The sequence below is a fragment of the Nicotiana tabacum genome, chromosome 18, assembly GCF_000715075.1.
Source record: "Nicotiana tabacum cultivar K326 chromosome 18, ASM71507v2, whole genome shotgun sequence".
Taxonomy (NCBI): domain Eukaryota; kingdom Viridiplantae; phylum Streptophyta; class Magnoliopsida; order Solanales; family Solanaceae; genus Nicotiana; species Nicotiana tabacum.
The window spans coordinates 88,966,703-89,110,881 of NC_134097.1; positions in this window are offsets into that span (position 1 = coordinate 88,966,703).

Consider the following 144,179-nt stretch of genomic DNA (forward strand, 5'->3'; position numbering starts at 1 on the left):
AGAGGAGGAAAGAGATACATTTTCGTAATCGTGGATGACTATTCCAGATTCACATGGACTCTGTTTCTCAGAACAAAAGATGAAACTGTTGAAGTATTTGTGGAATTTATGAGGAAAATCCAGGTGAAGATGGAGTCTAGAGTTGTATGCATTAGATCAGATCATGGGATAGATTTTGACAATGTTAAATTTGATGAATTCTGCAATGAAAATGGCATCACTCACAACTTCTCATCTCCCAGAACTCCCCAGCAAAATGGAGTAGTAGAAAGGAAGAACAAAACTCTGGAAGAAATGGTAGGAACAATGCTGATTGAAAGTGGACTTGCAAAGAACTTCTGGGCTGAAGCTGTCAACATTGCCTGCTACTTGGTGAATAGGTGCATAATTAGATCACTTCTGAACAAGACACTGTATGAGTTGTTGAAAGGAAGAAAACCCAAGCCGACTCACCTAAGAACATTTGGATGCAAATGCTATGTTCTCAACAATGGAAAGTATCAGCTTGGTAAGTTAATGCCAAAAGTGACGAAGGAATATTTATTGGTTACTCTTCTCAAAGCAAGGCATACAAGATATATAACAAGCGGACTCAGTGTGTTGAGGAAAGTGTCCATGTTATTTTTGATAAATCTCATCCATCATTTGAGAAAAGTGTCGAGGAAGACCAAGATGGAGAGCCCTTACTTGTTCCTGGTGAAGTCATTAACATGACAAACGGAAAAGCAGATATGATGAGTCAAGTGAAGGAGTCAATGAAGACAATGTTGCCTCATCATTAACAGAACCAAGCACTTCAATTATGACCACTGAAGCTGAAGAAAGAGTGGTTGATGCAGTTCAGGGAACTCCACTAGCACTTGAGAGAAGGATAGAGGAAAATTAGCCAAACATACCTTTCTCCTCTCAGAATGAACCTCAGACGTCCAACTGGAGACATCAAAGATCTCACCTTATAGACAATATAATCACACCTCTAGATTTCGGAGTTCAAACTAGGTCAAGAAGCAGAAATTCACTTGCCTTCTCAGCCTTTCTCTCATAGATAGAACCCAAAAATATCAAAGAATCCATGAAAGATGCAAATTGGATTACATCCATGCAAGACGAGCTGCATCAGTTTAAGAGAAATAGTGTGTGGCACCTGGTACCCAGACCCCTAGAAAGAACCATTATAGGAACCAGGTGGGTATTTAGAAACAAGCTCGATGAACATGGAATTACCACAAGGAACAAGGCCAAGCTAGTGGTCCAAGGCTACAATCAGCGAAAAGGGATTGACTATGATGAAACATTTGCTCCATTGGCTCGCATGGAAGCTATCAGAATTCTAATCGCTTTTGCATCTCATATGTAATTCACCTTGTTCCAAATGGATGTCAAAAGTGCATTTTTGAATGGATTACTTAAGGTAGAAGTCTATGTGAAACAACCCCTAGGGTTTGAATGTCATGAGCACCCTGAATATGTGTTCAAACTGGACAAAGCTCTGTACGAGCTAAAGCAGGCTCCTCGAGCTTGGTATGAAAGATTGTCAAAATTCCACTTAGAAAATGGTTTTGAGAGAGGGAAAATTGACAATACTCTTTTCTTAAAGAAACGAGGAAGGAACCTGCTCATTGTTCAGATTTATGTTGATGATATCATTTTTGGAGCAACAACTGACTCTTTGTGTGAAGAATTTGCAAAACTTATGGGTAGCGAATTTGAAATGAGCATGATGGGGGAATTAAACATTAAACTTCTTCCTGGGTCTTCAAGTAAAATAGTCCCCAGAGGGTACTTCCATTTGTCAGCAAAAATCCATCAGAGAACTCTTAAAGAGGTTTGACATGGAAGCATCAAAGGTGATAAACACTCCCATTGCAACTGCCACTCGACTGGACATGGATGAAACTAGATCTCCTGTGAATCAAACACTGTATAGAGGAATCATTGAGTCTCTCCTCTATCTCACTGCCAGTCGACCTTATATTATCTTAAGCGTGGGGCTGTGTGCGAGGTTTCAATCAAATTCCAAGGAATCTCACTTGAAGGCTACCAAAAGAATACTGAGATATCTCAAAGGAACGCAAGACCTGGTGCTATATTATCCATCAGGTGACAGTTTTAATCTGATTGGGTATGCTGATGCAGACTATGCAGGTTATCTTATGGATAGAAAAAGCACTTCTGGAATGGCTCACTTCCTAGGATCATGTCTTATTTCTTGGGGTACAAGAAAACAAAATTCAGTGGCTCTTTCAACAGATGAAGTTGAGTATATAGTTGCAGCATCCTGTTGTGCTCAGCTTCTATGGATCAAGCAGCAACTGGAGGATTTTGGGGTACTCACTGAGAGTGTGACCCTTCTATGTGACAACACTAGTCAACTCAACATGGCCAAGAATCCAGTTCAACATAAAAGGACAAAATATATTGATGTGAGGCATCATTTTCTGAAAGATAATGTGGAGAAAGGGTTGATATGCATGAAGTTCTGCAGCACATAAGATCAAATTGCAGACATTTTCACCAAAGCACTAAGTAGGGAATAATTTGAAAGAAATAGAGTAAAGCTGGGACTGTAGAGGCCAAATGAAGAACCTGATTCCTCTTTGGCTGGCTCGTATCCTAAAGAAATAATTGGCTCAACGAGTTTTCTGGCCCTGTCTAACTCACTTCAATACCGTTGCAGGTAAACACGCATGATGAGCATAAAAGCGATAGATGCAGTGCATTACTGATAAAAGAGGATTGATTCTTTTCAAAAAAATCAAGAACCAGGTTCTTGTACTAAAGGTTAGTAGTTCTGTGCATCTTTTTAATACACGTCTTAAAAAGGGTACAAAATACAACTACCATGTCATCAACTTTTCAGATCCTGCTGTCACGTCCCTTTAATTCAAAACGTTCTATCTCCCTCTGAAACATCGCAATTCTCTATGCCCAATCGCCGTTTCAGAACCGGTGCTTATTCCCATCCCTTTATAATTATCCTCTCCTTTTAAAAACCCTCTCTTCCTCTCTTCTTAACCATAAAGCCTACTCTTGATTCACCCAAAAAGGAAGGATCGTCACACTTCTTTCTCCAATGGCTGAGAAAACTCCCGATCTCTCTGCCTCAGCTGTAACTACCTCTGACCCATCTATGGAACCTCTCATTTTCACTGAGCCTTCGTCACCCTCTATCACTACTATTGCTGCAGTCATATCTTCCCCAGTCTCCAAATCTCTTCCCAACTCAAAAACCCTTGAAATTGTTGTTCCATTCTCCCCGTCGTCTGTTGTTCCTACCAGTCAAACCCTAAGTGGAGAACAAGGTCAAAATATTGAGTTCACAAAAGGTTCTGCCATCGTTGCCACTGATTCAATGGTTGTGGAAGTACCAGTTGAAGAAGAGAAGGATGCCATAACTGTGTTTGTAGTATCCGCTGATGGGATATTACATGAAATCACTTCCTAGAAAAATGAGTCACACAATGTGGGGGAAGAAGGGGCCATTATGGTTGTTGAAGGGGATGCAGTAGCAGACACTACTGGGCATCACATGAGGAACCTGATCCCTCTCCGAAGGACCCAGGTCAGGACTCTCATCCCCAGGATAGTGTTTTTCCTGCATTTGATGCTATGCCCCTGGAAATTCAAGCACCTAAAATGCGATCTAATGATGAAGAAGACCTGGACAACATGGCCCTTGAGGCATTCATAAGTAAGCGAAGGATTGTCTCCACCCCTGAGTCTGAAATCAAGCAAACTACTATCAGGCTTCAAGTCAAGTGGCCTACGACTCTGCACTCCAAAAGAGCAAGAAAAGTAATAAGAATAAAAAAAGAAAGTTGGTGAAGGATAGTGTACTTGTAAGTGATGAGGCTATCCCTGTAGTCGAGGTGGAAGAAGTAACTCCTAAGGAACCTGTTTCCCTTGTTAGGAGGTCCTCGAAAAAGGCTGAGCCTATTTCAATGGAGAAATGGTCAACATCTAAGTCCAAGATGAAGGAGGTAGTGAGTGATGAGGATGCACTAGTCAAGTCCAAGGGAAAAAACAAAGTCAGTGAAGAAAGCTTAGGAAATGCAAGTCTGAAACTGGTGAAGAACCTAGTTCTGGGAAGAAAATGAGAAGTGAAGTCTGCCTTGGCTCTGAGCGCCTGAGGCATCAAAAAGTTTTACTGGGTCGTACGTTTGACCCAACAATCTCTGAGATGGCCAAAATATGCCAAATTCTGGAGATGGTAGAGTTTCAACAATGGGCGCATCTATTTTACATTGATGCACCTAAAAGGTATGAGGATGAGGTACAGAGTTTCTTCGCCAATCTTTTTCCAGTTGATACTGACAATATCTATGCTTTGGTCAATGGAGTAGACATCGTCTTTGATGTGAAATTGCTTGGAGAGATCTTGAAAGTTCCTACAGTTGGGGTGTCGAATGTACGAGATGTTTGTTAGTATAACTTCAGAAATGCAGTGGTGAAAGACAATGCTAATCAGAAAGGGGACCAGATCCATAAGAAAGCACTATTTCCTGTCTACCAGCTACTGTTTAAGTTGGTTAACAAAGTCATGTTGCCTCGAGCAGAAAGGAGATCTGTGACTTCAAAATCTGACTTATTCCTAATGGAGCAACTGGACGGTTTCAACCCTGTGAGTCTGCCTGCCATAATGATTGAACACATGTAGAAGGTTGCCAATTTCAAGGACGGTAATCATGGGCTTCCCTATGGATTCTTGCTCACTCCGGTGTTCAAGTTCTTTAAGGTTCCACTGGGAACAGGTAAAGTGGGGACCCAAAAGCAGACATTTTCACAGACAACCTTGGAAGAGTGTGAGTGTATTAAAAAGTATGGGGGAGGGTAGGAAGTACATCAACTATGTCTCACCTTATCAATGCCCAGAACAGTGCAGCTGAGGAAATTCATCGATTGAAGACCAGGATGTTATCCTGGAAGGTCAGCAAGCTCGAGCGGTTCCCATGTCGAATGATGAAGTGGTTCATTTGACACAAGAAAATGCTAATCGCAAGTTGAGAACCTGAAGGCTGAACTGCTCAACGAGCAAAATTAGGGAAACGCCCAAATAGACCTTGTTCTCCAGACACTTGCTGCAGCTTCCAAGCCTTTTTCCTCCTAGTGCCCCCTAAGAACCCCTTTAGTGACCAGCTTTCTGGATATGTTTCTTTTTTTCTTGTTTCTTTGTTGATGTTTGGTGGATGTTTTTTGTGTTTGTTTTTTATGGTTGGGATGTACTACTACTGCTCCTGTGAACAAGTCCAATATTGCCTCTTCCTTTTTCAAAAGGCAGAGGCATATTAAATCATTATTAATATGAATCCTTTTTTATTATGTCTAGTACATTCTCTCTATGTTCTATTCTCTATCATGATTGTGTGCACATATGTGGCATGAGTTAGCTTCACTGAACTTCTTTGTGGTATTGTTCTTCTTAATGATGCCAAAAGGGGGAAACACATTGGGGAACTGGTTCTTATGCTCTATTACTCTGACCATGTAAGATAATGCATAGTCTCAGGGGGAACTCTTTGAAAATGGTTTTTACTGCCCTAATTCCTACTCATAATTGTTTAAGTTTGTCATTATCAAAAAGGAAAAAATTGATAGATCTTAAATACTCTTGCCTTATGTTTTGATGATCTAACAAACTTACTATTAAGAACCAGATAGGGAACCTGACCTACTTGGATTGATGCAAACTTAATGGATTCCAGCTAAAGGTGAACTGCTACAGCTTCAGGAGCTAGGAACCAACACAAGGACCTGATACTCTTGTGGGTTCCTCATAGCAGTAAAAAGTCATTTGGACACAACTGGAAATGAAGAGACTGACGGCACTATTTCTACCACACTGCACTACATTGTCAGCCCACTCATTCTCTAACCAAACAAAGTATTCACATTATTTCAAGTGATGTGATCAAGATGTACCCAATGAGCTTTATACAAAAACATTACTGGAAGGGTTTTGTTTCTCATTTAAGCCTCTTGCAAAATAGAGAAATCATCCTCACAAGCTTGAAGAACAAGGTTGAACGCCACTATGGACCAGTTCCTAAAAGATAGATTGTCGCTGTCCTAGTTGAGTTGTAACCTTGTTATTATACTTATTGTATCTCCTAAATCGCTTACCTAGAAGAATTCTGATTAGGAATCCTCTTGTAAATCTGTAAACTCATTGAGTTTATATTGTGACTAGATTTAGTCATAAGGAAAAGTCTTTGTAATCGTAGAGTTATAAAGTGGCTTGTGGTGATAGCATCACAAGTTAGAAAAAACCTTTGTAACTAGGATAGTCACAAAGTGACTTGTGGTAAAAGTACCACAAGTTAGTTGAGTAAATCCTTTGCAATAAGAATTATTGTAAAGTGGATTGTAATAGGTAAGATTACAAGTTAGTGAAGTTAAAAGCCTACAGGTGTAGGTCGTGGTTTTTTGATCCCCTTGTGTGGGATTTTTTCACGTAAAAATCCTCTACCTCATTTAATTACCTGCTTTATTAAGTACTCTCAGCAGAATCTTGTAGAGGACCAGGTACTCTACGATTTGGTGGTCCCATACAAACTAACAGTACTTTTTCTCTTGCATTTCTTTTAAAGTCAACTTTCCACTTGGTTTATTTTGAAAAGAGGTGGATTTCATACTCTGCTTCTTGCTCACCTTCATCGTGAACTTTACAGGTGACATGTTGACATTCATAGCTTTTTTACTTTCAGACTTGGGTACGAACTTTCCCCACTTCCTGACTTTTTGCTTGTCATTCCCTTTGCGAGGTTCATAGATGGGCAGCCTTTCATTTCTAGCGGAGGCCATGCTCAATTCCATGCCATAGGCACGAGTTGCAAGTTCTTCAAATGTGCCAGGATTGATACCTCGTAAGATGTAGCGCAATCCCCAATGCATGCCTTGGATGCACATCTCTATGCCTGAAGCTTCACTAAGCCTGTCTTTGCAGTTGAGGCTTGCATTCCTCCAACGATTGATAAAGTCGATAACTGGTTCCCCCTTTCGTTGACGAGTATTTGTAAGTTCTATCATACTCACAGTACGTCTTGTACTATAAAAGCGATTGGGGAACTCTTGCTCTAGTTGATCCCAACTATCGATAGATCTAGCCTCGAGGTTTGTGTACTAGTCAAAAGCATTTCCTTTTAGCGAGCGGAACACACATGTCGAAACTTTTTCTCTTCTATATAATATAAACTAGTTAATTTATCCGCGCTCGTGCGGTGATAAAAAAACTTTATAAATACTCGGAGACATAAGAACGTACAAGTAATTAAAAAGATCAATATTTTCTAGCTATTCGTCATGTACTTCACTAATTGCCAAAACATAATTATAAAAATTTGAGATCATCCTATAACAAAATAAACTTTAAGTAAGAAGAGCCAGCTAATTTCATAACAATAAAAATTGTTTATCAAGATATTCGACAGTTTTGAGAAAGGTTAAAGCCTACTACCCTTTATTTATGTGGCGGAAGAAATTTTGTTCTCCTAAAAGTATGTGGGGTAATAATTAATACATCCCTTCGCAATAGTTGCCAAGTTAAGAAAAAAATTAAAAATTGGATAAAGTCAAAATTAATGTTACGAAATTATTAATGAAATATTTGACTCACTTAAATAGAAGTAATTACTTATTTCCTCTTCTTTCCTATTTCACTAATGATAGAAATATTGGATGATGTAATAATTGGGTAATTACTTTTTATTCTTCATAAAATTTTTCTTGTCAAAATGTTCACAAACTAAAAACTTTGAAATATTAAAAAGGAACTTGGAATTTCTTTTATCATCTTTGTTAAAAGCTGAAGCGCATGAATATGTTTGATACACTTATATACCTATAAATATAAGTATTTGTTATTTATGTTTAAAGAGATGTTTGAAATTTAAGATTCCGATCTGACTTAGAAAACACTATTATGATGTTTTTCTTCTTTGTCCCCTATAAATTGAGATGGTGATTTTTGCTTTGTGGACACAAGCTATCAATAACATCTGTATAATCAGTTAGCTACTCCAACTAAACCAAAACATTAGCATCCTAAATATATAATGCTATGACACTAACAAATAAACTGCATATGAAAACCTAAAACATAAATATTTTTAGAAAAAATAAAAGAAGGAATTAGGAAAAGGAAGTGAATAATGATAACACATACTTTGACTCCTTGTCCAAGTTGCTATTTCGTTACCTCTCCTTTTATTTTTTATTTTTACTTCCTTCTTCCATTCCACTCTTTCGTTATTCTTCTTTCCATATTTCATCTCAGGCATTTACTTCTTTCCTCTATAATAATAATGGAACAATATTTCCTCTCAAATCTCTCCTAATTTGTTGTAAAATTCATTGTTTCTTTCTCCAAATAGTACTTCTTTCCTTGTGGACACTCTCGACACTCTTCATTTAAATTCCTCAATCAATTTAGAAATATTTTTCGGTATCTCTCTGTAAGAAAATATATAGTGAAACAACTTTCGAGAAAATTTTTTATGTACCTTGGTGTGAAATGGTTGCAACTTGACCCTTCTCATTACACGTTTACCTTTAAAAAAATCATATATCTCTTTCTCTTCTCTAGAAAAAATGCACTCGATAGGAGCAGACAAAATTGTGGAGATGCCCCATAGTTGTTGGTCACAAGAAACTTCAACATTCTACTTTATATCATTATATGGACTACTGCTGTAAGAACTAATGTATCCAATATTACTAGTACAACCATGTAGACAGAAGAAAACACAAGGAGCAATAAACAGAATGAGAAAATAAAATTTACAACCTTCTCTGTCTCGATGGAAGTTTGCACTTAAATATCTTTTCTTTCAGCATCAATGATTTTCAGTAATCTCAGTATAGCATGCACAACTTTGAAAAGGAAAATGAAGATCATATGCTAATGGTTGCATTTTCAATTAATAGCACATTGATTACACAAAGAAATTGTGTCTTTTGGCTTCTGATGAAACGTAATAACGGTATTTTTATTTTTAATATTGAGTCTCTTGAGTGTGCTTTTTGGTTCTGACTCATTTATTATGGAAAAAGCTCAAAAAATTGAGAAATTAGATAAATGTCTTTTATAGTCAATAAGAGGTGTCACGTCACTTTGTCAAGTCCCTCATTTATATAAACTAGTATTAGTACCCGCGCGATGCGCGAATAATTAAAAAGAACGATCTACACCATAAAGTTTAATATGTTAGTGTTAATACCATCTTTACAACCAAACATTAAAAATATTTTAAGACTCCAGTAAAACTTTCATTCCATCTCCTAATAAATGTTCCATAAAAAATAATGATACTATACAATTTGTTTGATATGAATGTTCCACAAAAAATAATGATGCTATACAATTTGCTTGATATGTAGCACGTGCCTAAGGGAACATTTTTGTAGCAAATGCCCATTACATATTGCAGTGCATTTTTCAGAAGTTGTCCTCAGTATTGAGGTTTATCACTACAAAAAAATATGAGTAAAAACTCAAGAATTTCTGGTAAACCCCTGTCACTAACATTTTGGAAAATTGAAAACCTAATTATGCGTAAGACACCTTACATTTCCTAATGCTTGTATTGAAAGTACGAAAATCCCAATAGTTGCATGAATTCGATCTTCCTAAAATAAAAAATTTGAAAAGAAATTTAAGTTAGTAAGGCGCATAGTTAAAGAAAATACATCACAACTCGAAAAAAATAACATGTAAAAGAGTATGTACCTTTTCATCTTGAATAATTAATTCAATTAAATTATAATTTTCTAGTTTCTCGTGATCTGGAATGTGTCATAATCTAACAACACGACCCTTTAAATTCCAACTCATTTTGGACATTAATATTTCGCTGATATAGTTATAGTTTGGAGCTATACTTTGCAGAAGTTTGTGTGGAAGCTAAACCCTAAGTAATGTAGAGAAGTCAAACATAAGCAAAAGTTGTTTAAATAAAGATTCCTAAGGAAAGACAATCTAGTAAATCAATTTTTAAGTATATGAAATCCTAATTTTTAAAAAGGTATGTGTAAATCAATTTGTATGAGTGAGTGCGCAAAAAATGATATGAATCTTCATTTTTTAGCTTTTGGCTTATTTTAATTTTCAATATTTTTTTTGTGGTTAATTAAAATTTGTTAACCACCAAGCCTTAATTTTTCTTGTCTTTTTCCTTTGTCCTCTTGTTCATTTTTCAATATTATTTCCTTTAATATATTATAGATGTAAGATACAAAATGTTTATTTAATTATTTCTCTCTTAAAAAAGAATACCTACAATAACTGAATTATACACAAAATTTAATTAAAAATATCTATAATAATGTATATTGTTCGTAAATAAGGTCAGATACAAAGCTTGTACTAAATATAGAATTATTATTTCAACTTAAAATTAATGTGTAAGATACAAAACAAAATTTTAATTGATTCTTTCTAAAAAAAAGGATACGTACCATAACTGAATTATACACAAAATTTAATTAAAGATACCTATAATTATAGTATATTGGTCTGCTTAATGAAAATTGTGTCTTTTTTTTGTGTGTACGACCAAAAGATTCTACTTTGGTCATTAAAAAGAGAACATTTTAGTTTAATTAATTCTTTCTTAAAATTTTCAGTCTATTTTAAACATAATATAGACGTAAGACAAAATATTTATTTAATTAATTCTTTCTTGAAAAAGAATACGCACCATATTTGATTATACACAAAATTTAATTAAAGATACTTATAGTAATGTATATGATACCTATATTAATATATATTGTTCGCAAATAAGGTCAGATACAAAGCTTGTACTAAATATAGATTTATTATTTCAACTTAAAATTAATGTGTAAGATCCAAAATAAAATTATAATTGATTCTTTCTCGAAAGAGGATGCCTACCATAAAAGAAATCCTTAATAGTATTAGAAATCGATGATCCTGTAATTTTGTATGGCAAGTGTGAGTAATCATATATTGTCATGTCACAATGATCTGTTTCTTTTACTTATTTTTGGACTTTGGTCCATAACACGTTTTTGGAAAGAATTTTTTCTTTCCATTTTTATGTCAGCAGAATATTTCATACCTTTTTCTCTTACTCATATTAACTCAAAGTATTAATTTCATATTTCAACAGAATATTTGTCATATGTAATATTACTCCAAATATGGTTATATATATTCACGGACAACTCTATTTCATATTTCATTCCCACCAAAAAATTAATTATTAATTAGATACAAAAGAACATCAAATAATAATTTTTTGACGGAAACCATGAACTTATATATAATATAATCTAGATATGGTAATATATGTTCATGGATAGCTCGATTTCATCTTTCTTTCCCAACAGATTTTTTATCCAATTAATAATTAGATAAAAAAGAATATCGAATAATATTTTTTTCAATGTTATACAAATAGAATCCAACAAATAGATTTCATAAAAGTGCAAGTGGCTTTTTCTCAATATGCCACTTGGCTTAACTTCATGCTTCATTACTCTCCTTTTAATATAATATAGATAGATTGAGTAAGATCTTATTTTGCTGCTTGACTTTATTTAATTTTTATACTCAATAAATTTTTAATATCATAAATAAATTTTAATTTTATTTTATATTTTAACATACTCCAAAATATAAATAGTCATAGATTATCTCAATTTACGTATTTCTGTATTTTTTATTTTTTTCTATTATAGTTTTTTAATGTTTAATTAATTTTTCACTTCCATATTTCTAGCTAATATAAAAAAAAAGCTATGAGTGGATCAATTTATAGATATAAATATAGATATACATATAGATACAAATATACATGTATAGATTAGATTTGTCTAAGATCTATTTGGATTATGTATAAGATTCATTAAACTACTTTCATTAATTATATTTTTATTTATAATTTTTAATAATTAATGTTGTCTTAAAATTGCCAAGTGACTTCATTTTAGCTTGCCACTTAGCTTAATCACATGTTTCACTACTCTCCTTTTAATATAATATAGATATGTAGATGTAGATAGATGTAGATATTAGGACCTTGATAGGCTAGAACTAAATACTCAATAATTGAAGAGAGAAGTCAGGAAAGACACACGAGAAAATAGGAAGCGAAATGTTTGAGGTTGTTATTTGCGAACATCTCGCCCAGCTGGTGAGCTGGAGCCTCATTCTATTGGAATCTTATGATATTTATTTTTCAGTTACCATAAATGTTTAGTACATGTTGCTATGATTTTGTAAAATTTCTTTAAATATTGCAAATATATGTTTTTTCCTCTTGTTTTTATGAAAGTAAAATTTTGGCTGGCATGGACAAATTTTGTATCGCGTCACTCATTATATTTAGAGGGTGTTTGACTTATAAGTTGGTTAAACTGAGCTTATAGGGGTGTTCACGGTTCGGTTTGATCGTTTTTTGATTAAAACCAAAACCAAACCAATTTAATCGGTTTTTTGAAATTTTAAAACCAAATTAAATACAACCATCGGTTTGGTTGTCATTGGTTTGGTTCGGTTTTTCGGTTCTTAGTAAGCTAATAATAAGTCGATAATAGTGAAACAACACTAGACAATAATTTGAAAATTTATACTTTTTATATATTTTTTTCAGAACTGAAAGTTTATTAACCTCTTTAGATGAAAAGAATAAACAAAAAAACAACTAAATGTTTGTTTTCTCAAGCTTTAGCCACTGTAGTCCTGCAATTTGAGTTTGCCTTCTTTACTCTTATGGTAGGATTTTTTTTAACTCTTTTGTTAGGCAAAAGTATGTGCGGAGGGTTAGAGAATTAAAGTCTTTTAAGGAAAAGAAAATTGGTTGATTCCTATTGTTTTGGGCTTAGGCAATCTTTTAAGATATAAGTAGGATAAACCAAAATTCAAAATAACAATTAAATTGCATAAAATATTTAAAATTATTTAGAAAAAGATATTATTGTATAAAAACAATTATTAAATTTTGTATATAATTAATCGGTTTGGTTCAGTTTAATTTTCGGTTTTTTATAATAGAACCAAAACCAAACCAAATATTATCAGTTTTAAAATTTAAAACCAAAATCAATCCAAATAAAAAAAAAAATCGGTTTACTTAATCGGTTTGGTTTGGTTTTCGGTTTGGATCGGTTTTCGTCAAACCGTGAACAGTCCTACTGGCTTATAAGCATTTTTTGGCTCATTTACGTGTTTGGTAACATTAATGCTTATAAGCTAAAATAAGCCATAAATCATAATTTGGTCACCCTCAATTTATGATTTTTTAACTTATAAGCACTTTTGGTTTGATCAATAATTTTACTCTTTCATCCTTACTACTTTTGTGTAATCTTTAGATAAACTTTCTAAAACAAAAACCTAATGTTCTCCTCTACCTCATTTTCTCGCCATTTTTTTCAAATAGCAATACCTCCTTAACCTCCTCTATTTTCTAATAACGATGAGATTTTCTTTGGCATGGGCATGCATCACGTTTTAAAGAAAAACGTTCGCATTCTTCAATAATATATGTTGCCCAAATCTTAATGTTCTCTTGTTCTTTTTATCTAATTATGAAGTTATGAACTAAACAATTCTTTATTGTATTCCTTATGTAACAAATTTTGTAAGAATTATTAATTATTTTGTTACAGCTTATGATTATATTTTAGTTTATCATAAGATAATTTTATTAAAAATAATATTATCTAATGAATTTTGAATTAAAATAAATTGAACATATATTGTTTGTCTTTGAATCAACTTTGAATGTAAAACGTTCACTGCAAGAAAGAGCTCATTTTGTGGGGGTTAATTTAAAGATTTGTGACAGTTTTTGACCTCCACAAAATAAATTGTGGCGGATTTAAAAAATATCACAGTTACCTTCGCCACAAGCATTTATGTGAGAGTTTTTAAGAACCTCCACGACAACCACCACAAATTCAATTTATAATTTGTGGGGGGTTTTTAGAGGCTATCAGTGACGGTTTGTAACCTTCCAAATATGATCTCAATGTTTTAAAAAAATATTATGGGGGAGTTATAAACCCCCACAATTTCTATCTCATTCTTTAAAAAAAAAAAAAAAAAAACTGGCAGCTTATAACTGCCAGAATATTTTTTTTCTATTGAAAATTTTAGTTCTAGAATTCAATAAATACACCGTAAATCTAATTCCATTAAAAGTATCCAAACAAACAAACATCACAAATTCAAGTTCATATTAAACTAAAGTTATACAACACATACGGTATATGATAGCTTAAACATTTTACAATCTAGAGTATGTCAACAATAAATAAATATACAAAAGTGTCATGTATTTGCTCGGTGATTTTTATTGTTGTTACCTCATGATACTCTTACACCCATGAGTGAAGCAGATACACTCTACATATCACTATACTGAAACTGTAAAATAAATCAATAATTAATTTATCAAACTAAACCAAACCACACCAAAGTCAAAATCTTTTGGAGCTAACTTCAAACAAAAGTAACAAAAAGTGCAAAACATTTCTGGAAAAAATTAAAAATATGTACTACTAGCTTACCTCAATATCTCATTTCTAGAGGAACTAACAACTACAAATATGAAACAAATTTGGTTACTTGATATAATTTAGGAAAATAAGTAAAAGAATTGAAAATTTAGGAGATGAGTTAAGAAACATAACTTACCCCTCGGTGTCATCATGCAAGCACATCAATCCTTTAAACCAAATCTGCATAAATTAACATCCAATCAAGTTGGCTTCAACAAAGCTTTTTGTCCCTCGAACTGCTTCATAGTAAGAGATCCTCTTAAAGGAAACACATGAACACCATAAATTTAAAAAGAGGTGAATTAAATAAAAAGGGCTGAATCATATATGAATACCATTTCTAAACATACTTTTAAACCAAATATGAATACCATTCTAACCATACCTATAAACCAAAAAAAAAAATGAAATAAGAACTACTTAATTGTTGTTACCTTCAGATAGGGCACACATTTAATAAAGTCAGTAATAACATTTCCCTTTACTATATCATCAATTAGATGGTATAGGTAACTAGTTGTACATACTCGTCACATGGCCAAAAAGTGTTCAAGTTCTTGCTCTTGATATGTCTCATTCTAGTATATTTCTTCTTCCATATCTCTTCTCACATATCATATAAATTCAATCTTTTGGCTATGGATGCACAACACATCATCTACATAATACACCTTTTGTGCTTGAGATGCTTCAATGCAAGGCTCGTGTTCTTCGCTCTCTATCTCTAGTAACCATATAGAAAATTATAGTTCCCTGTCTTTTTTCAAAATAAATGAAGTATCAGTGGTATACTAATAATTAATCTACCCAAAAATCCCCAAGATTAAAGTTCACTATAAGACCTTAGCAAGTAAAAGAGATAATAAAGCCCATGTAGTTTCGTGAGATTTCCCGATGGAGATGTTAGAGATAACATTAGCAAATACTATGTCTGAATAATTCCGATGTGCTCTCGCACAATGATTAATATATGGGTCTTTTCAAGCTTTTTAACAAGATTAATAGCAAAGGTACCGTTTGTTTAAAGTATTCATATATTTTGAAGCATATATATTTAACAAGATTTACTCAATCATATTCTTCAAGAAGGACTATTCCAAGGCAGATTGTCCATAAGGGGTTTTATTACTGGTTCACGCAACAACTAAACTACAACTGAAAATCACAAATTCCATGGTTCCCAATGGAGATGTTAGAGATAACATTAGCAAATACTATGTCTGAATAATTCCGATGTGCTCTCGCAGATGCGAAGATAGCTGCCATAGCAAAAGCGGCAGAAATCTTCGCAAAAACATATAACCCACACTCGCAAATGCGAGGAATATCTTCGCAAATGCGAACTCTTCCCTAGCAGCCCAGTTTCACAAATGCAAGGGCTAATTCGCAAATGCGATGGAACTAGTACCAGCACTCAAAAATTATATAAAATTATTCCGAAACTCACCCGAGCCTCTGAGGTTCCAAACCAAACACTCACACCAATCCAAAAACATAATACGAACTTGCTCTCGCGATCCAAACAACCTCTAGAATCACGAATAGGACGCCAAAACATATGGAAAATCCCCATGAACTTCGAAAACTTATAGAATCGCAACCACGCATCTGAACCATATCCAATCAACTCTAAATGACGCGAAATTTTGCAGGCAAGTTTTATATGACGAAACGGACCTATTCCAAGTTCCGAAACTAAAATTTAACCCCGATAATCTTAAAGTCAAACCTAGGAAAGTTTTAAACCTTTAAATTACCAACTTCCACAAAATGATGTCGGAACCCTCAAGAAACATTCACATGCAAATTCGGGCATACACCCAAGTCCAAAAACATCATCCGAACCTATCTGAACCATCAAAACTCCGATCCGAGCTAGGCCAAATACTCAAAGGTCAAATCTTGATCATTTCTTCAACTTTGAGCTTCTCAAATGAGAGTCACTCCTTAAAATTATTTCTGAACCACTCCAAAACCCGAGCCGATGATGCACGCAAGTCATAATACACTATGTAAAGTTACTCATGACCTTAAACTGCCAAACCGGATGCAATTGCTCGAAACGACCGGCCGGGTCGTTACAAATTTTTCCATCCACAATAAAATCAACATCCTCAATATTGAGAAGTGACAAATAAAGAGGATGAAAAGGAATATAAACCTTTGGGTGAGCTACTTTAGCTGCTAGAGGAACAGGGCAACTTAAGATAAACGAAAGATAAGAATGTAATTTCAAAGACGTTCGATCGGACCAAAGAGCAGTATACGCCTTTAAATTGTATTGAATATCAACTATTTTTGAAATAGCTTAAAGTAATGTATTTGTGGAGGTTATCAAAATCTTTCACAAAAAAAAAACCCCACAATAAGAATAATTTTGTGGAGGTTAGAACAAAAGCGGCACAAATAGAATATATAATGGGGTCTTCTACAACCCTCACAAATAAGCTGCCACAAAAAGAATTATTTTGTGGTGATTGGCACAAATGCCACAAAATAAATGTATAGTGGGGTTTTTGTATAACCCCTATAAATAAACCGTCACAATTTAACAGATTTTTTGTAGTGGTTGTATGAGGATGTTCTTGTTAGTATAGATATTTTAAGGGCATTTAAGTTATTTTAATAAAAAATGTACTTACTAGCATTTCTAACCAAACACTTCAATTATTTACTTTCAATTTTAGTACTTTAATTCAAACACATAAGTGCTTATTTATTAATGTGGTGTTTGGTAATGATAAAAAGTGCTTAAAAGCACTTATTTTTAGGCATAAAAAGTACATAAATAAGCCAAAAGCCAAAAATTGGGTATTACCAACTTATGACTTTTAATTTAAAAGCTACTACTTTTTATAAGCCAATCCAAATACCTTCTATGTTGCCTAGGGTAGTCTTAAATTGTAATGACTCTTTAACTTGCTTTTGTTTAAATAAAAGTCTTTAAGGAAAGAGGATACGTTAACTCAAAGAAAGAAGGAAAAGAAAAGGAAGACTTACGGAGAACTAAAATAAAAGGATGCGTTTCTGACCAAAAAAAAAAAGGGGAAAAGAAAGACTTTAGAATAAGAAGTTGAAGCAAAAAATTTGAAGGAATTCGATCTCATGTCCTTAAGGGGTGGTTTGGTAGGATGTATTAGAGAAAATAACACATGCATTAGTTTATAGTATTACTAATCCTTTGTTTGGTACATCTTTTCAATCTATGTATTACTAATGCAAGTATTAGTAATGCAAGTATTAGTTATACAATCTATTTGGTATTATCCTATGTATAACTAATGCATAGCAAATCATGGTATTAGCAATACCAAGGTATGCATTAGCATAGTTAAAGACAAAATTGTCCTTAAAATCTCTTAAAGCTAAAGAATATGGAGGACATTTTTATAAATAAAACTTATGCAAGGCATCTTAATTTTTAATACACAACACCAAACAGTGGATAAAAAATAATTTCTGCATAACTAATGTTTGTATCACCACCCCATTCATTACTAATCCTTGCATTACTAATATACCTTATTCAGCACTATTCTTATACACATTACCAAATGACCCCTAAGTAGGGGTGTTCGTCGGTCGGTACGGTACAATATTAGACATTCGGTATTCAGTTTCTTAAAATGCTATACCAATATCGTACCTAATTAAATTCGGTATGGTTCGGTTTTTCTCTTAGCGGTTTCTATTTATCCGGTTCGGTAACTTCGGTTTACTCGTTTTGAATACTAACTAGTGCATGGAGTCATAGACTATAATATTCTTAATTAAAGTATTCAAAAGCACAAAACTAAAAACATCTGTTGACAAAAGTTTTGTCCAAAACCAGCAAATATCAACCCAAAGAGAACTATATATAAAGGAATAAATTTGATCATTAGGAATGTCTTATTACTTGCTTAGAGTTAATTGATGAACTTATAGAATAAAAGAAAGTAAAATTTAAGATTTTTTATATTTATGTTATAATTAATAATATGTATTGTGTAATGTATATATATATATATATATATATATATATATATATATATATATATATATATATATATATATATATATATATATATATATATATATATATATATATATATATATATATATATATATATATAAAATACCAATACCATACCTAATATTAATTTTTTAAAAACATTAAACCAAATAGCATACCGAATACCAAAATATCGAATACCAAATATCAAACTTTTTGGTTCCGGTATGGTAATTCAGTATTTATCAAATTATGCACAGTCCTACTCCTAAGTAGCTAAGAATAAGGGGCCAAAACCAATGAACCACTTTGCATCTTTTGACCGTGGGTGCTATCAAGTAATAATAATTCCTTTTTCGCAAATTATGTACATAAAATATTTGATATTGTCAGAGGACCAGGGGCAAATTTACATGGACCCAAGCGGTATCACGGGATATCGCTTTGGTTATTTTTTTTTACTATTTATATATATAAAAATAATAAGTAAAGCATAAATACAAGATAAAATCATTAAAAGTGACACCACTTGCATCAAAACAGCTCAATAGTATAGTGGTTGACAAAATAATTTTTGACTTTTACGGACCTATTGCTAGAAATAGTAACACCGCTTATGAAAAATTCTGCGTATGCTACTGGCTGCAGAAGACCATTAAACCGTCTAAGTAAATACCTTGCTTCAAGGACCATAAAATTAGGAAAAGGTACATTTTTTGTCTTTGCAGACCTAAAATTCTATTCCAATTACATTTACTCCACCTGTAAGATTTATTCATTGGAGATTTTGCCTGGAAGGGGTCACGACCTGAATTTTTTCACCCTCGGGAATTGTGATGACGCCTACTCGGAGAAGCTAAGCAAGCCACGAAATATACTAAAAAGTGCTTAAAAGCTAATAAGCACTTAAAATAAGTCCATTCAAACACCCTTATATTAAGAAATATATTGTGTTAATGTAGTATATTCACTTTCCTTATTAATTATAAATCAAATCCCACAGAATGTGGATTACGATTATGGAAGCTTAAAATTAGGCTTAGATTGATTCTTAGCATCTGTATATATATGCAGCTAATACTGTAAATGAAAATACATATCTTCAGCTAATTCTCTTGTTTCACAAAAACTTTTTTTCTCATTTTTAACTTAGTATCAGAGCAGCCACCATTTTCTCGAAACACCAATCTACCAATCTGAATGTACGTCAAGCCTACTCTCTTGTTATACAAGAAGAAACGCAGCGAGGTATTTCGTCGGAATCAATTGAAATTTTTTCCATTGCTGCTACAGTTCAAAGTCGTCCAATCAATTTTCAAACAAGTTCAAAAATAAGTATTGTGAACACTGCAACAGAGAGGGACATACAATTGAAAATTGCAGAACTCTTAAATTTCATTGCAATTATTGTGACAATAAGGGTCATATAGAAGATAGATGTAAGTTTAAAAATGGCACTTGGGCTTCAAACAAATCAAACAACCAAAATGACCAGCAACCCTCACATAGGGGCCAAGGTAATTTGCACAATACCCTTCCATCTGCTAATGCTATGGATTCTTCCCAAACTTCACATGGTATTCCTACTCAAGAGAACAACAATTCTTCACATGGACTTTCTACAAGTCAACTTCAATAAATCGCTCGTGCTTTATCTATGATGACACAAAATAATGCTACTGATAATGCCGATGCTTATGCAAATGCAACAGGTTCTTCTCTTTTTCCAAATGTTTCAATTAATTCCATATTTAGTAAACCATGGATTTTGGATAGTGGAGTTACTGATCATATAGCTTCTGATTCCACACTTTTTACCAAAACAGAATCCCCGTCAATGCCAGTTGTTAACTTACCCACTGGATCCTCAGCTTCTATCACTTGCAAAGGCACTATACCTTTCAACTCAGAGATCACCTTAAATGGTGTTTTATGTTTTCCCTCTTTTCGCTTAAATTTGATGTCTGCAAGCAAAATCACTAATGCTTTGAATTGTTGTGTCATGTTGTTTTCCATTTTCTGTACTTTACAGGACTTGGTTACGGGGAAGATGATTGGCTTGGGTAAACAACGTGGCGGCCTCAATTACATGTCTCCCTTGCAAAAGATACCCGCCTCTCATCAAGTTTCTCAACCCTAGAATTTATGGTACATGCGCCTTGGCCATCCGTCACCATCTCGTTTTAAATTAGTTTCTCCATCATTGCCTTCTCATAATGAATCTTTTAAGAATAATTGTAATGTTTGTCCTATGGAAACAAACAAGACTTCCATTTTCATCAAGTTCAATATCAACTCATAATCCATTTGATCTTTTACATTGTGATAATTGGGGTCCACATAGGGTGCCTACACATTCAGGGGCACGTTTCTTTCTTACTATTGTGGATGATTTTACAAGGTGCACTTGGGTATTTTTTATGAAAAAAAGTCAGATACCCAAGATCTAGTAAAATCTTTTATTGCATTTGCTCATACTCAATTTGATGCCTCGGTCAAAACAATAAGAGTAGATAACGACGGAGAAATTTTATCCATGAAAAACTTTTTCCAGTCGCAAGGTATCGAATGTCAACGAACTTGCGTTTCAACTCCTCAACAAAATGGAGTAGTTGAACGTAAACATTATCATATCTTAGTTGTTGTGAGAGCATTGTGTTTTCAATCTCACTCACCTCTCACCTTTTGGGGCGAATGTGTGTTGACCGCAGTTTATCTTATCAATAGACTTCCTTCGTCATTATTATCTTCCAAATCACCTTTTAAATTATTGTATAATCATCCACCATCACTTAATTATTTGAAAGTTTTTGGTTATCTTTGTTACGCCATAGTTGTTCATCCCATTCATAAATTTGATTCTCATGCCAAACGTTGTATTTTAGTTGGGTATCCTACAGGTCAAATAGGTTACAAACTTTATGATTTGGATAAAAAAAATTGTGAGCCGAGATGTTAAATTTTTAGAAACCACTTTTCCAGTCTCAATATCATCATATCTTGATTCTACAATGCATAGTTTTTCTTCAGACCTCACAGAAAATTTGCAGCATATACCATTATCTTCCATCAACATTTCATCTCACCAACCTCAACATGTTGAGTGTTTTGATACAGATAATTCTACTCTATCTCCTAAACCATTGAATCCACTCGAACTCACTGAAGCATCAGATAATTCACATGACCAACCTACAACTTCTGCAACCTCACCTCTGGCTGAACCTACTAGTGCACTTAGTCCCTCAACCAGGTTGACAACACATGTTTCCAACTCTATAGATCCTTCTATAGCTCCGGCAAGACAATCCCTCCGTGTTAAGCAACCTTCGACATGGCATAAAGACTACATACTGTCATCACAAGCCAATCATTCCAACTCGACACCAAGTTCTGAATCAGGTACTCGTTACTCTTTCTCATTTTATTTCATACTTTCGTATGTCATCTGCACATTGTACCATTTTAGCTAACATTACATGTCATACCGAGCCTAGCACTTATGAAAAAGCTGTTATTGATCCTCACTGGAAACAAGCCATGAATACAGAATTAGAAGCACTCCAACAAAGCAATACATGGAGTTTGGTACCTTTTCCTGCTGGCCATAAAGCCATCGGATGCAAATGGGTCTACAAAATCAAGTACAAATCAGATGGTACAATTGATCGATATAAGGCTCGTCTTGTAGCTAAAGGGTACACTCAAGTAGAGGGTATTGATTATCAGGAAACCTTTTCTCTAACATCTAAACTTACTACACTTCGTTGCCTTCTTACTGTTGTTGCCGGGTGCAATTGGTTTACTTACCAATTAGATGTCCAAAATGTGTTCCTTCATGGTGATTTGAATGAATAAGTGTATATGGAACCTCCACCTGGCCTTCGCCGATAGGGGGAGAATGTTGTATGTCGGCTACACAAATCTCTATATGGTCTTAAACAGGCATAAAAAAATTGGTTTCTTACATTTTCAGAAACTTTTCAAAATGCTGGTTATGAACAATCAAAAGCTGATTATTCTCTTTTCTTCAAGGCTCAAGGTACTTCGTTTACTGCAATCCAGGTCTATGTTGATGATATACTTCTCACAGGAAATGATCTTCATGAAATCGAGCGTCTCAAAAGCTTTCTTCTCAAACGCTTTCACATCAAAGATCTTGGAAATTTGAAATATTTTCTAGGTATTGAATTTTCTCGATCACATAAAGGTATTTTCATGTCTCAAAGAAAATATGCATTAGATATTTTACAAGATTCTGGTCTACTAGGAGCACTCCCAGACAAGTTTCCAATGGAACAAAATCTGAAACTTACTCCCACTGATGGAGAATTATTGAATGATCCAACCAAGTATAGAAGATTAGTTGGTAGATTGATTTATCTTACTGTTACGAGACCTGACATAGTGTACTCTGTTCGTATATTAAGTCAATACATGCATGAGCCTCAAAAGCTTTACTGGGATGCTGCTATACGGATCCTCAAATACATCAAGAGTACTCCAGGACAAGGTTTATTATTCTCTTCCTACAATAATCTCACTTTAAAGGCCTTTTGTGATTCAGATTGGGGAGGTTGTCATGCCACAAGAAGATCAGTTACAGGATATTGCATTTTTCTTGGTAATTCCCTTACCTAATGGAAATCCAAGAAACAATCAAATGTTTTAAGATCGTCCGCCGAAGCAGAGTATCGAGGAATGACTAACATATGCTTGGAGCTTACTTGGTTAAGTTACATTCTGCAAGATCTAAAAGTCCCACAAGCAGCTCCTACACAACTATTCTATGACAATCAAGCTGCTTTGCATATTGCAGCGAATCCCGTCTTCCATGAACGCACTAAACATATTGAAATAGATTGTCACATAGTTCGCGAAAAACTGCAAGCCGGAATGATTAGTCCATCTTATGTATCAACACATTTCCAGTTGGCAGATGTCTTTACAATGGCCTTGGGAAAGGATCAATTTGTGACACTACACAACAAGTTGGGACTTCATGATATTCACTCTCCAACTTGAGGGGGAGTGTTAAGAAATATAGTGTGTTAATGTAGTATATTCACTTTCCTTATTAATTGTAAATCAAATCCCACAGAATGTGGATCACGATTATGGAAGCTTAAAATTAGGCTTAGATTGATTCTTAGCATCTGTATATATATGCAGCTAATTCTGTAAATGAAAATACATATCTTCAACTAATTCTCTTGTTTCACAAAAGCTTCTTTGTCTCATTTTTAACTATAATATTTATTCCGTCTCTTTCAAAAATAGAAATAACAAAAGCGGTAATCTAACACACGTGGATGTCAATATAGGCTTGGAATACTAATACTCGTGTCTTTGTAAAGTTTAAACTTTTTAAGGGATTTTTACTAAGCTATACTATATTAGAAACTTATTTACCAATATTCTCTATGTTTTGCAGTTTTTAACAAGTATCTAGGTTTTTCTTACAAATTGTGTAGATTTCTCCTTAAAGGCTCTTATCTCATTATTAGTGCCTTTAATTAAGAGATTCAATTATATCCTTTCCCTTTTTTTTCCCTTTCCTCTTCTCTCTCCTTTTTTTACATCAAAATTCCTTAATCTACACCCGGAAATTCCATTTTCTCTCTTCCCATCATTGGCGACAGCTTTATATTATTAAATCATCAATTGCATCATTGTTTTGTTGGGAGACCGGACAACACTGAAAATGAAAAAATATTCAAGGATTGTATGATAACTGTATCATAATTACATTTGAATTGTATCAAATATATCAATGCGTAAAACATAATTGTATCATACTTGTATCACAATTGTATCTAACTTGTAGATGGTACATTAATATCCAAACTAATACCTGATACAATACTAATAAGTTAATATATAATTATCATATATTTGTGATGTTTACTGTGAAATTTGTCATGAACTCACAACTACTCATTATTCAGATACAAATTTGATACAATCACGAAAGTATTCAAACACAATTCCGATATAATTATGATACAACTTTAAACCGTTCTAAACTTAAACTAATACAATATCGTATTATATTTGTATTAGCATTGTATCATATATTGTTTTAGGTACAAATTGCGATACAATTCTAAATTATGATACAACTTTGATCTTCATCTTTTTCAAGTTTCAATTTAAAACATCCACCTCGAACCAACTCTAAACTTAAAATATGATACAATATTATATTTTAATAGTATTTATATTGTATCATAATTTTCTTAGGTATTGACGTATCAAATACAACTCAGATACAATTATGATACATTTATCATACAATCGTAATACAATTCCGAAACTTCTTCTTCCTCGAGTTTCAATCAGAAATTCAACCTAAAACCAACTTTAGATTTAACAAATCTCACTTAAAATTGAGATATAAACTCTAAAGGATATTCTCAATTGTTTTCTAGAACACCCAATCCAAAAAAAATCATAAATTCATAAAATCTGAATATCTAATTCAAAGTTTCGAAGTTTTTTAATAGTATGTCAATGGAAAATCCCTCCACCTACAATTTCGAAGATAATGTTGATGGATTTGTCAACAGTTGAAGCTTTTTAATGGTTGTTGGTGGAATTGATTCAGAGAAATATAAGATGCAATAATTTTAAAGAGGTAATAGTTTGATTTGTATGAGGGAGATAGAGATATTGGTTGATTTGTATGAAAGAGAGGTGATGGTTTTGGGTATCAGTGAGTTTCTTACGATGGTAATTACAAAGACAGATGATGTTTTGTAATCTTTTGAAAAATTTGAAAGGAAGAGTATCATAAATATAGAGGGATTATGTGTAACTGATAACCAGTATTTAAGGTATGTTTCATTTCCTCCTTTTTATGGTTTTGTATAAAACTAGTAAATATATGTATATAAAATAATTAATAAGGAACCTAAATAAAGGTAGTAGATTTATCTATGACAGCATGATGAATCTTGCGCTCGCTATCAGATTAAATGTGCACAAGGTTCAAAATCTAGAAACCATGACAGAGCATTAGCATAACAGTCAAGATATAAAATCAGAAGCAGTTAACCTGTTACCTAATCAGGAACACGTTTACTGAGTCGATGCATTTTGTCTTCACCGTAAAGATGCGCACTTATTGGTTGAGTAGAAGAGAAGGACATGAACCTCTTGAGTTCCAGCTCTCACCATCACTCTATGCATTTGGGATTCATGTGTGGTAGGATACTGATCACCAAAGACCAAAACTAACCAACCCACCAGCTTTAATTTTGGCTGCATCTTCCTTATTCAAGAAGTGCAAAAAAGACTTCAGGGATGCAGCAAAACCTCATTCACATACTAATTGGGCCTAGATCATGCTCATCACTCTGGACGCATGAGAGTGATGCAGTTCATCCAACTACAAGAACAAGATTGCAATTAATAGTTTGGCTCATTAAAATATACTGAACAAGGATACTAAACAGAGATGAGATATTGAGACGTAGAGAGGGTGCACCTAGCATATTGAAGGATGTCTCCTTAAGGGAATATGAACTAAAGCAACAATGACTAATGCTCCCGAAGGAGGGACAGTGAGTGAAAGCCAACTTAGCATTTAAAAGAAAAAAGCAGCCGCCAAATAAGCAGGAAGAAGTGATGATTTCAGGCTTGAATGAAGAAGTTCTGCAACATATTGGAAAAGATATTTCCATAAAAGACAAGAAAACAAATTAATGACAAGTAAACCATGTTTGTACTGACAGTTTCTATTTTACTGGTATCCATACCTGCACGTTACCCGGAAAATATGTAAATATAAATTTTCATAAGAAAATGTTATTTGAAAAATACCATATATAAAGAAGCATGCAGATGCTATTATTTTTTGAACATGTAAATGCACTGGATACTCATAAATTCAAGTCATGAGGAAACACAATTATCCATTATAAAAAATAGCTAGTAAGGAAGAAAATGGAACACTAGATTATTGGCCATATCGAGATTCTAAGACATATGCGTTAGTACTGTTTGAAAAAAGCAACAAATATCGTCTGCTTAAGATTGCTTGATGTGACTTAAGATTGCTTGATGAGACCTTTATAATCAAGAGATTTGAAATTAGACAAACACTTAATTAGTTGAAGACAACATCTTAATTAGCTGCAACATACCTTAGGCAACTACTTAATTAGCAATGCCATGCAATAAGGTGATATACAGTATAATTACACAATTTAGACAGGTGTGCAATCATGCATCATCAAACTTTTGGTGTTGTCTCTAGCTTATATTCTATATGACCGGACGGTATACAACTTGGTTTTGGAAGATATGACACTAAAAGTTGTAGAGCTGGTTTCATATCGAGCCATTGAAGCAGCGTGTCGTGCTATGGATAAAATCGATGTCTCAATAAAATAAAATATTCTTTTATGGAATTTTCACATATTTACCAGACGATGATTCATAACTAAAAGTTAGGGATGGTCTCTTCTTGATGCAAACTTCAGTTGACTTCACGATAACTGTATAACTATTCGACCGGTCGTTTTGAGCATTTGCATTCTGTTAGATAGTACGAGGGCATGAGTAGCTTCCTATGATGTATTATAGCTTGTGTGTACCGTCAGTTTTGATTTTCGGGTGATTCAGGATTGATTTGGAAGAATGATTCTCATTTTAGAAGCCTAAGTTGGAAGAGTTGACCAAATTTGACTTTTGTGTATTTGACCTCGGATTGGAGTTTTGATGGTTCTGTTAGCTCCGGATGGTAATGGTAATTTTGGACTTGGGCGTATGTCTGGATTTGCATTTGGAGGCTTCTAGAAGGTTTTGGCGCTAATTGACGAAAGTTTTCTATTTGAAGGCTTAGAAAGTTCATAGGTTTGACTGGGAGTTGACTTTGATGATAACGGGTTGGAATTGTTATTCTGGGAATTGGAATAGGTTTGATATGTCATTTGGAACTTATGTGCAAAATTTGAGGCCATTCCGGGTTGATTTGATATGGTCCGACACGAGTTTTGGAAGTTGAAAGTTCATTAGTTCATTAAGATTAATTCGATGTGCAATTCGTAATTTTGATGTTGTGTTAGGTGATTTGAGGCCTCGGGTAGGCCCGTGTTATATTTTGGGGCTTGTTGGCATGTTTGGATGGAGTCCCAAGAGGCTCGGGTGAGTTTCGGACGTGATTCAGATCATTTTAGAACATATTGGTTAAGGCTGGTTTGTAGCAAGATCTGGTGTGATCGCACCTGCGGAGCTCTTGGCGCAGGTGCGGACAAGATGTCGAATAAGAGAAAAAGGGCTGAGTTTGGGAACTCCACAGATGCGCCTCTCGCATCTGCGGAAGCACAAAAGCAATGGCTTATGTCGCAGAGGCGAGAAGGAGCGCAGAAGCGCGTTTTGTGTGAGAGTATATTCCGCCGGTGCGAGAGGTCGGACTTTAGTGTTCTTCCTCAGAAGCAGAAGGCTATTGGTTAGCAAATGTGAAAGAGCTGGGCAGAAGTTATAAATAGAGGGTTTTGGTTCATTTTATCACAACTTGAGATTTGGAGCTCGGTTTTGGGCGATTTTGGAGAGGATTTTTACCACATTGATTGGGGTAATTATTTTTTTTACTCGATTTTGATTATATTCCATGATTCTATCTTTGATTTTGGCATTGGATTGATGAATTTAAAAGAGATTTTGGGGAGGGGGAGGGGCGGTTTGTCTAAACTTTCCTAAAGTGAATTATTGAGTTTTGAACATCGATTCAAAGTTGGATTTGAGTGAAATTAGTATGTTTGGACTCGTATTTGAATGAATTATTGGAATTTGTGAGTTTTTTGGCTTCTGAGATGCGGGCCAGCGTTGACTTTTTGGTTGATTTTGAGTATTTGATTAAAGATTCGATATTTATCGTTTGGGTTTGTTTCCTTTGGCATTATTTGATGATTTTGAGTCGCTTTTGGCTAGTTTCGAGCCGTTTAGAGGTTGATTCGCGCGGGATGACTTTTTAGAGTATTGATTGGCTTGATCGGTATTTGATTTGACTTGCTTGAGGTAAGTATCTAACCTAAACTTGATCGAGGCACTTGTTGCCTGAGTTATTTGTTATAACTACGTGCTATGGGTGCACATATATATGGGGTTAGAGCCCATGTGCGAGCACCAGGGTATTTATCTATGTTCGGGGTAGTGCTTAGGCTATGACATGCCTTAAATTGATTGTTAAGCTTTATGTTGTGATGTTTCTCATATTTGTAACCCTGATGTGAAATATTTGATCCATGTTTGAGGTTACATAGCAGCTAATTCCCTGAATGAACTTGATAATTGCTATTTCCGTGATGAAATTATCAATTTGAGCTATGATAGAACTCCTTGCACATGCATACACCTTAGCATGTCATTTATACCAGTCCATGAGAAATCTAATATTCATGATCATATACATATATTCTTGTATATTTGCTTATATGTGATATTATTTGGACTAGATGCTTATGACCACGCCAGACAGATTATGTTGTTATACATGTGATCATGTCAGGCGGATTATGTTATTATGCATGTGACTAGAGGTGCTTATCGAGCTGATCGGACGGATAATTATGCTTACCGGTTTGGTTTATCGGTTATTGAATTATAAATATAGTAATTCGCTAGCCATCCAATAAGACAACGGACGGGTTGGTATCGGATTAGCAATTATCGAACGGTTATTGGGCTAATTATCGGCTAAACCAAATAAAAAAATTTTGAACAATAAATACCAAATGGCCAAAAAAAATAATAAGTTATCGGTCACTATAGGAACAATCAATATCGCATAATAATATTGCAGAGTAGTTGCTTGAACAATCAATACCCATTTGAAGCGTAATTGTTGTTGTGATATTGAAGCCTGTGCATTCTTCATTTTCATCTAGAGGCTAAAAGAGTTTAATATTTCACATTGGCTCCCATGTTTACATGTTTTCCAACTAGATCTTACGAGGAAAATTTAGTTGCTTTCTGTCATGTTGATGAAATAATTGACTGCTATACTCTGCCATATTAGGATTTATGATGTTACATAGGCGATTCTGATTACCTTAGTAACAAGTTTATATACATAGGGGTAAAAGTATAAATATAAAATTCTTATCGGGTTAACGGTTTACTCGATAAAAAAATTGAGTAATCCGCCCCCAAACCGTTAAGCCGTTTATTAAAAAAATACAATTCATTCACCATTCGTTATACCGATAATCCGAAACCAATAAGCTATCGGTTTGGTTAACGGTTTCGATTTGGTTTGAACACCCCTACATGTGACCACACGGGGTGGATTGTAATATTGAGCCTGTGACCAAGCCGGGCGGATCGTGATTATCGGCATGTGAGTTGTTCGTGCGATTGATATTATTAGCACGTGAGTTGTCCGTGCAGCACATGAGTTGTCCGTGTGATTGATATTATTGGCACATGAGTTGTCCGTACGGTTGATATTATTGGCATATGAGTTGTCCGTGCGGTTATTATTAGCATGTACTATCTCACTTATGTTATTTACTTATTTTTGTATGATTGGTTTGCGTAATGATATATGTGCCATCAGGACTATTGGTGGGATTTTGAGTAATGATACTAGCTCAATGGACAGTTGATCAACCTACATAGAAGTCCAATTTCTCGTTTATCAACTTTCTCAACTCCCATACTTTCATACCTCGTTGTGATACAATCTTGCTCCTATAGTGCTTTGCACGATATCTTGAATTGCACAGTTTGTTCTTGTTGGTTGTACAACACTTGTGCACATGAGTATCTTTTTACCTTAAAATTGTTAGTTATGTCATTTTTACTAATTGCTGAAAGCCATCCACATTTAGGTACCATATATTTTATCCTTGCCCTATGCGGCTCATTTACGTGCTTCTCAACTGAACCTTTCTAAACAACATATTTAGTGACAATATCCTTGAACTAGTACTTTTAAATATTAATCCAAACTCCCAAGTTATTTTTTGGGCAGTAGGATCAAAGATCAAACTCTGTTTTCTCTCTTTTTAAACCAGTTTCCTTTTATGTTGTTCATTATCTTCATCTTCTATATTTGAATCAAAGCCCTAAACATCTTAAGAACAAAAGTAATAGTTCATCGCTCCCTATTATACCTTCACTCATTTTTCTTGCTCCATGTACATAACTTATCAAACTCATTGTCTACACTTGTTTCATCTAAGTTCATTTCATCCTTTCTTTAGACTTTTCACTTTTTATTCTCCTGTATTTTCTGAAATGCTCTCTACAATCACCAAACTCTTCATGAATACAAATTTATAATCACTATCATCAAGAACATCTACAACTCCATCACTATCTGAAGTCTAGTCTATGTCATATCCTTCATTATTCCCAGCACTAGCAGTACCATCTGAAGCCCTTTCCCACGCATTGTGCCAGTCACTTGACGGTGTATAATTGGCACAAATAAGGCTTAGTTGGAGTGTCTCATAGGAACAACCCTATGTTTAGGTGTTCAAATGACAAAAAGGGCCAAGTTTAAGTGCTCACTTATGTATTCTGCCATTTTTTAATGTAGCAGTTCTAGTATTTGTTGGGTCATGTGTTTAAAATGATCTTCTTCTTTTTTTAATTCTGATAAGCGCATGTCATACACTGTTACTTGTCCTAGTCAAAAGTGATTATGTTATATACACACTTTTAAAAGATTTGTGTATTCAAAGTGGTTGTAGACGTCAATTGGTGTGTAATATGGATTTGGGGACCCATTAAGCCTATTTAATTTAAGATGAAGAGACAATATAATTTTTGTAATAATTTATGTCTTATGATGGATGGGCCTCTTGTAAATCAAACCAAAAATACAACTGAATGGAGCAAACCCTTACTTCCCTCCTTACTACCTTTGAGAATGGACAAGCCCATTATGTACTGTTGCTCCCAAACGCACATGTAAGTATACGTGGTCGACAAGTAATATAGGATTGTAAGTTCAGATATCGTACCCACCGGGACTTATGATTAACTATCAACTAATTAAATCAAACAATTAATCTATTCAAATGAGTTCTAAAGTATGAATATTTTACTAAATTTAATCTAGAGTGACAAACTAAGAGTTTAAAAAAAATAAGTTGGCAAATTACAGAGACGAATTCAATGTGAGTGAATATTCTAGAGCTATGGGTTAGCTAACAATCCCGTTGAATTTTCCACTTAAATCATCTAATTAATTTATCTGGTTTATTGGTTGACAGAGTTAATATTGCTCGTAGCCTTCTCCCGATGTACAACTCGCCTATTCAAGCTAATCTAATGCCTATATTCCTATGGAATTAGAATTAACAAGAACGCATTAATAATTTCCGTATAGTAACCAAGCAAGGTGATTAGGTATATTCCTATCCTAACAGCAAATCCACCCCCCCTCCCCTCAGAGTTAAGATCTTACTCTACTCAATCTTATATGCAATCTAGAATTCCCTCTCCCGAGTTCAATCCAAGATTCGTAGATAGTATTCAATTGGTGATCAAGCAATTAAATAATTAAGCGCAAGATTGAATAAATAAACCAATATGATAAAATAATAAGAACAATTCAAGCTTCAAACTACAACGTTCATGTAGCACCCAAAACTCTAGAACTAATGGACTATGAAATTAAAGGAAGAGAAGAGAAGAAAAACTAGTTAGAAGCCTCCTCCAAAGCGTGGTTTGTGTTCCTCCACGTCTAAAGTGTGTCCCTAGGTCTAAGATATGTCAAAAGTTCTCAAAATAACGTTTTTATATGTATTTATACCAAGTAGGGTTGGGCCCAGACGAAAATACCTTCTCCCGCGCGAAATAGGACTCTGGCTCTATAAATTTTGTACAACCGTAAAGCACCCTGCGCCGCGCCATGCAGCGCGCTAATGGAGTTTATCAGCAGCCTCAACTTTTCGCATCAGGCATCATTTTACACTGCTGCGCCGCGCCTTGCGGCGTCCCATGCGGCGCGGCAGTGTAATTTTCTCAGAGTGAACTTATTTCGTCCTTGTTTAACATCCAGACTTGGTACACGACCTCCGAACACGATCCCAGCTTAATGTCTTGGGCTTTTACTCAGACTTCAAAGCTCCAAATCACTTGAATTCATTCCATAACGCCTACATAGCTCGGAATCACTCATACAAGGCATAAAACACATATTTAGTGCAAAACACTAGCGATTAAAGCTCAAACTCAATTAAAGTACAGTAACTTAGAGTGTAATAAGCGACTAAAATACACAATTATAGCCTATCATCATGTACAAAAAAAACTACCTAAGCTTATAAGTTATAACCAAATAAACATGTTTTTTTCCTCTTAATATCACCATTATAACGAGAGGTTAGGCATGACCTCATCAACCTGTATATTAAAACCACAAAAAAGGAAGATTCGATACAAGAAGGGTTGATAAAACTAAGCTAGTTGGCCCCTTAGTTAAAAGCAGAGGAGCACAAAACAGAGAAATACATAGCTAAAGCTCTAAATAAAAGTCTGCGAAGGCCAAAAAACTCCTCAATAGGACAAGCCAAAATTGGGAAGGCTAAGCATTGAATAACTTTTTGGTAGTCCTATTTCGGAAGTTGACCAGGTGGTTTCTGTCATTCTTCAAAGCAAGTCTCACCCTCATACGTAAAGTGTTAGCTTCCATGAAGAAAGTAGAAGATTTCCTATGTAAGTTCCAATTAGCTAGCAAGTCGGCAGTGCAATTGGCTTCCCTTTAGCAGTGTGAGAACTTAATGTGGCCTTCCTGCCTCATCTCTCTGATATGTTCAAGTAAATGGGCAATCTGCCAAGGTGTTCCAGGCTAATTGTTTATTGCATTGATTAGGATTAGAGAGTCAAATTTAATTTCGACCTCTTTATATCCATTGTCAATACACCAAATTAAGCCTACTATAATAGACTTTGCTTCCGCCATATTGTTAGTACAAGAGCTAAAGAAAGTTGAGTAAGCCATAGTGAGGTCTCCATATTGATCTCTTAAACATCCTCCTCCACTTGCTAACCCTGGGTTTTCTTTGTTGCATCCATCAGTATTGAGCTTTAGACAACCAACAGGTGGTTTCATTCATTTAACAGGAATAACCTTTAGTAAAGGCTTGCATCTTTCCACAACATCGACTAAATATTTCCACTCAATAAAGATAGGCAAGGATGGAACTGGACATTAATCAGAATGCAAATCATATTCTGGATGTTGAAGTTTGGCAAAATGCCAAAGTCCCACATTGGTTGGGAGTTAAGTTTGGGGGGATTTTTCCCCTATAAAAGAAGGCCTAATGTTTAGGATTGAAACACACCTCTCATTTGCCTTCTCATCTGTTTAAGGCATTTGTATCTTCTCTCTTTAGTATTATTTCACTTGTATTTTTGGAGTGAAATAAAATATTGGTTGTGTCCGAGGAGTAGGCAAAATTAGCCGAACCTCGTAAATTCTGGTGTTCCCTTTATTATTGCTTTATTGTCTTATTTATTATTTGGTGGCTGTCATAATTTTTGGTATAGTAGTTGTGACTTATTCACACTCTATACATTTGGCTTCCGAAACAATTGGTATCAGAGCCAAGGTACTGTCTAAGTATGCTCTGTGGTTGCAGCATAGTCTGATCTTCCACATCAGAAAAGATTTATCTTGGTAACTGAGTCAAGGTTCTGTCTGAGTATGCTCTGTAGTTGCAGCTTAGTCTGATCTTCTACATCAGAAAGGAAATAATCTTGATTTGTGTCGTCAGCTATTAAATAATATTTGTGTCAAATATGGGGGACAATAAACAAGAAGAATCTACATCAAGTGTCAACAATACGTCATCATTGACATCTTCGCTTATGACAAGAATTGTGTCAAATGCGAAATTTGCGGTAGAAATTTTTGACGGGTCCGGACATTTTGGGATGTGGCAAGGCGAGGTTCTAGATGTCCTTTTTCAACAAGGGCTAGATCTGGCCATTGAAGAAAAGAAACCAGATGTTATTGGAGAAGAAGATTGGAGAATTATCAACCGTGTTGCTTGCGGTACCATTCGATCCTACCTTGCTAGAGAGCAGAAATATCCATACACAAAGGAAACTTCTGCAAGTAAATTATGGAAAGCACTGGAGGATAAATTTTTGAAGAAAAACAGTCAAAATAAATTGTACATGAAGAAGAGACTGTTTCACTTCACCTATGTTCCTGGTACCACGATGAATGAACATATCACCAGTTTCAATAAGTTGGTCACAGATTTGCAAAATATGGATACAACTTATGATGATGGTGACTTGGCCTTAATGTTGTTGGCGTCACTTCCTGATGAGTACGAGCACCTTGAAACTACTCTACTCCATGGAAATGACAGAAATTTCTCTCAGAGAAGTTTGTTCAGCTTTGTACAGCTATGAACAAAGAAAGCGAGAAAAACAGAAGGGCGGAGAAGGAGAAGCACTGTTTGTGAGGGGTCGTCCTCAAAATCAAACGAGGACAAAGAAGGGAAGATCCAAGTCAAGATCCAGACCCAGTAAAGATGAATGTGCCTTTTGTCGAGAAAAAGGGCACTGGAAGAAAGACTGTCCGAAGTTGAAGAATAAGGCCAAACATAACAATGGAAAGGCTATTATGGATTCAAATGTAGCTGATTGTGATGATTCAGACTTCTCATTAGTTACAACAGAGTCATCAACATCATCAGACATATGGTTGATGGACTCGGCTTGTAGCTATCATATGTGTCCCAACAGGGACTGGTTCATGGAATTTCAAGAAGGAGAATATGGAGTCATCCACACAGCGGATAACAGCCCTCTTACCTCATATGGCATTGGTTCAATACGATTAAGGAACCATGATGGAATGATCAGAACATTGATAGATGTTCGATATGTACCGAATTTGAAGAAGAATCTCATCTCTGTGGGAGCCCTAGAATCAAAAGGGTTCAAAATCATTGCAGAAAATGGAGTGATGAGAGTATGCTCCGGTGCACTAGTGGTAATGAAGGCTAATCGGAAGAATAATAATATGTACCGCTATCGTGGCAGTACAGTTATTGGGACAACGACAGTAACATCCAGTGACGACAAAGAGGCAGAAGCAACCAAGCTATGGCACATGCGCTTGGGACATGCTGGAGGAAAATCCTTGAAAACTCTATCAGATCAAGGATTGTTAAAAGGAGTAAAGGCTTGCAACTTGGAGTTTTGTGAGCATTGTGTTAAAGGGAAACAGACAAGGGTTAAATTTGGTACAACGATCCATAATACTAAAGGCATTTTGGATTATGTACACTCTGATGTTTGGGGTCCTTCCAAAACACCTTCATTGGGTGGGAAGCACTATTTTGTAACCTTTGTTGATGATTTTTCTCGAAGAGTGTGGGTGTATACAATGAAAAACAAAGATGAAGTGCTAGGAATTTTTCTCAAATGGAAGACGATGGTGGAAAATCAAACAGGCAGGAGGATCAAGTGTATTCGCACAGACAATGGAGGTGAATACAAAAATGATCATTTCAATAAGGTCTGTGAAAATGATGGCATCGTCCGACACTTCACTGTTAGACATACACCACAACAGAATGGAGTGGCAGAACGTATGAACCGGACCTTGCTGGAGAAGGTACGGTGTATGTTGTCCAATGCTGGCTTGGGCAAAGAATTTTGGGCTGAGGCAATTACATATGCATGCCACCTCATTAATCGTCTACCATCTGCTGCTATTGATGGCAAGACACCATTTGAAAAATGGTATGGAAAACCTGTTGTAGATTATAACTCTTTGCACGTGTTTGGCTCAACTGCATATTATCATGTGACGGAGTCAAAATTGGATCCAAGGGCAAAGAAGGCTATTTTTATGGGAATTACTTCTGGAGTCAAAGGATATCGCTTATGGTGTCCCTATGACAAAGAAAGTAATATTCAGCAGAGATGTTACCTTTGATGAATCTGCTATGGTAAATAAGGTAACAGAAGACACCAAACAAAATAAAGGTGCTTCTAAGCAGGTGGAGATTGAGGGAAAATTTATTTTTCCTACACAAGAAGCAGAGGAGGAAACAAATGAAGATTACCCTCTGGAAGGAGAGCCAGTAGAGGAGATTCCAACTCAGGAACCTCAAGAACAACTTGAATCAATAGCAACCAGCAGGCCAAAAAGAACAATAACGAAACCTGTTCGTCTCATTGAGACGGTTGCTTGTGCAACCTCAATTGTAGCTGATGATGTTCCTACCACTTATAAAGACGCTGTCCAAAGTTCAGAAGAAGATAAGTGGAGGATTGCCATGAATGATGAAATACAGTCCCTTCATCAGAATCATACATGGAGATTGGCCAATCTCCCGAAGGGAAAGAAAGCAATTGGGTGCAAATGGGTATTTGCAAAGAAGGAAGAATTTCCTAACCAAGTAGATGTTCGCTACAAAGCAAGATTGGTGGCCAAAGGATATGCTCAAAAGGAGGGAATTGATTACAATGAAGTATTTTCTCCAGTTGTAAAACATTCCTCCATTAGAATTATGTTGGCTTTGGTAGCACAATTGGATTTGGAACTAGTTCAGATGGATGTAAAAACTGCGTTTTTACATGGAAACTTGGAAGAGGAAATCTACATGACTCAGCCAGAAGGATTCAAAGTTGCTGGAAAAGAAAATGTGGTGTGCAAACTTGAAAAATCGTTGTACGGATTGAAACAATCTTCTAGACAATGGTACAAGCGATTTGACGAGTTTATGTTGCGGCAAGGGTACAAGAGAAGCAAATACGATCATTGTGTGTATTTGCACAAGCTTAAAGATGATTCCTTTGTATATCTTCTCCTATATGTTGATGATATGTTGATAGCTTCCAAGAATTCGGAAGAAATTGATAAGTTGAAAATTCAACTGAAGAAGGAGTTCGAGATGAAGGATTTGGGTGAGGCAAAGAAAATTCTTGGCATGGAGATAATAAGAAATAGACGTTCAAAGAAACTCTGTTTATCTCAAAAGGAATATTTGAAGAGAGTACTTCAACGTTTTGGCATAGATGACAAGACTAAGCCAGTTAGTACTCCACTTGCTTCCCATTTTAAGCTAAGTACTACTATGTCGCCAATGGATGAAGCTGAACGAGAGTATATGTCAAAGGTACCATACGCAAATGTTGTTGGTAGCTTGATGTATGCAATGGTTTGCACAAGGCCTGACATTTCACAAGCTGTTGGAGTTATTAGCAGATATATGCACAATCCAGGGAAGGAGCATTGGCAAGCTGTGAAGTGGATTCTACGGTATATTCATAATACTGTAGATGTCGGGTTAGTTTTTGAGCAGGAAGACAATCAGTCTGTAGTTGGATATTGTGACTCAGATTTTGCGGGTGATATGGACAAACGAAGATCAACTACTGGTTATGTGTTTACTTTTGCAAAGGCACCAGTTAGTTGGAAGTCTACTTTGCAGTCAACAGTTGCTTTGTCTACAACAGAGGCAGAATACATGGCTATTACAGATGCTGTGAAAGAGGCAATTTGGCTTCAAGGATTGCTAAAGGAGCTTGGTGTTGAACAAAAAGGTATCACAATTTTTTGTGATAGTCAAAGTGCTATTCAATTAGCGAAGAACCAAGTTTATCATGCAAGGACGAAGCACATTGATGTTCGGTATCATTTCGTACGCGAAATCATAGAAGAAGGTGGAGTCACGGTGAAGAAAATTCATACTACAGAGAATCCTGCTGATATGCTGACAAAGGTGGTGACTGCGGTCAAGTTTCAACATTGTTTGGATTTGATCAACATTGTTGAACACTGAAGATTGAAGATGAAGACACAACCAAAATTTGTTATTGAGAGAGAATTGAAAATGTGGAATTTTGCCAAGGTGGAGATTTGTTGAAGTTTGGCAAAATGCCAAAGTCCCACATTGGTTGGGAGTTAAGTTTGGGGGGATTTTTCCCCTATAAAAGAAGGCCTAATGTTTAGGATTGAAACACACCTCTCATTTGCCTTCTCATCTGTTTAAGGCATTTGTATCTTCTCTCTTTAGTATTATTTCACTTGTATTTTTGGAGTGAAATAAAATATTGGTTGTGTCCGAGGAGTAGGCAAAATTAGCCGAACCTCGTAAATTCTGGTGTTCCCTTTATTATTGCTTTATTGTCTTATTTATTATTTGGTGGCTGTCATAATTTTTGGTATAGTAGTTGTGACTTATTCACACTCTATACATTTGGCTTCCGCAACACTGGATCTGGACTACAAGTTTTTTGGCAGAAAGTTTTCCATCTCCATATATGATAGCACATCTTTGTTTCCAAATTTCCCAGCATATCAAGCAGTGGAGTAAAAAAGAGTGAACACTATTTTTTGGCTTTGCTAAGCACCAGTTAAAAGAGAGTGTCTTAAAACAGCGGTAGCTTTCACGCCACAATAGCCACCAAATAACTTCCAAGCATTTGATGCCCCATCACTGTTAATGAACACATGTTCAATGGTTTCAGTTTTGGGAGCTTTACAGCAAGAGCATATAGACAGTCCAACAAAGCCATACCTCTTAGAGATCTCATCAATAGGTAGTATATTATGTATCAATCTTATCATAAAGAATGAAATTTTAAAAGGATCCCTTTATGCCAAATATTGGAATCAGAGTTAGTAAAATTTCTAGCTTGCTTGAAATTCTGCCAAGCCGATTTACAAGAAAATGAACCATCATTAGTAATGATCCAAATTGGCTGAACAATTCTAGAACTGAAAGGCACATTAATCATGGAGATATTCCTTGAAATGGAACTAGGTAGGACAGTCTCAAGAGCTGCAAGGTTCCAGTTACCTTCACGAGTGAAGTCCATAATAGTCTCGTTTCTTCTACTTGGATCATTAATAAGCTTGGCTAGAGGGCCAAAATCGGACCAGTTGTCCCATCATAAAGAGGCCTTCCATTAAAAAGCCTTCACTTGATATGGTTCTCAACAACAGTTTTAATGTCCATCATTCTTTTCCAAATCTGTGAGTGACCAGGTTTTCATGAAACAACAACAGGGTGAATAGTATTACAATATTTAGCTTCAATGTAATCCCTCCAAAGTGTAGTTTTGGGAGGGTTAGTAGCTGCCAGGATGTGCATAGGAATAGAGTAAAGAACTGCCTTAATAAGGATAGCTTTACCTCCATAGGACATAAGTTTCCCATTCCAGGCTTGGATTTTCCTACCAACCTTGTCAAACAGATCATTAAAATATTCAATTTTCTTCCTTCCTAGGTAAATAGGAGCACCAAGACAAGTGAACGGAAAATTCTTATCAGAAAAACTAGTAAGATTCATAATATGGTGAGCTAGATTATCCTCAGCATTAGGATGTAAAAAATGTAATTTACCGAGTTTTATCAGTTTTTCAGAAGTGTTGGAATAATCATCTAAGCGTTGCTTGATGATCTCAATAGAAGTGGTGTCAGTAGAGCTGAATAATATAGTATCATCAGCATAAGTAAGTTGTGTGATGCAAGACCCTTGTTTCCTCATTTTGTAATGAATAAAGTCTTCGCACTGAATGATATTACTCAACATCTTGGATAAGAGTTCAGAGGATAAAGACAAATAAAGAGGGAGAGATGGGATCTCCTTGCCTTAAACCCCGGGAGGAATTAAAATAATCAGTTCTATTTCCATTTATGGCAATGGAATACCAGATAATAGAAATAAGTCTGAAAACAAGATTAATCCAAAATTCATTGAAGCCCAGTCTTCTCATAATTTGACATAAAAAAGCCCATGATTAGGAGTGGCAAACGGGCAGATCGGGTCGAATTTGGTTCGGGTCGAAAACGGATAATAAAAAAACGGATAAATTATCTGACCCGATCCATATTTAATACGGATAAAAAATGGATTAACCGACAGATAATATGGGTAACCATATTATCCATGGCTTCTTGCATATGATCACTTTTGGGAGAATTTCTAGTTTCCCTAACTTGAGAAACCCCTAATTTGAGATTTTACAAATATAAACGTTAGACCCATTGGTTATCCATTTTCTAAATAGATAATATGGTTCTTATTTATATTTGACCTATTTTTAAAAAGTTCATTATTCAACCTATTTTTTAGTGGATAATATATGTGGTTAACTGTTTTTTTAAACCATTTTGCCACCCTTACCCATGATACTCTATCATAGGTTTTTGACATGTCCAGCTTAATGATAGCATTGTCACCTTTATTATCCCTGCTCATATTATGAGCGAGTTCTTGAGTAAGCATAATATTCTCCGTGGTTGATCTGCCCTTAATAAAGCCAGATTGATTTGGAGAAATCAGTTTTGGCAAAATCTTAGCCAGCTTATTGTTCAAGATCTTAGAGATGATTTTAGAGGTCGCATTAGCTAGGATAATGGGCCTAAGATCAGAAAGAGACTCGGGATGGTTCACTTTAGGAATAAGGATAAGACAAGTATGCGTAATAAACCTTGGAAGTTCATGACATGCAAAGAAATATAGTACAAGATTAATAAGGTCTGTAGCAATAACATCCCATGAATCTTGAAAAAATAAAGAAGAGACACCATCAGGTCCAGGGGCACAATCATGGTTCATTGAAAAAAGAGTGTCTTTAATCTCATTCACAGTTGGAGTTTCAATCAACTTCTCATTGTCTTGGTCTGTCACAATTTTAATAACACAGTCCAGACAATTTTTATCTATATGCTCAGGGGGTTGAGTGAAAAGGTCCTCATAGAAGCTGATAACTTTATTAGCTATTTGATCTTCCTCCTCAATCCATTGATCATCACTAGTCTTGATTCTATGAATAGTCAGCCTCCTTCTCCTTCCGGTGACAACTGCATGGAAAAAACTTGTGTTTAGATCTCCTTCTTTGGCCCATTGTATGTTAGCCTTTTGTTTCCAGTATGCCTCTTGAATCTTGACGTGTCTGGTAAGTAGAGCTTTCTTTCTGTTTAAGGTAGACCTCATCAATTCATTATTATTCAAGAGATCTTGTTCCTCTAGTTGCTCCACAATACCGGATTGTGAAACACTTCTCGAGGATAAAGCATTAACATTGTTAGCCACAAGTCTTGGCAATCAGAAACATTATCACAAATATCCACAGCCTCCCTTGATTTCTTGGCAGTCTCCTTCAATTGATCCTATATTGTGGCAAAATACAACATCCAAAACAAGATTACAGGGGTCATAAAGATCAGAATGTTCTTTGTTTCGTAATCCCACATGCTAATAATTTTAAAAAATATAGTATTATCTATTAAACTACTTAATTAAGAAAAAATTAACAAACACACAATGGTAAAGGACCTTACACGTCCTGTTACGCATGGGTTAGCTCCGTGCAATTCTTCAAACCAATTCTGTCACGACCCAAAAATCACTAGTCGTGATGGTACCTAACTCGACCCGCTAGGTAAACCAGCTAACAGTCAATACAACCCAAATGAGATTTATAGAAAAATAGTGAAGAATTATTTGAACATTTACATATTAACCCAAAGACTGGTAGTATGAATTATGAGCTTCTAAGAATTTGAAATTTACAAAGCTGGTACAAATAAATACACGATATGTTTGAAAGTTACATAAACATATTAGCAAAATCTAAAGCTACCAAGGACAAGTAGCAGCTATGTTCCAGAACGCACGAACATCTTCAGAGTCAGCTCCTGACATCACCAGCAGCTCCACTTCAAAATCTGCACGCAAGGTGGAGAAGTGTAGTATGAGTACAATCGACTCTATGTACCCAGTAAGTATCTTGTCTAACCTCGTCGAAGTAGTGACAAGACTTTTTTAGTAAAAGATACTCACTGATAAAACCTGTACCGTAAACTAGCAATAGAATTATACTACGATATAACATAAAAGAGTATACGAAATGAATATGCAACGCAATAGTTGAGTACTAGAAGAGATCACAATTTATCATTTTCTAATATCTCGACCAATCTTTTCCTTAGAGCGAAAACCAATAAACCACGATAGTCACTCCATAACTTTCATAACTTGAGGAACATACTCAGATATCAAGTCAATGGCACGGCAATACCCTTCGTGCATTTATCTCATCCTCACCAGATATGCATATAACAGTACCAACCGGATAGCAAAAATGCCGATAACAATAATGACAAAGTAGGAAATATGCAAGTAGCAATAATGAACGAGGATATACATATGGGCAACAGTAATAGACTACGTGGAAGGCATAGGAGTAATTACAGCAATTAGGAAAAAGGAATATAAACTTCAACTAACTAGCATGGTGGAGGCCTAGATATAGATATAACAAATAAGAAGGGAACACATGATCTTTATAAGTTAACAAGTAGAGGCATGAATGACTAACATGGTAGAAGACTTGTACTAAAGAGCAACAAAATAGATACGACATGGATGCAATTATAACAGTAGGAAGTAGGCATGGTGTTTGCAAGTTTAGCAAGTTGAAGGTATGAGCAACACAATAACAATTAAGATAGAGGACAAGGACAGGGCAATAACGACAAGTCACATAAGAACCATAAGTACGACAATAACAGCTCAATGTAAAGGCATGAACATATACACAAGGAAAAGATATCACAATATAATACATGTCCCTCGTCCTCGTCTGCACGGAAATACCCATCGTGCCATGAAATCATGATGATATAAAAGCATGATAATATAAATGAAATGGCACGGCATCACACTTCATGCTTTACACTCACATAACATGGCACGACATCATTCTTCATGCTTTTACTCTCATATGATATGGCACGACATCACCCTTCGTGCTTTACACTCACATAATATGGCACAACATCACCCTTCGTGCTTTACACTCTCATAACATGGCACGACATCACCCTTCGTGCTTTACACTCTCATAACATGGTACGGCATCACCCTTCGTGCTTTACACTCTCATTACATGGCACGATATCACCCTTCGTGCTTTACACTTTCAAAACATAGCACGACATCACTCTTCGTGCTTTACACTCTTCCTTACCAAGCATATGTATATGCCTGGTAAGCAAGATAGGAAACATAAATAACATCAAGGAGAGTGTTTAAACGAATATTCCAAATGAATCCCAATCACAACTTTCCAAGCCAACAATAGTTTAATAAACCCTCAAGAACCTTATTATTCAAGTATTTCAATAAATCTCATGAATGATCTACAACACGAGTATAGAATCTAGTATCTCAAGAATATCGGCCGTAGCAATGTATTAATGATTAAGCACATTGATGACAGAATTAAACACAAATATTTTCTCAGAATTCCATCAAATTTAATCAACTTATAATAAACTAAGTCTTGGTTTCTAACATTTAATTCTATTTTCTTAGAATCTATGAGTCAAGTAAGACATGAAGCAAAAAGGTCACGTAATTCTACAATGCACAGTTTGTAGCATAATCTATCCCCAAGCATGATTAACCCTGGCACATGCATATATGCTCGTCACCTCTTATATGTATCACCCCCGCATGTAGCAAATAATGTCAAATAGTAAGAAAAATTTCCTCAACAAAGTTAGGCAAGACACTTACTTTTCGGCTAACTCAATACTCAATTTAGCTTTTTCCTTTTCAAATTTACCTCCACCGACTCAATCTAGCCAAAGACGACTTAAATACATCACACAATGCAAGAGAAAACAATTTCAATTTATAAAGATGTGATCTTTATACAATTTCTAAAAGTCAACAAAAGTCAACCCCTGGGCCCCGCCCGATCAAAACTCAAGTCCAAGGGTAGGTCTTGACTACACATAGCCCCACAAGTCCATATACGTAATTGGTTTTCAAATTCGAGTCCTATTCGACTCTCAAATCCCAATTTTTTATTTTTCAAAACTTTTACAAAATCTCCAATTTTTCCCCTAGATTCTCATGAATTTGATGTTAAATCTTATGTATAATAACGAAATATAATTTAGAATTGATTAGAGGTACTTACCCAATGATTTGGTATAAAAACCCCTTCACAAAATCGCCTCCCATCGAAGCTAGGGTTCAAAATATGACAAGATGAAGCTAAGTCTCAGAATTCTAAGCTATATGCAGGCTGCAGATATTGCATTTGCGACCAAAAGTTCGCACTTGCAACCACATGTTCGCAATTGCAAAGTACCAGCACCATCAAACCCAAACTTCACCGAAATGATCCGAAACCACCCCGAAACTCATCCGGAACCTCCCGGACACAAACCATGTATGCATTTCAATCATAAAACATGCTACGGATATGCTCGTGCCCTCAAAACACCAAAAAGAGGTCGTCTTGACCCGATATTGATCATGATCAAACTCCAAATTACTTAACTTAACTAGTCTCTCAATCAATGATCCAAAATACACCCGAGCTCCTCGGGAACCCGTCAAATCATACCAACAAGTCCAAAAATATAACACGGACCTACTCAAGGCGTCAAATTTCACATAGAGACATAGAAATAATGAATCGCGCCTCAAATCAAAATCGATGAACTTTCAACATTTAACTTCCACAACTCGCGCCGAAACATATCAAATAAACCCGAAATGAACTCAAATTTTGCATACAAGTCCCAAATAACATATCAAAGCTATTCCAATTCCTAGAATTACAATACGAATTTGATATCCTCAAAGTCAACTTCCAGTTAAACTTATGAACTTTCCAAACCTTCAAATTTCCAACTTTCGTCAATTAGTGTTGAATCCTTCTAGAAATATCCAAATGCAAATTCAGGCATACGCCCGAGTCCAAAATCACCATCCGAACCTAATGAAATCATCAAAACTCCAATCCGAGGTCAAATGCTAAAAAGTCAAACTTGGTCAACTCTTCCAACTTAAAGCTTAAATCTTGAAGTTCATTCTTCTTAATCCATTCCGAATAACTTGAAAACCAGAGCCGACGATTCACACAAGTCATAATACATCATGCGGGGATACTTGTGACCTCAAACTACCAAAAAAAGTGCAAATGCTCAAAACGACCAGTCGAATCGTTACAAATTCTAACTGTTTATTCCAGTCACTCAATTCTTAGAATACTTCTTCTTCTAGTCCAACCATTCATTGAAGAGATTCTTGTCTTCATCCCCAGCAGGCTTAAGTACATGAACTTTAGGTTTATCCCTTTGATTCTTTTTCACTTTCTTCTTCTTGCTGGTAGAACCTGCAACATTTATCTGGTTTGCAGCCTAATTACTATGCACCAAGGAGCTCCAGCCAGATTAGAAGAGCTGGGCTTCTGAAATTGCTTTTACCCAGGGATCTAAAAGACCTGATCAAGTTTAGCCTTCACTTTCTTTAACTCTTCGCGCCATCTAGATCACTTGGTTAAGCACCATATAACTTGTATGGTCCTCATCTACCAACATCTTTATCACAATCGCCACCAATATACTATGAACCAGGAAGACGCCCACCCAAAAGTTCATCATCACCAAACTCATCTTCCTCATTATACTCTAATCTCACTCCACCATGTGCCTTTTTAATGGGAAACACTCATTCAAAATCAACCACCAGTTGATTGATTACTAATTCCTCTACCTCATCGTCATACCATACCAGATTCTTCATATAGCCCATCTTCAGCTCGCATAGAGATGGGTAGAGATAAGGTAAGGTTGCACCTGAAATAAAACATAGCTAGCAGACGATAAGCAAATAATACTAACACTCGACAAGAGGTCTATAACCCAACCCGCCCAGCTTGACCCATATTTTAAAACCATGCTCATCTTGCATAAAAAAAGCCTTTTACCTTAAAATGTGTAAGTTGAAAATTTTTTGGGGGTGAGGGATGGGGGGTTGGGGTGGGTGGGTGGTGAAAAACAGAAAATTGAAAATACAAAAAAAAAGAAAGTAAAAAAGACATTTTTAGGGGATTTGCACGGGGGTAGGTAGTGCAGAAAAACAAAAATAAAAAAAAAATGTAAAAAAATATTTTTTTAAGGGGTTTGTGGGGTGGGAGGGGATAGATGGGTGGGGGCAGAAAATTAAAAATATATATTAAAAAAAGGGATAAAATTGGGGCAACTAAGTAAATTTCTAGATAAATGGGGTTGCGATCTCTTTGTTTTTAGTGAGTTTAATAGGTTGTATTTGAGCTACTTAATGAGTCAGAATGAGCTATAAAAAATAATAGGTTAACTTGGACTCAGTCCAAATTGACCCATGAGCTCATATGTTTATAGCCCAAATATTAATCTCTTGACGGGTTTGGGCTCAAATTGCCACCCCTACTTACCGTCACTATTTAGTTATTTGAAATCAACTCTAACTAAAAAAGTTAGCTATATTAAATTGACTATCTTGATGAATTACAAAAATAACTTAACAAAGTAAGGGAAGATAATTCTTTAACGATCCAAGATGGCTTGTTCATTCCTAAAGTTAATTCGATTATCCAACTAAAAATAGGTCAAATCAAAGTCAACAACTTCAATTTCAGTTGAATATACTCTTCAAGTGCCTCTTGCCTCCGGTGCTTCCTTTCCAGCTTACTGCAAACAGAGAAGCAAATGAAAATCATAGGTAAAATTATCTACCAAGTACAAGTGCATCGAGATCTTTAGCGGGAATAGAACCACTGTTTTACTGGACAACAGCGTGCCTTGCTTCGCCATGGGGAAACCAGGATGAGTCCCAAAAAAGACTTTCAAAGGACTGAATAGAACAAACCAAAAATGCAAGATGGTATCATCTGCCATAACTTCCAAATGGATTTTGTGTCCTTCCACTGACCCTAGCTCCTGCAGCTTCCTTGACTTGATAGGGCATTCCCAGTGAACCCCAAAGAGGCAGAAGAATATTCTCCATATCTCTCTTGCCATGACAGTACAGTGGAGTAGGAGTTGACATGTATCTTCAGAAAATGTTGGTAAGTACATATAGACCTACTGCTGGGTGAGAAGGGGTAGGAACTTTGCTAAATGCTCTTTCCTATTCGACGAGCTTTATCAGCTATAACACAAATAACCCCTAGCCCTTTCCTCTTCTGACAGTTTAATCATTAATGACGTCTTTTGGCCATACTTTTTTTGCCGCAGCTTTCCTTAAATGATTTTAGTAGTGGATTTGTGACTCCAACTCTTTCCTTCTTCCAGCTTTCTCAACGAATCTAAGGCTCTTTTTCTTTTTGAAAAAGACATTATTAAAATTTTCCCCTCTTGCCAAATATTACAAAAAATATAAATAGAAATTGTATTACAGTAATATACGCTGCCAGTGGATAAAGATTGTCCATCCCAGCTACTTAGAGCAAGTTTAATGCATCCTGACGTGGCCCAGTGAACTCCAAAAACAGCAAGGAACATTTCCTAAATTAGTCTACTAAAGGTGCAGTGAAGCAGTAGATAATTCACCGACTCACTAGCTCCTTCACACAGTAACCATCTACTGCACATGATGAGACCCCTCTTCTGTAAATAATCGTGTTAGACAAGCTTCATGGGCAGCACTCCAAATAAAGCATGCAACTCTCGGATTTCAAGCCAATTTAAAAAGAACTTGTTCAGCAATGGATACTACCTATTGAGGTCTTACGCTTTCTGTCCACCTCCTCATGCTTATGAAATATGAGTTTGGCTTAGATTTCTCCAAGCAATGTCAAACAGTCCAAAAATTCCCAATTCTTGTGACATTGTTATTCCTAAGTAAGATTTTATCAATTTTAATTTTGAAAACTTCTTTCCCTGAAGTAACGGTAATATGAGTTATTAACATTATTCCATATAAGCAATTTAGGAATTTGGAAAAGAATTAAAACTTTTTATTTGATTAAGTGTATCAATTAAACTGTTATTTTCTAATTGTACTATTTTCCTTAATACTTTTAATTCAGAAAATAAATCTAAACCATCAATATCGAGTTGATTATTATGCTTTAAGGAACATAAAAATTAAGGCAATATTTTTTGAAATTTCCAACATCTAGCGATCTTAGTTTTTACTACTAAAAAGAAAACCAAAAATATTTTCATATGCTTCGAATTGTTTAAATCTAATTTGAAGTGAAAAAATAGCCTTGTCTATTATATATAAAAGTAATCAACTCTAAAGGACTCTTCGAAAGATTTTGAGATTTCATTATCAATATTGCACATCAAATTGTTACTTCTTATATATCACACATTTCTTGCGAAATTCGGGTTCGATATTCATCTCAAGTGTAATTTCCTCGGTAGAAATCATAGCAGTTGCAAATCCTTCTTCTCTATATTTTGTTAAAGAAAGAAATCAAACTTTTTATTTGTTAAAGAAAGAAATCAAACTTTTTCACTTTACAAAACTCTTTTTTAAACTTATACATAATCTATAGGTGTAACAAAAATGGGGCCTAAAGCGGTTGCTTTACTTGCTTTATGGAAGGGCCGCCCATGCGTCGTCCACATACACCTCTATTTCTTTGTGTATCATATTATGGAATGGTTTTCATGGCTCTCATGTAAGTGGCCCTAGCGTTCTTCAAACCGAATGACATCATCTTGTAACAATATACACCCCATGGTGTAGTAAAAGTTGTCTTCTCTGCATCTTCTTCATCCATCCAAATATAGTGATAACCCGCGAAGCAATCTACAAAGTATTAGAGTTCATGCTTGGCGCAATTATCGATCAGGATGTGTATATTTGGCAGTGAAAAATCGTCTTTGGGACTTGCTCTGTTTAAATCCCGATAATCAACACATACCCTGACCTTCCCGTCTTTCTTCGGAACTGGCACGATGCTAACTAACCAGGTTAGATATTCAATCATTCTGAGAACTTTGGCTTTGATATGCTTGGTAACTTCCTCCTTGATTTTTATACTCATGTCTGGTTTGAATTTTCTGAGTTTCTGCTTGACTGGCGGACACGTGGGATTAGTAGGCAACTTGTGAGCCAATATAGATGTGCTCAAACCGGTCATATCATCATACGACCACGCGAAGATGTCCTCATATTCCTTTAGAGAATGGATGTATTCTTCCTTCTTTGTTGGTGACAAATGAATGCTGATGCTAGTCTCCTCGATGGTCTCGGCGTCTCCCAAATTTACTGCTTCGGTTTCGTCCAAATTGGACTTAGACTTGTTCTCAAAATTCTCAACCTCCCTGATAATTTCCTCGGGTATCTCATCTTCTTCTTCCGAGTCACTATTCCCTTGTTGAATTGCCTCATTACATGTCACAATCACCGGTTCATCAGGAAAAGTAATAATAGCGCTATGGAAAGAAAAAGTGTAAAGATAGTAGTGAATAATAAAGAGCAAATGCATTTGATTAAAACTTGAGAAATTGTTCAAACAAAGCTTGGCTCGATGAATCGAGCATTTATTTTGAAATAAGGAAATCTTAAAGCTGTCACACATCCTTATTACACCCCGAGAGGTATATAAAGGAGTTTTTCCACTTTAAGTGACATTATTCGAAATGGAATTATTTTATTTAATTAGAGTCGCCACTTGGGATAGTTTATTTGGTGTCCCAAGTCACCGGTTTATTTTTAAATCCCAAATCGAGGAAATTCGACTTTTAATTTTGAAGTCTGCTAACCAGAAATTCTGAATAAGGAATTCTGTTAACCCGAGGGAAGGTGTTAGGCATCCCCGGATTCCATGGTTCTAGCACGATCGCTTAAACTGTTATAATTGGCCCATTATCTGATTTATTACATGTTTTAACCTATTGTGCATTTTAGCTTATTAACCACTTTTAAGAAGATTCAACACTATTTAAAACATGCCTTGAACCACGCCACATGAAATGCACCCGTGATTCGCGACACATTCTATTAAACATTGTTGAGATTTGGATTTGGGTCACATGAAATGCACACCCGAGTTTAGGAAAGTAATTTTTTAAAATAGCGCGCCTAAAGAAACTACGCACTTTCAACTTTGCGAAGGCCATAGAAAATTCAACTAAATGGCGCACCTCGATTTCTAAGGATTAATTAAGTGAGGGCTGTGCATTTTGAGATTTTTATTCGGCACGACGCACCTCGATTCCAGTTCTAAAAAGAACTTGAACTAAATTTGGAGGGCCATAAACTATGTCTTGCCTAATATAGCACGATTCCAATCTACTTATCTAAAAACCAATCGAAATATTGAGGGCCATAAACTAATTATTTTATCTACTACAACTCCCCTCAACTATTAACAAAATCTAATTAATAACACTAGGTGAATTGAGATTTTACCTCTTTTGCATTTCAAGTCCAACATTGATACTAGTTTAAAGAAAAACTTGCGTCGAAGAAAGGAGACAGATTTGGTTGTTCAAAAGAAGAATGGTTTGTTCCATCTTCAGCAGCAAAACAAAATTGAAACGGGCGAGCCCAACATGAGAGGCCTGCATTTCAACTTTATGCAGCCTCATGAACCGAGGCCCAAAGAGTAGCCTAGCTCTTTTAAAAACTAAAGCCTGAAGAGGGGAAGACTCGAGTTCGAGTCTCCAGGCCTGTAAATGGCGTACTAGATCCGGAATATTATCATGAACTTAGCAAGGGTTTTAATAACAAACAAATCAATTGATAATCATGCTTGAATCAGTCCAATGAGTTTCAGAAGACACTTATGATATTTCCACTTGACTTAAACCTTCTGTTCAATATATACAATTAACGAAACGAGATCTTATGGGATTATTCAATAAACAGACATGAATCTATCTCCAAACTAAGCATGTTTAACACATCACAAGCAAGTCAGCACATAGCTTGACCCCTAGGCTATTTCCTTTCCTTTTGAACGTGACTTTATACTAATCAACACCTAAGAAGTAATCAGTTACCCATTGTATGAACATAACATTATATTATAACATCCACTTGAATTTCATAGTAGGAGAGATCTGATACAACATACCCTACTTAAATAGGAATGAACACAAAGTCCAACTACTGACTCGATTAACAGGATTTCATCAAGCTTTTGTGACAGTTCGAAATTAGGTACAAAAATAAAGTTCAATTATCACAAACCAACACATAACTATAAGATATTTGATAAAAATGGCTTCCTACCGGATACAAACCAAGTACAGCTCCTAAAAGAGTCTTACAAACAACCAGCAAGATACAACGCATCGAATAAACTCAGAATTATGTAATTCAGGAGAATGAAGCTAAATTAATGAATCAGAACATGCTGAAGACATGATTTAAACTTCCAGGTTTCATTTCATACTTCAAACCAAAGCTTCGCATGAGGTAGAATTCAGAAAACATGTACCTGGGAATAAGGGGAAAGCAAAAAAAAAAGTGAGGAATCAGTAGACAAGCAGCAACTAAAGTCAATTCAGATCTCAGCAATGCAACAGTAAACCCAGCGGCACAGCTCAAAACCAAGCTTTAAAGAACCCGAACTCAAGCCATTATAACCAAGGTGCAAGACTTTGACATTTTCAGAAGCTTTAACTAACCAAACGAAATTAGAAGACTCAAAATAAGCAGAATTTGAGCAGTTTTCAAACAAATGGTGCAAGGAATTCAGAACTTTTCTCAAAGAATTTAATCGTTTAAGCTTTTCAGTGTTTTTAATCCCTCCAATCTTCCTTGAGCCTGAAGAAAAGGTGTCTTTATAGGCAAGCTTTTAGGGCAACAGAATAAATTCAGTTATTGCACTTTAAACATTTTGATATTTTCATTTTTGCTCAAATACCCTTAGCTAAAAAAATCAGTTTTCAAAATAGTCCCAACCCCCACCTTCTAGGCAGCTTCCCATTCAGTTATCAAAGATTCCCTCACCTAGAATTCCTAGACTACCCCTTGAACCCCTGCTTTTTACTTCAGGGACCTAACTGGGTCAAATTGACCCAACAACTTAAAACAAAAATGAACGGGCTGCCTTTCTTTTTGCAAATGGGTCAGAAATGACGTAAAGCCCAAACAAGAAGCTAATCAAACTACATTCTGTAAGAAACAGAAACCACAAATACTGAAATGATTTCAACAATTAAAATCTGAATCAACTAACTGAATGAACATAAATGGGCATAGAATAAACTAGGTTATTAAATTAAAATAAACCTAATTAAACTAAACTAATGAGACTAAAATCAAAGGTTTAAACGTGCCACTAATAACACTAAGCAGACCAGGAATCAGAGAAAGCTTTAAAGATGTGAAAAGGGAACACGTGGAACAAACAAACACAAATCATTCTAGGCCCAGAAACTTGGTCGAGTTTCAATTAAAGTGAAGATTTAAACAAAAGAAAAGGAGAAGAAGAGAAGAGGAATAATAGGTAAAACAAAAACGGACAGAAAGATGAAGAGAACTCACCTACTAAACTCGACACCAACACCAGACTTCCAATTTATCTAGAAATAATGTTGATAGCTTGTTCTTTGTCAAGAACCAGCGACCATCATTGTTTCGTGATAGATTGTCCTTGAATAACTAGAAAAATCAAGGAAATATCCGTTGCATGCACAGGATTCGCTTTTAGGTTTTCAAGGTTTCAATCTTCGATTCAAGATTCGAAGGGGATTAGGGTGATTCGAGGGAAAACAATGACGGAACTGGTTTGAGGGGGTAAGGGTGGTTATGTGGTGTTATTCTGGTGGGTTTGGAGGTGGCGCCGCAACCGGAGAAAATTGGGCGGTGCTAGGGTTCCGCTTCTTTGATCTGAAATTCGAAGAGTTTCAAAGGGATTCGAGTTGAATGGATCAGGGATTTGGGATAAGGAGGTGGAGGAGATTCAAGGGTGTAATTTTGGTGGCATTTGGCCGCCGGCCGCTGCCGTGGGCGATTTCCAGCGGGCGGCGGACGGTGGTTTGGGCGGCGTTACTCTGGGGTCTCTGAGGTGATGAGAGATGATGGGGGGGAGGAGTGTTCGGACATATATATGGTAGAAGACAGAGCAGTTTCGAGCCGTTGGATGATAGAAATCCAATGACTGTGATCAACGGGCATAAAACGGGATTGTTTGGGATTTAACACGGGTGGACCGGGTAGGAGACATGGATCTGGGCCGGGATTTGGTCGGGTTTCAAGGTGTAATTGTTTGGGCTTGAGAAAAACTAAATAAAAAGGGCCCAAAAATCTGATTTTCTTTATTTCCCTTCTTTTCTTTTCAATTTCGAATTTCTTTTTTTCTTCAAATTAAAAAAAACCCTAAATTAATAATTAAACTAAAATATCCTAACAAATTAAACTAATTACTCAAAATAATAACTACCACAACTAATTAAATATCAAATTAAAGGAAAAACTACCCAAAATTCAAAAAATAAGTTATTTTTTGTGATTTTCCATTTTTGTAAAACATTAAATTACTAATTAACCTAATAGATGTAAAATCAAATCCTAAATGCAAATGTAATATATTTTTGTATTTTTTTGTGAATTAAACAAAATTAAACATGCACGCAAAATGTAAATTTGATCTCTTCAGAGACCTAACAGAACGCCACTATGAACCGCCGCCTCCCGCCCACCGAAAATCGCCTCACGGCGGTTCCGGTGGCCCAAACAGCCCCAAATTAACACCGTTGATTCTCCTTCGCCTCATCATCTCAAATCCCCAAACTGTTCCTTTCGAATCACGGCCAAAATCGTCGAATCTTCGATCGAAATTTGACCCCCGAACCCTAGTTAACCCAATCTTATCCATCTTTACACCATAGAATCTCCTCACTCCCCTTTTTCCGAATCCATGAACCTTATCCCTCGAATATCCCGGGAATCCCTTGAATCTGGATTTAAAGAAACGAACCCTAAATCCCAAAATCCAAATTATTATGTGTTTAAAGGTTTGAGGTCAAAATTGACCTTAGTTGTCTGTTCTCAGTCGAGAACACTCGATTAAGGTCTATTCCGACCACAAATTCGAAGATCATTAAAGGTCTAGTTTGAGACGGTGTTCAATCAATCTTGGTAGGTCTTCCTGGTTTTAATTTTTTTTTCTATTTTTTCTTTTATTATTATCTTCTTCTACTCCTTTCTGTTGTTAGAATGTTATTTGGTCAGTTGTTCTATGATTTTGTTTTTAGTTTAATTCTTTTCGAATTAATAGGTTGTTTGTTGATTTCATTTGGTTTTTGTTTTGTTGCTCAGTAGTTTAAACTCGTATAACAGTAGTTCTTGAATTGATTCCTGATAATTTTCGTTGAAAGGCTGAAGTTGTTTCGTTTTTCTGTATTAAGAGCTTAAGCAGTCTGCTGGTAGATTTTATTTGTATTAAATGATGTAAATTGGGTTCATCTTGGTCCATCAATTTCAAGTTTTAAAAAAAAAAAGGAACTTTAAGATAACAGTGAGAATTATTTAATTGTCACCTAACTGGAGAAGCTTCTAAATGGGTGGTCGGGTAGAAATTGCATTACTAAATTAATTAAGAAAGCACTAAGCTAGTGGATAGTTAAGAAATGAAAAGTAGAATTAAAAGTGGGGAATGCGCTGAGTTGAATGCCTATATATAGATACTAATTTCATACAGAAAGGGGGCTGGACTCTGAAGATAGTGAAAAACACAGTGAGAGAATACGGAGAGGAATAAACAGAGAGATTGAAGAGAAACAATCTGAAATTAAAAGGGCTATACTGTTTTACTGTTTCATCGATCACTTTGCATTTTTGATATTTCTAATATCTGAAAGAACATTTAACTCGTCGGGGAGTAAAAATAGATAAAGATGAGTTTGTGAAAGTTTGGTTTTGACGTGTTAAAGTTTACTGTTCGATCAAACTTTTTCTGGGCCTGTTGCACATAACTTTCTGCTCAACTTGGCTCTACTGGTCGTTGAAGTTTCTGCTGCTATACTGCTCGGCTACTGATTTTCATTTATTTTCCCATATTTCATATTTCAGGTACATATTCCTGGACTTATCTATCTCAAGTTTTGATATTGCAATGAAATGAAATCCGGAGTTCCAAATATGTTTTCTACTTATTCAAATCGATTAGTTTAGTTTCGGTTTTGTTTTTTTAGTTAATTGACATGTCATATGCTCAACGGGAGCTATTAGTCAACTTGCCTCTGTTGAAGTTAGTATAGCTCAATAGTAATTTTACTTGCTTCTGAAGTTCATTGGTTATAACTGGTTTTGAACTGCTGAGATGGGGAACTTGGTAGAATATTGATCATTAGCTAAGTTTTGTGTTTAAACCATGTTAACTAAGTGTATAGTAGTATGGAACTATCAAGGAACTAAAATAATATACTTCGTCAAACATCGGAGCTTTGTTTTAATTCTGTATGAGATAAGTGCTCTTGTTCGTATGTAATCTTGTATGATAACAGCTATTGGGATAACCATGAGTTAGAGGAGAATTGATATAGTCCATTATGTTCAAAGTATTAGAGTATTCTGAGAGGTTCAGTTGTGTGTTCGTGGTACATGTAGTGTGAATTTGCCTGTCAAATCAATTTGTAAACTAGTTTTCTTTCTTGATAATAAATTGCCTATCTTAGTTTAGGAGTGCAATTATCTCGTTTCTTATAACAAAGTGATGTTGACATTATTACAAGTATAAATTTGTTAATTGTAAATAGTTTTCACAAGTTTGGACAATAATTTGCTTGATTTTGTTCGTCTAAACCCAATTGTCACAAGCGAATTAACAGAATGGTTATGATTTGGACTAGAAATGTACGTGTAGAAGTAATTTGGAAGGCGGTTTGGTTCATGTGATGAGTTTGTCTAGATTGAAGTGATGATTGCTTAATTGTGTAAAAATTTCGGTGCATTATATATGATAAAAATTGTGATGTTAATAAATAGGCAAATGCCAAATGTGTACTTAGTATGAATAGATTTTATGAGTACTGACTTCGGCATTTTAAAAGAGGATATACAAAGTTGAGTTTGCATTGGGTGGAGTGATGGTTATTTCATAAAACAAATGGTATTCATATTTCCCTAATTTTGCACGTAAACCGCTTTGCAAGTTTAAACACATACAATTGGTCTCAAGCATAGGAAGAGAACAAACAACTTATGAATATGGTGATCAAGCTTTAGGCACATAATTAAATCAAGGGCATTGTTTTCGTGGTGCGGTTATGATAGTTATTTTCAATTTGTTTTTATTACGTATCTCCCTAGTTCTTTTAGTTGAATATTTTTGAGGCGTGTCATTCACACATTTGGATTATATATAACCTATGGCCACCACTGGATGAATCTTAATTCTTTGGAAATTGAGGCGCGCCATTTAGCGAATTCCCATGGCCCTCGCAAACTTGAAAGTGCGTGGTTATTTTAGGCACTGTTTAAATTAATTTCCTTAAACTCGGGTGTGCATTTCATGTGACCCAAATTCAAATTTCAACAATGTTAGAATATGTCAAAGACTGTGGGTGCATTTATGTGACGTGGTTCAAGACGTGTTCTAGCAGCGTTGCAATACTCCTAAAAATGACTAAAAGCGGTTAAAAAGTTAAAATTTGCACATAGGTTCATAATTGTTTAAAATCTGATAATTGAGCCAAAAAATAATAGTTAATCGACCGTGTTAAAACCACGAAACTCGGGAATGCCTAACACCTTCTCCCGAGTAAACATAATTCCTTACTCGGATTTTTGGTTCGCGGACTGTTAAACAGAGTCAATATTTCCCTCGATTCGGGATTCAACCGGTGACTTGGGACACCATAAATCTCCCAAGTGGAGACTCTGAATCTTTATAATAAATCCCATTTCGATTGTCCTTTAATTGGAAAAACTCCCTTATACTCTCTTCCAGGGGTGTAGGTAAAAAGGAAGTGTGACAGCTCTGGTGACTCTGCTGGGGACAAGAACCCAGAATCTTTGGTTCAGAGTTCAAAATTCGAGCTTAAATGAATTGTTATATTTGGCTTTATCTGTTATCTTATTTTATTACATGTTTGGGCCTAATGTGCTAAATGATGCCTTTACCGTTTTGATATTATCTGAACTGAATATAAATTGCTACGAAACCCCTCTCTTCTCTCTCCCAAGGAGTGCACGCTGGTCGTGACTTCTTTCTGTTAGAGTCCTATTCCAAATAGAACGAGGTTCGGACAAGTTGTAAAGCCGTATGATCTTTTGGTTACCGGTACGCAGCCCCTCCCCCCCGGCTCGAGTTGTCCACTCGGGTAAGCCAGGTCTAGGACAAATAAACCCTGGTTTTTAACCTAGTATAACAAGACCTCATGCCGAATCCCTAGTAGGAACGTTTGTCTGCATCACGTGCATTTTGACTTTGGAGACTCAACACAGGAGTTGTGTCTGTCTAGGACAGGTGTACAAAAAATGAAAAGACCATCCTGATATATCTTACTTGCTACTTATGCATTTATTTGCTTCGGATTTGCATGTTGACCGGTTCTTGAATAAAAGGAAAGAGTTTGGAAAAGAAATAGCATTGTGAGGGCTAAGGGAGGTAATTACCTGTTTTGAAAACCTATATATGCCAAAACTCTGTCGAAATTTTGAAAAAAAAGAGAATTTTTTGTTTTCAAAAAAAAAGAAGTTGGTTTTTGTGTTATCAAAATTGCCTGAACTACGCCAGTTTGATTCTTACAGGGTGTGAGATACGTAGGCAACCCTCATCGGGTCCAACTTTCTTTTCGCAAAAATAGCCAAAAGAACAAATTTTACTTTTATTTGAAAAATAGTTAGGGTGATGCCATTCTTGTCAATATCCTTAAAAAGGGCGCCGGAATGTCGTTTTTGCAAGAACAGCCACCTGTGGTCATTGTTTTCAAGGTTTTCACCGGTGAGCCAACACAGCCTTAAAATCTTCGTTCTCGAAGTGCTGAAAGGTCGTATTTGCGAAATCGGATTTTTATTTTATTTTTGAAAAAATATGTGTTAATTTTATTTTGAGTCAAATAAGTCTTAAATTTTAAACACCCCAATAAACATGCAGAATGAGCACGAGTCAGAATTTGCCGGTAATAGTTATGAACAAAATCCCTTTGGAGTTGCGTATGTGGTGGGAAGATCTAGGCAAGTCAGAGCAAGATAAGGTCAATCTACATTTGGGGGGTCTCACCGGGTTATTAAAGATCAGACCTAGAGGAGAGATCATAAAGGCTTTGGTTACGTTCTGGGACCCGGCCCATAACGTATTTCACTTCTCGGATTTTGAACTCACCCCGACATTGGAAGAGATAGTAGGTTATATGAAAAGTACTGCAGGTTTGAGGCATAAGTATCTGATCGCTCCAAGGGCCGTTAACTCTCACAAATTCATGGATTTGCTAAAGATAAACAAGGGAATCCCATATTCCGAGTTGGAAGGGGGTTTTTCCACTCTACGTTTTATATACCAGAAGTACAGGCATGTAGGAGGGTTCAATGATCCGGAAAGCGGGGTTTGCAGTAAAGGGAACCGAACAAAATGGGACGAGCATAGGCGTTTTGCTTTCATGGTAGCATTCTTAGGCCTTGTGGTGTTTCCCCGAAAAGACGGGAATATTGATTTGCGGGTGGATGGAGTCGTCAAGGTCCTGGTTACCAATGCCAAGAGCACTCTCGCCCCTATGATAGTGTCTGAGATATACCGAGCTCTCACAGCTTGTAAAGTTGGGGCAGACTTCTTCGAGGGATGCAATTTGCTACTACAAATGTGGATGATCGAGCACTTGTGCCACCACCCTCAGTATATGAGTTATGGATCCGCAGAGAAAAGCTGCATTGAAGAATTCAACACAAGGGTTTCAGGGTTCAAGTTACCAGAGGGGTTTGGAGAATGTATAGCCCGCCTTCGCGCCATCACTACGGGACAAATAGAATGGACACTAGGTTGGCTTCCTGTTGAAGAAATTGTGTATATACCCGCCACAGGTCCTTACTTCCTCCTAATGGGTCTTCGAGGTATTCAGCCTTACGCTCCCTACCGAGTGATGAGACAATTAGGAAGATGTCAGGTGATGCATCCAGATGAAGATCTCAGTATCCATACGGTTGAGATTAGTTCCGACAGCCAATTTCACGAAGAAATAGTTTGTTCTATTTGGAACGAGTGCCAGTATTTGACGGAAAGCACCCGAGTGCGAAACCTATCTAAATGCGAGGTCTCATCCGCCTACCTTGCCTGGTATAGAAAGAAGAACGCTGCAAGGGCCGAATCAGAAAGACCGGCCAAAAAACCACACATTTAGGAATTCGTCGAGGCATCACAAAAACCGTAGGCTTGGTTGGCCAAAGAAAACGAGTACAGGGCCACAATAGGAAAACTGGAAAAGCAAGTCAAAGACCTTCAATTCGAGAATGGCTTACAAGCAGCGGCGGATGAGGGTGAAAAGAAAAGGTTAGCCAAAGAAAATGAGGCCCTTCGAGCTCAAATTCAGAAACTGAAAGTAGCGGAAGAAAATCCAGTCCGAAGTAACAGAGATGAAAAGCTCGTAGCTAACCTAAGGCAGACAGTGAGTAACTATAGTTTCTATTTGAACAAAGCAGAAAGTGAACTAGCCGGGGCTCAAAAACAATTGGCTAAAAATGCAGATGAACGGGTATGGCTGGTTAAGCAGTTGAGAGAAAGGTACGATGATGAGGTCGCGGGGTTGAAGAAAAGGGTCATCGCCATGAGAAACAAAATGATCAATCATGCAAAAGACTTCAAGGTTGAAAGGGAACACTGTTACACGACATTGGTGCAGTTAGAAATAGACTTGCAACAACTTTAGGAACAAAACTATGCAGCCAAGCAAACTTTGGAGGCCAGGGCCCAGCAGAATGGGCGTTTGTTACAAGAAAAGGGCGTCATAAGAGAGAGAATTAGAAACATCGTTGACTACATCGTTATGAAGTGAACATGAGGAGATGTTCAGAAAAATGAAATGCATAGAATAATCCTTCAGGTTAAACAAATAATGAACAGCTTGGACCGACTACAAAGGGATGTTGCACATAGGCCCGTGTCAAGACCGAATGATGTCCCACGAACACCAAGAGCATTGATGTACTCATGATTTTCAGTTTGAGTCTGTATTTCCTTTTCTGTCAGAGTCTGTAAGGCATGTTGGGTTTATATTTTCTCTCTGTTTTTGAGTCCGTATTTCTTTAAAGTATGATAGCTTAATTTCAGAGTCTGTACTTTGTCTTTGCATCAGAGTCTGTTAGTCTTTTGAAATTTGTTAGTATTGAGTCTTTGTGATCGAAGCATCTGTTTTTATAAAGCTGAAAATCCCAAAAATATTTTATTTACTTTCACACTTATCTGACAGAACTACGCATGGCCTGATTCATGCGGGGACATGATACATAGGCAATCTCCATAGGATTCAACCACTACTAAAAAGAAAAAAGGGAAATAAGAAGGATAGAATAAAAGAAGCTTAAAAGAAGGGGCACAATTATGAGAGGCCGGAATGATGCACGCAACCGAAGCAAATGCATGATAGAAAATGGTTAATCCTAGGTGCATTGCATCCCAACGTGTAATTGCATATGTGTTAAACTCTAAGAACTAACAGGTTTGTTGTTTTTCAGAGAATTCAAGCAGTTAGTTTATTTAGAGGATACTGGCACATATCATTACCAAACCAGATCAAAGGGACCAATACCAGAAATCATGTCTATCCCGGATGTTGACACTAGTGTTGAGGTAGAGGAGTTGGACGTCAATAAAATGAAAGAGGAGATGCTCAAGCTTAAGCAACAGATGGCCGAAATGTACCAGGCCTGGTCCAAAGGGCAATCATCGCCGTCTTACCCAGCCAACCCGGCTTTTACCCCACCATTAGCTCAATCTTAGGATCATCCCGCCACCGATCCAGGTTTTCCCATTTATCAACACTACCATGGCACTACTTCTCATATGCCGCAAGCTCCACCACCAAAATCAATTCCATACCTTCCTCTGCTAGTCACCCCTGTCTTTGTGGCATCTCCACCAGCTGCACTCCATAGATCCCCGAGTGAACCTGTGTTCTAAGCTCAGGACAACCAGTATTATCCCCCGGAGCCCACCTTCAAAGCTCCCGAAACCTACCCCTACGATCCACGTTCTGATCTCCCGAGAGAAGCTGAGAGACCAGCCAAAAATCCCGAACATGAGGAGATGTTCAGAAAAATGAAATGCATAGAATAATCCTTCAGGTTAAACAAATAATGAACAGCTTGGACCGACTACAAAGGGATGTTGCACATAGGCCCGTGTCAAGACCGAATGATGTCCCACGAACACCAAGAGCATTGATGTACTCATGATTTTCAGTTTGAGTCTGTATTTCCTTTTCTGTCAGAGTCTGTAAGGCATGTTGGGTTTATATTTTCTCTCTGTTTTTGAGTCCGTATTTCTTTAAAGTATGATAGCTTAATTTCAGAGTCTGTACTTTGTCTTTGCATCAGAGTCTGTTAGTTTTTTGAAATTTGTTAGTATTGAGTCTTTGTGATCGAAGCATCTGTTTTTATAAAGCTGAAAATCCCAAAAATATTTTATTTACTTTCACACTTATCTGACAGAACTACGCATGGCCTGATTCATGCGGGGACATGATACATAGGCAATCTCCATAGGATTCAACCACTACTAAAAAGAAAAAAGGGAAATAAGAAGGATAGAATAAAAGAAGCTTAAAAGAAGGGGCACAATTATGAGAGGCCGGAATGATGCACGCAACCGAAGCAAATGCATGATAGAAAATGGTTAATCCTAGGTGCATTGCATCTCAACGTGTAATTGCATATGTGTTAAACTCTAAGAACTAACAGGTTTGTTGTTTTTCAGAGAATTCAAGCAGTTAGTTTATTTAGAGGATACTGGCACATATCATTACCAAACCAGATCAAAGGGACCAATACCAGAAATCATGTCTATCCCGGATGTTGACACTAGTGTTGAGGTAGAGGAGTTGGACGTCAATAAAATGAAAGAGGAGATGCTCAAGCTTAAGCAACAGATGGCCGAAATGTACCAGGTCTGGTCCAAAGGGAAATCATCGCCGTCTTACCCAGCCAACCCGGCTTTTACCCCACCATTAGCTCAATCTCAGGATCATCCCGCCACCGATCCAGGTTTTCCCATTTATCAACACTACCATGGCACTACTTCTCATATGCCGCAAGCTCCACCACCAAAATCAATTCCATACCTTCCTCTGCTAGTCACCCCTGTCTTTGTGGCATCTCCACCATCTGCACTCCATAGATCCCCGAGTGAACCTGTGTTCTAAGCTCAGGACAACCAGTATTATCCCCCGGAGCCCACCTTCAAAGCTCCCGAAACCTACCCCTACGATCCACGTTCTGATCTCCCGAGAGAAGCTGAGAGACCAGCCAAAAATCCCAAACATGAGGAGATGTTCAGAAAAATGAAATGCATAGAATAATCCTTCAGGTTAAATAAATAATGAACAGCTTGGACCGACTACAAAGGGATGTTGCACATAGGCTCGTGTCAAGACCGAATGATGTCCCACGAACACCAAGAGCATTGATGTACTCATGATTTTCAGTTTGAGTCTGTATTTCCTTTTCTGTCAGAGTCTGTAAGGCATGTTGGGTTTATATTTTCTCTCTGTTTTTGAGTCCGTATTTCTTTAAAGTATGATAGCTTAATTTCAGAGTCTGTACTTTGTCTTTGCATCAGAGTCTGTTAGTCTTTTGAAATTTGTTAGTATTGAGTCTTTGTGATCGAAGCATCTGTTTTTATAAAGCTGAAAATCCCAAAAATATTTTATTTACTTTCACACTTATCTGACAGAACTACGCATGGCCTGATTCATGCGGGGACATGATACATAGGCAATCTCCATAGGATTCAACCACTACTAAAAAGAAAAAAGGGAAATAAGAAGGATAGAATAAAAGAAGCTTAAAAGAAGGGGCACAATTATGAGAGGCCGGAATGATGCACGCAACCGAAGCAAATGCATGATAGAAAATGGTTAATCCTAGGTGCATTGCATCCCAACGTGTAATTGCATATGTGTTAAACTCTAAGAACTAACAGGTTTGTTGTTTTTCAGAGAATTCAAGCAGTTAGTTTATTTAGAGGATACTGGCACATATCATTACCAAACCAGATCAAAGGGACCAATACCAGAAATCATGTCTATCCCGGATGTTGACACTAGTGTTGAGGTAGAGGAGTTGGACGTCAATAAAATGAAAGAGGAGATGCTCAAGCTTAAGCAACAGATGGCCGAAATGTACCAGGCCTGGTCCAAAGGGCAATCATCGCCGTCTTACCCAGCCAACCCGGCTTTTACCCCACCATTAGCTCAATCTTAGGATCATCCCGCCACCGATCCAGGTTTTCCCATTTATCAACACTACCATGGCACTACTTCTCATATGCCGCAAGCTCCACCACCAAAATCAATTCCATACCTTCCTCTGCTAGTCACCCTTGTCTTTGTGGCATCTCCACCAGCTGCACTCCATAGATCCCCGAGTGAACCTGTGTTCTAAGCTCAGGACAACCAGTATTATCCCCCGGAGCCCACCTTCAAAGCTCCCGAAACCTACCCCTACGATCCACGTTCTGATCTCCCGAGAGAAGCTGAGAGACCAGCCAAAAATCCCGAACATGAGGAGATGTTCAGAAAAATGAAATGCATAGAATAATCCTTCAGGTTAAACAAATAATGAACAGCTTGGACCGACTACAAAGGGATGTTGCACATAGGCCCGTGTCAAGACCGAATGATGTCCCACGAACACCAAGAGCATTGATGTACTCATGATTTTCAGTTTGAGTCTGTATTTCCTTTTCTGTCAGAGTCTGTAAGGCATGTTGGGTTTATATTTTCTCTCTGTTTTTGAGTCCGTATTTCTTTAAAGTATGATAGCTTAATTTCAGAGTCTGTACTTTGTCTTTGCATCAGAGTCTGTTAGTCTTTTGAAATTTGTTAGTATTGAGTCTTTGTGATCGAAGCATCTGTTTTTATAAAGCTGAAAATCCCAAAAATATTTTATTTACTTTCACACTTATCTGACAGAACTACGCATGGCCTGATTCATGCGGGGACATGATACATAGGCAATCTCCATAGGATTCAACCACTACTAAAAAGAAAAAAGGGAAATAAGAAGGATAGAATAAAAGAAGCTTAAAAGAAGGGGCACAATTATGAGAGGCCGGAATGATGCACGCAACCGAAGCAAATGCATGATAGAAAATGGTTAATCCTAGGTGCATTGCATCCCAACGTGTAATTGCATATGTGTTAAACTCTAAGAACTAACAGGTTTGTTGTTTTTCAGAGAATTCAAGCAGTTAGTTTATTTAGAGGATACTGGCACATATCATTACCAAACCAGATCAAAGGGACCAATACCAGAAATCATGTCTATCCCGGATGTTGACACTAGTGTTGAGGTAGAGGAGTTGGACGTCAATAAAATGAAAGAGGAGATGCTCAAGCTTAAGCAACAGATGGCCGAAATGTACCAGGTCTGGTCCAAAGGGAAATCATCGCCGTCTTACCCAGCCAACCCGGCTTTTACCCCACCATTAGCTCAATCTCAGGATCATCCCGCCACCGATCCAGGTTTTCCCATTTATCAACACTACCATGGCACTACTTCTCATATGCCGCAAGCTCCACCACCAAAATCAATTCCATACCTTCCTCTGCTAGTCACCCCTGTCTTTGTGGCATCTCCACCATCTGCACTCCATAGATCCCCGAGTGAACCTGTGTTCTAAGCTCAGGACAACCAGTATTATCCCCCGGAGCCCACCTTCAAAGCTCCCGAAACCTACCCCTACGATCCACGTTCTGATCTCCCGAGAGAAGCTGAGAGACCAGCCAAAAATCCCGAACATGAGGAGATGTTCAGAAAAATGAAATGCATAGAATAATCCTTCAGGTTAAATAAATAATGAACAGCTTGGACCGACTACAAAGGGATGTTGCACATAGGCTCGTGTCAAGACCGAATGATGTCCCACGAACACCAAGAGCATTGATGTACTCATGATTTTCAGTTTGAGTCTGTATTTCCTTTTCTGTCAGAGTCTGTAAGGCATGTTGGGTTTATATTTTCTCTCTGTTTTTGAGTCCGTATTTCTTTAAAGTATGATAGCTTAATTTCAGAGTCTGTACTTTGTCTTTGCATCAGAGTCTGTTAGTCTTTTGAAATTTGTTAGTATTGAGTCTTTGTGATCGAAGCATCTGTTTTTATAAAGCTGAAAATCCCAAAAATATTTTATTTACTTTCACACTTATCTGACAGAACTACGCATGGCCTGATTCATGCGGGGACATGATACATAGGCAATCTCCATAGGATTCAACCACTACTAAAAAGAAAAAAGGGAAATAAGAAGGATAGAATAAAAGAAGCTTAAAAGAAGGGGCACAATTATGAGAGGCCGGAATGATGCACGCAACCGAAGCAAATGCATGATAGAAAATGGTTAATCCTAGGTGCATTGCATCCCAACGTGTAATTGCATATGTGTTAAACTCTAAGAACTAACAGGTTTGTTGTTTTTCAGAGAATTCAAGCAGTTAGTTTATTTAGAGGATACTGGCACATATCATTACCAAACCAGATCAAAGGGACCAATACCAGAAATCATGTCTATCCCGGATGTTGACACTAGTGTTGAGGTAGAGGAGTTGGACGTCAATAAAATGAAAGAGGAGATGCTCAAGCTTAAGCAACAGATGGCCGAAATGTACCAGGCCTGGTCCAAAGGGCAATCATCGCCGTCTTACCCAGCCAACCCGGCTTTTACCCCACCATTAGCTCAATCTTAGGATCATCCCGCCACCGATCCAGGTTTTCCCATTTATCAACACTACCATGGCACTACTTCTCATATGCCGCAAGCTCCACCACCAAAATCAATTCCATACCTTCCTCTGCTAGTCACCCCTGTCTTTGTGGCATCTCCACCAGCTGCACTCCATAGATCCCCGAGTGAACCTGTGTTCTAAGCTCAGGACAACCAGTATTATCCCCCGGAGCCCACCTTCAAAGCTCCCGAAACCTACCCCTACGATCCACGTTCTGATCTCCCGAGAGAAGCTGAGAGACCAGCCAAAAATCCCGAACATGAGGAGATGTTCAGAAAAATGAAATGCATAGAATAATCCTTCAGGGATATGAGAGGGCTAGGAGGTCAGGTAAGCGTGGCTTACAAAGACCTGTGTTTATTCCCAAATGTACAACTACCGACAGGGTTCAAAATGCCCAAATTCGACTTGTACAACGGACACGGTGATCCAGTTGCTCATTTGAGAGGTTTTTGCAGTAAGATGAGGGAGCCGGAGGAAAGGATGAATTGCTAATGGCTTACTTCAGTCAGAGTTTGAGCGGAGTAGCATTGGAGTGGTACACCCGCCAAGATCACGGAAGATGGTACACCTGGGATGATCTGGCACAAGCATTCGCTTGTCACTTTTAGTATAATCTTAAGATCATTCCAGACCGACTATCTTTGACTAAACTAGAGAAGAAGCACAGTGAAAGCTTTAGAGAATATGTTTTCCGATGGAGGGAGCAAGCAACAAGGGTAGATCCCCCAATGATAGAAAGCGAGATGATTGATTACTTTTTACAGGCTTTGGAGCCAACTTACTTTTGTCATTTGGTGTCCGCAATTGGCAAGTATTTTAATGAGGTTGTAAAAATGGAAGGCATGGTCGAGGAGGGGCTTAAGTCTAACAAAATCATGAGTTATTCAGCGATCAAGGCAACTACTCAGGCCATTCAAAGCGGCACTGGGGGTGTACTTGGGAAAAAGAAGAAAGAAGATGTCACGACTGTTGAGTCCGTAGCCTGGTTCGGATCTAAAGGCCCATCACCCTACTATAACCAACCCCGACCCTACCACCAAAATTACCCCCACGCTCTATGTAGCCCTCCAGAACATTACTACCCACCTCCAGATCCTCATTTTTCTGTCCATCATGCACAAACCTATACCCAAACCCCGGCACACGCACAATGGCGTGCGCCGGCTCCACAAAATCCATACCCAGCTCCACAAAACACATATTCACCCCCAAGAGCCTATAGAAATCCCCCCGAAATGGGTTTTCGACCAAACCAAGCCTTCAAGAATGAGAGGTTATAGAATCAAAAGACTTTCACTCCACTGGGGGAATCATATACCAGTCTTTTCCACAGGTTGAGGCAGTTGGGCATGCTGAATCCAATTGAGCCTAAAATGCCAAATCCCCCTCATAGAAATCTTGACCACACGGTGAGTTGTGAGTACTATTCAGGAGCCTCGGGGCATGATACAGAGAAGTGTTGGAAACTGAAAACAGCTGTGCAAGAGCTTATTGATACTCATCGGATCGAGGTTCAGGCCCCAGAAGCACCAAATATCAATCAGAATCCACTGCCAGCTCACCATGAGACCCATATGATTGAGTTGATACACAAAAGAGCGAATCCCAGGAAGCCCTCGCAAACGGTAATGATGATCCTTTCCAGCGAAACCAGCTTAAAGGAAAAGGTAACTAGCGGGAAATCAATGGTCCAATTGAAAGGGGTAGTCGATAAGCCCGATGTGGTAGCCGAGAGAGGGTCGTCAAGCATTGTTGCAGTGAAACCAGAGAAAGCTAAAGTGGTAGTGCCAGGGGTCGCAAGTAAACCTGTTGTCGCACAGAGCCTGTTATTATAAAACCAGTAACTCAGCTTCCAGTGATCAACAACAAGGCTGTTCCTTGGAATTATGAATGGGTGACGGTGATTTACAAAGGGAAAGAAGTCAAAGAAGAAGTTTGCGAAGCGCAAGGTTTGATTCGCTCAGGAAGGTGTTTTACTCCCGAGGAGTTAAGAAGAACTAAAGATAATCCAACACCAGTAAAGAAAGCTGTAACTAAAGAAGAGGCAGAGGAATTTTTGAGGAAAATGAAAGTGCATGACTATTCTGTTGTAGAATAGTTGAGGAAAATGCCCGCTCAAATCTCATTGCTCTCATTGTTAATCCATTTAGATGAGCACCGTCGGTTGCTGATGAAAATCTTGAATGAGGCCCATGTCCCCGACAAGATCTCGGTAAACGATCTGGAAAAGATAGCCAACAAGATTTTTGAAGTAAACAGGGTCACTTTTTCCGATGATGAATTGCCCATAGAGGGTACTGAGCACAACAAAGCCCTTTACATGACAGTAAAATGTGAGGATTCCGTGGTTACCCGGGTATTGGTTGACAATGGTTCAAGTGCGAACATCTGTCCTCTCTCCACTCTAAGCAAGCTGAAAGTAGAAGAGGAGAGGATCCATAAGAACAGTATCTGTGTGCGGGGATTTGACGGCGGAGGCAAAGACTCAGTTGGGGACATAATGTTGGAACTGACCATAGGTCCATGAATTCACAATGGAATTCTAAGTACTGGATATAGCTGTTTCCTAAAATTTGCTATTAGGGCGACCGTGGATTCACGCCACTAAAGCAGTACCATCAATACTCCATCAGATGGTCAAGTTTGAATGGGATAGACAGGAAATAGTTGTGCACGGCTAAGATAATTTGTGCGCTCACAACAACACCATTATGCCATTCATTGAAGTGGAAGATGACAAGGGACCATGGGTCTACCAAGTTTTTGATGCAATGTCAGTCGAGAAAGTTCCAGAAGGGAAGTGTATCCCAAATTCGAAGATAACCGCCACACCAGTCATGGTAGCGTATGAAATGCTGAAGAATGGTTTTGTACCAGGAAAGGGTTTGGGTCAGATCTGCAAGGCATCATACAGCCCGTGTCTCTTCCTAAAAATTTGTGAACATTTGGTCTGGGATTCAAGCCCACAGCCGCAGACATAAAAAGAGCCAGGAAATTGAAACAGAGGACATGGGTCCTTCCAAAGACGGTCCCACATCTTTCTAGATCATTTGTCAAGTCCGGTACAAGGAGTCGCCCAGTGACAGCAATTCCCAGTTCTGCAACTAATCCTGACAAGGAGTTGATTGAAAGATTTGAGAAGTTGTTCGACAGTGTGAACATGGTGGAGATTGGAGAAGGTTCTAGCAATGTGAAAGTGCAATTTGTCGGACCAACGACAAAGCTTAATACTTGGAAGGCTACTCCTCTCCCTACTCGGAAGGATTCTTGGTAGTTTGCTTTGATTTTCCTTTAAGTTTGTACGGATTATTCCAGGGTTGTAATCCAGATTTCATTTTTTCAGTCTGTTTGAGTGTGCAAACCTTGTTATCTTTTGTCATTCAATGAAATACAATTTCCCTTTCTTCATCATTCCTGATGGTTGTCCTTTTTGTTTTTGTCTTCTTTTTTACACAGTTCTTTTTACGCTGGTTCTAATGACATGGCATGCATAAGGAATCCTCAGCCCAGTCTTAAAAATCAATCAAATTCCGAAATATTAGTACAAGAAGTAGATTGTGATTACGAATCAGAATACGATGATGAGGATGAAGCCTTCGAAGAGATTAGTAAGGAGTTAATTCACTTCGAAGAAAAATCCAAACCCAACCTGAATGACACAGAAGCCATCAATTTAGGGGACACGGACAATGTCTGAGAGACTAAAATAAGTGTCCACCTCGAGCTAAAAATCTGGGAGGAGTTAATCAAAGCACTCACCGAATACAAAGATGTTTTTGCATGGTCATATGACGACATGCCGGGTTTAAACATTGATTTAGTGGTCCACAAATTGCCCACTAATCCAGCGTTCCCTCCTGTCAAGCAAAAGTTGAGGAAATTCAAAACTAATATGAGTGTGAAGATCAAAGAAGAAGTTACCAAGCAGTTGGATGCAAAGGTTATCCGGGTCACTCGATATCCTGTTTGGTTGGCTAATGTTGTGCCTGTACCGAAGAAGGACGGCAAGATCAGAGTATGCATCGATTACCGCAATCTCAACAAAGCAAGTCCGAAGGATAACTTCCCACTACCCAATATCCACATTCTGATTGACAATTGTGCCAAGCGCGAGATTGGATCTTTTATGGATTGCTATGCCGGGTATCATCAGATTCTAATGGACGAAGAAGATGCAGAAAAGATAGCCTTCATCACGCTATAGGAAACTTATTGCTACCGGGTAATGCCATTTGGGTTGAAGAATGCTGGGGCAACATATATGAGAGCAATGACTACTGTGTTTCATGATATGATACACAAGGAGATCCAGGTATACGTAGATGATATGATCATAAAATCAAAGCATCAGGCCGACCACGTCGGGGATTTGAAGAAATTCTTCCAGAGGCTTCGCAGGTACAACCTCAAGCTTAACCCTGCCAAGTGTGCATTTGGTGTTCCATCGGGAAAACTGTTGGGATTCATAGTCAGCCGGCGAGGCATCGAGTTGGACACATCAAAGATCAAAGCCATACAAGAATTGCCACCTCCGAGGAACAAGACTGAAGTGATGAGTCTGTTAGGAAGGTTGAACTATATCAGCAGATTTATTGCTCAGCTCACGACAACCTGTGAGCCTATTTTCAAGTTGCTGAAGAAGGACGTTGCGATCAAGTGGACTGATGAGTGTCAAGAACCATTCAATGAGATAAAGGGATACTTGTCTAACCCGCCTGTGCTGGTGCCACCAGAATCATGGAGACCTTTGATTCTTTACTTGACTGTCCTGGAAAATTCATTTGGCTGTGTACTGGGCAGCATGACGTCACCGGCAGGAAAGAACAGGCCATCTACTATCTTAGCAAGAAGTTCACGACTTATGAGGTTAAGTACACTCACCTGGAAAGGACATGTTGCGCCCTAACTTGGTTGGCACAGAAATTGAAACATTATTTGTCATCCTACACTACTTACCTCATTTCACGCTTGGATCCATTGAATTATATCTTTCAAAAGCCAATGTCGACAGGAAGACTTGCGAAGTGGCAGATCTTGCTCACAGAGTTTGACATAATCTATGTGACTCGGACTGCGATGAAAGCCCAAGCATTGGCCGATCATTTGGCCGAGAATCCGGTTGATGATAAGTACGAGCCATTGAAAACTTACTTTCCCGATGAAGAGGTGATACATATCGATGAACTGGAGCAAATTGAAAAACCAGGCTGGAAACTTTTCTTTGATGGGGCGGCTAACATGAAAGGAGTCGAAATAGGAGCTGTGCTTATTTCTGAAACAGGGCATCACTATCCTGTCACGGCTCAACTTCGTTTTTATTGTACCAACAATATGGCTGAGTACGAGGCATGCATTTTGGGTTTGAGGCTAGCTGCAGACATGGATGTCCAGGAAGTTTTGGTCTTGGGAGACTCGGATCTTCTGGTACATCAAATTCAAGGAGAATGGGAAACACGAGATTTGAAGCTCATACCATACCGACAATGTTTGCATGATCTTTGTCAACGGTTTCGATCAGTGGAGTTTAGGCATATTCCTAGGGTCCATAATGAGGTCGCCGATGCTTTAGCTACCCTAGCGTCAATGTTGCACCATCCGGACAAAGCCTATGTCGATCCTTTGCACATTCAAGTACGGGATCAGCATGCTTACTGCAACATGATTGAAGAATAACTTGATGGCGAACCGTGGTTTCATGATATCAAGGAGTACATTAGAATGGGGATATATCCAGTGCACGCCACGGGGAATCAGAAGAGAACAATTCAACGGTTGGCGAGTGGATTCTTCTTCAGTGGGGGAGTTTTGTATAAAAGAACACCAGACCTTGGATTGTTAAGATGCATAGATGCTAGACAAGCTATGGCTGTCATGTCCGAAGTACATTCAGGAGTCTGCAGACCACATATAAGCGGATATGTGCTGGCAAAGAAAATTCTCCGAGCAGGTTATTATTGGCTCACCATGGAACGAGATTGTATCAGTTTTGTGCGCAAATGTCATCAGTTCCAGATACACAGAGATTTGATTTATTCTCCACCATCGGATTTGCACGCGATGTCGGCACTATGGCCCTTCGTTGCTTGGGGCATGGATATCATTGGACCAATTGAGCCAGCAACGTCCAATGGGCATAGATTCATTCTGGTAGCCATTGATTATTTCACCAAGTGGGTTGAAGCCAAAACTTTCAAATCAGTGACCAAGAAAGCAGTGGTCGATTTTGTTCACTCAAATATCATCTGCCGATTCAGAATCCCAAAGATGATCATCACGGATAATGGTGCTAATCTTAACAGTAAATTGATGGAAGAGGTATGCCAACAGTTTAAGATTACACATCGCAATTCTACCCTATATCGTCCCAAGGCGAATGGAGTAGTTGAGGCAGCCAACAAAAACATAAAGAAGATACTTCGGAAAATGGTAGAAAGTTCCAGGCAATGGCATAAAAAATTACCGTTTGTGCTGCTGGGTTATCGCACTACTGTCCGTACTTCAGTAGGTGCAACTCCTTATTTGTTGGTATATGGAACTGAAGCAGTGATACCTGCGGAAGTTGAAATCCCGTCCCTTTAGATTGTCGCTGAGGCTGAAATTGATGATAATGAGTGGGTCAAAACCCGTTTGGAGCAGTTGAATTTGATTGATAAAAAAAGATTAGTAGCAGTGTGTCATGCCCAGTTATATCAAAAGAGAATGGCAAGAGCATACAACAAAAAGGTATGTCCCCGGAAGTTTGAAGTGGGCCAGCAGGTGCTGAAACATATCCTTCCACACCAGGCTAAAGCGAAAGGCAAGTTCGCCCCAAATTAGAAAGGGCCATTCGTTGTGACCAGAGTATTGTCCAATGATGCTTTATGTTAAACAGATATCGAAGGAAAATGCATAGATATGGCTATCAATTCTGATGCAGTAAAAAGATATTATGTATGATTTCTTTGTTATAACTGTTGATTGTTTGTATTTGACATTATTTCGAAGATTGGAATGACGAAGGCAATTTGTTCTGCTATCTAAACACTTCACCCTTTGTTCCCCCTTTTGAGCCTTATTTACTTCTTTCATATCCCTCTTTTGGAATCAATAACGAAAAAGAGAGAAAAAGAAAGAAAAGAAAAAGAGAAAAGAAAAGAAGTAAAAAGTATAACAACAAGGAAATTCACGTGTGAAATACGATTGACCTGATTCCTGTTAAGGATACATAGGCAGCTTCTCGGCTCGGTCATAGTAAAATGAAATATCAAAAGATCCCCAAGCAAGAAACTGGGGCAGAAGTTGTACTTGTAATAAGAAATGTGATTCCAAGAGTTGTAATTTTAAACCCGTGTCAAAATTGTTTTGACCCTTTGATACCCTTTCTTTCTAACCCCATCCAAAAGCCCACATTATGGTCCAAAGAAAGACCTTCTGATCAGTCTTCGAGAGATGCCAAGTCGAGCAATGTAAATAGAATTCATATCAGGGGCAACACTCCAGTTTAAGTAAATAAAATAAAAAATAAAAAAATGAGAGAGTCTTATTGGTGAAAACCCTCATGGGAACCATGAGGCGACGAAAGCTGAGAGAAAATGAAAATGAGAGAGTCTTATTGGTGAAAACCTTCGTGGGCACCATGAGGCGATGAAAGCTGAGAGAAAACAAATGAGAGAGGTTTTTCGGTGAAAACCCTTCAGGGCACTGCAAGTCGAACAAGGTCCGTAAGTTGGCGGAAAGTAAAATTGGGTTGTGGAAATCTTGGAGAACAAAGTAAAACAATTGGAAAGGAGATTGGTTAAATAGATTGGGCTGATTAATCCAAATGCATACCATGATCATTGGTGTCGGTGATTCCACTCAGATAAGTCCCTTTTCCTGTCTCCAACAGTCATCCAAATTTGGATTCTTTTCTTTATTCTTAAAATCCTTGCATTTCATTGCTGTTAATTTTACTTCTCTAAAGCTCTACCAAGTTTAGCCTTGTATGAAGGAATTTCAAAGCTTACTACCAGTTTCGGAATTGCACAAAGCAAAATGCAGCTAGAACATGCCAAAGATGATATGATGAAAAATGGGACCTATGGTGTAATCAAAAGTTAAAACTGTGGAATGGTTCAGTAATGTCGTGGGAGATGTACGGTTTCAGGCAGAAAGGTCAGGAGGGGATAATATCAGTTGGGGATCTTGCAGTTAAGGATCAGTCAGAAGGTCAAAACAAGCTTTTCGATCAGTTCAAGGCAGTTGGACGAAGAAAAGAATGGAAAAGAGAAAACCACCTCCAGCAAGAATGCCACAATGAACTACCACATTTTAAACTGAAGAAATTTTCTTTGATTTGAAACAGGGGCAAAAATGGCATTTGTTTCGAGAAATCATCCGTAGGAAGAGTAAGTACTATGCAGATTTGATCGCGAAAATTCTCAGGACCCTCCTGGAAAATAGGACTTAGTTTAAAATTCAAAATAATCCTAAGTAGAGGAATTTGGCATGAGTGCACCCTAGAAGATTAGAAGTGGAACTTTGAAGTTTGTATGTTTGAGATACACTTTGGACATTACCCCATGAGAACAAAGATTCTGACTTCTCTTCTTTCCCAGATTAATGATTATGATTTTCTGTTTCCTCAACGTTTCCCCCAAGCATAAACGCCATCTTTTTCCGCCTTTTCACAATCTAGTCGGAATTCTCAGGACCCTCCTGAACAATGGAACCTAGCTTTGAGAGTTTTCATTAAATAACAAGATTTAGCGGAAGTCACACCTTTAAAAGATATATCTTAGATTTAAAATTATCAAGAGTTGTCAGGACCCCCTGGATAACGGAACCTAGTTTTCAAATGTTTATTGATATTTGGTAATGTGGTTCGTTTTACACTTACATATGTGCCCAGATACCCAAACTGGGGCAGAAAATTTCTTTGTTTTGTCTATTTTGAAGTCAGGAGCCCGCCTGGAGAGTATGGGAATACATTTCAAGTTTAGCAATTAGGAGCCCGCCTGGAAAGCATGAGAACACATTCAAGCGCAGCAGTCAGGAGCCCGCCTGGAGAACAAGGGAGTATAATTTAAATTTTAGCTTTCAAATTCTTGGTTTGTCTATTTTGAAGTCAGGAGCCCGCCTGGAGAGCAGGGAATACTTTCAAGCGTAGTAGTCAGGAGCCCACCTAGAGAACAAGGGAATACCATTCAGATTTCAAGTAATCAGGAACCCGCCTGAAAAACGAAAGGAAGAAGCAATTCAAGTTCAAGCAATCAGGCGTCCACCTGGAGAACTAGGAAAGGCAGTGGAAGATTCAGCAATCAGGCGTCCACCTGGAGAACAAGGGAATACGATTCAAGTTCAGCAGTCAGGCACCCAAATGGAGAACGAAGGGAACAAGCAAGTCAGGTTCGAGTAATCAGGAGCCCGCCTGTAGAATAGAGGATAGGCAACAATGGTCAAAGAAAGACGTTTAAAGGTTCAGCAATCAGGTACCCGCGAGGGAAAGCATCTCAAGAATACAATTCGAGTCAGCAGCAAAGGAACAACCGAGGGAAATACAAATCAACAAGGCAACAACAGTCACAAGACCAAGTTTGAAAATAAATCTTTGTAAAGCATAGATTATAGCTTAGTCTAACTTCTTAATTTTTGTCATGGTGTAATAAGGAGGACAGTAGGCAGTATCAGCAGTAGCAACAGTAAAACCGCAGCTTCATGGTAGTCCCAGCTACCGAAACTTCCCGAACTACATTGACCTGATTCCTTTATAGCCAAGGATATGTAGGAAACCTTTGAAGCAAAGGTTCGGTCAAATCTTTCAAAATATGCTTCCCACGGAGTGTTCAAACAGGCAAAAATCGCTCGTATCCGCTCACTTTATCTTTGCACGAAAACTCTTCGTGTTTCCGGACAAAGAGGGGCAGATGTGAGCATGTGATTTTTGCCTCATACGAATTACTCCAAAATAATTCCCAAAATTAGGTTTTGGCTTTGATTATGTGTTATTTTAGGAATTATTGTGCAATTTTCTTGATTGTTTGCATATTTAACTTTAATAATGCATTAAAAAAATACCAAAAATATAGCATCTGCACTTAGGATTTGATTTTACATTTTTGGTTAATTTAGTAAAATGTTATTTTTACAAAAATGAAAAATTCACAAAAAATAACGTACTTTACATTTTTAAGTATTTAATGTTAATTGTGTGACTCTCTTTTAATTTAATTATTTGAGTTAGTTAGTTTTTAGGATAATTTGGTCAAGGTTTCTTTTTATTAGAAGGAAAACTGAAAATAAAAATAAAAATAAGAAAGGAAAACAAGAAATTAGGAATGTGAGGCCATTTTTAATTAAATCCATAAGCCCAATTCCATTTGCCCGGTTAAATCCAATTAACCCAGCCTAACACAAACCCCATACCCGGTCCAAACGTCCACTCTCTGAGACCATCGAAATGACGTAGTATAGGGACAGAACTACGTCGTTTCGATATCAACGGATCTCAACCGTCCGTTCATCTATATCGAACGATCCAAAGCTTTCCTCACAACCCGACCCATTCCCACACCCGGACCACGCCAGTTGAAACCAAAACGACCCCATTTCCATTAATGATCTAATCAGAGCCGTTGGATTCCAATCATCCAACAGCCCTAATTAAATCAAACATTTTCAATATATCAACCCCCCAAACCCGGTCATTCCCATCTCATTCCCCCCATCTCTTCAGAGACCTAACAAAACGCCACCATGAACCGCCGCCTCCCGCCCACCGGAAATTGCCTCACGGCGGTTCCGGTGGCCCAAACAGCCCCAAATTAACACCGTTGATTCTCCTTCGCCTCATCATCTCAAATCCCCAAACTGTTCCTTTCGAATCACGGCCAAAATCATCGAATCTTCGATCGAAATTTGATCCCCGAACCCTAGTTAACCCAATCTCCTCCATCTTTACACCATAGAATCTCCTCACTCCCCTCTTTCCGAATCCATGAACCTTATCCCTCGAATATCCCGGGAATCCCTCGAATCTGGATTTAAAGAAACGAACCCTAAATCCCAAAATCCAAATTATTATGTGTTTAAAGGTTAGAGGTCAAAATCGACCTTAGTTGTGTGTTCTCAGTCGAGAACACTCGATTAAGGTCTATTCCGGCCACAAATTCGAAGATCATTGAAGGTCTAGTTTGAGACGGTGTTCAATCAATCTTGGTAGGTCTTCTTGGTTTTAATTTTTTTTTCTATTTTTTCTTTTATTATTATCTTCTTCTACTCCTTTCTGTTGTTAGAATGTTATTTGGTCAGTTGTTCTATGATTTTGTTTTTATTTTAATTCTTTTCGAATTAATAGGTTGTTTGTTGATTTCATTTGGTTTTTGTTTTGTTGCTCAGTAGTTTAAACTCGTATAACAGTAGTTCTTAAATTGATTCCTGATAACTTTCGTTGAAAGGCTGAAATTGTTTCGTTTTTCTGTATTAAGAGCTTAAGCAGTCTGCTGGTAGATTTTATTTGTATTAAAGTGGATAGTTAAGAAATAAAAAGTAGAATTGAAAGTGGGGAATGCGCTGAGTTGAATGCCTATATATAGATACTAAGTTCATACAGAAAGGGGGCTGGACTCTGAAGATACTGAAAAACACAGTGAGAGAATACGGAGAGGAATAAACAGAGAGATTGAAGAGAAACAATTTGAAATTAAAAGGGCTATACTGTTTTACTGTTTCATCGATCACTTTGCATTTTTGATATTTCTAATATCTGAAAGAACATTTAACTCGTCGGGGAGTAAAAATAGATAAAGATGAGTTTGTGAAAGTTTGGTTTTGACGTGTTAAAGTTTATTGTTCGATCAAACTTTTTCTGGGCCTGCTGCACATAACTTTCTGCTCAACTTGGCTCTACTGGTCGTTGAAGTTTCTGTTGCTATACTGCTCGGCTACTGATTTTCATTTGTTTTCCCACGTTTCATATTTCAGGTACATATCCCTGGATTTATCTCGCTCAAGTTTTGATATTGCAATGAAATAAAATCCAGAGTTCCAAATATGTTTTCTACACATTCAAATCGATTAGTTTAGTTTCAGTTTTGTTTTTTTAGTTAATTGACATGTCATATGCTCAACGGGAGCTATTAGTCAACTTGCCTCTGTTGAAGTTAGTATAGCTAAATAGTAATTTTACTTGCTTCTGATGTTCATTGGTTATAGCTGGTTTTGAACTGCTGAGATGGGGAACTTGGTAGAATATTGACAATTAGCTAAGTTTTGTGTTTAAACCATGTTAGCTAAGTGTATGGTAGTATGGAACTATCAATGAACTAAAATAATATACTTCGTCAAACATCGGAGCTTTGTTTTAATTCTGTGTGAGATAAGTGCTCTTGTTCGTATGTAATCTTGTATGATAATAGCTGTTGGGATAACCATGAGTTAGAGGAGAATTGATATAGTCCATTATGTTCAAAGTATTGGAGTATTCTGAGAGGTTCAGTTGTGTGTTCGTGGTATATGTAGTGTGAATTTGCCTGTCAAATCAATTTGTAAACTAGTTTTCTTTCTTGATAATAAATTGCCTATCTTAGTTTAGGAGTGCAATTAACCCGTTTCTTATAACAAAGTGATGTTGACATTATTACAAGTATAGATTTGTTAATTGTAAATAGTTTTCACAAGTTTGGATAATAATTGGCTTGATTTTGTTCGTCTAAACCCAATCGTCACAAGCGAATTAACAGAATGGTTAGGATTTGGACTAGAAATGAACGTGTAGAAGTTATCTGGAAGGCTGTTTTGGTTCATGTGATGAGTTTTTCTAGATTGAAGTGATGATTCCTTAATTGTGTAAAAATTTTGGTGCATTATATATGATAAAAATTGTGATGTTAATAAATAGGCAAATGCCAAATGTGTACTTTGTACGAACAGATTTTATGAATACTGACTTCGGCATTTTAAAAGAGGATATACAAAGTTGAGTTTGCATTGGGTGGAGTGATGGTTATTTCATAAAACAAATGGTATTCATATTTCCCTAATTTTGCACGTAAATCATTTTTCAAGTTTAAACACATACAATTGGTCTCAAGCATAGGAAGAGAACAAACAACTTATGAATATGGTGATCAAGCTTTAGTCACAAAATTAAATCAAGGGCATTGTTTTCGTGGTGCGGTTATGATAGTTATTTTCAAATTAGTTTTTTTATTACGTATCTCCCTAGTTCTTTTAGTTGAATAGTTTTGAGGCGTGTCATTCACACATTTGGATTATATATAACCTATGGCCACCACTGGATGAATCTTAATTCTTTGGAAATTGAGGCGTGCCATTTAGCGAATTCCCATGGCCCTCGCAAACTTGAAAGTGCGTAGTTGTTTTAGGCACTGTTTAAATTAATTTCCTTAAACTCGGGTGTGCATTTCATGTGACCCAAATCCAAATCTCATCAATGTTAGAATATGTCAAAGACTGCGGGTGCATTTATGTGACGTGGTTCAAGACGTGTTCTAGCAGCGTTGCAATACTCCTAAAAATGACTAAAAGCGGTTAAAAAGTTAAAATTTGCACATAGGTTCATAATTATTTAAAATCAGATAATTGAGCCAAAAAATAATAGTTGAGCGACCGTGCTAAAACCACGGAACTCGGGAATGCCTAACACCTTCTCCCGAGTTAACAGAATTCCTTACTCGGATTTCTGGTTCGCGGACTGTTCAACAGAGTCAATATTTTCCTCGATTCGGGATTCAACCGGTGACTTGGGACACCATAAATCTCCCAAGTGGCGACTCAGAATCTTTATAATAAATCCCATTTCGATTGTCCTTTAATTGGAAAAACTCTCTTATACACCCTTACGGGGGTGTAGGTAAAAAAAGAGGTGTGACACTATGTCAAAAAATTCTCAACTCAGGGATTGGAGCCCTAATGTTGGCAAAAACACGACTAGGGAATGGAGGCCCTATGTCTAAAATCTCAACTCAGGGATTGAAGCCCTAATGTTGGCAAAAGGCGACTAGGAAATGGAGGCCCTATATCTAATAATCTCAACTTAAGGATTGGAGCCCTAATGTTGGCAAAAAAGGCGACTAGGGAATGGAGGCCCTATGTCTCATATCTCGACTTAGGGATTGGAACCCTAATGTTGGCAAAAAGGAGACTAGGGAATGGAGACCCTATGTCTAAAATCTCGACTTAGGGATTGGAGCCCTAATGTTGGCGAAAAAGCGACTAGGGAATGGAGGCCCTATGTCTAAAAGCTCAACTTAGGGATTGGAGCCCTAATGTTGGCAAAAGGTGACTAGGGAATGGAGGCCCTATGTCTAAAATCTCAACTTAGGGATTGGAGCACTAATGTTGGCAAAAGGCGACTAGGGAATGGAGGACCTATGTCTAAAAATCTCAACTCAGGGATTGGAGCCCTAATGTTGGCAAAAGGTGACTAGGGAATGGAGGTCCTATGTCTAAAATCTCAACTTAGGGATTGGAGCCCTAATGTTGGCAAAAGGCGACTAGAAAATGGAGACCCTATGTCTAGAAATATCAACTTAGGGATTGGAGCCCTAATGTTGGCAAAAAGGCGACTAGAGAATGGAGGCTCTATGTCTAAAATCTCAACTTAGGGATTGGAGCCCTAATATTGGCGAAAAAGCGACTAGGGAATGGAGGCCCTATGTCTAAAAGCTCAACTTAGGGATTGGAGCCCTAATGTTGGCAAAAGGTGACTAGGGAATGGAGGCCCTATGTCTAAAATCTCAACTTAGGGATTGGAGCACTAATGTTGGCAAAAGGTGACTAGGGAATGGAGGCCCTATGTCTAAAAATCTCAACTTAGGGATTGGAGCACTAATGTTGGCAAAAGGCGACTAGGGAATGGAGGCCCTATGTCTAAAAATCTCAACTCAGGGATTGGAGCCCTAATGTTGGCAAAAGGTGACTAGGGAATGGATGCCCTATGTCTAAAATCTCAACTTAGGGATTGGAGCCCTAATGTTGGCAAAAGGCGACTAGAAAATGGAGACCCTATGTCTAGAAATATCAACTTAGGGATTGGAGCCCTAATGTTGGCAAAAAGGCGACTAGAGAATGGAGGCTCTATGTCTAAAATCTCAACTTAGGGATTGGAGCCCTAATGTTGGCAAAAGGCGACTAGGGAACGGAGGCCCTATGTCTAAAAATCTCAACTCAGGGGTTGGAGCCCTAATGTTGGTAAAAGCGCAAAAGATTGAGGTTGGGAGTCCCAAGCTAACATTTGTTTTAAACATGCGGGAAAGAAACTTGGAGTGAACTTCCCTTATTTGGAGTGGTTGTTGTGGCAAGCTGTTTCTAGCTCTTGCGCATCTTTTCCCTTTCGGTTGCACCTGCTTCTCGCACGGTTTCTTTGGGTTGCACCAATTTGAACTTTTCAAACAAAGAACAATTGTTAGTTTGAAACGGTGGTTGGTTTTGTGCCCTTCATTGTTTTTAATCACTTGATCTTGGCTCAACTCTTTTTGTTGGAACCTCTGCTGCTTGCTGGCTTTTCTGAAGATTGATCTCTATCCTAAAACCGAGGAGCTTAACTTTTCAAAATTTCTCATGACGGCTTGTAGGCTTTGGCCCTTTCATTTTATTCTGCTTCTAGGGGCTTTGACTTGGGATTTGTTTTCATTTTCAATAAACTCCGATTTCAAAGCATCAGTTATTATGGCCAGTCAGGATCGACTTGATGCATCCACTGAGGCTGGGTACTTTTATTTAGACTTGGCTTTTATTAAGAAGAACCCTGTAAACCCAATCTTGCCACTTTTTCTTTGTATTAGTTTCGGAACAGAGTTAGACCGAAATGGATTCAAGGAAAAATAAACAAAGGACAAGAAAATGAATTTAAAGGAGAAGTGTCGCTTTCGGGGAGGAAAGAAGGACTTATCTGGGGTGCATGCAGACTTCAAATAGACATGATATGCTTCTTGTACTGGATACTCGATCCGTATAACTATCCCAACTTCTCACATACCCATTGCGACCCGTGTTTTTGAACCGAGAGACCTTGCCGGGACCGTTTCAGTACCTGTGGTGATGAGGGGTTCTCCTTTTTGATCAATGGCTCCCTTTGCGGGTTTTAGCCAATCGACCTCTCTCATTTCTCTTCTCACCGTCGTCTGATAGTGCTTTTTACGAGTTTTCACTAACCAAGCTCTGTCATTTCCAATTTCTCTCCCCACTGTCGCCTTATGGTGCTCGTTGGTTTTCACCGATAAGACTCTCTCATTTTATTTCTCTCATTTTGATTGTATTAGATCCAAGCAACTGTGTTTTCTAATTCCGACGTCTTTGCCGATTAGTTAGAAGGATTTGGACAAGGTTCGGGTAAAAGAGAATTGGATCGCATTACAACTTTGGAACCGTTCGGGCAGGATCATCGTCAAACCATTATATCATCTGCCCTGTTTAACTTTTTGGGGAAAATTGTATTTTTGTTTTGGTGTGACTGAACCCCAGAGAGAGGCTGCCTACGTATCCTTTCAGAATCAAGTCGAACGTAGTTCAGGGAAACATTTTGTTTTTGTTGTTGTTGTTTTTTTTTCTTTTTTTTTTCGAGTTCCAAAGAGGGTAATGAAAGAAAAGTAACCGGCTCAAAGGGTTAGCAAAAGGATTGGAGTGTTTGGGGTAGCGAGAATGAAAGTCTTCGTCATCCCAATCGGATAGTGCTATTGTTGTAGAAGGACTAGACATAGTACCTTTTGACCGCGTCTGCGTTCACAGCTGCCTCGGGGTCGTTTCCTTCGATATCTCCCAGATATAATGCTCCTCTTGGTAATATCTTTCGGATAATGTATGGGCCTTTCTAGTTAGGAGCAAATTTGCCCTTTGCTTCCTAATAATGAGGAAGAATACGCCTTAAAACAAGTTGTCCCACTTCAAAATTTCTGGGCCGTACTTTCTTGTTGTAGGCACAGGCTATTCTTTGTTGGTACAACTGTCCTCGGCAGACTACGACCATTCGCTTTTCATCAATCAAGGTTAATTGTTCCATACGGGCTTTGACCCACTTACCGTCTTCAATTTCAGCTTCAACAATGATCCGGAGATAAGGGATTTCAACTTCTGTGGGTATTACGACTTCAGTGCCATAAACCAAAAGGTACGGGGTTTCTCCGACCGATGTGCGCACAGTAGTGCGATACCCTAATAATGCAAATGGAAACTTTTCATGCCACTGCCTGGAACTTTGGATCATCTTTCTCAAAATCTTTTTGATGTTCTTATTTGCTGCTTCAACGGCACTGTTGGCTTTGGAACGATAAGGGGTAGAGTTCCGATGTGTTATCTTGAACTGTTCACATACCTCCCTCATCAAATGACTATTCAAATTTGCAGCATTATCCGTAATGATAGTTGCATGAATACCAAAACGGCAGATGAGGTTAGAGTGCACGAAGTCTACCACAACTTTTTTGGTGACAGATTTGAGAGTAATTGCTTCAACCCACTTCGTGAAATAGTCGATGGCGACCAATATGAATCTATGCCCATTTGAGGCTTTTGGCTCGATTGGCCCAATGACGTCCATGCCCCAGGCAACGAATGGCCAAGGCACTGAAATGGGATGCAGTTTTGTGGGCGGTGCATGAATTAGATCCCCGTGCACCTGACACTAATGACACTTCCAAACAAAGCTAAAATAGCCTTTTTCCATGGTCATCCAATAATAGCCCGCTCGGAGGATTTTCTTTGCCAAAACATACCCGTTTATGTGGGGTCCGCACACTCCTGCGTATACTTCATACATGATTCTTCCGGCCTCTTCAGTGTCAACACATCTCAACAAATTGAGATTTGGAGTCCTTTTGTACAAAACATCACTGCTCAAGAAAAAACCACTTGCTTGTCGTCTAATGGTTCTCTGTTGGCTTGCTCAGGGTATTCTTTAATTTTCAGAAATCTCTTAATGTCATGATACCATGGCTGGATATTTGGTTCTGCCTCAACCGTATTGCAGTAACCATGCTTTTCCCGGATTTGGATTTCCAAAGGATCAATGTAGGCATTGCCTGTGTATGGCAGCATCGAGGCCAAAGTAGCAAGTGCATCAGCTAATTCATTGTGACAACGAGGGATCTACCTGAACTCTATTAACTTAAATCGCTTGCCAAGATCTTCCACATGTTTCCTATAAGGAATAAGCTTGACATCTCGGGTTTCCCATTCTCCTTGAGCTTGTCGGATAATTAAATCTAAGTCTCCCATGATTATCAATTCTTTGACATCTTGGTCGATTGCCATGTTCTTACCCATAATGCAGGCTTCATACTCGGTGGTGTTGTTTGTGCAAAAAAACCGAAGCCGGGTTGTGGCTGGATAATACTGGCCGGTGGGAGAGATCAAGATTTCCCCAATTCCAATGCCTTTTACGTTTATCGCCCCATCAAAACATTTTCAAAGCATGGGTGTCTTCAGATATTGCCTCAACTGAATTTACCTCTTCATCTGGGAAGTAAGTGCTCAAAGGTTGGTATCCATCATCAACCGGGTTCTCAGCCAAATGATCTGCTATCACCTGGGCTTTCATTGCCGTGCGAGTGACGTAGACTATGTCAAACTCCGTGAGCAAGATCTGCCACTTTGCTAATCTCCCAGTGGCCATTGGTTTCTGAAATATGTATTTTAAAGGATCCAACCTAGTTATGAGGTAAGTGGCTTAAGCTTGCAAATAATGCCTCAGCTTCTAAGCAACCCATGTTAAAGCGCAACAAGTTCTTTCCAATAAAGTGTACTTGACTTCATAACTGGTAAACTTCTTGCTCAGATAGTAAATGGCCTGCTCTTTCTTTCCGGTCACATCATGTTGCCCGAGGACACAACCGAAAGAATTTTCCAAGACTGTCAAATACAAGAACAGAGGCCTCCCTGTCTCAGGTGGGACCAACACTGGCAGATTCGACAGATATTCCTTGATTTTATCGAAAGCTTCTTGGCAGTTGTTTGTCCATTTGATCGCCGCATCTTTCTTTAACAACTTGAATATGGGTTCACACGTGGAGGTCAACTGGGCAATGAACTGGCTGATGTAGTTCAATCTACCCAACAAACTCATAACTTCCTTCTTAGTTTTTGGAGGAGGCAAATCTCGAATGGACTTTATCTTTGTTGGGTCTAACTCAATGCCCCTTCGGCTGACTACGAAACCCAAGAGTTTGCTAGATGGGACTCCAAATGCACACTTGGCAGGGTTTAGCTTCAAATCATATTTGCGTAGCCGCTCAAAGAATTTTCTCAAGTCCCGAACATGGTCATCCTGAGTTTTGGACTTGATGATCACATCATCCACATACACCTCTATCTCTTGGTGCATCATATCATGAAAAATGGCAGTCATGGCCCTCATGTAGGTTGCCCCGGTATTCTTTAGACCAAACGACATGACCCTGTAATAGTATGTGCCCCAGGGTATGGTGAAAGTTGTCTTTTCTGCATCTTCTTCATCCATCAACACCTGGTGATATCCTGCGTAACAATCCACAAAAGACTGTATCTCATGTTTGGCGCAGTTATCAACAAGGATGTGAATGTTCGGCAAAGGGAAATTGTCCTTGGGACTTGCTTTGTTTAAATCTCTGTAATCCACACACACCCGAGTCTTCCCGTCTTTCTTTGGCACTGGAACTATATTATCTAGCCATGTGGTATACTGAACTACTCAGATCACCCCCGCTTTCAGCTGTTTCGTGACTTCTTCTTTGATCTTGTCACTGATGTCAGTTTTAAACTTTCTTTGCTTTTGTTGGATGGGGGGTAGTCGGGGTAAGTCGGCAACTTATGAACCACCAAATCAACATTTAGTCCTGGCATGTCGTCATATGACCAAGCAAACACATCTTTGAACTCAAACAGGAGTTGGATTAATGCATCTCGGGTTTTTCCATCTGTGTGAATGCTTATCTTGGTTTCCCTGATTTCTTTAGAACTACCCAAATTAACCGGTTCGCTATCATTTAAGTTTGGCTTAGGTTTATTCTCAAACTGCTCTAATTCTCGATTGATTTCCCTAAAAGCCTCTTCTTCATCGTATTCTGGTTCTTGGTTCATTATTTCACAGTTAGACAGCATATTTGGATCTGGGCATGAAGTTCGCAAGCATGTCATGTTATTTAAAGCCGCATTATTAGAATTGAAAGAAGAAATAAAAGAGAAAAATAACCAAATCAAAAAGAATAAAGAAAGATGAATGATGAAATATTGATTTCATTTCGTTGAATTTGAAGATAACAGGGTTTACATTAGAAATTAAAAGACAGGAAACTAAAGAAAACATCCGAGTTACATCCTAGAATAACTCGTAATGCAGAAAAAGTGGCAGGACAGGTCTACCGGGACTCTCGCCTGATTAGGAATGGCGTAGCCTTCCAATTCTGCAGTTTGGCATTAGGTCCCATATACAACACCTCAATGGTGCTTGAGCCTTCCCCTGGTTGAACCATGTGGGCTTTATACAGTATCTTCCTCATGGTCCCACAGATTTCTTCGATTTCTTCAGTCGTAAAGGCCTTATCTTTCTCTTTCTCATTGTATTTTGGCTTGACAAATGTTCTGTACAGATGCGGCACCGGCTGAGGCAAGACCCAACCATCACTCTTTCTATTATCTGCCCATCTTACATCAGTTGGAGTAGGCCGGAAGCCTACCCCAAAGAACTTTTCACTGGCGGTCAGGGTGATAGGTTCAACTATTCCTTGCAACGATTTCCCAAGCCCTTTCCCAGGTTTGTAGCCGTGCCTGATCATTTCTTTGGCCACCATGATTTATGCATTAGAAAAGAAGGGGTGAGGGAAAGGTTTTCCTTCTTTGCACTGATCAGTGACCACGATTTCAAAGGCCTGATAGACTATGTATTCACTCCCTTCCCTTACTTCAAGACACAGGACTGATGGGTCCCGATAAATTGATTGCTCATATTCCCTGTGAACCACAATCTCTTGATCCTCGTGCTCGAACTTCACCATCTGGTGAAGAGTAGAGGGTACAGCCCCCGCTGCATGGATCCACAGCCTCCCCAAAAGAAAGTTGTAGGATGTGTCCATGTCTAGAACCTAGAAGGTTACTTCAAAATCTACTGGTCCGATGGTCAAAATCAGATCAATCTCTCCAATTATGTCCCTTTTGATACCATTGAAGGCACGTACACAGACGTTGTTGGGTTGGATTCTTTCGGTACTGATTTCCATACGTTGCAGAGTTGAGACTGGGCAAATATTTACCCCAGAGCCTCCGTCTAACATAACCATTTTCGTGTAGTACCCTTCGCATTTGACTGTCAGGTGCATGGCTTTATTATGTGCGGCCCCTTCTGGGGGCAAATCATTTTTGCTGAAGGAGATCTGGTTGATTGCGAAAATTATTTTGGCCATTCTCTCCAACTGCTCTACAGAAGTCTCAATAGGCACATATGCTTCGTTAAGGGTCTTGATCAATACCTTTTAATGTTCGGTGGAGTTCATCAACAGAGATAACAAGGAGACTTGTGCGGGAAATTTTCGAAGCTGGTCGATCACCTCATAATCCGCCATTTTTATCTTTTGAAAGAAGGCCTCCGCTTCTTCGGCACTCACGGGCATCTTAGATGGGAAGCGCTTTCTAGTGGCATTGTTCACCTCTTCCAAATTGAAATATTTTTCAGCCGGGTTATTTTCTTGAACTTTTCCCGAGATTTCTTTGCCTTTGTAAGTCACCACTGATTTGTTGTAGTTCCAGGGCACAGCGGTAGGATCCGTCATGGGCTTTTGTGGTGCACGACCAATAACCATGGGCTCACTCAGCCTTGGTGGATTAATTGGCCCCCGCATCATATAAACTCCCTTGGGCACATACATTTGGGTTATCTTATTCAGCTCGAATCTCCTGAGAGGACTCAAAGTCATCTACTTTTCTTTGCGGCCTCGAGGGACATAGAGAATAGCATATTTGGGAGGCGTTGCCCCAGTTTCAACTTCAACTTTCTTCTCTGACTTTGGAGGGGTGGTTTTGTTCTTTTTCTCCCCTTTATCTTACTTCGGGGAAGCTTTTGGTTTCTTTTCTACATCAGCAATGGCAATGATGACCTTTAATGCTGGGTCAAATTCTTTATCTTCACAAATCATTCCAATTACCGGCCCATTGTTATGGGCCGCAATGTGCTGGCAGTGGGTTATTAGTCACATTGGGAATATCTTTATCCCTCAGCACTATCTTCCTTTGTTCTATCAAGTTCTCTACGGCTCTCTTCAGAGTCCAGCAATCATCCGTGTCGTGCCCTTCTGCCCCTGAGTCATAGGCGCATCGGGTACCGGATTTGTAAGTGGGTGATGCTAGGTTTTGCCTGGTTTGAGGAACATGCTGTAGCAGACCCATTTGAATAAGCTTTGGTAACAAGCTGGAGTAGGGTTCGCCAATTGGTGTAAAATTTGGCTCTTGGACGGTTCACGAGGGTGGAAATTGTTTTGTGAAGGCCGGGGGTTGTAGTGGTTTTGGTAAGGAGGCTGGTTTCTAGAAAATGGAGCTTAGTTCCGGTTGGCTTGTTGTTGTAGCCGAACATAAGGTTGAGCATTCATGACCGTGTATGGCTGAGGAGCATAGGCTACATCTTGGTGGGGGTAATAGTGTTGCGGGGTCCTTTTTGAGAAAAGGGATCTGGGAGTACGGTGTTTTCTTGCACCCGATGCTGCCATGGATGTTTCTTCCTTTTCTTGCCCTTCGTTACACCCCCAGACCCACCCTGAATGGCTTGGGAGGTAGCTCTAATGGTGGATTGGCTCAAGATTCGCCCTGTTTTCAACCATTTCACCAATTTTGATGACTTCGGCGAACGGCTTACCCATTGCGGACATCATGTTTTGAAAATAATTAGCCTCTTGGGCTTGGAAGAAGACCGTGACCATTTCAATCTCGTCCATTGGAGGCTTTACCCTGGAGGCTTGCTCACACCATTTGACAACGTACTCTCGAAAGCTTTCCGAGGACTTCTTTTTTAGATTTGTCAAAGAGTTCCTATCAGGGGCAATATCAATGTTGTACTGAAACTGACCGACGAAGTCCCGAGCAAGGCCATCCGAGATATGCCAACGGGATATATCTTGATCCATATACCATTCAGACGCGATTCCGACCAAACTCTATCCAAAGTAGGCCATGAGGAGCTCCTCTTTTCCGCCTGCTCCTCGCAACTGGTTGCAATATCTTTTGAGGTGTGCAATGGGATCTCCGTGCCCATCATATTTCTCAAACTTTGGGGTTTTAAATCCCAATGGTAGATGCACGTGAGGAAACACACATAAGTCGGCATAGGATACACTTTTTTGTCCACTCAAACCCTGTATGTTTTTGAGACACTGCTCATTGCTTCTCATCTTTCTCGCAATCTCCTCTTGCTCAGGGGTTTTAGTGGCTTTCTCTTGCCCTGCGGTGAACTCATATCGGGGTGGTTGGTAGTAAGTATAGGTGGGAAACTGTGTAGGTTCCAGTGGGAAAGATGGTGCCGTAGCCGAGCAAGGCGGAGTAGTGAAGATATTCAAAGCTCCACCTGAAGCTAATGCCTGGGGGAGAGCCTCAGAAGGTGTTCCCACAAAGTTGGCGGAAATAGTAGGGTATCTTAGTGGGGTATTTGGATAGTTTATGAGGATGTTGGAGGTCCCACTTGCCCAGGGAAAAAGCTCGGTAAATCCAGGGATTGCACTTGGTGGTTCTCTTCCGTTTGACCAGGCATCCCATATTTCCATCATGCGGAGATGCAGTAACCTGTTTTCCTTGGCACGATTCTGAAGTTGGGATGACCGAGATCGGACTCTCATCCGCAATAGGAATTGTTGGCAGAGTCATTTCTGAAGACATTTCAATGCTTCCCTTCGACCTCGTGAAGTATGGATGCGAAGCCAGACTACCACAAAACCAACCATCTTTCTACAAAACCTAAGCTTAACAGTAGACAACAAACCGGTCAATTTGAAGAAAATAACTCATAGGTAATCGCAGGTTGGGGTGTTTCGCAACGGTTGCATGTTTCATCCCGGCTTTACTTATTTTCCCCGATTTTCTCTTCTTTCCACTTCCAATATTCCACTTCTTTTTTCATCTCTTTTCTCGCTCTCTTTTCTCATTTTTCCTTTGATTTTTCTTCGGTTCCCTTTTCTTCCTTTTTGGGTTTTTCTTCTGGGTCTTTCTTTTCACATCCCTCTCTTATTGGAATTATTTACAAAATCATGACCGGATCCAATGAAGATTGCCTACGTATCATGACGCCACGTGAATCAGATCATTACGTAGTTCAAGAAAATAAATGTGAAAAATAAAAAAAAACAATTTTTTTTGGGAATTTTTGATTTTCATTAATAAAAACTCCTAAACTTTCTATTACAAAAGACTTCAAACTACTCATTTTCTTGGAAAAACTACGAACAGACTCAAAATAAACCAAGATATAGACTCGATAAGTGAAAAATCAGTAATACATTAAGGCTTCGACTCCTGGGGCCCGTGGGACATCATTCAGTCTCGCCACGGGCCTATATGCGAGATCCCCTTGAAGCCGCTCCAAATCACTCATTATCTGGCGGACAAATGTCATCACTGCAGCGAAGAAAGTGGTTCGAGTCATGTCCTCACATGCTTGGCATTTCATGACAATGTAGTCGGCAATGGCTCTAACCCTCTCTCGGATTCTACCCTTTTCCTGAAGCAGACGCCCAACCTGCTGATTCCTGGCTTCTAATACCTGAGTGTCGTGATGGTTTTGATTTTGCAATTGTTGCATTTCTTCCTCCATCTGAGCCATGAAAGCATAACAATGTTCCCTATCAGCTTTAAAGTCCTTGACCTGCTTGGCTGCCTCATTCTCAAGGGTTGTTAACTTTCTTTTCAGATTGGTGATTGTCCCTTCATATTTTCTTTTCATTTGATGCACAAACTGTGCCCGCCCTTCTGCGTTCTTTACCAATTGGGCCTGGACTTTTGCTAGACTGGCTTCAGACTTTTCTAGGTCATCTTGACACTCAAGTGCTTTCTTTCTCAAACTTCTTATAAGCCTTTCGTCCACTCGACTTCTTTCCGGGTTTCTAGCAACTATTCTCATTTTTTGGATTTGAGCTGTAAGGGCTTCGTTTTCCTGAGTTAGCGTTTTCTTTTCCCCTTCAACTGCGGCAGCCTGGATACTGTTGCCAAACTTGAGGTAGCTGATTTGTCCCTCTAATTTACTTATTTTGGCCCTATAGCTTTCTTCTTTTGCCAACCAGCCTCACTGCTCTTGCGAGTCGTTGGTGAATTGTTGAACATGAGCTCTCTTAGCAGGTCTCTTAGGAATCTGGAACCTTTTACCGAACCAAATAATGTACTTGGAGTCTACTTCACCTCTAGCTAGATCCCGCACCATAGTCTTAGGTTCAAGAAATCTACATTCATTCCATACTTGGCGAACTCTTCCTTCCGGAAATACGGCCTTTGGGCCCAATTCGACGACATGTCCACTCAAATCTTCATCATGGGGGACGGTTTGAAATCTGCCCAATTGACGCAAAACCCTAAGAGGAGCATATGGCTGGATGCTCCGGATGCCCATCAGGAGAAGATAACATACTTCGGCTAACATGTACACAACCTCGGTGACAGGGAGTCATCCGAACGCCCATTCAATTTTATCAGAGTCAAAGAGCTCAAACGTGCCAACCAAGCCTCGGTACCCTCGGGAAATCCAACACCCACCACTCGACTTTCAAATTCTTCGATGCAGTTCAAACCGGTCATGCCATAATTCATATACCCGGCCCGTTGGCAGAGATGTTCCTGTATCCACAACTGTAGTAATAAGTTGCAACTTTGGAAGAACTTTCCGCCTTCTTGACAGATGGTCAAAGCTCGGTAAATTTCAGACAAAATCAAGGGAACTAGAGTGCCATTAGCTTTCTTGATTGCGACATCAGCCATTCCCACTAGGCCCAGTTCTATGTTGCGGTCTTTTCGCGGACAGATTATAACTCCCAATAATGCTACTATAAAGACCAAGTCTCGCCTTGCCTCCCATTTATATTTATTTCCAGCATGAGTCAAACCAGTGTTTGTGCTTCAAAGCCTTGGCGGTTACCATAACGTTGGTACAAGAACTGGAAAGTGCATAACCCTTCAGATAAATTCTTATCCTGAATATCCCGGCTAATACTCAACATATCCAGAAACTTGTGGGGAGATACCGGCCTGGCTAACACCGGATACCGACTTCTAAGATTTCCATTAAGGCCGGCGTAACCCGCAATTTCTTCTAGTGTGGGTGTGAGCTCAAAATCAGAAAAAACGGAACACATTTCGAGTCGGATCCCAAAATGGTATCAAGGCTTCAATTATGTGCAATCTTGGCTTGATGTTCAACAGTCCGACAAGACCACCCAATACTTTAATCACAGTTCCTCTACTTCTTTTTCCCAAATCATTCCACCACATATGAAGTTGTAAGGGGATTTCCTCAAGAGCTGCGAAGGGTTCATTCTCGTCTGTGCTCATCTTGCACATTTATTAGGGTGATTTAATAACTCATTTTTTACTCAAGAAAAGATTAACACTTTTTTTAAAAAAAGTTTTCATTCCAAAAACAAAAATCCGGCTTTGCAAATATGGCCTTTCAGCACTTCGGGGAAGAAGATTTTAAGGTTGTGCTTGCTAACCAATCGAAAACAAATGACCAAAGGTGGTTGTTCTTGCAAAAACAACCTTCTGGCGCCCTTTTAGGGACATTCAACTTATTTTAAACAAGAATGGCATCACCTAGCTGATTTGTGACAAAAAATAAAATTTTGTTGTTTTTGGGTTGTTTTTGCAAAAAAGGAAGTTGGACCCGATGGGGGTTGCCTATGTATCCCACATCCGTTGATAATCAAACTGGCGTAGTTCGGGCAAATTTGTCAAAAAATAAAACCAACTATTTTTGAAAATAAGATTTTCTTTCTTTTTTTATTCTTCAAAATTTCGCCAGTGCTTCAGTACCTTTTGGACCTTGTTTTTTTTTCAAAACAGGCAATTATCTCTCTTAGCCCTCACATTGACTTTTCTTTTTCCCAACTTTTCTCCTATTATTCATAAGTCGGTCAACATGCAAATCCGAAGCAAATAAATGCATAAGTAGCAAGTGGGATGCATCGGGATGGTCTTTTCATTTCGGGTACACCTGTCCTAGACAGACCCAACCCTTGTGTTGAGTCCCCTAAGTCAAATGCACGTGATGCAAACAAACATTCCTACTAGGGATCCGGCATGAGGTTTTGTTATAGTAGGTTTAAAAGCTGGGTTTATTGTTCTATACCTGGCTTACCCGAGCGGACAGCTCGAGCCGAAGGGGGGCGCGTATCAGGAATACAGAAGCTTCACCGGCTTTGCAACTTGTCCGAACCTTGTTCTAAAATTGGATAAGACTCTATATAGAAGAGAAGTCACACGAAGTGCACCCTTCTCCATGATTTAGAAGACTCAGAGAGAGGAAGGGTTTCATAGCAGTTTATATACAATTCAAAAAATATCAAAACGGTAAAAGCATTAAGCACATTAGGGTCAAACATGTACAAAACTCAGATAATAGATAAAGCCGACTACAACAGCTATTCCAAGCCTGAATTCTTAAATCCTGAACTGGAGTTCTGGGTTTCGGTCCCCAGTAGAGTCGCCAGAGCTGTCACACCTCCTTTTTACACCCTGAGAGGTATATAAAGGAGTTTTTCCACTTTAAGTGACATTATTCAAAATAAGATTATTTAATTTAATTATAGTCACCACTTGGGATAGTTTATATGGTGTCCCAAGTCATAAGTTTATTTTTAAATCCCAAATCGAGGAAATTCGACTTTCAATTTTGAAGTCTGCTAACCAGAAATTCTGAATAAGGAATTCTGTTAACCCAGGGGAAGGTGTTAGGCATCCCCGGATTCCGTGATTCTAGCACGGTCGCTTAAACTATTATAATTGGCCCATTATCTGATTTATTACATGTTTTAACCTATTGTGCATTTTAGCTTATTAACCGCTTTTAGGAAGATTCAACACTATTTAAAACATGACTTGAACCACGCCACATGAAATGCACCTGTGATTTGCGATACATTCTATTTAACGTTGTTGAGATTTGGATTTGGGTCACATGAAATGCACACCCGAGTTTAGGAAAATAATTTTTAAAAATAGTGCGCCTAAAGCAACTACGCACTTTCAACTTTGCGAGGGCCATGGAAAATTCAATTAAATGGCGCACCTCGATTTCTAAGGATTAATTAAGTGAGGGCTGTGAATTTTGAGATTTTTATTCGGCACGGCGCACCTCGATTCCAATTCTAAAAGGAACTTGAACTAAATTTGGAGGGCCATAAACTATGTCTTGCCTAATATAGCATGTTTCCAATCTACTTATCTAAAAATCAATCGAAATATTGAGGGCCATAAACTAATTATTTTATCTACTACAGCTCCCCTCAACTATTAACAAAATCTAATTAATAACACTAGGTGAATTGAGATTTTACCTCTTTTGCTTTTCAAGTCCAACATTGATACTAGTTTAAAGAAAAACTTGCGTCGAAGAAAAGAGACAGATTTGGTTGTTTAAAGAAGAATGGCTTGTGCCATCTTCAGTAGCAAAACAAAATTGAAACGGGCGAGCCCAACATGAGAGGCCTGCATTTCTACTTTATGCAGCCTCATGAACCGAGGCCCAAAGAGTAGCCTAGCTCTTTTAAAATCTAAAGCCTGAAGAGGGGAAGACTCGAGTTCGAGTCTCCAGGCCTGTAAATGGCATACCAGATCCGGAATATTACCATGAACATAGCAAGGGTTTTAATAACAAACAAATCAATTGATAATCATGCTTGAATCAGTCCAATGAGTTTCAGAAGACACTTATGAGATTTCCACTTGACATAAACCTTTTGTTCAATATATACAATTAACGAAACAAGATCTTATGGGATTATTCAATAAACAGACATGAATCTATCTCCAAACTAAGCATGTTTAACACATCACAAGCAACTCAGCACATAGCTTGACCCCTAGGCTATTTCCTTTCCTTTTGAACGTGACATTATACTAATCAACACCTAAGAAGTAATCAGTTACCCATTGTATGAACATAACATTATATTATAACATCCACTTAAATTGCATAGTAGGAGAGATCTGATACAACATACCCTACTTAAATAGGAATGAACACAAAGTCCAACTACTGACTCGATTAACAAGATTTCATCAAGCTTTTGTGACAGTTCGAAATTAGGTACAAAAATAAAGTTCAATTATCACAAACCAACACATAACTATAAGATATTTGATAAAAATGGCTTCCTACCGGATACAAACCAAGTACAGCTCCTAAAAGAGTCATACAAATAACCAGCAAGATACAGTGCATCGAATAAACTCAGAATTATGTAATTCAGGAGAAATGAAGCTAAACTAATGAATCAGAACATGCTGAAGACATGCTTTAAACTTCCAGGTTTCATTTCATACTTCAAACCAAAGCTTCACATGAGGTAGAATTCATAAAACATGTACCTGGGAATAAGGGGAAAGCAAAAAAAAGTGAGGAATCAGTAGACAAGCAGCAACTGAAGTCAATTCAGATCTCAGCAATGCAACAGTAAACCCAGTGGCACAGCTCAAAAACCGAACTTTAAAGAACACAAACTCAAGTCATTATAACCAAGGTGCAAGACTTTGACATTTTCACAAGCTTTAACTAACCAAATGAAATTAGAAGACTCAAAATAAACAGAATTTGAGCAGTTTTCAAACAAATGGTGCAAGGAATTCATAACTTTTCTTAAAGAATTTAATCGTTTCAGCTTTTCAGTGTTTTTAATCCCTCCAATCTGCCTTGAGCCTGAAGAAAAGGTGCCTTTATAGGCAAGCTTTTAAGGCAGCAGAATAAATTCAGTTATTGCACTATAAACCTTTTGATATTTCCATTTTTGCTCAAATACCCTTAGCTTAAAAAATCAGTTTTCAAAATAGTCCCAACCCCCACCTTCTAGGTAGCTTCCCATCCAATTATTAAAGATTCCCTCACCTAGAATTCCTAGACTAACCTTTGAACCCCTGCTTTTTACTTCAGGGATCCAACTGGGTCAAATTGATCCAACAGCTTAAACCAAAAATGAACGGGCTGCCTTTTTTTTTGAAAATGGGTCAAAAACGACGTAAAGCCCAAACAATAAGATAATCCAACTACATTCTGTAAGCAACAGAAAAACACAAACACTGAAATGATTTCAACAATTAAAATCTGAATCAATTGACTGATTAATGAACATTAATGGGCATAGAATAAACTAGGTTATTAAATCAAAATAAACCTAATTAAACTAAACTAATGAGACTAAATTCATAGGGGAAAATCAGAGGTTTAAACGTGCCACTAATAACACTAAGCATACCAGGAATCAGAGAAAACTTTAAAGATGTGAAAAGGGAACACATAGAACAAACGAACACAAATCATTCTAGGCCCAGAAACTTGGTCGAGTTTCAATTAAAGTGAAGATTTAAATAAAAGAAAAGGAGAAGAAGAGAAGAGGAATAATAAGTAAAACAAAAACGGACAGAAAAATGAAGAGAACTCACCTACTAAACTCGACACCAACACCGGACTTCCAATTTATCCCAAAATAATGTTGATAGCTTGTTCTTTGTGAAGAACCAGCGACCATCATTGTTTCGTGATAGATTGGCCTTGAATAACCAGAAAAATCGAGGAAATATCCCTTGCATGCACAGAATTCGCTTTTAGGTTTTCAAGGTTTCAATCTTCGATTCAAGATTCGAAGGGAATTAGGGTGATTCGAGGGAAAACAACGATGGAACTGGTATGACGGGGTAAGGGTGGTTATGTGGTGTTATTCTGGTGGGGCATGGAGGTGGCGCCGCCACCGGAGAAAATTGGGCGGTGCTAAGGTTCTGCTTTTTTTATCTAAAATTCGAAGAGTTTCAAAGGGATTCGAGTTGAATGGATCAGGGATTTGGGATAAGGAGGTGGAGGAGATTCAAGGGTGTAATTTGGTGGCATTTGGCCGCCGGCCGCTGCCGTGGGCGATTTCCGGCGGGCTGTGGACGGTGGTTTAGGTAGCGTTACTCTGGGGTCTCTGAGGTGATGAGAGATGATGAGAGGGGGGAAGAGTGTTCGGACATATATATGGTAGAAAACAGAGTAGTTCTGAGCCGTTGGATGATCGAAATCCAACGGCTGTGATCAACAGGCATAAAATGGGGTCGTTTGGGATTTAACACGGGTGGATCGGGTAGGAGACATGGATCTGGGCTGGGATTTGGTCGGGTTTCAAGGTGTAATTGTTTGGGCTTGAGAAAAATTAAATAAAAAGGGCCCAAAATTTTGATTTTCTTTATTTCCCTTCTTTTCTTTTCAATTTCGAATTTCTTTTCTTCTTCAAATTAAAACAAAACCCTAAATTAATAATTAAACTAAAATACCCTACCAAATTAAACTAATTACTCAAAATAATAACTACCACAACTAATTAAATATCAAATTAAAGGAAAAACTATCTAAAATTCAAAAGGTAAGTTATTTTTTGTGATTTTTCCATTTTTGTAAAACATTAAATTACTAATTAACCTAAGAGATGTAAAATCAAATCCTAAATGCAAATGCAATATATTTTTGTGAATTAAACAAAATTAAACATGCACACAAAATGCAAACAATCAGAAAAATTCTATAATAATTCCTAAAATAACAAGTAATTAAAAAGAAAAATCTATTTTTGGAATTCTGAGGAGTGATTCATGCGAGGCAAAAATCACGTGCTCACAAAAAAAATTGCTAGAAATCTTAAATGCCTAGAACGGCTATAGAAGTAAATTCTGCCAAGCTACCTAGGGACTCGGCGGGCTCGGGATAGTGTGGCGGTCCAGTTTCTGAGAACGGCTCCCGTTGCCACAGTCTGAATGGTGATGCCTTCTTCCTCCTCCTCCTCAATTATGGCACCGCAATCCATGTCCTCATCTTCCAAGAACAAATTCATCAACCCAGCGAGTGTTTCTTCCTCTGCAGTTCCCCATATTATGTTAGCCTGGTGAAAAGCTTGTTCCAAACATGGAACTGGCTGCTCAAGAGGGTAATATGGTCCATTCCATAGAGGCGACCACTCCCTGTACTCTTGCCATGTGTACTGTTATCCGAGCCCAAAAGTGGTACCATGATTTTTCAGCTGTATTGGCTTAGTGGTACCTTGGAAGTTCTTTCCTAACCCTTTGCTGGGTTCATATCCGGACCATGCTAGTATGCTTTCTGTCTTGTTACTCCACCACTTATCCTTATCGAAGGCATTGACCCATTCAATGTGATGATAGGTTTCCCCTCCTAGCCTTCTTCTTTGTTTAATGGTTGGGATGGTTTGGATAGTGTAGATGGGGTTACTTCCATCTCTCTGAATGATTACTTCCTGGCGATTCCATTCAAACTTCACGGCTTGATGTAGTATGGAAGGCACGGCTCCAGTAACATGGATCCATAGGGCTGGTATGTCAAGCACTTGAAATTCAACGTCGAACCAAGTTGGCCCCATCTATAAGCAAAGGTTGATTTCCCTGATCGTGGCCCTCTAGGACCCATCAAAAGCCTTCATATTCATGCTTCCTGTCCGTATTTCATGAAAACCTTTGTTTAACCTCTTCAGAGTGTCCAATGGACAAATATTTAGGCTCAAACCTCCATTAACCAGGACCCTAGCAATGAACTTGTCTTCAAATTGTACCGTGATGTGCAGTGCTCGATTGTGATTCAAACCTTTGGGCGGTTTCATGGAAGATAATCTTATGGATCTCTAGCACTTGACCGACCATGTTGGCCATTTCTCCACCAGTGATGTTATTAGGTACATAAGCCTCGCTCAGTACTTTCATCAAGGTGTTCTTGTATGCCTCTGAATTCTGCAATAGTGACAGGATAGATATCTGCGCAGAGACTTTGTTCAGATGGTCAACAACAAAGTATTCATTTGCCTGTAATTTCCTCCACAGGTCATCTGACCCAGTCTCAATGATAGGCTGCCTAGTAGTGGTCTCCTTACTTGAACCTCCCAGGTGTTTAGGTGTATAGACTCTTCCAGTTCTAGTCATCTCTTGTGCAGCGTCAGATTCCTCTATCTTAGTCTTCCCTTTTGGTCGAGCCTCGGTAACATAATCCCAGGAAATTGCTTTTGAGTTGAATGGGGGTGTGGTTAATACCATCACAGTAAAATGTGTGACCACTTCTACTTCAAATGGAGCGGAGGTGGCTGCGGGCCGGAGCTACTTCTACCTCGAGTGGAACTGAGTCTGTATTATAATGGGAGTAAGTTTGACTACAACTTTAAAGTCATCGCCTTCTCGAATAAGCCCAATCGACTCCTTAGGGTCCCATTCTTCATTTGTTTCCATCACATGCACACCATCACCTCTATGATCAGGGAGGGGAATGTTGCGGACATTAAGCGCGTCTTCTTTTGCTTGTATGACCTTGTTGTCAATGAGTGTCATGATGTTATCCTTCAATGTTCGGCACTCAGCAGTGGTATGCCCTTTCATACCAGAATGGTACGCACCAGTTTTGTTCGGATTGATCCATTGGGATGGATTTTCTAATGCCATAACGGGAACAAGAGTGACATAGCCCGCGACTTTCAACCTTTCATTTAGTTGGTCGATAGGCTCAACAATGGCGGTGTATTGTCTGGGTGGCTTGCGGTCGAAGTTGGGTCTTGGTCTTGGATAATATTGGCGGGCTGGTGGTGATTCAAAGTGGGATGGTTGGGAATTATAGGTGTGATAGACAGTGGATGGTTGGGAATATCTGGGAGATGAAGGCTGATATGTAGGTGGTGATGCTTGGTACGTGGATGGAGGTGTTTGATATATGGGTGGAGGTGTTTGGTATACAAATGGAGATTTTGGGCCCTGAGCCACAATTACTGCTCTAGGTAGGCCTAGCGACAAATAGATTTGGAGAACTTCAAATGTCGATAAATGCTTCATTTCATAATTATAAAAATAGATGAATCCCAAAAAGATAATAATAAAATAAGTCACTACTAGCACTTGGCCTTATTACAGTTTTAGGAAAAGCAAGAAAATCTATTCTATTTGGCCTCGGAAAGACTTCCTTCAGGTTGAATGCTCTCATTAATCAAATCCTCCAGTTCGCATTGGTTCACCAGTAAAAATGCCTTTGCCAGGTGTTCTCCTTCATTTCCCTCAGTGTTCTAGTAGTCGATGACTCTCTTCCTCACTTTTCCTTCTAATTCTAGCAGACCGTGTTCCAGATATTCCAACTTTTCACTAGCTTTGACGGCCCTCTCTTTCCATTCATTGATTTGGACATTTGATGAAAGACTCCTCCACCAGTCTTGCAAGAGTGGGGGCGTTCTAACCATACCGAAACTGGGGACCTCGGTCCTCATTTTCTGCAAAATAAAAGGGTTTAGAACCATCTTTAATATACTCGACTATTTATACATTTACGATCAGCATATGGGGATTTAGTTCTCCAAATTAATGCACAGAACATGGTTGTATCCGTTCGGATTATGAAAAACCCGATGGACTTTGGATAAGGCTTATCTTAAAGGATCATTATATGGACAACATAACTAATCCAACTAGATTTGACCATGATGCATGTACAATTGTAACTAGAGTAAGGTTTCTATGGGGTTTTAGACTGGTAGCCTCAAACGGACAACTCAAGGGGGAAGGCACGGAACCGTCAACTGCACTGCTGATCGACTGGTTTTACCGTAAATAAGCCTTTCCGAATTTAAGGGTAGTAAATAGGAAGAGCGCAACCACTCATTAAAGTGTTGCTATAGGATTTGATACACATGAGTGGAATATTATGTGGAGCATGATTTATGCAGCAATTAATAACATGTAGTCAAGTATTTTCATGTAGGGAAAAATAAATATAGCATTTAAATAATTGAAAGACAGAAAAAGGAAACGAAGAGACAAGTTAGTGTCAGGACAATAAATAAATCATAAATGCTTAACAAATGGACAGTTAAATTCAAATAAGGGAGAAGGGTATGGGATAAACATGCTTGGACTAATTTGTAAAAGACAAGTTCATTATGGTAAGAGCCTAAAAGATATCCCCAGCAGAGTTGTCATGCTGTCGTGCCCCCTTTTTTCCCTCCTCACGGAGAGAGGTCCTCGTTTCGACATTCCATTGAGGTAATGACTTGTTTCCTTTTGGGAATTAGGTATTTGAAAAGTCGCCACCTAACGGATTATGGTGTGTTAGGGCACCTAGAGTGATTAACTCTTGGACTGGTTTGTGTTACTAGAGATTAGGGTAAGGGCTCAAAGTAACCTCGAGGGGAAGGTGTTAGGCACCCCCCTTGGTCCATAATTGTGGGTCCCGACCGAACTTGTATTCACAAATTAGTCCATTACAAATAAATAGTTGAATCAAATAGGTTGCAAGTAAAGTACGTTGGATAATAAGATAAAAATTTGGACAAGTTGTAAAAAAAAGGTTAAAATAAAAGAGAGTTTTTGTAAAAGGGAGGTCCTAGGTTGGTTATCCTATAGGATCACCCCACACAATGTCTGGTAAACACTCCTCGATGAGGGGCTACACGTGATATTAGCACGTAGTCGTCATATCCCATATCTACCCTTCCCATCCCCTTAGTGGTCATGCAAAGCGAGTGTTTGGTCAACGATTTTTATTACGTGCTGTTACCCGTCCCTTCTTAATGGTCCTGGAGGGAATTAGGACCTCTACCTATAGGTTGTTCTAGACTGACCCCTAAGGTTTTAAAGGTGAAAATTCTAAGGCGACAAGCAAAACACTTAAGACTTTCAGCACATAAAAGGGAGCAAATAGAGGCTCAAAGTTTCCTTCTCAAATAAGCACACAAACAGCACGACTCAAGCACAATTAATGGTTTTTATTAGATAGTATCTTAAAGCAGGATGTCTAGGTGAATATGCAGAAGACAAGCATTTTATTTTTAGACCCAGAAGTAAAGACCCTAACAGTTGCCTATTAGTCTTTAAAAGTCTGTTAAGATCAGAAAGACATTAAGCAATAGAAACATTTTCAGGATCGCAGTTTTGAAAACGCCCTACAAGCTTGTCTATATGCGGAATACTGATTACTGCATTGTATAGTAAGACAAGGTAGATTTTAAAATAGACTTTTGAAAATCTTATGGGCATGATGTCTAATAACAGATTAAGGCAGTTTTAAAAGATTTGTTTCAGAAATATAAACTACTTAATTGAACCAATTCAGAAGTGAACTACGCGTGGACTAGGTTGAATCATTTAGATTAGTTGAAATTGACAAGCAGAATTTCGAATATGGTTCCCAATAAGCATGATATCTAACTTTGTTAATATGATTTTAAGACATGCAGACATGAAAACATACATAAACACTTACCATAACAGCATCTAGATTATAGGCATGACATTTATTAGTTAATCTGATTTTAAGACATTGAAAGCATACATAAACACTCATCATAACAGAATCTGTATTAAGTCCTATAGGCATGGCATCTATTAGTTAATCTGATTTTAAGACATTGAAGGCATGATTATTTAGAACCTATAGGCATGGTTTCTAGCATGGTGAGATGACAAAATATAAAGCCCTATAAGCATGATCTCTATTTGAAAAAGCAATCAATTAAATGTAAAGTCCTATGAACATGATTTCTACCGATATTACCCCATAGACATCTATCTACCCATCCCTTTCACTAAATACCCCAATATTTGTTACAAGTTATAACAGACTAATGAATGGATTACATAAGTAAATAAGAAAATAAGAAGCTATTCTATAGGGAGCCTTCAATTAGGCCCAGATTTCCCAAAGCCTCCAATGGCCTCAAATGTCTCAATTCCATAGACAATGTCAGAGTCTAGGTGAATCAAAGTTCCCTAAGGATCTCAAGGATCCCGGGTAGTGCTTACACCTAGACTTAGTAACCAAAAAATTGAACAAGTGTTGTGTGTAAAGGCCAACCTCAGTATGCCAGAGTATAGAGGGTTCTCAAGAGGATCCCAAGGCAGTACACATACTGGAGAGGGCAGAACTTATTGACTAAGAGTAGAGTGAAAGTGATTTTAGTGAAAAATTGTATAAAAAGAAGGCATGTTTGAAAGTAATTTAGTAAACTCAGAGACTGTTTGAAAAGAGATTGAAGAAATGAACAGAAATCCAAACACAACACCTTAGGACAGGTTCATACACAGCCAGGAGTCACAGCACCAAGGCAGGTTTAAGTAGTCACAAATAGGGGTCAAGGGGTTTGGGATTACATGGAACACATGGTGGTAAACACATAGAGATAATTGGTGCAGACATGTTCAGAAACAACACAGAGGGGTAACATGCTGATCTAAAGGAATGGGAGTACATAATAATATAAACATCAATTACAAGTTTCATAACAAAACCACAAATAGAAGCAAACTAGAAACAGGATGAACTGAAGCAATAAGAAAATCATATTGTTGTTTGAACTTTGAATTGCAATTTAAAATACCAGTAAAGAGGATAATAAGCAAAGTGAAAGAATAGTAGGACACAATGATTAGCCTTGGCTTGCAGCCGGCTAACTTAGAGTAGTAGCAAGTAGCACAAAAGAGAGCAGAAAGTTTTTAAAGTGAGAGATAGTTTTTGAACCAAGAGTGTTCATGTGTTTGTGCTGATAAGAGAGTGAGTATATATAGTCTGAAAACATGTAGCAAAATAAGGCAAAAATCATAGTCCATTAGTAATTATGGAACTCATAATCAATCAGTCAGAAAATCAAGGCAAGTACTCCCTTTAATTGGGGAGTTAGCTTCAAACGGTAATAGACATATAACAAATAAGGAAGGAAATCGTATAAGTCTGAACATGCCAATTAAGGAAATATTTTCTGCATAGTACAAATACACAATATGTAATAGAGGCCAGGTTCAGCACACTTCAATCAAGGAAAGACTTGAGCAATCAATTAATAGCATAATTGACCATAAAATAAGGTCAGAAAACATTCTTAAAGGTAAAAAATCAGCAGAAATAACATGCGAAATCAGTGAAAGATCAATCACAAAGATTCAAGGATTCAAAAATAGGAGATAGCATTGATTTAGCACCACTCTATAAGAACAAGCACATGGTAAGCAAAAATCAGAACCCTAAGAGGTCGAGTAGGACAAGAATCACATATAAAATTAGGGATTCATGTAGAGCATAGTCTGAATTAGTAGGCTAAGCATGATACAAGTAGGAGAAGCAAAGAATCAGAAAAATTTGTGAACAAAATAGGGAAAAATCGCACAATAGGCAAGGATAACCATAATTAGGAACCCTAACAAGCAAACATAGGACAAAAATCACAGAATCATAGAAACATACAGATTAACTGAACATATTATCAAAACGACACTCAGAAACCCAAGGTTGGGACTAAGAAATTAGAGTTTTCAATATAGGCGAGTTGACAAAGGAGTAAAATCATAGAATCAGTTGAAATATGCAAGAGATAGAAGTTTTAAACATGAAGAATCGGTTTAACGAAGTGTAGAAGAAGTTCCGAAAAACCCTAACTTTAGAAGAAAGTAAAAACAACTTGAAATTGATGATTTTTGCAAAAGAGGTTCGAGAACAGTGTAAAACATAAAAGGAACAAACTCGAATCATTTAGAAATAGCACAGATCTAAGTGATGCAAACAAAAATTAGGGTTTCAAAAGAAACCCAAATAGAGATTGAAGGACCTGGTTAGAACTCAAAGATCGTAACAAATGCAGTGTGATTTGCTCAAAATCACACCGGAGTAGCCATGAACAGCCAAAACAGCAAACCCTAAATATAAGTCGGCGTGGCCCAGGGTCCTTGAAGGCCTCAGAGAAGATGAGCAAGGGAATGGAGGAGCCATTGGAGGCTTGGGGTTGAAGGGTGGTCACCTGAGAAGATCGGAGAACGGAGGTGGTTGAAAAGGGGGTTAGGGTTAGGTTGAGAGAAGAGAGGAGACGAGAGGATACAGAGGCGGTGCCCTTTTGGAAATGAGGCTAGGGTTTGGGTCTTAGGAATTAAAAAAGGAAAGAAGTAACACGGGTCGTTGATCTAGGAGATCAACGACCAGAATTTAACGGACTCCGGGTCAGGTATTTTAATAAGAAATTGGGTTGGAGTTGGGTCCAATTTGGGGTGTAATTGAAATGCCAATCTGGCTATAATTTAAATAGCCACTTTTCCCCTATTTAATTTATAATAAATAATAAACAATTTCTGGAAAAATAATTTTATGTACAAAAAGGATTTAACATATATATTTAACACTTTAAAAATATGGGGACCAATTTTACGCATATAAAATATAATTATACATTAAATGGGCTAATATTGCAATTATATGCAATTTAACTTAAAAAATACCAAATGCAATTATAAAAATGCATAAAAAAATATATTAACCATATTTTGGCATAAGTATAGAAATTGAATGACTAAACTACCATAACAATAATTTGGGAGATAATTATTGGGGATTTTATGAGTAAAATGTAAGGAAATAAATCAATTTAAAATCTTTAAAAATTATAGAAAATTTATAAAACCCTTGTGCATGCTTATATATGCATATATATATATATATATGCTAATTTGAAGTTATTTATGCATATTTAAAAATATATAGAGAAATATTGGGTATCAACACACCTCAAGGGATCAAACAGATAATAGGAGACAACCAGCGGCAAAGGAGATGAATGTGGTGACTATTTCCAGAAGTAAGGGAAAAGAAATTGGTAAATAGCAAATACATGAATCAGTGCCTTCTTCCTTTCCAATTGAAGATGATAAAGGCGAGGAGTCATCGAAATCCTATCAGCTTCCGAGGTCTTTTCAGGTACTAGAAGAAACGGACGCAACCAAGTCAACCGCAGAAGAGCTCAAGCAAGTGGCCCTATTCGAGTAATTTTTGGAAAGAAATTTCATTTAGGAATGGGGTTAAATCCCGAACTCAAGTTAGAATTTATTGTTTACCGTAAAAATGGTAACAACAATTAAATTTGTAAATGAGATTCTAAAAATATGTGACCTATTCCTGAGCTAGTTGTTAGAGCAGTTGATGCTAATAATATGAAGTTTAATGATGAAATACAAGTTAAAACGAGATTGTAATCGAATCGAGGGGCCTGCTACCCAGATATAGGTCTGGTCGAATGGGGACCTCGAGGTCGACATCAGGGTCGAGCTCGGGCTATCGGGGACAGTCGGGAATGGGATAACAGTTAAGATGCGATTTAATATGGCTCTTTATACCCAATACCAGGTGGTAAAATGAAGAACAAATGAGAAAGCGATAAATATTAAAGTGGCCTCGGGCCAGTGAGAGAGAGCGAGTTGAGAAAGAAGAGAGAGAGAGAGAGAGAGAGAGAGATTATTGCATTTGTGGAAAAAATGGAGCAACATCATCCCTTTACAAAGTGGCGTGGATTACCCTTATATAGGAGAGGGAATACCATATAATACAAAGTGTATTGAATGTACATACATGGGGATGGGACGGCTAGGCATGGTACTAGTGTTATTGACTCTAGCTGCTTGCCTCGGGAATCCCCCATCTTCGGAACCTTCATCGGATTGCGGACAGATTCCTTATCCTCGGAATCTCTGCAGGGTCGCGGACGATCCTCGAGGGAAGGAGCTCGATCGTAATTCTATAGCCTTGAGATGCTGACATGACTTCCTGAATGTACCTTAATGGCGGAAAATAGACCCCCCTGATTTCACCGTAAACAGATAGTCTCCGCGTTTCCTAGAACGAAGTAATAGGAAACGATATTGAATCGACGTCTCAAGGTCATTATTTCCATGATGTCAACCATCTAAAAGCATTAAATGTCATGCCCCAGAGAACTGTGCAGGCCGCCATCAGATGTAGTAATCGAGAAACTCAACTGCCATCGGCTCGTCTCTTCTACTTCCCCAACGATTCCTATAAATACATTGGTTGCTAGATACTTCCCATATTCACCCTTCTTACAAGCCCGCGAATTAGAATTTTGTTATTTGACATCCTTTCCTCTTTTCACAGAAGGGTTTTTACCATTTTACATGGCTAGGACTTCTAGGATGGTTCCCCGATGGAACGATATTGCATCATCGTCCCCATTACCTGAGGGGAAAAAATAGGTCGGCTCCCACTTTAGAGCGATGTACCCCAACCGATCTTGACACAACGAAGGTATTTGACATCGAGACTCCCTCGTCTACACCGGGTTGGTGTGAGCATGTGTCTCGATACGTTAGCGTAGTGACCGATGTTAGCAAGGTGAGGGAGGACTGCCGATGGAGCAAGACAGTGGAGGTAGAGATTCCCGGCCCCAACGATAACCATATTGACTTCAAGTCTGGCTTACTTCATATATACACTTACCCATTCACCCCGGCCCTGATAAATCCATCGAACCTCCTCCCTTGGAAATTGACCCGGTTATTCTTGACTTCTGCGCCCGATACCAGGTGACACTTGGTCAGATCTACCCATCCTTTTGGAGGATAGTGTTAATGCTCAGACATTTCACTGAAGGGGTTGGGGGTGAGGTTTTTACCCTTAATTATATGATCAGACTGTACCGTCCTCGACTGTATCAAGGCTTAATCAAGATCCACCATCGGTCTAAAAAATCTTTTTTCACGAGCATTGATGAGGGGAAGGACTGAGGATGGATGAGCAGGTTTATCTAAGTGAGGACCTCGAACATCATCCCGGCTCGAAGAATGCCCTTTCTGGAGCAGTGGAATGCCCGACGTAAGAGAATTTCCCTTTAACTGCTTCTCGACTATTCTTTTGTTTGTCATAATAACCTCTTTGTGCTTTCTGTAGCCTCTGCTTGGCATCCGGAGGTGGTCCTAGATTTGTCGGGATGGATCAGGCATTTGAGCTAGAAGTTCTCGTATTGCGTTCGGTCTTGGACCGTCCTAGCTAAGGAGCATTGGGTGGCCAAGAATCATGGTGAGGTTCCTTTACTACCTGTGCTTCGTATTTTGTGTTTCCTTTTGAGCCCCTAGTAAAAACGTACCACGGTTGTTGCGTCGGTGTAGATCTTGGCGAGAATATGTAGATGAGGCCACCCCCTGATGGTGAAGCAGAGGACTTGGAGCCTGGTACGAACAAGAAAAGGAAAAGCAAGGTGGCCATTACCCGACTTGATGGGACCGCTGCTCTAACCTCCGTGTCGAATCCTGATATCAAATGGGAGGACGATGATGGAAGTCCGTTGAGGAGGAGAACAAGGTCCAGTGCGAGATATTCGCAGGCGCCCTGTCGGAGGCCGCTGTGTCTGGAACGGCCGGCTCCGGCCGGGCTCGTGACCCAGGGTCCTTGAAGAGGACGCTGACGTAGCTTCAAATCATACGGCCGGACTTGGTGTAGCTTCTGCTGGAAGGTTCGTTGGCATGGATCCAGAGGGATCGGAGCTCGGGGCCTTCCAGGAACGTGGGTTGCCACTTGGAGAAATCAGCGAACTAAATGACCTCATTGCGAACTTTCCGGTTTCATCAGGGGAACTGAGGGATGCCGAAGGGATGATCGGTGCCACAGCTGGGACTCCTCCCAAAGGGGGAGACTTTATTGACAACATTTTTGATGGCGTAATCGACAAGGCTAATCTCGATATTCCTGGCACTGTTAAAGCGGCGGAGAAGTCCATACTGTAGATGATGGTTTTCCCTCGCGTGTTTCTTTTCATTCTCAGGCGTTATTTGTCGTCTTTCTAACTTTGTTGTTGTGCTGCAGTGTAAGGAGATGTATGACCATGCCATTCTTCGGCTCTGCGGAGAACTTTCTTGCCACGAAAAGGAGCGTAAGACAATTGCTTCGAAGCTACAGGATTCGGAGGCTCGCTCTACCCGGGGGATAAGGAGTTGGGAGAACTTCGGGCTACTTTGGAGGTGACGCTCTGGGAGAAGGCCGCTCTTGCTGCTCAGGAACTCTACCTTGCACATGCCCGAACTTTTACCCCGTATTCACATGTGTTTTGGATTCATATTTCATTGCCCTTCTCCCGTAGGTCGGGTAAAGTGACTCGCAGATTAGTTAATTGAAAGCGAAGATCTCCGGGCTGAAAAACGGAACGAGATAGTGGTCGGGAAATTGGTGACATCCCGGGAACTTCTTACGGACACTCGCAGGGAGATTACTGCTTTGGCCGCGGCTAAGTCTGAGGCCAAACAAGATGATGCCACTTATAAGGAGGATGCGACCACAGCGCATACAATGGTTCGTGACATATCCATGGCAGCTGAGTAGAAATTAATCCGGGTTGTCAAGCATGCCAAAGCGGAGGCAAAGAGGGAGATCCTAGAGGAACTCGAGGCCAGAGGCTTTGAGCTGTCTGCCGACCTGGAGGAGGCTCGTGCGGTAGAGGGAAGATTGGCGCTCTGGATTGTCCCTGATAAGGGTGAAGACGATAGTGGGGAGGAGTAGTCTTTGAGCCCTTTTTGTATGCCTTCCTTTTTGCTTCATGTGTTCTCCCCCGGGAAACAAATAGTGTAAAGACGTTTCTCTCTTTGCCAATGTATAAAAGGAGCTTTTATTCTGTCAGCCCTTCTCTCTACTTTTTGTTTTTGCGTTCCGGCATTGGCCCTTCGGGGCCTTTTCATGTAATAGACCGGGGGCCCCAAGACTAGCCACGTCCTGAGGTTGAATCGATAGCTCCTTCCGAACTGATATTTATGATGTCGGGGATCTCCCGAGGTCCCTCGGTTTTATGAATTATGTGGGAGCCTGGAATGATTCTGCCAGTGCACTCCCCAAGGAGAAGGTGATGTTAACACGGCCATAATTAATTAGCCTTCTTGGGCAAACGAGTAGTTGTCTCTTAGCCTCTATATATTTGCTCATCCGCCCCCTTAAGTAGCGATTTTGCAGTTCTTGATAAGCCTATCTCCTCTGCAGAGCCTGGCGCTTTGTGTTTGTCCTCTCGCTTCCTTGCTTTAGAAAGTTTTTGCCTGGATCCTCATCTTCTTCCCCTTATTTTGTTGTAATCATGGCCACCACTTCGATGTTTGATCCTTGGACGAAGGGGAGTCCCTACTCTGCTCCACCTTTGACCGGTACTAGTGGCTCGCCCCCGATATTAGGAGAGCGAGACTCGGGTTGCCTTGCTTCGAAGAGGGTTGTCACACCGGGGAGGCCTCCCAATGTTCCGGGCCATCGAGAGCATGTATCGAGGATTATTTCATCGATGAGGGAGGAAAACCTCGAGATGATTAGGAAAGAATGCGGATGGGGGGAAGTCGTGATTTTGCAAGCTCCTTCCCCCGAGGAGAGTGTCTTAAACCATAAAAACCAAATTCCGAAATCATTTACTCACAAGTCAACTTTTTGTTGACTTTTCCAACTAAAGCTCCCAAATAAGAGACTAAGTGTCTCATTTGACTCCATGACCATCTCGAACATAGAACAACCAACATGATACAATGAAATACAGCTAAACAACACATAAAGAAGTAGAAATAGGGAGAACAGGGTTGTGCCTCATGAAATGACCGGCCAGGTCGTTACATCTTCCCCCTCTTAAACAAATATTCGTCCTTGAACGAGTCAAGACACATACTTGAAGCCTTAAATAGGTGAGGATATCTGCTCTGCATCTCCCGCTTGATATCCCAGGTGGCCTCCTCCATGGGCCGACCTCTCCACTGCACTTTCACTGAAGTTATATCCTTTGATCTCAACTTTCGAACCTGACGCTCCAAAATAGCTACTGACTCCACATCATAAGTCAAATCACTATCTAACTGAACCGTGCTAAAATCCAAAACATGAGACGGATTGCCAATATACTTCTGGAGCATAGAAACATGAAATACTGGATGCACACTCGACAAGCTGGGTGGCAAGGCAAGCTCATGAGCCACCTCCCCAATCCTCCGAAGCACCTCAAAAGGACCAATAAATTGAGGACTCAATTTACCCTTCTTCCCAAATATCATAACACCCTTCATGGGTGAAACCTTCAGTAGAACCTTCTCCCTAACCTTATAAGACATATCACGAACCTTCCTGTCAGCATAACTTTTCTGTCTCGATTGCGCTGTATGAAGCCGCTCCTGAATCACTCTCACCTTGTCCAAAGCATCTTGTACTAAGTTTGTCCCCAAAAGCTAGTCTCGCCCGGCTCAAACCATCCTACTGGAGATCTACACTATTTCACGTATAAAGCCTCATATGGAGCCATCTAAATACTTGACTGCAAACTCTGCGAGCGGTAGAAACCGATCCTATGAACCCCCAAAATCAATGAAACAAGTGCGCAACATGTCCTCCAATATTTGAATAGTGCGCTCGGATTGCCCGTCCATTTGAGGGTGAAAGGTTGTGCTCAACTCCACCTGAGTACCCAACTCTCTCTACACGGCTCTCCAAAATTGTGAAGTGAACTGAGTACCCCTATCTGAAATGATGGAAACTGGAACCCCACGTAGGCGAACAATCTGTTGGATATAAATCCCAGCTAATCGCTCCGAAGAATAGGTATTACACACAGGAATGAAGTGCGCAGACTTGGTCAGCCGATCCATAATCACCCAAATAGCATCGAACTTCCTCAAAGTCCGTTGGGAGACCAACTACAAAATACATGGTGATTCCTCCTACTTCCACTCTGGAATATCTAACCGCTGAAGCAAACCACCCGGTCTCTAATGCTCATATTTCACCTGCTGACAATTGAGACACCGAGCTACAAATCCCATAATATCATTCTTCAATCTCCTCTACCAATAGTGATGTCTCAAATCCTGATACATCTTCGCGGCACCCAGATGGATGGAATACAGTGAGCTATGGGCTTGCTCCAAAATCAACTCTCAAAGCCCATCTATGCTGGTCACACATATCCGGCCCTACATCCTCAATACCCCATCATCACCAATAGTCACATTTTTGGCATTGTCGTGCTGAACTCTGTCCTTGAGGAGAAGTAAATGAGGATCATCATACTGGTGCTCTCTGATGCGATCAAATAAGAAAGATCGAGAAACCACACAAGCTAAGACCTGACTTGGCACCGAAATATCCAACCTCATGAACCGATTGGCCAAGGCCCAAACATCAACTGCAAGGGGTCTCTCCCCAACAGGAATATATGCCAAACTGCACATACTCACCGCCTTCCTACTCAAGGCATCGGCGCCTTCCCTGGATGGTACAAGATAGTGATATCATAATCCTTTAGTAGCTCCAACCATCTCCACTGCCTCAAATTGAGATCCTTTTGCTTGAACAAGTGCTGGAAGATACGATGATCAGTAAACTACTCACAAGACATACCATAGAGATAATGCCTCCAAATCTTCAACGCGTGAACAATGGTAGCCAACTCTAAATCATGAACATGGTAGTTCTTCTCATGGGGCTTCAACTGACGAGAAGCATACGCAATCACTTTACCCTCTTGCATCAACACACACCCAATACCAACTCTTGAAGCATCACAATAGATTGTATATGAACCTGAAGTTGATGGCAAAACTAACACTAGAGTTGTGGTCAAGGCAGTCTTAAGCTTCTGAAAGCTCGCCTCACACTCATCCGACCAACTGAATGGAGCACCCTTTTGGGTCAATTTGGTCAAGGGTGATGCAACAGATGAAAATCCCTAAACAAAACGATGGTAATAACCCGCCAAACTAAGAAAGCTGCGAATATCTGTGGCTAAGGACAGTCTGGGCCAACTCTGAACTGCCTCTATCTTCTTCGGATCAACCTAAGTACCCTCACTGGACACCACGTGCCCCAAGAAAGCCACTGAACTGAGCCAAAACTCACACTTGGAGAACTTTGCATAAAGCTTCTCCTCCCTCAACCGCTGCAACATAACTCGCAAATGCTCAGCATGCTCCTCCTGACTACGCGAGTACACCAGAATATCATCAATAAAAACAATCACAAACAAGTTAAGATAAGGCCAAAACATGTTGTTCATCAAATGACTGAACACTGCTGGGGCATTGGTCAGCCCAAAAGACATCACAAGGAACTCATAATGACCATATCGGGTCCTGAAAGCCATCTTAAGAATATCCGAGTCCCTGATCTACAACTGGTGATACCCTGACTGGAAATCAATATTGGAGAACACTCTCGCTCCCTGAAGCTAGTCAAATAAATCTTCAATACGAGGCAAAAGATACTTTTTCTTGATTGTAACTTTGTTCAACTTCCTGTAATCAATGCACATCTTCATCATGTCATCCTTCTTCTTCACGAATAGAACAGGCGCACCCCAAGGAGACACACTAGGCCCAATAAATCCCTTATTAAATAGTTCCTGAAGCTGCTCCTTTAACTCTTTCAATTCCGTCGGTGCCATGCATTACGGTGGAATAGAAATGGGCTGAGTGCCCAGCACTAAAGTCAATATCCCTATTCGGTGGCATGCCCAACAGGTCTGCAGGAAATACATCGGGAAAATCCCTCACTACTAGAACAGAATTGATACTAGGAGTCTCTACACTAACGTCCCTCACAAGGCTAAGTATGAAAGACAACCTTTCCCAACCTCCGCTGGGCCTTCAAGAATATCACCCTCTTGGGGACAAAATCAATCGAACCTTGCCACTCAATCGGTGGCACACCCGGCATAGCCAACGTCACTATCTTAGCATGACAAGGAGATAACCAATCCATACCCAATATCACATCAAAGTCCACCATATACAACAACAAAAGGTCCACTCGGGTCTCCAGGCCCCTAATAGTCACCACACACGATCGGTATACACGGTCCACAATGATAGTATTTCCTATTGGAGTAGATACACAAACAGATGAAATAAGGGACTCACAGGACGTATCCAAATAACGAGTAAAATATAATAACACATATGACAAAGTAGAACCAAGATCAAATAACACAGATGCATCTCTGTGGCAAACTGAGACAATACATGTAATTACAGCATATGAAGCAATAGCATCTTCTCTCGCTGGGAGTGCATAGAAACAGGCCTAACCACCACCGGATCGATCTCCCCCTCTAGGGCGACCCCTAGCTGACTGACCCTCACCTCTAGCTACCTGAGTGGGTGGTGAAGTAACTGGAGCTAAAGTCGAGGGCTGACTCTTCTCCTGAGCTGGACCCCCAAGAAGACGAGGACACTGCCTCCTTATATGCCCAAACTCTCCACACTCATAACAACTCCCTGGTGCTGGATACGGGGACTGAAGGGAACCCCTAGCACCGGGATGACTAGCATATAGTATGGAAAAGCCCTGAACTGATGGAGCACGGGATGAACTATGGGTTGGAAGGGCTCTAAGTGATGAATGGCCCTAATGAAAACTGTGAGAACCAGGGTCCGATGATGCCCTATGCTGAGCTAGGCGAGTTGACTGAGCATGTCTGAATGGATGGCATCTACCGTTCTAAAATTGGCCTCTTGAAGGAGCGCCAGCAAAACTACCAGATCCCCGAGACCTCTTGGCCTCCCTCTCATCTCACTCTTGGCGACGAAGTGACTCAATCTCTCGAGCAATATCAACAACCAGCTCAAAAGTAGCACTTGACACCCTCTCTCTAGTCATGATAATCCAAAGTTGATATGTGAGGTCATCCACGAACCTCTTGATCCTCTCTATCCGTAGGAACCAACCAAACGGCATGACGAGCTAGCTATGAAAATCTCATCTCATACTACGTCACAATCATATCAGCCTGACGCAACTGCTCAAACTGCCTGTGCAGCTCCTCTCTACGAGACTATGGAACATACTTCTCCAAAAGAGAGCGGAGAACTGCTTCCAGGTAAGGGGAGCTGCATCAACAAGCCTACGCCTCTCATAAGCCTCCCACCAAGTAAAGGCAGCTCCTGAAAACTGGAAAGTAATGAATGAGACCCCACTGGTCTCCAAAATTCCCGCGGTCCGAAGCATCCTCTAACACTTGTCCAATAAAACATGGGCATCCTCGCCCTATGCACCACTGAAAGTCGGAGGCTAAAGTCTACCAAACCTCTCCAATCGATGTTGATCGTCGTCAGGCATAACTGGTACCATACAATCCTGAGAGGGTGGAACCGGCTAGGCTGGAGGTTACCCTGGTGTTTGAAGTCCCTACACAACCTGCTCGAGTGTGCGAGCGGCAGGAGTCTGGGTGCCTCCCCCCGCTTGAAAAGTAGTTGCGGCCGTAGTAGCTAAGACCGCTTGAGCTAGGCCAGTGCACACTGATAGAATCTGGACTAGGACCTCCTAAAGGCCTGGAATAACAATCGGCACAGCCGGTGCCTGAGCTGGTCCTACTGGAGCGTTCGCAACTGGGACCTGATCATGAACTGGGTGGCTGGTGGATCTACAGGTGTTGCCCTAGCTGTTGTGCAGGCTATATCCCTGCCTCTACCACGGCCTCGACCGCGACCTCGGCCTCTAGTGGCCCCAACTAGTGGTACTAGTGGTCATCCATCCTGACCGGTAGAACATGTCCTCACCATCTGTGAGAGAACAGAATAATAGAAGTTTAGTACTAGAATCAACAGATTCGCACGACATGAATATCAAGAATGTGATATTTTTCCTAACGGTTCTACAGCCTCCCGAAGACAAGTATAGACGTCTCCATATCGATCCACGTGACTCTACTAAACTGGCTCATGACCCGTGAGACCTATGTAACCTAAGCTCTGATACCAACTTGTCACGACCCCAAACACCCCGGTCGTGATGGCGCCTATGACAGTACTAGGCCAGCCGAAACAACACGAACAATATAAATGTCTTTTGTAAATTCCTGTTGACAAATTTTATATACTTTCTGCCTAGGGATTTCCACATCTACGGTCAAAATTTTGCAAATGCGGGCCACTTCTGCGCCCAAAAATCTGCACCTGCAGTTATCACTTAACTCCTCACACACCGCACCTACGACCTAGGTCTTGCACCTGCTGTCTCGCAGATGCGGTCAAGATCTTCGCTTCTATAACCAGAACCACTTTTGTATTTTTTCCTTCCGCTCCTGCGTCTCGCACCTACGGTCTGATAGAACACAACAGCTGAAGCAGCTCATTTTCAATACCAAACTTTCCAACAACCTTCTGAATTCATCTTGAGGCCTTCGGGACCTCAACCAAAAATAAGAAAAAGTCACATAACATCATTCAAATTCATGCCAACCCTCGGAACACTCAAAACGACATCGAAACACCAAATCACCCTCGAATTGAAGCCTAAGGATTTCCAAACATTCGAATTCTGCAATCGATCCAAAAACCTATCAAACCTCATCCGAACGACTTGAAATTTTGCACACACGTCAAAAATGATACAACATACCTACTCCAATTTCTAGAATCTCATTCCGACCCCGATATCAAGATTTCCACTACCGACCGAAACATGTCAAATTTCCAATTTTGCAATTCAAGCTTTAATCTACCACGGACCTCCAAATGGCATTCCGAACACGCTCCTATGTCCCAAATCACCTAACGAAGTTATCCGAACCATAAAAACCAAATTCCGGGATTATTTACTCATAAGTCAACTTCCGGTTGATTTTTCCAACTAAAGCTCCCAAATAAGAAACTAAGTATCTCATTTCACTCCATGACCATTCCGAATATAAAACAACTAACACAATACAATGAAATATAGTTGAACACCACATAAAGAAGCAGAAATAGGGAGAACGGAACTGTAACTCATGAAACGACTAGCCAGGTCATTTCAGGAGTGATCTAGATGATCACATGACATAACATTTCATAAATCTCTAGAGAGGTTTAGTTACCTGAAATTATAATTGAAGAGATTTCTATGTCATGTCTTTATGGAAAAAAAGTGGTTGGAACCGATATAAAATTTTCATCGACGACATCTATGATAGCGCTAAATATATATGAGGACCTTAAATCTGGAGAAAAAAGTCAAGTAGAATTGGTTTCATATGAAACCATGTTGTTTTGGCCATATAGTTCAAACACTTGAAAATATAAAACCAAAAGAGTGTTCAATCACTTTTATCTATCTTATATGTCTAGCATGACATGAAAACTTGATATGCATGTAAACTCTATTTATATGACCTAACTTATATGATAATCCCTAAAGGATTTAAATCGCTTAAAGCATATATAATTCTTAGTCATGAAGTATTGCATTCTGAGTGCAATTGATGCACATAAGTATCTTGCCATAACTATAAGCATGATAATACAATAGTAAGAGTCTTGTGATGACCCGATAGGTCATCTCTTGTTTAAGAACCTAATTCTATGCTTTGAAGCCTTAAATACTTCATCTTAGACCTCCTCGATTTGTGTGCGTAGTGCGGGTGTTTTCCCGGAAGGCTTTTATGTTAAAAATTGAGAAAATATGAATTTTTTGCCTTAAAAACTATTTGAGTTGACTTCAGTCAATGTTTTGAGCAAAAGGACCCGGATTCATCTTTTGACAGTCCCGATGGGTCCGTATCGTGATTTGAGACTTGGGCGTATGCTCGGAATCAAATTCAGAAGTCCCTAACCAGAGTTATCGCACTTTGTTAAAATTTGAAAGTTTAAAAGCTTAATGACTTTGAAGTTTGACCAGTATTTGACTTTATTAATATTGGGTCCGTATTTTGATTTCAGAATAAGTTCACTAATAAATTTATGACCTTTTCTATCAAATTTGGTGAGAAACGGAGTTGGTTTGACGTGATTCGGATGCCCGGTTGTGAAAATAAAAGTTCATGAGTTTTCTTGAAAACTTCATTTGATTTGGCATTCAATTCGTAGTTCTAGGTATTATTTTGGTGATTTGATCGCGCGAGCAAGTTTGTATGATATTTTTAGACTTGTGTGCATGTTTGGTTTGGAGCCCCGAGAGCTCGGGTGAGTTTCGAATAGGCTACGAAGTGAATTTTTGGACTTAGGAAAAATGCTGGTGTGTTTTAGTTCTGGTTCAGGCCTCAGACCTCGCAATTGCCAGGTCAAGCTTTGCATTTGCGGCCTCTGTTAGGTTCACATTTGCGAGAAACTCCTCGTATTTGCGAAGATTAGCTGGGGCACCTCAGGTTCTCATCTGCGAACAATACTTCGCTTTTGCGAAGTGGGACTGGGGCAGGCTTGGTCACATTGGCGATCAATTTGGTCGCAAATGCGGAAGATCAGTGTTCACATTTGCGAACAAATCATCACAAATGCGATGACAGCAGAAATGGGAGGACTTCGCAATTGAGACTATTTCTTCGCATTTGCGGGGTTAGCATTTGCGAACACCAGGTCGCAAATACGACATCTGTGACTAATCAAATAGCTAAAAATGGGATTTTCTCTCATTCTTCAAATTTTCAAAACAAGAAAACCCTAGAAGCAATTTTCCCAAGCACTTTTCTTCCCCAAATCATAGGTAAGTGATCTTAATCTATTTTCTTTCAATCTTTCATTACATGTGCTAAGATTTCAACCTAAATCTAGTGTTTTCATTGTTGAAATTGGGGGTTTGGATAGAATTATGAATTTTTGTAAAATTGGGATTTAGACCTCAAATTGAGGTCAGACTCCAAAAACAATTACATAACCGAGCTCGGGGGGTGAATGGGCAATCGTATTTTGGTCCGAATTTCGGGTTTAGATCAAGAGAGCCTAGGGGTTGACTTTTGTTGGCTTTTCAATAATGACCTAAATTGAATCTTTTGCAATCGTGGGTAGTTCCTATGACTTAATTTGAATCATTTAGTTAGTAATTTGCTAGATTCTATTGGTTCAGAGGCTTGTTTGAAAGCCAAATCTGTGGTTGAGCTTTGAATTGATCCTTGGAGTGAGGTAAGTGTCGTGGTTAACCTTGACTTGAGGGATTAGGACTTGTTTTTGTATTTGCTACATGTTTAGATGTTGGGTACAACATATATATGAGGTGACGAGTACTTAAGCGTTGTTGTTGGGTTAAAGCATGTGGGTGGGATTGTTCCTTGTAATTTATTGCTTACTTTGATCATGTTATCCATGCTTAGACTAGTTACTTATTATATTGATCGTTCTTACTGTGTTTATGGTCTTTTTGTGATAATTGTGTATAGTTTCTAGAGTTGAGATTGGTGTTGTGGAACCATTGTTGACGTAAGGCTTGTTCTTGTTATTCTATCTCCTTGTTGTTACGTGTTCATTGTTATGTGGTAAGGGAGAGTGTTAATGCATGAAGGGTGATGTCATGTCGTATGTGAGTGTTAATGCACAAAGGGTGATGTCGTGTCATATTGTGAGTGTTAATGCACGAAGGGTGATGTCATGCCATGTTATGAGAGCTAATGCACGAAGGGTGATGTCGTGTCGTATCAATTGATTTATACTAAAAGTGAGAGTAAAAGCACGAAGGGTGATTATGTGCAATTTTCTTCATTGTGCTTGTTTGATTTTATTGGTTAAAGGCATATTGATTGTTCTGGTTATCATTTCCGTTGTATTTCTCGTATCTTGTACCCCCTTTAGATGTCCCCCTCCCAATAATACATGTTTAGCTTTTATTTGTTGTTATCTTGTACTTATATGATTATCTGTACAGGTTTATTACGTAGGTGTCTTGTCATATCCTCATCACTACTTTGTCGAGGTTAGGCTTGACACTTATGGAGTACATGGTGTCGGTTGCACTTATATTACACTCTGCACTTCTTGTGCAGACTTTGGACTGGCCCCAGCTATTCGTAAGGCGTAGCAGCTTAGATTTTCTCATTGGAGACTCAAGGTAGATCTCCTGACATCCGCAAACCTTGAAGTCCCCTCCTATTTTCCTTATTTTACTATTTCTTTTCGTGCAGAACAGTTATATTTATTTCAGACCCTATTTGTCGAAATTCTAGAAGATCGTGAGTTGTGACTCTAAATCTGGATTGTAGTAGATATTATGGGAATTTATGTTATTCCTCACTCAGTATTAGTTCATTTTGGCTTAATTGAATTTATTTATTGAAATTGAATGAAAATTGGCTTAAAGATTCTCTAATGTTGGCTTGCCTACCAAGTGAAATTAGGCTCCATCACAGTCCCCAAGGTGAGAATTCTTGATCGTGACAAGACTTTACCCCTATAGGAAGATATAGAAATGATGATTCTAACAGGATCATATTAGGATATTATATCTCTATCAAGAATGATGGTTTCAAGTTAATATGGCTGATTGTTTATCGAATCTCTACCAACGATCTTTTGAAGATGGTGCATAAGATTAGAATGCAAAGGCTCAAAGATGTCAATTGATTGTCTCATCAAGGGAAGTTAATATGCGTTGTACTCTTTTTTCCTTATAAGGTTTTGTCCCACTAGGTTTTCCTTGCAAGGTTTTTAACGAGGCAACCAAAAGGTCTATTGTTAGACTCTTTTTCCTTCGCTAGAATATTTTCCCACTGGGTTTTATTTTAGTTAAGGTTTTAACGAGGCACATTATCTGGTGAATAGACATTCAAGGGGAGTGTTATAAATAGAATTATATTTAAGGTGAATGCATATATTTTAGAGAGATTTTAAGGTTTGTTACTTTGTGGCTAAGTCACTTTTCTCCTATAAATAATGGATTATATTCCATTGTAATTCATCCCAAATCAATAAGAATTCTTTTTCTACTTTTCTGTGTAATACTCTTCTTCTTATTTTATTGTTCAATAATACTTTAAAAAATTTAGGTCTTATATTATGTTTTAGCTTTAGGCCCACATGTGTTTGTCTTGATTTAGTTTCAGTCCAAATGAAACACCTTTTTTCCCATTTTAGTACTTCCTTGAAGCTTGAAGAAACCCAAATATATAGGTAGTGGTTTTTAAAATATAATGCATTCCACTGTACCAGGAGCTTGCTATAGAGATGGGGTATAAAATATTCTCCACGTTTTTTGTGGAATGTGTACATGTATGTGATTTGTCATAGGCGGCTTTCCAGCCATGCTCAATGATCCCTTGGACGTGCCTTGTGGCATCCTAGCAAGCCTCTCAATGCCTAGCGCCACAGATGGCGCAGTGGTCTTGGTTGCGCCAAGTGACAAGCACGCATGTTCCTCTGTCTCCCCACCGATATCCCTCGACAGCGCCCAACCGCAGGCAGATGCCAACAGTGCCGCGCGCGTAGACCGTGATGCCAAAGACAAGGTTGCTGACAATGGATCTATTTCTACCTTGTAGAAAACTAAGTCCTTTTCATTGTAATTATAAAGTAGTTTTATTTCATGTACTTCCATTATGTTCCTCTAACTTAGTTAGGTCTAGTCTTGTAACTTTGGTTTTTTTTAAGCACTATTAGGGGGATTAAGCAATCAAACTTTCTAGCAAGCAAATTATTCTCTGTACTGGTGTCTCTCCCCCTCGAACCGTGTTGCTTTTCTATAATAGCTTTAATTAATGCAATCAAGATTTCTTTCATTCTCAATTCTCATTTTTGTTCTCTAAATTGCTCTTGACATCGGTTTTCCCATACAACACTGATAATCATGTCTAGCATACGGATGAGACCTTAGTTGGCGAATAGTAATTGCACTGACATCAGTTGATTAGTCTTACATCGCCCTTCCAAGAAATCTCAGGAAGGCGCCACGTAACAATTGGTATCATAGCCTAGGCTTGGCATCCGACGAGGGAGACATTGCCATTACCACCATTTCTGATCATGGAGAATCACGGGGACTGTATTGCGGCCCTTGAAGAGAAGGTTGATGTATTACGGGCCATCGTGGATACGGTGCCTGAACTAAGAACCAGCCTAGTACAAAGGTTGGATAACCTAGACAGCAGAATGCTCCAGACCGAAGTTGACATAGAAAACATCAGTCGTGATTCTGAGGGAGACCGACAAACGACAGCCACAGAGGCAGCCAAATGTTTTGGCAAATTCGAGGGCCTCCAATAGGAACGTGCCGAAATTTTAGCCTACAGGGCACAAGAGGCAGACAGGGTGACTGCCATGCAACAAACTATAGACAACTTGACAGGCTAGCTCAATGTTGTCAATGCTACTTTACAAGGCCTACTTTTAGGAGGCGGAACCAAATCAGGGGAGCTGCAAACCTCTCCCCCACGACACAAAAACTAAAAATTCCTAAGCCAAAGATATACAGTGGAGCTCAGAATGACAGAGAAGTGGAAAATATTATCTTTGACATCGAACAATGCTTCGATGTCATGGGGGCCTAGAAGAAGCTAAGAAGGTAGAAACTGTTGCCATGTATCTTCAGGGTGATGCTAGACTCTGGTAGCCAGTGAAGTACGAAGCCATCAGGGCCGGTGAAGATGCTCTCGAGACATGGGCAGAACTGATGGCAGCCATACGCCTACAGTTCTTCCCCAAAAACATTGAATACTATACAAGGAGAAAGCTACGGGAGCTACACCATACCAAATGAGCGGGGGACTACGTGCGAGAATTCTCCGCGCTCATGCTGAACATAAGTGACAAGGGGGACAAAGACAAACTCTTCACCTTCTTGGAAGGGTTGAAACCTTATGCCCGTATGGAGCTGCAAAGACAAAGGGTAGATACTCTACCCAAGGTGATCCAAGCAGTGGAATACCTTGGGGACTATCAAGTGGACGCTCGGAAGGATAGGCCTCAACAGCCTGCCCGAGCGGGTTATAAAGGGGGAAAGCCTAGCAATGGTAGCCCTAGAAGAAGTGGGGGAGATCAGAGGGCAACCAAATCTAAAGCTCCCTCCTCAGGTGGCAATAGTGTTGCGTCAAACAACAATGATCGGGGGAGAAAGCCCCCTTCAGGATGCCGTCATTGCAGTGAACCACATTGGAATAATGAATGCCTACATGCACAGATGAACGCCCATCAAGCTTTTGATGCTGGGATCGATGACGACACAGACGATGCGAACCAGACCGAACCAGTAGATGTTTTCAATGCAATTGTTGGCTCTATTTCTGAGGCCTTAGCAGAAACCAGTTCTTCTATCTGTATGAAGAAGGACCCTTGTCTAATCATCAAGAAAGGGAAAAAGAAGGCGGACGAGAGGGCTCCTCTTAAACAAGAGAGGACTTTAATGTTCGTCTAGATGAAAAGGTAAATGGCAAGCCCATTCGGGCGATGATAGACACGGGTTCTACCCACAACTACTTAGCCTCGACTTAGGTGGAGCACATTGGTCTAGTTGTAGGAAAGGGTAGAGGTCATGTCAAGTCTATCAACTCACCTCCTCTGCTAGTGGGTCGAATAGCCAAAGAGGTATTAGTGAAGCTTATCCCTTACGAAGGAAAATTCAACTTGCGAGTGTTGATTATAGATGACTTCGAGTTGATAGTTGGGTTGGAATTCCTAAGGCAAACCAACACTATGCAGACATGCTACTGATGATGGGAACAAACGGGTCCAATCCATTCATTATCCCATGCATGCCCTTGAAGATGGCCGCAGAGAACATCTTGGCCTTGCAGTTGAAGAAGGGGGTCAAAAGACATGAACCTACGTTCCTAGAAACCCTCTTCATTAAAGATATAGAACGTTCCTCAGGTCCCATTCCTACACTTGTGAAAGAGCTGCTACTGGAGTTTGAATATGTAATGACACAAGATATGCCAAAGAGACTCCCACCTAGGCGCATTATGGACCATGAGATTGAGTTAGTGCCGGGCACGAATCCACCCGCCCGGGCGCCTTATAGAATGTCACAACCCAAACTCACCGAGCTTTGGAGATAGTTGATAGAAATGCTAGACACGAGGATCATCGTGCCCTCCAAATCCTCATACGAGTCCCCTGTGCTATTCCAAAAGAAACATGATGGCAGCCTGTGACTATGTGTAGATTATTGGGCTCTATACAAAATCACTATGAAGAATAAGTACCCTATTCAACTAATGTCAGACTTGTTCGATAGAATGGGTGGTGCGATAGTGTTCACCAAGATAGACCTAAAGACAGGTTATTGTCAAGTTTGGATTACATAGGGTGATGAGCACAAGACGATCTGTGTGACAAGATATGGGTCGTACGACTTCCTAGTTATGTCGTTTGTCTTAACTAACGCTCCAGCCACATTTTGCACCCTGATGAACCAAGTCTTCCGAGAGTACATTGACGAATTCGTGGTGGTCTACTTGGATGACATTGTGGTATATTGCAAAACACTTAAAGAACACCTAGAGCACTTGTGGAAGGTCCTAGATCGATTGCAGGAGCACGAACTATATGTGAAGCTGTCCAAGTGCTCCTTTGATCAAATATAGATTGACTTCCTTGGACATGTCATCAAGTAAGGGCGAATCAAGATGGACCAACTGTAAGCACGTGATTTTTGCTTTACGGACAATCGCTCCAAAAAAGAAAATAAAAATAGTGACAAATGGTTTCGCTGTACAATTTTTCGATCTTTCCGTGACATGTGTTGGTAGTCGTTTGTGGGTCTGTCCATTTTGCATCTAGTCATTATCAAACAAAAATACAAAAAAATATATATATATATATATGTGTCGTTAAAAGAAAATTCAAAATATAAATATATGTGAGTCGTTCGTTCTAGGTTGTGATTTAACTTACTTAAATATTTTTTGTGATAATTATGTGGAAATGTTATAGTGTTGTTGATTTTAATTTTGCTATTTTATTTATTATTATTAAAAGAAAAAAAAAGTAAAAGAATGAGGGAAAACCGGTTTGGGCCCAAAAGAAATGAAATAAAACAGGCCCAAACCAGCACTCAGACCCATTCCAAGTCCAGGCCTGCCCAGGTACCTCCTGAAACGACGCCGTTTCAGGCAAATAAATCTAAGCCGTCCGTCCAGGCCAATCCAACGGTTCAGAACCCCTTTCAACAACCCGTGTTCAAACCCGACCCAATAACCAATCCGACCCAACCCCTCATTTAAACCAAACGACCCCGTTTAACTACTGAACGACCCCGTCTTGTTTCTCACCCTCAGATCCAAGCCGTTGAGATCGTATGATCCAACGGCTCAGATCCAATCAACCCCCCCATATATAAACTCAGCCCTTTACCCCGCACCCCCTATCCGAACCCCCCCTTCAGTCATCTCCTTCCCCAACCCCTTCTCATCCTCGAACCCTAGCAGCCGCCCCAGTATCCCTCGCCATTAAAGCCGGCGGCATGAACGCCGATGACCGCCTCCTGAACACCCTAGGACCACCTCACTGACCTGAACACGAATCCACTAACCACGAGCCTCGAATCACTTTCGTTCGTCTCGAATCTTCATTTGAAGATTTGAGTCGAACCCGGATCTATGCCAAACCATCCCATCTTCATACCAGACACTCCCTTGACCTTCCTCGTGACCAAACCAAACTTGGTTTGGTCCGAATCTACCTACAACTCCCAAAAATCCAGATCTGGATATCCAGACTTTAGAACACATGCACTTGGGGAATCCGGCCGGTTTGGACATAGGTTTGAGGTCTAATAGACCTTAATCAAGGTGTTCTCATGTGAGAACACCCTGATTAAAGTTTGTTCGGCCTCAAAAGTTCGAAGTCAAGTTTGATTTGGGTCCGTTTGATTTCAAACTTTTTCAGTAAGTTTCCTTTTCTCTTTGTTTGGTTCTAATTAAGTTGTCATCATATTTCTTTGTGTTTGTTTGTTATTTCGTTATTTTTCAGTCGGATTTCTTCCATCTCTGTTAAAGGCCTTTTTATTTGGCCAATTGTCTTCTGTTTGTGTTCTGAATATACCCTGTGATATAGATTAGTCGTCAGACGAGTTTAATTCACATAAGTTCCCAGTGTTTGAACAAATTGGTCTGAAGTCATTCGGGACTCTATACGTGTTGTTCATATGAACGATTGACTGTTATGTGTTACGATTAATATAGTCGAGTCGATATATGTCGTCAATTAGTTTCAATCGTTAATGGTAACAACTTGATTCGTATTGCTTATTTCTGCTGTGATCGTATTTGAGTCCCATTAGGAACGGAATTGTATTGCCTGTTGATTTTGTTCAAATTAAATTAAAAGAACATCTAGGGGAAAGGTTATAATGGCAGATTCAGATTTTGGTTTTTAAACACAATGCCATTTGGTTTGGACCGTGGGCAGCATGTGTATGGTTAGCTTTAAGGGATTAAAATAATTGGACAGCATGTGTTGTCAGATTATATTCCTGCTGCCCATACTTTGGTTAATAAACAAGTGATCAGTACACTTTAACAACCAAAAAGAGAGAGGGGCTGTCAGGGATTTCATGGGGGCTTGGTTATTTAAAATAAGTAAGTGGAAAAGCAACAGGGGGGGCAATTTTGAGTTGTAAAACAGACTGTAAAGTGTTAAGGTTAGGATATAAAAGAGGAGACCTTCCATTAGAAAGGGGAGGATTTTCATTCTTTTGAGTCTTAAGAGATTTCGGTGAGTAAGAAAACTGAAAAGAAAAAAGAAATTTTCAGAGCATTTTTACAAAAACATTGTCCAAAACTGCACAAAGAACTAAGTTGGTTAAGCTGTTCTGGCCAAGTCAGTTACTCGAACTGGGGCTGTTATTGTTCCATTAAGAGAAGTTTGTGTATCTTCTGCTGTGATTGTTACTGCACTAAGTTTCTGTGTGTTGTGGATTGAGTTCAGTCTTACTGATTATCGAAGCTGTGTTGGCTATTTGCTGAGCTTGTGTGACTATTGAATTTCCTTCGCTATTGCATCAAAATAGTCTAGTTTTCTCGACTGTCTCGTTATTCTGTTTCTGGGATCGATTGGTGGGTACTCGACCACTATGGATTTCATCGTTTGAAATTGCTGTTGGGTCGTTTGTGGGCTGTTGGTTGTTGTTGCTGTGTTTGCTGTTTGGTTGCCGGTTGCTGATATCTTTCTTCTTCTCCTGTCTATTGTCCAAACATCCAGGTACACGACTAATACTGTCAATGTAATCCGAGGTTGAGCATGAATACAAAGAGAAGAGTTGAAGATAGTTTATTTTATGTACAGCATGTACACTGAATGATCTGTGATGTATGATAGCCTATATTTTTGTTCGAATACTGGGTTAGCTTTAACACATAGTAACTGTAAATGTAGGGTAATTTGACATCCAATTGTGCGTGCAGGCTGTTGGATAAAAATTTTCAACCATGTAGTAGGCTGCAGTTTAGAAATTAATTGTGTTAGTGATTAGCATGTCTAGTAGCGCACGAAAACTATTCATCATTAGTTAATTGTTTTTCCCTTTAATAAACGGTCCCTTTATAACTGATAAACCACGCCTATAGAACCAAGAACAAGTTCACGACCTCAACCTCACAGGGGTCGAGCCCAGGTCGAAACAGACCAAGCAAGCCCTCATCGAACAAACAGTGGCCCAGGTCTGGCCCATTCCGCATGAGCTGGATTTGGGCCCGTAATGTTCAATCAGTTGTCCGTATGCGTAGTCATATTTTCTTGTTCTATAAAAGCATTTTGAATCCTGCTGTAAATAACCAGCAAGCATGTAATTAACTAGGACTATCTCTGTTTTCAATTGGTAGAGACAAACGCGACAAGAAACGTAGTTGCTATAGGATATCCTTTTAAAAAAATAAAAAAATAAAATGAGACGAGCCTCGCCGAATAAAAGGGACAAATTGCGGGGCCCTCACAAAATATATGTATTAATTACTTAGATTCCGGGACGGGCCGTTTAGCAAATTTCACGGCCCTACCCCAAAATAATAATGCGCTAGTTGCTTTAGGCGCGCCTTTAATAATGTTATCTCCCTAAACTCGGGTGCACATTTATGTGACCCAAATCCAAATCTCAACCAAGTCGAGATATGTCAATAACCATGGGTGCATTGATGTAACGTGGTTCGAGATATGTTTTCACGACGTTGCAAGTCCTATAAACTAACAGTGAATGATAAAAGCGGTTACAAGTTAAAATTGGCACGTTGGTTCATAATTGTATTTAAAATCAGATAAATAAGCCGAATATAATAGTTGAGCGACCGTGCTAGAACCACGGAACTCGGAAATGCCTAACACCTTCTCTCGGGTTAACAGAATTCCTTATCCAGATTTCTGGTACGCAGACTGTAATATGGAGTCATTCTTTTCCTCGATTCGGGATTAAAATTGGTGACTTGGGACACCCTAAATCTCCCAAGTGGCGACTCTGAAATAAATAAATAAATCCCGTTTTCGATTGTCCTTTAATTGGAAAAAACTCCCTTGCGCCCTCTCGGGCGCGGAAAAAGGAGGTGTGACAGCTCTGGCGACTCTGCTGGGGAACAGCACCCAGAACCACTGGTTCAGGGTTAAGAATTCGAGCTTAGAATAATTGTTACTATTTGGTTTTATTTATTATCTGATTTTATTACATGTTTTGAGCCTAATGTGCTAAGTGTTGCTTTTACCGCCTTGATATTATTTGGACTGTATATATAAACTGTGCTGAAACCCTTCTCTTCTCTCTTGAGGAGCGCACGCTGGTCGTGGCTTCTTTCTGTTAGTGTCATATGCCAAAATAGAACGAGGATTCGGAGGAGTTGCAAAGTCGGATGGCCTTTTGGTTACCGGTACACAGCTCCCATCCTCGGCTCGAGTTGTCCGCTCGGGTAAGCCAGGTCTAGAACAAGCACCTAGGTTTTACAGCTTAGCATAACATAACTTCATGCCGGATCCCTAGTAGGAACGCTTATTTGCATCATGTTCATTTGACTTAGGGGACTTAGCACAGGGGCTGGGTCCATCTAGGACAGGCAACCTGAGAATAAAGACCATCCTGCTACATCCTGTTTGCTTTATGCATTTACTTGTTTCAAGGCTTGCATGCTGACCGGTTTCTGAATATCGGGAATGTTTGGAAAAGGAAGAGGAATAACGGTTAAGGGGTTACTTATTTATTCTTGAAAAGTCACAAAAATGGTCAAAGCTCTGCCAGAATTTTGAAAAAATGTGTGTCTTATTAATTTGTTTTTTAAAAAAAAAAAAAGGAGTCTTTGATTCATTTTTAAGAGAAAAATAGGGTGTCCCCAAAATTCAATTTATGCCCGAACTACGTCAGTTTGATTCTCGCATGGTGTGGGATACGTAGGCAACCCCCATCGGGCTCAACTTGTTCTTTCAAAATAGAGGTATAAACTAAATAACGAAAGTTTTAAGGTAACATCGTACTTTTCAGAAACAACCAAAATTTCGTTTTTCTAGAAAAAATGTGTCGATTTGTGAGTCTGGATCTTTGCTTAATCACCCCAATAAACATGCAGAATGAGCATGAGTCCAAGTTTGCCGATGACAGTTAGAAGCAAAATTCCCCTGGAGGTACGATTATGGTGGGAGGATTTGGAAAGGCCAGAGCAAGACAAGGTCAAACTGCATCTGGGGGGTTTGGTTGATTTGTTGAAAGTCAGGCCTCGGTGCGACATCATAAAGGCTTTGGTTACATTTTGGGATCCGGCCCACAACGTGTTCCGTTTCTCAGATTTCGAACTCACCCCAACCTTAGAGGAAGTGGCGGGTTACATGGATGTCACTGAAGGTTTGAGACACAAATACCTGATCGCTCCAAGGGCTGTGAATTCACACAAATTCATGGATCTGTTGAAGATAAGCAAAGGAGTCCCATACGCTGAACTGGATAAAGGTTTTTCTACCCTACAATTCATATACCAGAGGTACGGGAGCATGGGAGGATTCAATGATCCAGAAAGTGGTGTTTGCAGCAGGGGAAATCTGGTAAAATGGAATGAGCATAGGCGGTTCGCTTTTATGGTGGCATTTTTGGGCCTTGTGGTGTTTCCCCGAAAAGATAGAAATATCGACCTAAAGGTGGCTGGAATCGTCAGAATTCTGATTACCAACGATAAAAGCATCCTTGCTCCCATGATAATGTCAGAAATATACTGAGCCCTCACGGCTTGTAAGGCTGGAGCAGACTTCTTCGAAGGGTGCAACTTGTTGTTACAGATGTGGATGATCGAACACTTGTGTCACCACCCTCAGTATATGCGCTACACGTCTACAAATGGGGGCTGCATCGAGGGTTATAGCCTAAGGGTTTCAGGTTTCCGATCACCGGGAGGGTTTGAAGAATGGATATCCTATCTCCGGATCATCACCGCAGACCAAATAAACTGGACTTTGGGTTGGCTTTCTGTGGAAGAAATCATATACATGCCCGCCACTGGTCCTCACTTCCTCTTGATGGGACTCAGGGGTATTCAACCTTATGCCCCTTACAGGGTAATGAGGCAGTTGGGAAGATGTCAAGTACTACACCCGAACGAAGATCTCAGCACTTATGCAGTCGAGGTCAGCAGTGACGGCCAATTTCCTGAAAAGACAGTCCGTTGCATATGGAGTGAATGCCAGTACTTAACGGCGAATACCCGAGTAAATGATTTGTCTAGGGGTGAAGTCTCGCCAGCCTATATCACTTGGCAGAACATGAAGAACATCGTAAAACGGCCAACCAAACGGCCTCACCTCCGAAATTTTGTTGAGTCATCGCAAGAACAATGGGACTGGCTTGCAAAAGAGGAAGGCTACCTGGTTGAAATTAGGAAGCTCAAGCGACAAATGGAAAGGATGGTATTCGAAAACAACGTACAAGTCGCCCAAGAGCAGGCTAAAAAAGACAAGTTAGCCCAAGAAAACCAAACCCTGAAGGCCCGGCTTCACCAAGCCAGTAAGAATAACATCGACCGACAGAGGCGTTGCTCCGATGAAAGATTGATAGCCAGTTTGAGAAATCAGGTCATCCAGAGCCAGGTAGAATTAGACCTATCAGAGGCCTGCATAGCAAGGATGAAGGCCAAATGGGCAGAAGGTACCATGGCCCGGAGAAAGCGCCTACAGCAAGTCATGAGAAATTGTGAACTGAGCGTCAAAGCAGCGAAGGAAACAAATTCCGCCTTGCAGGAGCGGATCTTCAAGCAAACGCAAGATGCCCAGGCCGACCGGAGACGCTATTACAATGCAATGACAAGGATGGAAAGGCAAATGGATATATTCCAGGATCAGCTCGCCGCCAATGCACAAACGCTAATGTTGAAAAGCCGACAGATAAGGCAATTGTTCGCAGAAAGGGACAACATTCGGGCAAGAATTGACAAAGTCGGGCATTACATCTACCTAAAATGTTTGGCATGCGAGCAGACACCTCGGGAAAACCTCATTGCTTCCATCATGGGCTGCGTCCATCGGATTATGAACGAGTTGAAGGGCTTGCAAAGAGACCTTACACCTAGGGCCGCGAAAGGGCCGAAAGATGCCTCGTGGGTCCCTAAGTTGGAAAATTAGTTGTTGATCGAGTCCTGGTTGTTTTGTTTGTTGTTTCCCCAATGTTGTTTTCTTTTCCTCAAACCAAGTTTAAAACCCTGGAGTCTGTACTGTTGCTATTTTGTTTGAAGTAATGTGTAATAGCAAATTTTGATAATGAAATTAAGTGACTCCGGAAGAATTTCTATGTGTCTTTACTTTAAGGCAGAACTACGCCTGGTCTGATTCACGCGGGGACGTGATACGTAGGCAATCCCCATAAGATTCGACCGCTTTTAATAAATAAATAAAAGAAAATGTAAATAAAATAAAACGCGGGGTTTCGCAGAATACTCTAAAAAAAATGAATGAACAAACCGGGATGACGCATGTGGTTTGAAGCAAAGCATGTAGAAACGGTTAACTGCCTAGGTGCATTGCATCCTCTATGTGTTATGATCAAATCTGTTAAGCTCTAACACTAACAAAGTTTGTTGTTGTCTGATACCAGACAGTTAGTTGTTAAAGAATTCTGGCAACACATTCATACCAAACCAGATCCAAAGGACCGGTAGCAACAAGCATGACCACTTCTGAGAATAGTAATGAGGAAGAAAGGCCGATGAGCCAGTTGCTAAAAGAGGCAATGGAAAAGATTGAAAGGATGGGACTAGAGATGCATGCAATGCAGCTAGCCCTGGCCAAAACGCAAAAGAGCCCTGAGACACTGGGACACGTGCCGGAGTACCCTCACTCTGGCCCTTCCACAAGCCGCCCAAATCCCCTCTATCATCAAGAAAGAAGCCCTCATGATTCCCAAGCTCCACCACCCCATCAACCTCTCCCAACACCCAATATTCCCATTTTTGTGGGACCTACATCAGCCCCTTTGCAGCGAACGACCAGTGAGCCATTGTTTCAGGCTCACGATACACAATACTATCCCCCTGAGCCTACATTCCATGCACCCGAACCACAGGCTTACAATCCCCATTTGGAAGTTCCGGCAGAGGTTGAGAAGCCGGTCAAGGCCCCTGAACAGGATGAAGTGTTGAGAAAGTTCAAAAGCCTGGAGCAATCCTTCAGGAACTTACACGGGCTGGGCAACCAAGTCAGCGTGGCATACAAAGATCTGTGCCCTTTCCCAGATGTCCAACTCCCGGCAGGGTTCAAGATGCCCAAGTTTGATTTATATGAAGGGCACGGTGATCCCATGGCACATTTGCGGGGATTTTGTAGCAAAATGAGAGGGGCAGGAGGCAAGGATGAGCTTTTGATAGCTTACTTCGGCCAAAGTCTGAGCGGATCTGCACTGGAATGGTATACCAGGCAGGATTTCAGCAGGTGGTACACGTGGGATGATCTGGCACAGGCTTTTGCAGGTCATTTCCAGTACAATCTAGAGATAGTCCCTGACCGTCTCACGTTATTGAGAACTGGGAAGAAACCCGGGGAAAGTTTTCGCGAGTTCGGATTCCGCTGGAGAGAACAAGCAGCTAGAGTCGATCCTCCCATGAGAGAGGGAGAAATGGTAGACTACTTTTTGCAGACATTGGATCCAACCTACTTTGGTCACTTGGTGACAACGGTTGGAAAATCTTTCAACGAGGTGGTCAAAATAGGGGTCATGATAGAAGAAGGTTTGAGGTCGGACAAGATCTTAAACTATTCAGCACTTAAGGCCACAACCCAGGCTATTCAAAGCGGCACGGGAGGTGCGCTAAGAAGAAAGAAAGAAGAGGTTGCCACGATCGAGGCAGGCAGTTGGTCCAGGGCTGGCAGGCCGCACTACAACCAACCCAGGCCTCACAGGTCAAACTACCCATACAACCCACCACAAAATTTCTATCCACCTCGAGAACCACATTGTTCCGTACACCAAGCCCAGGTATACACTCAGCCTCCGGTTCGCCCACAATGGCGCGCACCGGCTCCCCAGAACATATATGCACCACCACAAAACACTTACCCTCCACCAAGGGCATATAGAAATCCTTCGGGGGCAGGTTTCCGGGGAAATCCAGATGCCAGAAATGATAGGTTGCGGAAACAAAGAACCTTCACCGAACTGGGAGAAACCTACACCGCTGTGTTCCACAAGCTGCGGCAATTAGGTTTGGTTAGTCCTGTCCATACTCGGGAACCAAATCCCCCACCTCAGAATTTGGATCGTTCAATCAGTTGTGAATACTGTTCAGGGATGCTCGGGCACGATACCGAGAAGTGTTGGAAGTTAAGGCATGCCATACAGGATCTTATTGACACCAATAAGATCGAGGTCCAGACACCGGAGGCTCCTAACATCAACCAAAATCCGCTGCCAGCGCACCACGAAGCTCACATGATTGAGTTGGTGTGTGAGGGAGGTGAATTAAGAAAACCCTCACAAACAGTGATGATGGTCCAAGCTGCCCCAAAAGAAGTCTTAACCAGTGGAGGAACAAATGTACAGTCGCAGGGAGAAGGTGTCAAGCCGGTAGTATTATGGGGGAAGAACCCGTCCGTCATAGCAAGCAAACCCGAGCCAAGTAAGTTGGTAATACCAGGGATCCTGCCCACACCGGCGGTCGTGTTAAAAGGGGTATGTAGAGAACGGGTAACCATAAAGCCGGTGGTCCAACTGCCTATGCTTGACAGCAGGGCTGTGCCCTGGAAATATGAAAAAGCAGTGGTGACGTACCAGGGAAAACAGGTGGAAGAAGTCAGTTGTGAAGCGCAAGGGCTGACTCGATCAGGTCGATGTTTTGCTCCGGTGGAGTTAAGAAAAACCAACCCAGTGGCAACCAAGAAGCCAGTGTCAGAGGAAGAGGCTGAAGACTTCCTGAGGAAGATGAAAGTACAAGACTATTCTGTGGTTGAGCAGCTGAGAAAAACGCCTGCCCAGATCTCACTATTGTCATTACTCCTCCATTCCGAGGAACATCGCAGGGCCCTGTTAAAGATACTGAACGAGGCCCATGTACCCAGTGAGATTTCCGTAAACCACCTGGAAACCATTGCCAGCAAGATTTTCGAGGTGAACAGGGTAACATTCTCAGATGATGACCTGCCGGTGGAAGGAACGGAGCACAATAAAGCTCTATACCTAGCTGTCAAATGTGAAGACTCGGTGGTAACCCGAGTATTGGTGGATAACGGCTCAAGCGCCAATATTTGTCCATTATCCACCCTGGACCAGTTAAAGATTGACCGTGGAAGAATCCGGGAGAATAGCATCTGTGTCCGAGGGTTTGACGGAAACGGAACAGCCACTGTGGGGGATGTTGTACTTGAATTAACCATTGGTCCGGTCCTATTTACCATGGAATTCCAGGTGTTGGACGCCACGGTATCTTACAACTTGCTGTTAGGACGACCTTGGATTCATGCAGCTAAAGCGGTGCCTTCCACCTTACATCAGACAGTGAAGTTCGAGTGGGAAAGACAAGAGGTCGTGTTGCACGGCGAGGATACGATATGCACCATGGGCGGAACCATTGTGCCTTTCATAGAGACCACTGATGACAAGGGTCCCTGGGTCTACCAGATTCTCGATACAGGGTCGGCCAACAAAATTTCTGAAGGAGAAATCATCCCGCACCCTAGGGTGACTGCCGCAACAGTAATGATGGTATCAGAAATGCTGGGTAATGGGTTTGTGCCGGGAAAAGGCCTGGGAGTTGAACTTCAAGGGATAGTCCAACCTGTCTCCCTTCCTAAGAATCTGGAAACTTTCGGGTTGGGGTTCAAACCAACCACAGCAGACAGGAAGCAAGCGCGAAAAATGAAGAAGATAGTCTGGTCCCTGCCTAAACCAGTGCCACGCCTCTCAAGGTCTTTTGTTAAAGCAAGTGCCAAGGGGTCAGCGATCCCAAAGATTCGAGGACCTTTGATCGGTATAAATGAAGACCTCAATCAGAGTTTTGAGAGGTTATTTGCGGATGTCAGTATGGTGGAAGCTGGAGAAGGTTCCAGCAGAGCAGAGATACAATTTGTGGGGCCTGAGGCCAAGATCAACAATTGGACGGTTACTCCTCTTCCTGTTCGAGGGGAGTCTTGGTAGTAGGCTTTGATTAATGTTTTGTTTGTTTGTTTGTTTGATCGAATTATTCAAGGGTGTAATCCCCACTTTACTTTCGTTTTGTAAAAGTGTGAACCCTTTTTATCCTGCAAATTTAATAAAGTTCTTTTCTTTTGTCCCATTTTAATTTCTTGTTTTGTTCTTTTTCTTTCTGAACAGTTCTCTTTTTACTGGTCCTAATGACATGGCATGCACAGCGGATCTTCGACCTAATCTAATAAATCAATCTGAATCTGACTCAATGATACAAGAGGTCTTTTGTGATGATGAATCCGAATGTGACGAAGGGGAAGCCTTCGAAGAAATAAACCGAGAACTGTGCCAATTTGAAGAGAAACCCAAGCCTAACCTAAACGACACTGAGGCTGTGAACCTAGGAGACGCTGATATCATCCAAGAGACCAAAATTAGCATCCACATTGAGCCGAATGTCAAAGCAGAATTGATCGAAACTCTCAGGGAATTCAAAGATGTTTTTGCATGGTCATATGATGATATGCCTGGATTGAGCACCGATTTAGTGGTTCACAAATTGCCCACTGACCCGGCATACCCTCCGGTCAAGCAAAAACTAAGGAAATTTAAAACAGAAATGAGTGTAAAGATCAAAGAAGAGGTGATTAAGCAATTACAATCTAAGGTCATTCGGGTCTCTCGGTATCCCGAGTGGCTGGCCAATGTGGTACCAGTCCCAAAGAAGGATGGAAAAATCAGGGTGTGCGTCGACTATCGCAACCTCAACAAAGCAAGTCCCAAGGACAATTTCCCGTTACCCAACATTCATATCCTGATCGATAATTGCGCTGGGCGCGAGATCGGATCCTTTGTGGATTGCTATGCGGGTTATCATCAGATCCTAATGGACGAAGAGGATGCTGAGAAGACAGCGTTTATTACGCCATGGGGAACCTACTGCTATCGGGTAATGCCGTTCGGGTTAAAGAACGCTGGGGCAATGTACATGCGAGCAATGACTGCTGTGTTTCATGACATGATACACAAAGAAATAGAGGTGTACGTCGATGATGTGATCATCAAATCTTGGCGTCAGGAGGACCATGTGGCAGACCTAAGGAGATTTTTCCAAAGACTCCGAAGGTATGATATCAAGCTTAACCCGGCCAAATGCGCATTCGGGGTTCCATCAGAAAAGTAGCTAGGATTCATCGTCAGTCGACGGGGGATTGAGTTAGACCCATCCAAAATTGAATCCATCCGAGATTTGCCACCGCCAAGGAACAAAACAGAGGTAATGAGTTTGCTGGGTAGACTCAATTATATCAGCAGGTTCATCGCTCAACTCACAGCAACTTGTGAGCCCATATTTCGGCTACTGAGAAAGGATGCTGCAGTAGGTTGGACGGCAGAGTGTCAGGAGGCTTTCGACCAAATCAAAGGATATCTGTCTAATCCACCCGTATTGGTCCCGCCTAAGCCCGGGAAACCCCTCATCCTTTACCTAACGGTCTTGGAAAATTCATTTGGTTGTGTACTGGGGCAACATGATGACACAGGGAGGAAGGAGCAGGCCATCTACTATCTTAGCAAGAAATTCACAGTGCATGAGGTCAAGTACACTCAACTCGAGAAAACATGCTGCGCCCTGACTTGGGTAGCTCAGAAGTTGAAGCACTACCTGTCTTCATATACTACTTATCTCATATCCCGCTTGGACCCATTGAAGTATATCTTTCAGAAACCTATGCCCACGGGAGGTTGGCAAAATGGCAAATTCTGCTCACAGAATTTGATATCATCTACGTGACAAGGACGGCCATGAAAGCCCAGGCACTGGCAGACCATTTGGCAGAAAATCCCGTTGATGAAAAATACGAGCCCTTAAGAACGTATTTTCCTGACGAAGAGGTGATGCATACGAATGAGTTGGAATTACCCGAGGAATCAGGTTGGAAGCTTTTCTTCGATGGAGCTGCAAACGCAAAAGGGGTTGGAATAGGGGCAGTACTCATTTCTGAAACAGGACGGCATTATCCTGTTACGGCCCAACTGCGCTTCTACTGCACTAACAATATGGCCGAATATGAGGCTTGCATTCTGGGTCTGCGCTTGGCTGCTGACATGGATGTCCAAGACGTCTTGGTCTTGGGAGACTCGGACCTCTTGGTACATCAAATTCAGGGTGAATGGGAAACACGAGATCTAAAGCTCATACCATACCGACAATACTTGCATGATCTGAGCAAGAAATTTCGATCGGTAAAGTTCAAACACATCCCGAGAATTCACAATGAGGTTGCGGATGCCTTAGCCACCTTAGCATCAATGCTGCACCACCCTGACAAAATGTATGTTGATCCTCTACACATCCAGGTCCGTGATCAGCACGCCTACTGCAATGCCATAGAAGAAGAAGCGGATGGCAAACCCTGGTTTCATGATATCAAAGAATACCTCAGGATGGGGATATATCCGGAACATGCCTCTGGAGACCAAAAAAGAGCCCTTCGGCGGTTGTCGAATGGTTTCTTCCTCAGTGGAGGGGTATTGTACAAAAGAACCCCGGATTTGGGATTGTTGAGATGCATAGATGCCAGTCAAGCAATGACGGTTATGGAAGAGGTACATGCGGGAGTTTGCGGACCGCACATGAGCGGATATGTATTGGCAAGAAAGATCCTTCGAACAGGGTGTTATTGGCTAACCATGGAACACGACTGTATCACTTTCGTGAGGAAATGCCATCAGTGCCAAATACATGGAGACTTGATTCACTCTCCGCCAACAGAGTTGCATACGATGTCAGCACCCTGGCCGTTTGTAGCATGGGGCATGGATGTCATTGGGCCCATCGAGCCAGCAGCGTCCAACGGTCACAGGTTCATTCTAGTGACCATTGATTACTTCACCAAATGGGTTGAGGCTAAAACCTTCAAATCGGTAACCAAGAAGGCAGTGGTGGACTTTGTTCACTCCCATATCATCTGCAGATTTGGGATCCCAAAAGTGATCATCACGGATAACGGTGCGAATCTTAATAGCAGCCTGATGAAAGAGGTATGCCAACAATTCAAGATTACACACCGCAATTCCACCCCATATCGTCCTAAGGCAAATGGAGCAGTCGAAGCAGCCAATAAGAATATCAAGAAGATACTGCGAAAAATGGTGGAAGGGTCCAGACAGTGGCACGAGAAATTGCCCTTTGCTTTGTTGGGTTACCGCACTACCGTCCGGACTTCCATAGGCACAACTCCTTATTTGCTGGTGTATGGAACTGAGGCCGTGATACCAGCGGAGGTCGAAATTCCGTCCCTCCGAATTGTCGCTGAAGCCGGAATTGATGATGATGAATGGATCAAAGCTCGCTTGGAACAGTTGAGCCTGATAGATGAGAAAAGATTGGCAGCAGTGTGCCATGGTCAGCTGTACCAGAAGAGAATGGCTAGAGCGTATAATAAAAAGGTGCGCCCCAGGAAGTTTGAAGTAGGGCAGCAGGTATTGAAGAAGATCCTCCCACATCAGGTCGAGGCGAAAGGCAAATTCGCCCCAAATTGGCAAGGGCCTTATATCGTGACCAGAGTATTGTCCAACGGTGCTTTGTGTTTGACAGATGTCGAGGGTAGATGTGTCGACATGGCTATCAATTCAGATGCAGTCAAGAGATATTATGCGTAATTTCTTTAATTACGGCAATTATTCGGTTTGTTTGTTTGTATTTGGCATTTATTGGATAATGAGATGACGGAGGCAATTCTTTCTTCACCCAAACACTGTTTAACCCTTGCTTCCCCCTTTGAGCCTTAAGCAAATTCTTTCAATACCCCTCTTTTGGAATCACTAATGGGAAAGATACGAAAAAAAAAAGAAAAGAAAAGAAAAAGAAAAGAAAAAAAAGAAGAAGATGAAATCATAAAGAAATACAAAACCGTGGGAACTACGTTTGACCTGATTCCTCAAAGAGGATACGTAGGCGCCTCACGGCTCGGTCATAGTATGCATCATAGCAAATATAGGATGCATAATGTACATAGTGTGCACAATATAGCACAATGTGCGTAACGCACGTAACTCAACATAAGCATAAAAAATAAAATTCCCCAAGCAAGAAAACTGGGGCAGAGGTTATGTTTTAAGTTCCAACAAAGGTTAGATTCCAAAAGTTGTAGCACATCACCCTTCAAATTGTTTTCATTTTTGTAGCCTTTCTTCAATCCCACACCAAAACCAACGTCAACATCCAAAAGACCTCCCGATCAATGTTCGAGAGATGCCAAATCCGGCAAATAAGGCCGAGAATAATACACTGATCCCCAGCAAAGAAGAGGATCGCAAGACTGGGAATGAGTTGATAGTCAAAAGAATCTCCAGAAGAGAGGGTCGTATCTACAACGCCCCGATTCCTCGAAAGAAATAAAATGAGAGAGTCTTATCGGTGAAAACCTTCACAGGCACCGAGAGGCGATGTAAGATAAGGGATATGAAATGAGAGAGTCTTATTGGTGAAAACCTTCACAGGCACCATAAGGCGCCGGGAGATGAGAGAAAAGAGAGAGTCTCATTAGTGAAAACCCCACGAAGGGCACTATGAGGCGACAAGATAGAGCAGCAAAAGCTACCACATTCGCAACAAGATGAACATCCATTTATCATCCCCAGCAAGTTAGACCGTCGGACAAATCGATTGATACAAATAGACTGGGTCGGGAATCTATGGTGCACGTCATGATCATGGGGACCAGTTGCGTCCTCCAGATAAGTTCTTTGGATTGTCTCCTCCCACAAAATATTGGTTCAGAAAGTTTTTCTCTTTTCCATATCTTTATTTCTTTTCCTAAAAAGTGTCTTTAAAGGATTTTTCAAAGCTTACTACCAGAAACCAAAGGGGAATTCATCCAATGCAGGATGATACAAACAGGCCGGTCCCAGGCAATGCAGGGATTGTGCCCGGAAATTTTGGAAGAAGTAAGCTCCAAAAGGGAGTGGTTTCGGGAGTTAGAAGTAGACTCCCACATCATGTGTTTAAAGAGAAAGAAGAAAAGGGGATAAATTGAAAACCGATCCCCAGCAGGCTAGAGACCCCCAACAGGCAACTTTGCCCGCCAACCAATTATGGGGACAAAGAGCAAAAAAGGGGAAGAGAGAAAAAGGGCTTGCCAGAAAGGCACCACCACGATTAAAACTGACTAAATCCTTTTGTCTGTTGCAGGAGATCAAAGAATTGATGATGGCAGCAAGATGCAACGCCATGGAAGTCACCAAAAACCGGGGCAGAAAATTTTCTGCCGATTGTCGAAAATTTTCTCGGAAGAACGGGGAAACAATTTCAATACTTTTAAGTTCTAGGTCGCCCACCAGTATAATGCGGGAATACATTTTAAGTTCTAGGTCGCCCACCAGTATAATGCGGGAATACTTTTAAGTTCTAGGTCGCCCACCAGTATAATGCGGGAATACATTTAAGTTCTAGGTCGCCCACCAGTAAAATGCGGGAATACTTTTAAGTTCTAGGTCGCCCACCAGTATAATGCGGGAATACTTTTAAGTTCTAGGTCGCCCACCAGTATAATGCGGGAATACATTTAAGTTCTAGGTCGCCCACCAGTATAATGCGGGAATACTCTTAAGTTCTAGGTCGCCCACCAGTATAATGCGGGAATACATTAAGTTCTAGGTCGCCCACCAGTATAATGCGGGAATACATTTAAGTTCTAGGTCACCCACCAGTATAATGCGGGAATACTTTTAAGTTCTAGGTCGCCCACCAGTATAATGCGGGAATACATTTAAGTTCTAGGTCGCCCACCAGTATAATGTGGGAATACATTCAGCTCTAGGTCGCCCACCAGTATAATGCGGGAATACTTTTAAGTTCTAGGCCGCCCACCAGTATAATGCGGGAATACTTTTAAATTCTAAGTCGCCCACCAGTATAATGCGGGAATACATTCAGCTCTAGATTTTGGAATCAGTCACCCCACCTGAAGACGGAAGGGTACAACAGAGATCCCCAAACGGGAAACAATGAAATCCCCAGCACCAAGAAGCAGACAACTGCAGAGGCAAGCGCGCAATTCAAAAGGAAAAAGGAACGCGTCTCAAAAGAAGTAGTTTGGGAACGTTGTAGCATGCCCGGTATAACAATTCTGATGAAAAGCCATACCACTGAAGAAACCATTGGAAGATTTAAAGAAGAAAGCCGTAACCCCAGCAAATCAAGCAAAGTGATGAGAAATGACATTCAGAAAAGGTGAAGGACCAGCATCATCTCCAAGTTCACAAAATAAAGGCGTCAGAGGAAAGCGTTAGCCGACAAGAAAGCAAGGCAGCAAGAACAAGTTGAAGATGGATGAGATTTCAGGATCCTCAGTTTAGCTTAGCTTCTTGTTTTCCTTTTAGAGCAATGTAATAGGGAGATCGGTTGAGCAGTAGCATCCTACAGCAGCATACAACAGCGCACAACAACAGCAAACACTACAGTCACACGGTAGTCCCAGCTACCAAAATTTCCCGAACTACATTGACCTGATTCCTGTTTCAGCCCAGGATATGTAGGAAACCTCTGAAGCAAAGGTTCGGTCAAATCTTTTTCAAAAAATGCTTCACACGGAGTATTCGGACGGGCAAAAATCGCTCGCTTATCTTCGCGCGAAAACCCTTCGTGTCTTCGTGCAAAGAGGGGCAGCTGTAAGCACGTGATTTTTGCTTTACGGAGAATCGCTCCAAAAAAGAAAATAAAAATAGTGACAAATGGTTTCGCTGTACAATTTTTCGATCTTTCCGTGACATGTGTTGGTAGTCGTTTGTGGGTCTGTCCATTTTGCATCTAGTCATTATCAAACAAAAATACAAAAAAATATATATATATATATATATATATGTGTCGTTAAAAGAAAATTCAAAATATAAATATATGTGAGTCGTTCGTTCTAGGTTGTGATTTAACTTACTTAAATATTTTTTGTGATAATTATGTGGAAATGTTATAGTGTTGTTGATTTTAATTTTGCTATTTTATTTATTATTATTAAAAGAAAAAAAAAGTAAAAGAATGAGGGAAAACCGGTTTGGGCCCAAAAGAAATGAAATAAAACAGGCCCAAACCAGCACTCAGACCCAGTCCAAGTCCGGGCCTGCCCAGGTACCTCCTGAAACGACGCCGTTTCAGGCAAATAAATCTAAGCCGTCCGTCCAGGCCAATCCAACGGTTCAGAACCCCTTTCAACAACCCGTGTTCAAACCCGACCCAATAACCAATCCGACCCAACCCCTCATTTAAACCAAACGACCCCGTTTAACTACTGAACGACCCCGTCTTGTTTCTCACCCTCAGATCCAAGCCGTTGAGATCGTATGATCCAACGGCTCAGATCCAATCAACCCCCCCATATATAAACTCAGCCCTTTACCCCGCACCCCCTATCCGAACCCCCCCTTCAGTCATCTCCTTCCCCAACCCCTTCTCATCCTCGAACCCTAGCAGCCGCCCCAGTATCCCTCGCCATTAAAGCCGGCGGCATGAACGCCGATGACCGCCTCCTGAACACCCTAGGACCACCTCACTGACCTGAACACGAATCCACTAACCACGAGCCTCGAATCACTTTCGTTCGTCTCGAATCTTCATTTGAAGATTTGAGTCGAACCCGGATCTATGCCAAACCATCCCATCTTCATACCAGACACTCCCTTGACCTTCCTCGTGACCAAACCAAACTTGGTTTGGTCCGAATCTACCCACAACTCCCAAAAATCCAGATCTGGATATCCAGACTTTAGAACACATGCACTTGGGGAATCCGGCCGGTTTGGACATAGGTTTGAGGTCTAATAGACCTTAATCAAGGTGTTCTCATGTGAGAACACCCTGATTAAAGTTTGTTCGGCCTCAAAAGTTCGAAGTCGAGTTTGATTTGGGTCCGTTTGATTTCAAACTTTTTCAGTAAGTTTCCTTTTCTCTTTGTTTGGTTCTAATTAAGTTGTCATCATATTTCTTTGTGTTTGTTTGTTATTTCGTTATTTTTCAGTCGGATTTCTTCCATCTCTGTTAAAGGCCTTTTTATTTGGCCAATTGTCTTCTGTTTGTGTTCTGAATATACCCTGTGATATAGATTAGTCGTCAGACGAGTTTAATTCACATAAGTTCCCAGTGTTTGAACAAATTGGTCTGAAGTCATTCGGGACTCTATACGTGTTGTTCATATGAACGATTGACTGTTATGTGTTACGATTAATATAGTCGAGTCGATATATGTCGTCAATTAGTTTCAATCGTTAATGGTAACAACTTGATTCGTATTGCTTATTTCTGCTGTGATCGTATTTGAGTCCCATTAGGAACGGAATTGTATTGCCTGTTGATTTTGTTCAAATTAAATTAAAAGAACATCTAGGGGAAAGGTTATAATGGCAGATTCAGATTTTGGTTTTTAAACACAATGCCATTTGGTTTGGACCGTGGGCAGCATGTGTATGGTTAGCTTTAAGGGATTAAAATAATTGGACAGCATGTGTTGTCAGATTATATTCCTGCTGCCCATACTTTGGTTAAATAAACAAGTGATCAGTACACTTTAACAACCAAAAAGAGAGAGGGGCTGTCAGGGATTTCATGGGGGCTTGGTTATTTAAAATAAGTAAGTGGAAAAGCAACAGGGGGGGCAATTTTGAGTTGTAAAACAGACTGTAAAGTGTTAAGGTTAGGATATAAAAGAGGAGACCTTCCATTAGAAAGGGGAGGATTTTCATTCTTTTGAGTCTTAAGAGATTTCGGTGAGTAAGAAAACTGAAAAGAAAAAAAGAAATTTTCAGAGCATTTTTACAAAAACATTGTCCAAAACTGCACAAAGAACTAAGTTGGTTAAGCTGTTCTGGCCAAGTCAGTTACTCGAACTGGGGCTGTTATTGTT